The sequence below is a fragment of the Filicampus tigris genome, chromosome 10, assembly GCF_054856515.1.
Source record: "Filicampus tigris isolate MCC_2025a chromosome 10, RoL_Ftig_1.0, whole genome shotgun sequence".
NCBI lineage: Eukaryota > Metazoa > Chordata > Actinopteri > Syngnathiformes > Syngnathidae > Filicampus > Filicampus tigris.
Genome location: NC_141226.1, coordinates 9,000,339 through 9,116,817, shown reverse-complemented (window position 1 = coordinate 9,116,817; position 116,479 = coordinate 9,000,339). Strand labels below are relative to the sequence as shown.

General features: G+C 39.3%; 10 protein-coding genes and 1 pseudogene across 22 annotated transcripts; 6 read left to right on the top strand and 5 right to left on the bottom strand.

Annotated features, from left to right (window-relative positions):
- The first annotated feature begins 6,879 nt into the window (after window positions 1-6,879).
- Window positions 6,880-17,890, top strand: pfn2a (profilin 2a). 2 transcript variants are annotated; one of them, XM_086043563.1, is made up of 3 exons: window positions 6,880-7,244; window positions 12,405-12,597; window positions 15,243-15,565. In XM_086043563.1, the coding sequence occupies exons 1-3, from the start codon at window positions 7,116-7,118 to the stop codon at window positions 15,338-15,340; spliced, it is 420 nt and encodes a 139-aa protein (XP_085899689.1). In that variant the 5' UTR covers window positions 6,880-7,115; the 3' UTR covers window positions 15,341-15,565. The 2 variants fall into 2 exon arrangements, with proteins under 2 accessions (XP_085899689.1, XP_085899688.1); XM_086043562.1 differs by lacking the exon at window positions 15,243-15,565 and adding an exon at window positions 15,572-17,890 and having other exon boundaries at window positions 6,890-7,244.
- A 2,588-nt stretch (window positions 17,891-20,478) lies between these two features.
- LOC147140709 (uncharacterized) lies at window positions 20,479-30,893 on the top strand. Its single transcript, XM_086042710.1, has 7 exons — window positions 20,479-20,835; window positions 22,411-22,584; window positions 22,679-22,797; window positions 25,358-25,523; window positions 26,381-26,496; window positions 26,561-30,757; window positions 30,817-30,893. Exons 1-7 carry the CDS (start codon window positions 20,577-20,579, stop codon window positions 30,853-30,855), a joined length of 5,070 nt encoding a protein of 1,689 aa, XP_085898836.1. The 5' UTR covers window positions 20,479-20,576; the 3' UTR covers window positions 30,856-30,893.
- A 436-nt stretch (window positions 30,894-31,329) lies between these two features.
- ahsg2 (alpha-2-HS-glycoprotein 2) lies at window positions 31,330-35,594 on the bottom strand. The gene is made up of 7 exons (XM_086042711.1): window positions 35,340-35,594; window positions 34,509-34,619; window positions 34,332-34,413; window positions 33,475-33,629; window positions 33,300-33,395; window positions 32,006-32,077; window positions 31,330-31,873 (listed from the first exon to the last, which is right to left on the bottom strand). The coding sequence occupies exons 1-7, from the start codon at window positions 35,535-35,537 to the stop codon at window positions 31,508-31,510; spliced, it is 1,080 nt and encodes a 359-aa protein (XP_085898837.1). The 5' UTR covers window positions 35,538-35,594; the 3' UTR covers window positions 31,330-31,507.
- A 3,439-nt stretch (window positions 35,595-39,033) lies between these two features.
- On the top strand, window positions 39,034-49,978 carry LOC147140706 (sentrin-specific protease 5-like). Of its 7 annotated transcripts, none has more exons than XM_086043329.1 (11): window positions 39,034-39,343; window positions 43,928-43,977; window positions 44,180-44,825; window positions 46,637-46,742; window positions 47,388-47,535; window positions 47,636-47,683; window positions 47,875-47,952; window positions 48,155-48,292; window positions 48,374-48,457; window positions 48,543-48,593; window positions 48,671-49,978. In XM_086043329.1, exons 3-11 carry the CDS (start codon window positions 44,240-44,242, stop codon window positions 48,791-48,793), a joined length of 1,362 nt encoding a protein of 453 aa, XP_085899455.1. In that variant the 5' UTR covers window positions 39,034-39,343; window positions 43,928-43,977; window positions 44,180-44,239; the 3' UTR covers window positions 48,794-49,978. The 7 variants fall into 7 exon arrangements, with proteins under 7 accessions (XP_085899455.1, XP_085899451.1, XP_085899453.1 ...); XM_086043325.1 differs by having other exon boundaries at window positions 43,928-43,982; XM_086043327.1 differs by having other exon boundaries at window positions 39,034-39,347; window positions 43,928-43,982.
- Window positions 39,507-43,803, bottom strand: LOC147140707 (uncharacterized; annotated as a pseudogene).
- Window positions 49,917-61,043, bottom strand: LOC147140705 (protein crumbs homolog 1-like). Its single transcript, XM_086043323.1, has 8 exons — window positions 60,890-61,043; window positions 58,545-59,492; window positions 56,546-57,096; window positions 55,210-55,375; window positions 52,857-53,760; window positions 52,580-52,621; window positions 51,636-51,758; window positions 49,917-51,232 (listed from the first exon to the last, which is right to left on the bottom strand). The coding sequence occupies exons 1-8, from the start codon at window positions 60,936-60,938 to the stop codon at window positions 50,986-50,988; spliced, it is 3,030 nt and encodes a 1,009-aa protein (XP_085899449.1). The 5' UTR covers window positions 60,939-61,043; the 3' UTR covers window positions 49,917-50,985.
- Window positions 61,044-64,284: 3,241 nt separating this feature from the next.
- zbtb41 (zinc finger and BTB domain containing 41) lies at window positions 64,285-80,258 on the top strand. 3 transcript variants are annotated; one of them, XM_086042649.1, is made up of 13 exons: window positions 64,285-64,608; window positions 65,468-65,557; window positions 66,779-67,807; window positions 70,943-71,150; window positions 71,437-71,506; window positions 71,659-71,806; window positions 73,420-73,549; window positions 73,629-73,724; window positions 73,800-73,906; window positions 76,127-76,232; window positions 76,897-76,985; window positions 80,007-80,069; window positions 80,150-80,258. In XM_086042649.1, exons 3-13 carry the CDS (start codon window positions 66,784-66,786, stop codon window positions 80,248-80,250), a joined length of 2,142 nt encoding a protein of 713 aa, XP_085898775.1. In that variant the 5' UTR covers window positions 64,285-64,608; window positions 65,468-65,557; window positions 66,779-66,783; the 3' UTR covers window positions 80,251-80,258. The 3 variants fall into 3 exon arrangements, with proteins under 3 accessions (XP_085898775.1, XP_085898772.1, XP_085898774.1); XM_086042646.1 differs by lacking the exons at window positions 80,007-80,069; window positions 80,150-80,258 and adding an exon at window positions 78,106-79,268; XM_086042648.1 differs by lacking the exons at window positions 64,285-64,608; window positions 80,007-80,069; window positions 80,150-80,258 and adding exons at window positions 64,626-64,781; window positions 78,106-79,268.
- A 230-nt stretch (window positions 80,259-80,488) lies between these two features.
- LOC147140703 (complement factor H-related protein 1-like) lies at window positions 80,489-85,349 on the bottom strand. The gene is made up of 9 exons (XM_086042654.1): window positions 84,788-85,349; window positions 82,957-83,136; window positions 82,692-82,883; window positions 82,291-82,362; window positions 81,411-81,455; window positions 81,162-81,323; window positions 80,904-81,074; window positions 80,766-80,791; window positions 80,489-80,667 (listed from the first exon to the last, which is right to left on the bottom strand). Exons 1-9 carry the CDS (start codon window positions 85,050-85,052, stop codon window positions 80,656-80,658), a joined length of 1,125 nt encoding a protein of 374 aa, XP_085898780.1. The 5' UTR covers window positions 85,053-85,349; the 3' UTR covers window positions 80,489-80,655.
- A 160-nt stretch (window positions 85,350-85,509) lies between these two features.
- fggy (FGGY carbohydrate kinase domain containing) lies at window positions 85,510-100,264 on the top strand. 4 transcript variants are annotated; one of them, XM_086042650.1, is made up of 17 exons: window positions 85,920-86,010; window positions 87,983-88,124; window positions 90,456-90,662; window positions 91,029-91,140; window positions 91,266-91,417; window positions 91,529-91,617; window positions 92,860-92,975; window positions 93,084-93,212; window positions 94,160-94,263; window positions 94,684-94,791; window positions 95,403-95,464; window positions 96,033-96,198; window positions 97,582-97,656; window positions 97,774-97,894; window positions 98,350-98,444; window positions 99,098-99,159; window positions 99,297-100,264. In XM_086042650.1, the coding sequence occupies exons 2-17, from the start codon at window positions 88,080-88,082 to the stop codon at window positions 99,397-99,399; spliced, it is 1,746 nt and encodes a 581-aa protein (XP_085898776.1). In that variant the 5' UTR covers window positions 85,920-86,010; window positions 87,983-88,079; the 3' UTR covers window positions 99,400-100,264. The 4 variants fall into 4 exon arrangements, with proteins under 4 accessions (XP_085898779.1, XP_085898776.1, XP_085898777.1 ...); XM_086042653.1 differs by lacking the exon at window positions 87,983-88,124 and having other exon boundaries at window positions 85,510-86,010; XM_086042651.1 differs by lacking the exons at window positions 85,920-86,010; window positions 87,983-88,124 and adding an exon at window positions 90,062-90,222.
- Window positions 100,265-101,495: 1,231 nt separating this feature from the next.
- On the top strand, window positions 101,496-106,318 carry LOC147140701 (polyisoprenoid diphosphate/phosphate phosphohydrolase PLPP6-like). The gene is made up of 2 exons (XM_086044181.1): window positions 101,496-101,955; window positions 104,687-106,318. The coding sequence occupies exons 1-2, from the start codon at window positions 101,541-101,543 to the stop codon at window positions 105,106-105,108; spliced, it is 837 nt and encodes a 278-aa protein (XP_085900307.1). The 5' UTR covers window positions 101,496-101,540; the 3' UTR covers window positions 105,109-106,318.
- A 931-nt stretch (window positions 106,319-107,249) lies between these two features.
- LOC147140700 (myocilin-like) lies at window positions 107,250-109,888 on the bottom strand. The gene is made up of 3 exons (XM_086043342.1): window positions 109,318-109,888; window positions 108,425-108,523; window positions 107,250-108,347 (listed from the first exon to the last, which is right to left on the bottom strand). The coding sequence occupies exons 1-3, from the start codon at window positions 109,787-109,789 to the stop codon at window positions 107,554-107,556; spliced, it is 1,365 nt and encodes a 454-aa protein (XP_085899468.1). The 5' UTR covers window positions 109,790-109,888; the 3' UTR covers window positions 107,250-107,553.
- Between the last annotated feature and the right edge of the window lie 6,591 nt (window positions 109,889-116,479).

Genomic DNA, 116,479 nt, shown 5'->3' with positions numbered 1-116,479 from the left:
GGGGCGGCCATTTTGTCACTTTCAGTCTGTTGACTGAAAATGACTGAAATCACAGTTGCTCAGGTCTCAGGTAACAACCTGTTTACCTCTTTTCTGAAGCTGAACCATGATTGGTCGTTATCTGAGCCCTGAACAACTGAGATGGCTAAAGATGGATGGATTTTGCTGCATAACTCATGTTCCATAAACGCACTATTAATCAGAATGCCATGTTTATTCATTATTCATTGTTCATTATTGTTATTATTTTATTTTTTTTTAGACTGAGGCATACTCAGAAGTAACAGTAACAGAGGGTCTGTGGCTTATTAAATCCATGGACTTAAGGTCCATCAAATATCTATACAGTGGTGCCTTGACTTACGAGTATTTGTTCTGTGACCACATGCATAACTCAAAACACTTTAACATCAATGCCTGTGAGTATTGTTATATTGCGTGTCTACATGTGTTGCTACACTTTTTGTGCTCAAATAGCAGTTGTTTTCATAGTTATAATGCCACAACATCAATGCTATTTGTTAGCCAGTCTATGGCGTTTTGCATTGTAGGTTTGCAGTAAGATTAAGACTTTAGTAAGGCAAAGTTACATGGTTTGTTTATACATACAGTACATAAAGTGTAATTCTCTTTTTTTTAATGTTTAGGTTAACATCAAACTTCAACTGTCAGTGAAGTTTTTGAAAGAATTGTTAACTATCTGCCAGACTGCTGCTCATCATGAAGCTCCTTGTCGCCCTCTAGTGCTTCTAACTGAAACATTTGCTGGTGACTCAACATTAAACATAACGCCCAAGCGATGGCTCGTATCTCGAAAAAACTCCTGTTTTGGGTCACCCATACCACTGTATGTTTATGTACTCTATGTACTACTGTATTTGTTATGTGTATATACTTATGAGATGTGTGTGATGATTGACCTGCGGAAGGGTATAGTTGTACCTGCTCTGATGTAGCCCACAAGACAGATTTTCCAGAGTGAACAATACAGTTGATACTAATCCTGATCTCTTCAAAAATAGTAAAACTTGGTCTTAGTGGGTGTGTGCGTGTGTGTGTGTGTGTGTGTGTGTGTGGGTGTGTGGTGCGTGGGGGTGTGTGTGCGTGTGCGTGGGGGTGTGCGTGTGTGGGTGTGTGTGTGTGTGTGTGTGTGTGTGTGTGAAGGAGAATGGGAGACCAAGTCATTATCAGCACTACTAATGTTTGGACTTGCATTGCAATGTCCAGGCTTTGCATAAATGGATGACGTGATGTGCCGAGAGCAGACATGTCCAGCTTCCGTGATCAAGGGGCGCTTTCCTGAGAGTTTTCAAGCTCTACTTGCTGCCACACACTTGATATAAATGATCAGCTCATCAGCAAGCTCTGAAGAAGCTTGACAACGATCATGATCTTTTGAATCAGGTGCGTTGCAGCTGGGATGGAAAACAGGCAGGACACCGGTCCTTGAGGACCGAGTTTGGACACCCCTGGCCTAGAGGATCAGTAGAGGTGAAACTACAATGCTTAACTCCAAGGGGTCATACATGAAAATAATCGTAATTGATAATACTGTTAAATACTCAATGGTATATTTCATTTCTCTATGTATGAAATTCGGCGGCACGGTGGTCGACTGGTTAGCACGTCCGCCTCACAGTTCAGAGGTCGTGGGTTCGATCCCGGCTGCGGCCTCCCTGTGTGGGGTTTGCATGTTCTCCCCGTGCCTGCGTGGGTTTCCTCCGGATACTCTGGTTTCCTCCCACATTCCAAAAACATGCATGGTAAGTTGATTGGACTGTCTAAATTGTCCCTAGGTGTGATTGTGAGTGCGGATGTTTGTCTCTGTGCCCTGCGATTGGCTGGCAACCAATTCAGGGTGTCCCCCGCCTACTGCCCAAAGACAGCTGGGATAGGCTCCAGGACGCCCGCGACCCTTGTGAGGATAAGCGGTATGGATAATGAATGAATGAATGAATGAATGTGTGAAATTCACTAAAGAATTTTCAAAGCCATTATTACAAGGTACATACACACTCATCCAATCAAATCCGATACACATGAGGCATAATAAAAAACAAGAAAACTATTATTTTTATTATAGTTATTATAGTTATTATATATATTATAGTATTATACTTATGATGAATTGCATTAGTCAAATAATGTTTATTGTTGTGGTTGTTCAGCTACACTGTATCAGACTGACTCGCATCTGGAATATTTACCCCCAGGACCCACAAACATAACATATGCTTCATAGTATGGTGGCTTCCATTTCTTTACTAAAATAAGGCAAACTGCTACCACAGTAATAAGCATGTTTAATAAATGCCTCCTGGAAAATGTTCAAGACTGAGTTTGATTATCTTAAAAATATTTTTTGGTACAATTCTGTGCGGTGACATGGATGGCCATGTTTTTTTTCTTTTTTTAAAATTCATTTTTCATTGAGATACTGTATTAGAATTGTCTTGGTGAGCAGAAAAGTCTAAGTGTGATGATTATACAAAAAGGTAATTAAATGAAAGCGTAATAAGGAACTAGAGGATGCAATCACCGTAAAATTGTAAGTAAATTGTAAAAGTGTAAGACCTGACACTGAATTCAAATGCTGTGGGATTACTGAAATGTAGAATGCGTGACTTGAGGTTTGAAACAGTCAAGAAATGGGGAAGGAGGAGAATTCATTCATCCATCATCGATACCGCTCATCCTCACAAGGGTCGCGGGCGTGCTGGAGCCTATCCCAGCTGTCTTTGGGCAGTAGGCGGGGGACACCCTGAATTGGTTGCCAGCCAATCGCAGGACACACAGAGACAAACAAAGATCCGCACTCACAATCACACCTAGGGGCAATTTAGAGAGTCCAATCAACTTACCATGCATGTTTTTGGAATGTGGGAGGAAACCGGAGTACCCTGAGAAAACCCACGCAGGCACGGGGAGAACATGCAAACCCCACACAGGGAGACCGGGGCCGGGATCGAACCCACGACCTCTGAACTGTGAGGCGGACGTGCTAACCAGTCAATCACCGTGCCGCCCAGGAGGAAAATTATGTCAAGTATATCTTAATTTAGGAATTTTGAGAATGTGCCAAAAATTATGTATAGGAATTATCTTAATTTTTCAATTTAAAAAGGTTGAAAAAGTAAAGAAATATGGAAGTATAGGTGATCCAGATGTAAGGTATCTGCATTCATTTGGGAATGTTATCATAGAAAATGAGAAATAAGAAGATATAGTTTATGTCTTCATGAGTTTTACACATAGTTTGAATCGGTTGGATAAATAATGAAATTCAATTTGGAAAATGTCCTGTTATTTTAATGGGAATTATTTTCAGGGAAAATCTGGAGTCGTGGGGAAAAGTAGGATTTGGAAGGAAAATTATTATTTGTAATTAAATTTGAAATGTTTTAATTAGTCATGAATTGTGGAAGTATGAGGTCAATCTGTCTGCATCATTTTGGGAATATTTTTGTGAAAGGCTTTGAGCCAGTCAAGAAATGTGTAAGGAAGTAGTATATGAGCCATTCTACCGAATTGGTTGAAATTGCTGTCCCACAATGAAAATCAAATTTTAAAAAACAATGCAGTGTTCAGACGTTGCATATTTAGTAATATCTTGTTATGATCTATTTTATCACAAGGCATTCATTGAGATACTATTAAACTGAATGTATAAAAAAGTCATCTTTTATATGTCACTTCCTATTAGGAGGTGGTTGTCCCAATCTCTAACTCCTAAATTTCAATTAATGAGAAAAAAGTTTAGAAGATTTTTGCCAATTTAAAAAATACTTCACTTTAATAGAATATTTTGGTTGCTTTTAAATGTATGGTGAAAGATTCACATTGATTTTGTAGATTTTTTTCAAATTAGAAGTTTTTATGTAAAAAAACCTGTCCCAACTTTTCATGTCACTACCGAAACGCAAAGAGTATTTGTCTGTAGGCAGGGCTTGATTTTAACCACATCCCCAGAAATTTCACCAGTAAGAAACATTACCTTCATGTTCATCACTGGGCACATGGCAAGTAATTAGTTGGCAGCATTATTAAGTTATGTGCTCTCCAAAGTCTGAAAATCAGCATGTGGTTCTAAGGACCGTCACTACCGAACACCTCATTTCGACAATAAAATGAGCACTTTTGACTTTAATGCTAAGTGTACTGTTTTCTATCTCAGTACACGTGCTCAAAACTGTCCGTGGTAGCCACGTTGTGCCTAGCATTGTTGAGTATTGTCAACAACTATCATAAAACGTCAGTACCGAAACGGTCACTATCGAAACGGTCATTACCGAAACGTTTAGGTAGTGACATAATGGTTTCGGTAGTGACAATATGATGTTTATTTTCGAATAAATTAAGTTTTAAATAATATAATGCATAGATACATATGTCATACATAGATCTTTCTGATTTTAATAATATTACATTCCATATTTTATCAAAATTTGAAGGGAAAAATAAACCCAAACCAGTCACTACCGAAACATACAGATAGGTTTCGGTAGTGACAATATGATGTTTATTTTTGAATAAAGTAAGTTTTAAATAATATAATACATAGATACATATGAAATACATAGATCTTTCTGATTTTAATTATATTCGATTCCATATTTTATCTTAATTTGAAGGGAAAAATAAAACCGAAACATTCACTACCGAAACATACAGAAAGGTTTTAGTTGTGACATAATGGTTTCGGTAGTGACAATATGATGTTTATTTTTTAATAAAGTAAGTTTTAAATAATATAATACATAGATACATATGTCATACATAGATCTCTGTGATTTTAACAATACTGTATTCTATTTCATATTTTATCTTAATTTGGAGGGAAAAACACCAAAATGCCAAAAAGCCTAGCACAGACAGGGTACAGGCGAAGGGTTACAATGACCCAGTGAAATTCAAAGAATATTTGATAAAGGAAAGAGAAAGAAATTAGAGATGGAAGGAAGAAGGAAAGCTGCAGACTACCAATGAATTATCCAGCAGAGAGCAAAGGAAAGTCAGAAGAGCATGGAGGAAAATACAAAACCACCGGATGTCTCTCAAAAAACAGAGAGAGAGACAACATACATACAGGCAAATGTATGTTACAAAAATGTTTGTCATTCCAATTACATTTTCATTTAGAAGGTGAAACCACAGTTTTCAATGATGAAGAGCCCTGTGATGGACAGGTGACCGGTCCAGCGTGTACCCTGCTTTTGCCCTTAGTCAGCTGTGATCAACTCCAACCCCCTGCGACCCTGAGTACAGTACAAAGCAGTAGAAAATGGACAAAAAAGAATGTTTCAGTAGTTATAATACACGTTAAAAGTTAAAATATAGCAAAATTAGTTAAGTGATTACAATGCTACCCTCACACAAAGTATTACTGCAACGGCAGCAACAATATGGTCACTACTGAAATGTTGCAGTCACTACCGAAAAAAAATGATTTTGTAACAAAAATAGAAAGTATTGAATTATCAACCAACAATTTTTGATAATGATTGTTTAAGGGTATGTTTGTTTTGATTAATGATGACTTTTGAAGTCAATATGATCAACTTTCTACATTTTACAATGAAAAATAGCATATACATTTTGATTTATTTTGGAAAAAGTCAAATTGAATTCTGTCAAAAATTCATTTTGATTGGTTTTGATGTCAAAACCATATATACTAATTTATAAAAAATACTCTGTAGAGGGGGGAATGTAAAAAATATGAATCGGCCAGTAGAATTATTTTTATTCTTCTGTAATTGTGTGTTTCGGTAGTGACAGGCAAGATATTAGGGAAAAGCTAGAAAATACTATTTGAAAATTGACTGCACTTTCACTATATTTGTGCCCCTTAGATATGGTGCAACATGAATACAATAAAAGTTTTTCTGAAATAAAATATACATTTCACACATTTTCCAACTCTGAATTTGAACCAATTCAGTAGAATGGCCCATATATGTATAACATCTCTTGTGGATTTTTTTTCGTGGAAAATTTGCGAATTTGGAGAATGTTCACAAGACCTAAATGAGTTGAATCGTTTGAATTTGGAATGGTTTGAATTCATACCTGTCAACCTCAGCCAATTGCTCCCCTTATTAATGATTGCAATTCCCCTTATTAAGCGATAATAACCCTTACAAACACAACGTGGCACCGATTTAGTCACAGCAAGAGAGACTATGTAGAATAAGAACAGAGATAATTTGTGTAAACAAGTTTATTTTATTTACCAAATAACGTTGTCGTCTGCTACCAGTGACCGAGACGATCCTGATTAGAGCTGGAATAGGCAAAACGAGATCGGCCTAACAAAAAACGATTAAAAAAAAAATCCGTACAAAAATTGTTATACGGCATACACAATTTGAAATGATCAAAAAACGTATAAAATACGGGGAAAACGTATAAATTGACAGGTATGTGAATTGGTCAAGAAATATGGAAGGAGGAGGAAATATGGTGAATGAATGCATTGATTGTAAATGTTATCCTGGAAAATATGGATTAATGGATACATTTGTGACTATGTGAAAAAATAGTTCCCAAGAATACCTGATCGAGTACAACACTTCGAAAAAATGTCCTGTGGAATTTGGCTTTATGGGGAAAAGAAGGAATTTGGGCAAAATAGTTCCCAAGATGTCCTGATTGGGCGAAAAGTTGGCATGGTTTGAAGAAACGTATGAATAGAAAGGCAAAACTTGGCTTTATTATTTAATTAGGGAAAAACGGGGTGCAGAATTCTTCAAAATTAGCACAATAAATGACCAGCCGTTTTGTGTACCCCAGGCCAATATTCCCACAGACAGTTGGCTAATTCCCTCTTCCTCTTCTTGTGTTCTTTCTTCCGCCGCCTGCTGCCGTAAAAACGCCGGTAGTGGTGGAGGCTGAATGTGCGGAGTGATCTGAAATCCGGACTACACCCAGCCAGCCGCAGCCGCAGCCGCAGCCGCATTCGCAGCCACACTAGTGCCCCGGCTTTCTTTGCCGCCCCAGCGCGTCCGAGTAGTGGTGGCTTACATCCGAGGCTCCCGAATCTCTCTCATTTCGGCCTTGGTCTCTTACTCGCGCCCCCTCGGCCATTTTGTACCCTTGCTTTGTCTTTCTTCAACATGTCTTGGCAAAACTACGTGGAAAACCTGATGGCCGATGGCAGCTGTCAGGACAGCGCCATTGTTGGCTATTTGGACGCCAAATACGTTTGGGCAGCACATGACGGTGGGACTTTCAACAATATCACGGTAAGAATATGAAATCGAGGGGAAGGTAGGTGGCAAGCGTTGGCAATCCCAGCACGAGGCTGCCAGAAAAAGCACGGGGTGGGGGTGAGGAAAAAAATCCGTTATCTATGCAAATGACTAGCCAACTAGCGGCTATGCTAAGCTAACGCATCGCCGGCCTTTCCTGGCTAAGGAAACGCCGCAGGATTATTTAGCCACCTCGTGTACGATGAGACACATTGGAAACGGGCGTGGACCCCAACACAAAACATGTTAGTCACACCCAAAGCCATTTTAAATATCAATAAATTATATCTTACGGTTTTTTTTTCAAACAATCAAAGAGATTGGGTTTGGCTTTGATGTAAAAGGAGAATTCTTTGTGTGCCGTGGCCGTGATGATTAGCTAACGTTAAGCCGCCGATCTGCCGGTTACCTGTTGTCACACACACACAAAAAAAGATTATACTGGCTGACTTTCGATCAATCTGTCATATAAACACATATAAAATAGGCTTTATTGTTATTGTGCCGATGTAGGATTGTTGCAGACAGTCATCGGTGGAAAGAAGCGATTCGTCATTTCTAATTGCTTTGATTGTGTGGCATCATTGATATTATAGATAGGTAGATGGATCGATGCAAAGGCCACAATTCATGACTCAATTGTTATAGTTCTCCATATGTATATTTTGCTTTCTTTGTGTGGATGGCAAATAGCATCCAAACTTGGAAATATTTACAAAATTAAGTACATTCAAGAAAATAATTCCCCCCTTTGAAAACCCCCCAGTGCTGGCATAATTCCATTTTCCCACATGGGAGTTATCCATTCAAGTAAATGAGACATTCAACAAAAAAGTCTGGTTCTTTCACTTAAGCTCATTCATGGGAACCCCTTTACACGATCCAAGAAATTCCCCATTCCCCCAAATTCCTCACTTTCTGCTTTAACATGTCCAAACTGAAGATCTTTTGTGTAGTTACCCCTTCCATTACATTATCAGACTTTATTCAAACCAATCCAACTGAAAATGTTGAGCTAATTCAGACAGATGCATTCCTATTAGAATGTTCCCCAAATCCACACATTTTCACATTAAAATCTCCAAAGAGGTATTTTACACATTTCGCTGGTATTGGGTGGAATCGTTGTACCTCCAAAATCCTCACTTTTCAGGAGACCCCATAATGACATGTTTGCTCAACCATCAAAGGTGCATCCTTAAAGAGAGCAAGCCATTTTCAACTCTTTTGAGTTGTCCAACATTGTGAAAATAACACCTACATGTGTGGATTGACTAGATTTGTGAGGACAAATATGAAATTTGCCAAAATGTGACAAGAGTTTTCGGCCTGACGCTAGCAATTTACTTCCTCCTTCCAAATTTCTTGATTGATTCAAACTACTCAAGCTTAGGAAAATTCTGCTCATTCAGGACATCTTGGGAACTCTTTATGACATTCCCTAAGTTTTGACAATAAAATCCCCAAACTGAGATATTTTATACATTTACAACGCACTTTCACATTTTTCGACCAGTTCAAACCATTTTGACGTAAAACTGTTAAAATTTGGGATGTATATAGCTTTGATAACATTCCTAAATACCCAAATACTGTATCTACCCAAATTGAGAGAGTACATTTTTACATACACCAATTCAAACCATTCTAACTTAAAAAGCATTTAGTTCATTCAGGAAATAGCAGTGTTTATTTAAGACATTTCTAACATTCCCACGTTTTAACAGTTAAATTAGCAAATTAAGAGATTTTACATATTTACCTCATCATAACACACATTTTGACTGGTACAAACTATTCCAACTTGAAAATATTTAGTTCATTAAGAACAACAGGAATATTAGCTATTACCAAATGTTCACACAAACGTTCACAAATTAAGTGAGAGGTTCACATTTACCTACTCATTACACATTTTGTGACTTATTCAAACAATACAATTTAAACCTACGCAGCTCATTCAGTACATCTTGGGAAGTACTGTATTTTCTGGACTATTCGCCACTACTTTTTCCCCACTCTCGCCACATCCTACCATTGAAATTACTGACCATGTCACAGTGAACCAAAGAAACTGACCAAGTCAGCCCTCATACTGAATATTCATCATCCATTTGCAGTTAGTGCGCATGCATGAGGCCTTGAGCAAGCTGCCAGAAGAGAGTAATACGGAAGTTTGAATGTGTAGCAGTACGCATCTGTTGAAGGAGCAATTGAGAGCGAAAAGAAGCATTTTGAGTTGAGTTTAATGAGCATAGGGAACGAGTGCCATAAATACAACCTCTCTGCAGTACGTGCCCCATCCAACCATCGTTGGCAACGGACAATAGGGCAACAAGTACGGCCATGGAGCAACATCCTCTCAGTTTCCAAAGGCTGCACTGCTGCGTGGTCAAGCTCGTCTGTGAATTTGCATCGTATGACAAGAAGAGAGACTGAGAGGTTCTGATGTCACTATATAACAAGCTGCGTTTTGCATTTTTTGGGGGGGGCGGGTGGGGGGGGGGAATTGACCAATGTATTTACAAATAGTTTTTATGGCTAAATTTAGCTGTGGCGCTTTTAATGAGGTGTATTTTGTAGCCTGGAAGTTATGGTATCACATTCCCAAAATGTTCACAAAATTCCCCACATTTTACACGCTTCCACATTTCTTGACTACTTCAAATCTTTCAAAATTCCAAATATTCACAAAAAATTTAGGACATTCACACAAGTATTGTCCCGTTCCCCAAATCACCACAATGACCCCCACCCAACCCCCAAAAAATCAATTCAAGTGAATGAGACAGTTTCAAAGTGTTAAGCTCATTCAGGACATGTTTTTTTTTTTACATTCCCCAAATTTCCACATTTGTCATTATTCCACATTTTCCGTGACATTTCCAAATTAAAGTAGACATTCTACTCAAACCATTACAAATTAAGTTTGAAATTATATTTCAACAATTAAAATAATTTCACATTTTACATGCAGTTTGTACAGAAATTGTATTGTTTATTTTTTGTATTTTATTTCATTTAAGGTGAACACCTTATTGAATTCAATGCTTTAAAGGGGAAGTCTACCCAAACATTTTTTTTTCCAAGAACATATTCTATGCAGGCCCACTAGTTGAAACAAGGTATTTTGATTAATATTGCGTTTCTGTAATAAGAGTTAATCCACCCATTTTTAGCCATGTCTGGGGGCAGCCATTTCGTCACTTTTGTCTACTGAAAATGGCATCACAATTGCTCGGTTCTCACGTAACGGCCAATCACATCTCACCTGTTTTATGAACCTGAGCCGTGATTGGTCGTTACCAGAGCCCTGAGCATTTGTGATGTTATTTTCAGTCGACAGAAGTGACAAAATGGCCGTCCCCTGAGATGGCTAAAAAACAGGTGGATTTTGCTGCTTAACAAACCACAAACACAATATTAATCAGAATGCAGTGTTTCAACTAGTAGGCCTGCATAGAACATATTCTTGAAAAAAATGTTAGGGTTGACTGCCCCTTTAACTCATTCACTGCCATTGACAAATTTACTTGCATTTTCACAGTATAGCCATTCAATCCCATTCAATTAAATTTTTTGTCAAAAGTTAGGGTAAAAGAGGGTCTGAAATTGTCTGGCAGTGAATGAGTTAACCCCTTATGGACGGGAGCGCCTACCACTAGAGTCGGGAGCGCTGTTGCGTCTTTCTACCTTTAAAGCCGGGAGAGCGGATACGTCGGTGTCTTTTTTTTTTTATTTTTTTTTTTTAAATCCAATTCTCCGTCTCTTAGCCAATTTAATGCATCAGAATGTATACTTGAGGGGGGTGCGAGACCGTGGAGGATGTTGTGGAATTTTTTCGAGCCGTAGGTAGGCTAACGGCAGACGCCGTCGATTGCCCGGAGCTCTGATAAGTAACGGCAGTGATATATAGATGACGCGCTTGTGGACTTTGAAGCAGTGGAACCAGTCGAACATGATGGTTTGTAGACAATGACGATATAGATGTCTTTGTAACAGGAAAGAGGATGGTAATTACCACTTGATTTTTTTTTTAATTAAAATGGTGCTTCTCTTGCACTGGCACATTATTTTTACAACATCGATTGAAACAGTAAATAATAAATTCTGCCTGTGTGAAAGCCACGTCTAAGCTCTTTTATATTACGTAGGGCGCATATCCCTTGCAGGAGGCTGCCATGTTGCGCTGCCATCTATGTGCTACGGATACTCGACAGAGACAAACTGAGCGGAAGTAGTTCCCCTAAGCATCATGACTACTGCATGTGTAACAAATGCAATGCACTTCATGATTTGAAGGAATACTAGAAGTCGTTTTTGATAATTTTCTTTCACCTCTGCTGAAGAAACTTGTAGGCTTGCAACATGTGGTCTCTGGGAGGCACCGTAGTGCGTGTGCTTCAAAATACATGCGCTTCCATCTTAGGTTGTTGCATTCTATTAGTTGACCACTAGATGGCCCTGAATTCTACACATTGTCCTTTTAATAATTTAAAAAAGGACATGCTGAGAAAAAATGATTACTTATTAAAACGAACAATATCAAGTAAGATTGGCAAGTAATGGGTGCACCTTATGGGCCACTGGCACTGACGAGTGTGTAAGCTAGGATCAATGTTATTTGATGAAAAAGCCACTGTTGTGTTCAAACAATTGCAAATGAAGAATGCTTGAAATAAGACAATTCTCCACAAAAGCCATGTCATCCACAGTTACCAATTTCCTATACGTTCCTCAGATTGTGTGCTTACAGTGATGTGTTCATATGTGCCTGTATATGACATTATTTATTTATTATTCCTCTACATGTTTCATTGGATTTTGTGTTAACAAATCAGGGTACAATGAAGTGAGTCATCAATTCTGGTCCACTCTGTAAGGAACTTTCGTCCCCCATAAGGGACATTGACAGTTACAGCATTATCCACAATGAAAACTGCACCACACACAAAGGCATGCATCATTAAACGTAATTAAGTAAAAAGAATGTTCAAAATACGCAGGTCAGAATCGGATTGAGAAAAATAATTTCAAATAAAAAGCACGTTAATAATGTGTGGCATTCATTGTTGATGTAATTAACTGTCTGAAATTGTCCTGTATTTATTTATGATTTTTTTTTTTCTTTTTTCTTTTTCTTTTCCCCCCCAGTCCCAAGAAATTGACGTTCTGATAGGCAAAGACAGAGAGACCTTTTACACCTGCGGTCTCACCCTGGGTTCAAAGAAGTGTTCGGTGCTCAGAGATAGCCTGCAGGACGAGGGCGACTGGACAATGGACATGAGGACAAAGAGCCAAGGAGGAGAACCCACATACAACATCTCTGTGGGACGAGCCGGACAAGGTAAATCGAGAGTTTGAGAGCAGTCTTATTATTAGAAGAGGGCATTATCTGCTACGTAAGTTAATTAAGATAAAACATTCTTCAGATACGTCCAGCTTGAATATTGGTATGACGCCTCTTAGAAATTATGAGTTTTTGCTGTATTGTTGGACAGGGCAAAGTAGTGACTTAACTTTTTGGGAGAATTCTGAGATTTGAGAAACAGGCTCCCGATTTGCACCATAGAAAGGAATGTAAGTGCTGACTTAATTTTTAAAAAATAATTTCAGCTTCCCTCATGTAAGGTTTGTCTCAAACATTTTCTCTTTTTGATCTTTTCATGTCTGGGGTGTTTCAGCCTTTCCCTCATATCACCTTTCTCAATCTACAACCAAATCTTATGAGAAAAGCCAACACTATCTGCCTTCCCCTTTTCTTTTCAGCCTCAACCCGTCTTTAGTTATACGATGCAGTAGGGCTGCTCGATTATGGAAAAAATTAGGGATGTTACGATCAGGTTTTATGACACCGATACCGATAATGCATGAGTGGGATCGGCCGATACCGATTCCGATCACATGGAATATCTGTATATTTTTCCATTTATTTATGGTGACTGCTATTATGCAATATTATCTGAAAAAAACCAGCCATATTATTGGCGTAATTTTGACAAAAATCTATATATATTTTCAAAAGCATGAAGAAATGCAAAACTTATACAGATACAACAATTACTCAGTCACAAGGATAACTAAATTTATATAGTTAAATTTACCAGCTTTTGTAACAGTTTTTAACAGATCAAAATAATCAGCAGTCTCAAAAGACTTAATTATGCAAAACGTCAAATAAATAACATGCCACCTAAACATTGCATAGTTAAGAATATAATCAAAGTAGAAAAAATAGTCAGATGCAGGCTTCACTTGAATAAACTATTCAATGAGTTCCAAAATTGAAACGACTCAGGAACTTTGTCTTGTGCATAGACAAACTATCTTGTGCATTTGTCAACGGGGAAAAAGTCACTGTTAATCTTTTTGTGAATTATAAAATGATATAGTGGGTCTGTTGCCCACAAGTGACCTACAATGCGTCTCCCTGTGGCAATATACTTCGCTGTGTCCGCCATGACTTTATTCAATGCAGTGAGCATCGTAAACTCACCATAGTCTCCCAATTGCTTGTTCTTCAAATGTCGGATTAAGTTGGTTGTGTTGAAACTTTTGGCCATGCTCCGCGCGAGGTACCTTTTCATGGCATATACAGTATTACAAGACGCAAACTCCACCCACAGCAGACAATGCTATGTTCACACCAACTGCGGTGGTCGGAATATTCGATCAACGGAGGGACGAGTATTAAACAAATCAACTTTTTTGCCATTTCGTCTCGCGGCAGCCAAGCATGAGAAGCGGGTGATCGGATGTTTTGATCTGCAATAAAAGGCTGTGATCGAATATGCCGATCACGTAATTTTTCTCGAAAACCGTCCAATCATGATCGGTCCCCGATTGATCGGAGCATCCCTAGTAAAAATATTAATCACAATTATTTTGGTAATAATTGAAATGATGATTATTCAGAGGATCATTTTTTGGGAGTACAAAACAATGAAATGTACATATGTAAAAAATATAAGGACAAACAAATTTATTTGAAACCCTAAGTTCCTTTTGGACCAAACAAAATAGATCAAATTAGTTATTATAAAATAAAAAAAACTGAAGATGTATGATTTCCTTGTGTAAACAAACAGTGCATTGGATATAAATGCATATTAATGATTGTTTTTTACAATTATGCCAATTGTAAGCGTGGAGTGTAATGTAATTGTAAAGAAGCAGATAAAGATCCCACAGTCTGAACACACTTTTTTTTTTTTTTTTTTGATTGATTTATACAACAATTCCGTGTTAAAGGTAAATTGGACCTCCTTTATACATACTGTTTTAACATAAGATACAGAAAGGTTGTAGCTGATTACGCAGATTGCGCATGCAATTTTAGTTATCTGTACATACACAAACAATATTACAGAATTACTGTAGTGGTGCCATCTGATTCCATACTGTGATCAAATGAACTGGTGGTCATAGATGCAGCGTGAGCAATGTTCTGCTGTGCTGTTATGGATTCCACTGGTTTTGATGCCGCATTTAGTCCTAGTTTGTTGAAAGTATGATGAGCCAAAGCCATTACAGCAGACCTTTCCCGCTGACTGTCAATCAGAAAGGTAACACGCCTGCTCTTAGATTTGTAATTGGATGAGTGAGACTACTGCTATTACTACTTTAGTCCCAGTAAATTAAAAATAAATGTCTTGTGTGTTGGGCACACAACAGAGAACGGTATTGTTAACACCCATGATAAATTTGAATGATTTAAAACAAAAACAAAAAAAAATCACAAAGTATATGACATGAAGTTTCAAAATGAAGAGCCCTCTGCACTTAAACTCTGTGGGCGTGTACACTCACCAATCAAGGCTCACCTGTTTTCTGAAGCTGAGCCACTTTAAACTTGACTGTAGCCTCAACGATGCGCCTTCTTCAATATATCTTCTTCACACTTCTCATGAAAGTACTGAACTTTGGGATGCTTTCCTTGGTTTCTTACCTATTTCCTTAACCTCCCCCCCTTTTCTATCTCTTGTCTTTCAGTTTTGGTTCTTGTAATGGGAAAAGAAGGGGTCCATGGAGGCGGATTGAATAAGAAGGCTTACTCAATGGCAAAATACTTGCGGGATTCGGGCTTTTAATGTTTCCCAGGTTCATTTAGGTAAAAATTTGAGGGACATAAAGAAGAGAAAATAAATATTGCTGTTAAGATTTCTCCTGCAAGCTGTCAAATGTCATGGAAACCTTTATAGCATTGAAGAGTGGTAAGATCCTGACACCTGGACCTCCCCCTCCATCACGTGGGGGCGGGGACAGTTCTGTTTTGTTCATTTTCTCTCTGTATGTTTTTTTCCCCCCCTTATGTGCCCCAGTATTGGTTATAGTCATGGGAAAGGAGGCGATCCATGGTGGAAATCTTAACAAGAAAGCACATGACATGGCGGAATACCTGAGGAAGGCTGGATATTAAGCAACCTCACCATCCATCAACCTTAACAGCTCACCACATACTTCCAGGATTAAAGGGCAAACAATGTTTTTTTTCCATCCCCTTCTGTTTTATACACAGCCCCATTTTTTTTTTCCCCCTCCATCCTAATCATGAGATAAACATTTTTTTTTGACACTACAGTAATGGCATGATCACTGAAATTGTTTAAATGTTTATAAACCAAAGGAGTGTACAAAAAATAACCACAAAGTGTAATAAAAATTGAATTTGCCTTGTATGACATCTGCTTCGCTAGTAGCTAATTTAAAAAGAGAAGAAGGCATTTCCCCGTCCTATTCCTCAGCATGTCTGCATTGTTGCATGCTTTTCTGCTTTTATTCTGGTTCTCCTGGCCCTTCACCCCGTCTCCCAGCCAAAACAATATCTCACCTGCCTCCAATAAAAACAGTTTACGCTGACTTCAGGTTGTATCTGTATAAATTTGCAACTCACCTCTTTTTTTTTTCTTTTTTTTTTTTTTTTAACTCCCCTTTGTTTTTTTTTGACCTACCATCACATGCTTATGTCTTGTACCTGGATGTGGTCTTGAAAAAGATGTGGTGTTGGTTTCTTGTTTGAGTGTAGTGTAAGGACAGCGTTGTTGTGATACCTCAACACATTGTTATGGAAAGCTGTCTGAGCATTTATTCCATATCCTTGATTTGTAGCCCAAGGTCCGTGCACCAGTACGCTCTGTGTCCTCACAAGTAAGTAGGATATTGAATAAATGCTCAAACGGCTGTACAGCCATTTAAACATTTAGTCTACATGCTACTAGTGCATTGAATTATGAAAGAGAACTAGTGTACTAAGAATAAATGCGCAAATCGCCTTCATGGCAAAACGTTGCCGGCCGCATTTATTTGCTTCCTTAATGTGTGCTAATATGCTCTCTGTCCTCACTTGTTGGACAACTACACACTACTAGTCAAACATTAGTTGACATCTGCATGCTACAAATACTACTTTTTGGCTATTGGTTTGTTTTGATTCAATATCCTTGATCTCCAGCTCAAGGTCAATGTACTTGTGTGCTTTTTGTCATCACTAGTAGGACAGTTCAGCGCCCTAGTCATTTCTACGAGGATGCTGACATGTCCGACTGGTGAGAACAAAGTACATACTTGTACATGAATGTCAAGGATATCTTGCTAGTAATATTTTTCACGAGTGTCACTTTGACCTACTAGTATATAATTAGACTTGACTAGTAAATTACTTTGCTACATTAGGAACTCGACTAGTCCCAAATAATAAGCATGCGTCACACACTAGTATCCTCTCGGACCGTACTCCTAGCACCAAAATACCCACTAGTACACATGAGTAACGTAGATGCCCTACTAGTGTCCAGAAATGTCATACAGTAGTGTAAAGCTACTAGTAAGTCAGTTCTGTGAGTGCGCTGAATTGTCTTAGTGATTTTACTAGTCAGCAAGTTGACTGGCTTGCAAATTGACTCAACTAGTTTGAGCTTGAAAGTCCATGTACAAGTACACTGTCCTCATTAGTAGGACGGCATGTTACTAGTGAGTTCAAACTGCACTAGTTGACATCTGTGTTGAATAAAAACACTTAAGCATTTATTCGATATTGCTGATAGCGTACAAGTACATGGACCTCAAGTTACATCTCAAGGATATTGAATAAATGCTCAAAACGGCTTTCCATGCATTGTGGAGTCTGTTCATTCCACCTCTGCGACAGTTCACATTTATCAGTCAGCCCCTGCAATTTGTCCAATTGGCTGTTAATTACCACCCCCTACCTCGTCCTCCTTCCCCATTTGTTGCCACCTTGGACCAATCATTGATGTACAAGGATGTTCACCTCCATTCTGATAGATGATTGTTGGCATCACCCATTGACTGTAATAAAAAATAAAAACCTAGGCGGCTTCAGAAAGTTGTAAAATTGTAACGGCTCCTTTTTTTTTTTTTTTTTTTTTAAGACTTCAACACTTCATTAAATTTGTCAACACTAATAGACTTTGTTTTTTGTTTTTGACTAACTTCATTAACTACTGAAACTACATGAATGCATATTGACTGTAAACCAAGGGTGTCGGTTTCTGACGCCTTGTCATTATTTGCATTGTGCTTTAGTCATACAAGATGTATTCACAAATTGTCATCGTATGGTACTTAGAAGTATAGCAAAAAAAAGAAAATGAATAAAAAATAATGCTGTGTACACTAAATTTATTGAAAGTGGTGTTGGTTGGAATAAGAACATTTGTAAGTTGTCTTGTGATAAACTTCCAAGAATTGTGTATTCAGTGCCATAAAAATCAACCTCATGTGTTGCTACTAGTTGGATTTTTACCTGCTGCTCCGGCAAGTTATAACTTTTAACGGCACTTTCCGAAGGGACATTTTGGCATCAGTAATCTCCAGACTTTGTGGAATATGTACAGAATTAAACGAGAGAGAGAAAAATGTGTTTGTGTCTTTTGTGACATTGGAAACTGCGCTTAATTTTCAGTTCACTAACTGTAAATCTTAGTATTTATAATTATTGATCAACAATTGTAATAATGAGCTATAACTATTGAGTGTACCCAAAAACCTAACTTTTTCTCAAATAGCAATTTCTCAATCTCATTGTGTAAACAGACAATCGTTCACATTTGTAAACTGTTCCAAAGTGTGTTAACATTTGTGACAGGATTTTTTTTCTAAATAGCACAAGGATTATTAATTATTGCACAAAATCAGTTATAAAATCAATAAGAAATATGTTGATGGAATATAGAAGAAAAAAAAGATTTTCAATACAAACCCTATTTAATTCTGTTAGTCCGGAATGGTTGTCTGTCTGTGTCCTGCGATTGGCAGGCAACCAGTTCAGGTTGTATGCTGGCTCTCACTCAATGGCAGCTGGGATCGGCTCCATGCCCGCGACGCTACTGAGGATGAGCTCTTCAGAAAATGGATGGTAATGTAGTTAGTAACAATGTACACACAAATAGAATATGTGAGCTTGCTGACGGGGTGGACATTTTTGGCTATGTTAGATAAGTGCATGGCTGACCTTCACTTGGCAATGCAATTCAGTTAGCAACCTGACTACTGGTTATATCAATAATTCACTATGACAGAGTGGAAATGTTAAGCTTGACAACAACCAAATTCCTCCATCTATTAACCGAACTGTAGCCTCACGAGGGTCAGGGGCATGGCAGTGCCTAACCCGGTAGGTGGGGTAAACCCTGAACTGGTAGCCAGCCAACCGCAGGGCACACAGATGAGACGAACAATCATTCACACTCCAAAACAAAACGTCGGACAATTTAGTGTTCAGTTAACCTATCATGCATATTTTGGGAGTGTGGGAGGAAATCAAAGTACCCGGAGAAAACCCACACAGGCGCAAGAGAACATGAAAACGCCACACAGCAGGGCCGGAGCCCGGATTCAAACCCTGGACCTCTGTACTGTGAGGCGGATGTGCTAACCAGTCTTCCACCATGCAAGTATTACAGAAAGACATTTATATAGTTGATATTTGCTTTATTTTACTGACAAAAATACATGAGTATTACAATAATTGCACTTTACATGGCTTACACATAATTAGTAATGCAATTGGCAAAGTAAAAAGTTATCAATTCCTTTTTTTTCTTCTTTATGTAACAAATTGTAAGCCACGCACACTTGGCAATCAGATATCATAAGGCTAGGTTCACACCGCAGGCAAATGCGACTTTTTTGACTACCGGTGTATGCGACCTGTATCTGATTTTTTTTTTTGACAGTCTGAACGGCTCAATTCCAATTTTTCCCCCCCCTAACCCTAAATCGGATACGTATCCCATTTTTTTATAATGCGATTGCGGCCTGAACGGACAGGTCGCATATATCCGACAATAACGTCATCCGGGACCTAAAATGTACTCCGCGCAGGCGGAGGGAAAGTGCTGGCAGCAGGGGGATCGACTCTGCAAAGTTGTTTTGAGTAACACTAACGACTTTATATTTTACTTCAATTTAATCGCACTTGAAACATGAAGCATAAAATAGACATTAATGGTGATAGTAGTAATTAATTCACGGTTCAGATAGATTCCTTTTTTTAGGCACGGTTATGACGTGACGTCATCGTTAGTAATGTCTCCAAGAAATGAGGTAGTAAAGCCTCGCGTCGTAATTTCCCCCAAATACTGTATTTATTTCTACCGCCTATCCTCTCCATATACCAGATACCTCTGATTTTTATGATCCTACAAAAAAACCCACAGGTTTATTACCGCGGGCAGCCCCCCTCGTGTGTGAAAGGATGCACCCTTCTCACCCATGGATGCGCGCTCCCCCCCCCCCCCTCCTCTTACATGGTAAAATGAAACACTTTATCTAATAAAAACAACCCTTGCTCACATAATACACATATCAAATAAAGTTCAAACAAACCCTGACATATACTACTTTGACCTTTTGACTACTTCAAATAAAATATTGACCCCTATGATGTACGGTCGTTACATTTTATCGCTTTCAGCTGTCCGGAAACTATTCATATCAAATATATTATTTATGACCCTGACCTTTGATCAAAAGCCATAAATCTTGGTAGCGTGATAGCTACTGCATCTATATACTCTCTTTCGTGGCACAGTTGTGTGCTGCTATATTGCGTTTTTGTAAAATCTAAGGTGGATTAGGTTGGGTAAATCTCTCCTGAAGGCCCAGGAGTCAATTGCATGGCCTTCCACTGCGTTTCAATTGGACACATTTGGCCACACCCACAATTAACCCATTGATAACACCTGGTGCGGCGTGGCTCTTTTTTTCTTCATTAATCCTACCTGTGCAGCCAACTATCTTTTAGGTGGTCAGCACAGGAGAACTCGACTTTCTCTTTATGCAGTGCCTTCTTTTTTAGTTCCAATGGCGTGTAGAGAGCCAGGGGCCTCTAAGATTTTATTGTATTTTGGACTTTTTCTTCTTGTCGCCAATACATTTTGCCAATGCTCCCAACTGGCAAGGCTGAAGACATCAGTTAAATTAAGACATAGCTCCCCTCTGATTCCAAACAAAAGTGACGTTTCCTACAGCGGAAGGCTTTTAATCTTTCAGCAAATTGCCCCACCGAACAAAGCCACGACTCACATCTTGGATGCGGATTCCGATTACCAAGCAGATATGGGTATGTATTACTCTTTCTCCCCATTGTTACTCAAGTTTATTTCACATGGGTTGTTAGCAGATGCAGTACAGTTTATGCAACAATTTGAACATAATGTGAGATCTAAGAAATAGGACCTTCTATTTATATAGCATTTAACAGGACTCAAAGTGCTTCAAATGAAACACACTATTTGGCATTTTAACAGTTAACCCTTTGGGCTTTATGATGGACACTTGTCAAACTTTTTTATTTTATTTTAATGGGTTAAAGCTCTTTAAATAACAATAGTACGTTTTGGCTCTATCTTGGCCTTTTTTGGTCAATTAAAGTCCATGAAATCTCAATTTTTAAATTCGTCCATACAGCTATGGTAAAAAAATGTAATTCTAGACTAAACACACTTTTTTTGTTTTCTACCAGATTACATTTTTTGGAGAAGAGAGCAGTTTTGTGAGTTAGTTTCCTCAAAAGGGGCCTTTAATGACTTGCTGTACTACGATGACGCAAATGAATGATAGTTTTGACTTAATAAATCCTGACTATGGAGAGAAAAATAATAAATTAAAATAAAAATTTTAAGTGGAAGCTCTCACTGGTGGCTGTACAAAGTCAACTATTCCTAGTGTAAGAGGGGATACGTGGTGTAAAATACTGTGCAGTATATGTTGTACAACCTGTTGTGGCTTAAAGTTGTATTTAAAAGGGTTGAAAATACAGAATGAATGGTATGCAGTAATGGAAGGCAAAAAAACATGGGTCACAATTTGCAGCCTGTGTGGCCAAAAATGAGCCAAGGCAAGGAAGAAAAGATCAATATAAATCACAAATTAAAACAAGTCTGTTTCAACATTTTAAATGTACACACAAGAGGCAGCTTTTAGCTCAAAAGGAAATGCGTTCCACAATTTAGGGCCAACAAACTGCAAGGCTGTACCACCTTTTAGTTTTTAATCTTGTGAGGCACATTAAAATGGAAGTGAAGTCCATTTTTTTTTTTAACACCTGTATGCCACAGGTGTCAAACTCAAGGCCTGATTGCCCGATTTGTGACATTTTATGTGGTCCTCAAAGGCAAATCATATGCACGGACTTCATGTTTCTTCAAAAGTCTTCATGTTTAACAATGCTGAGAGAAGGGATTTGGCTTTTTTTTTTTTTTTTTTTTTTTTAAGAAATCACTCCTTTAAAATTGGAAATGGTTGAGCAATTTACTGGGTTTTTTAATGTGACATTCGTGAGTTGTCCCCTTTAGCATTTGTGATGTAATTTTCTGTCAAGTAGCAAAATGGCCACTACCTGAGATTGATTAAAAATCAGTGTTTGCTGGTTAATTCACATGATTCCATAAATGCAATATTCATTAGAATACCATGTTTAGACTATTGGGGGTGCATAGAACATTGTCCAGCATTTTTTACTTCCCTTTTCAAAGGTGAAGACAAAATGACACTAAATCCACCAATTACGGTGAGCCTAACCATTGATCGCTATGGAAGTGACCGTTGAAATGGTGAATAGTATCATATGTACATTATTGTATATTGCAAATGCATCTATGTATTTTTATATCTATTGAATGTTTTTTCTTCAAAGGATGGGATGTTTACAGGCAACCCAGTATGCAGGATGACAATTTTTCAAAGGCTGGTAAAACAATGACTGATCAGCTCCTCAAAATGGATCCAAAGGTGGAATGTACGAGAGACTCTATGAAACTTCAAGTCCAAGATGTGTCCAATCCCGCATCTCTGTTTTTGGTGGATAGGGGTATGCTTTCTACTTTAGAAATATTTCACCTAATGCAGAAATTCTAGGTTTCTCATGAGTTCTAAATTACCTGTTAAATTGATTTGTGCCATAGGTAGTCTGTCTCCATTGTCTCTATTCAAGCTCCCACAAAGCTGCGGTTACACAATCAGGTCAACACAAGAAGAAATGCTCTTGGTTGCCCCTTATAATGGTTGTTTTGTCACTCAGGAGGTAAGACTGTTGATGCCAACTTTTCTATTCCACCTCTGCGACAGTTCAATTCTGAACTTTTCACAAACATTTTGTAACAAATTTTGTTAAACTGTGCAGATTTTGGAAATTGAGTAAAATGCATGCCTTTCTCCTGTAAATAACAGTCACACACAGTTAAAAAAAACTGCATATCTTTGAAAGATTTATTTTTCTTTTTTTTTGGAGGTGGTCTGGGGGATAGTGTACTTGTGGTTGGCGCATTTTTTTCAGAGTACTTTTGTTTTTGCTAGGCACTTCCAAGGTCAACAACTGAATCTCATAAGGGCTAAACATGCAGTAATACTATGTGGATGTAATTAAACTAATAAAAATGATTAAGTATCAAATGAAAGAAATCTTTAATACAAAACTAAATTAAAATTATTAAAAGTATTAAAGTCAAATGTAATAAAATCAGATTAAAAATAAATACTATGAAAAATAATAAAACTGCATGTCACTACAAATAAAATCAAGCTAGTCTTGCAAGAAATTTTCACATTTAATACATTTATCTGGTAACTTATTTGCTGAATTTCCATAATGCATTTGTAGTTCAAATGAAGAAAACAAGCCTGTTTATTACTCTTAAAAAGCGTAAAGAGTAAATTGAACTTTTTTTTTTCCCTAGTTATTTGAATGAGGCCACTGTGTAATCTATGCAAGAGCAAAATTCAAACAAAATAACTCTTAGCAACACATCCAGAAATGTGTAGGTGTGTGTATACACCCCCCCGCCCCACACACGCGGTACGAAATTATTCAGACCCCTTAATATTTCACTTTGTCATTGCAACAATTTCCCAAAAGTTCGGTCAATATTTGAAAGGGACAGTGCATATTAATGAACATTTACATGTAAATATGCCAGAATTAGCCAACGGCTACTTTCCATCTGCAGTCCCGAGCAGGTCAAAAGAAGTAACATTACAATAAAAGCAATAAAGAAAAGGACAGAAAGAAATCAGCACATAGAACTGACACATCAGTGAGATATATAATACTAACAAGAGGGCACAAAGAAGCTTGATTTAAAAATTAGTGCTCACAAATTTGGGGTAATTTTAAGTTAATTTTATTTCATTAATGTACACTCGGCAACCCATCTTGACAGGGAAAAGAAAACAAATGTAGAAATATTTTATTTATTCAAGGAAAACAACAATATCCTATGGTCTTAAGTGTTCACACCCTGGCACGTTCTGAGTAGAAGCACTCTTTTGAGCCAATACAGCCATGAGTCTTCTTGGGAATGATGCAACAAGTTTTTCACACCTGGATTTGGGGATCGCCTTCCATTCTTCCTTGCAGATCCTCTTGAGTTTTGTCCCTCCAGAGATGCTCAATCAGGTTTAGGTCAAGGCTCTGGCTGGGCCAGTCAAGAACAGAGTTGTTCTGAAGCCACTCCTTTATTTTAGCTGTGTACTTCGGGTCAATGTCCTGTTGAAAAGTGACCCTTCGGCCCAGTCTGAGGTCCCAAGCACTCTGGAAGAGGTTTTCCTCCGGGATATCTCTGTACTTGGCCGCATTCATCTTTCCTTCCATTGCAACAAGGCGTCCTGTCCCTGGAGCTGAAAAACACCCCCGCAACATGATGCTCCCACCACAATGTTTCACTGTAGCGATTGTATTGGCCAGGCGATGAGCAGTGCCTGGGTTTCTCCACACATACCGCTTGGAATTGACACCAAAAAGTTCAATCTTGGTCTCATCAGACCACAGAATCTTATTTCTCATAATTTGGGAGTTCTTCATGTGTTTTTGGGCCAACTCTATGCGGGCTTTCATGTCTTGCACTGAGGAGAGTCTTCCATCGGGCCACTCTGCCATAAAGCCCCGACTGGTGGAGGCTGCAATGATAGTTGACTTTGTGGAACTTTCTCCCGACTGCATCTCTGGAGGTCAGCCACAGTGATATTTGGATTCTTTACCCCTCTCACCAAGTCTCTTCTCCCACGATTGCTCAGTTTGGCTGGACGGCCAGGTCTAGAAAGAGTTGTGGTCTTCCCAAACCTCTTCCATTTGAGGATTATGGAGGCCACTGTACTCTTAGAAACCTTGAGTGCTGCAGAAATTCTTTAACTTTGGCAAGATCTGTGCCTTGCCACAATTGTCTCTGACCTTTGACAGTTCATTCGACTTCATGATTAACATTCTCTGACATGCACTGTGAGCTGTAAGGTCTTATATAGACCTTTCCTAATCAAGTCCAATCAGTTTAAACACAGCTGGACTCCAATAAAGTAGCAGAACCATCACAAGGAAGATCAGAAGAAATGGCCGGCATGTGAGTTAAATATAAAGGTAGCTGCAAAGGGTCTGAATACTTATGACCATATTTCAGTTTTTCTTTTTTCATTAATTTGCAAAAATATCTTTTTCTGTCAAGATGGGATGCAGAGTGTACATTGAGAAATAAAATTAACTTTTTTTGATTTTTGGCAAATGGCTGCAATGACAAATTTCAATCGGTCTGAATATTTTCCATACCCACTGTACACAAGAATTGGGTATGGACTCAAATGGTTTTTTTTTCCAGGGGGATTCATATGTGCTACCGTTACTTTGGTGGGGGTTACCAGTGAAGATGACATGCCCCCTGATGAGACCATCTTCATCCAGCCAACCAATGGTCACATGCCTTACAGAAGGCATGATTGTGAAAACGGAATGGATTGTCCCACCTTCTAGAATTAAAATAAATGGTGAGTTACTGTTTAACTTAATATGACCCCTTCAACTCTGGGAGCTGTTTATCCATTTATACCAGGACTACTCAAACCTTTTGGTCCAGGATGCCCTTAGGGTGCATTTCCACCATATATGAATATTAACCATTCGAGCTGCGTAATCCCATAAAGTCAATGCAAATGGCACGCCGTGGTACGAAACGGCAATAGTTGACAAATGCATGCATGATGTGACTTGTATCAGAAGAACAAGCAAAACATCTGACCATTAACCATTTGCACGACTTGATTATATAGTCGTACAGAAAAATTGTCAGTTAAGGCAATGCATAGTTTAGTCGTACTAAAATATTGTATGAATGTAAAATCATTGCAACTATAAAAGCCCAAAACAGGATTTTGAACAATTTTTCATCCTGCGCCTTTTTAAAGCAGAAGAACAAGGAAGTATTCCTCTGCTTTGGAAGCACTGTGGTTATTTGCAAACATTGCAAAATTTGAACATGCTGGCATGGTGGGCCCAGAATGTGGACAGTTTTCCCCATTCTGTCAAGTTGTGCAAATGTTACCTGACAGTCCCAGTGGCAAACCAATCACGCAGCCCACATGGGCTTAATGTGTACAGTATGTCCTGCATAAATTGTGTGCATGAGCCTATTGTCAGTGAGTATAGATTACAAAGACTCGACTTTAATCAGTGGCAATTAAACAAAAAAGTCGTTCAGCTCCTAGGTATATAGGTAGCCCCCGTGTTACAATTTGAGAATTTATTTTGTAGACCAGGTGTCCAGATCCCAGTTTGAGGACCCCTAATTTAGACAAAACTTTTTTTTTTTTTTTTTTGTAACTGATCATATTGTAACTCTTAACAGTGAATGGCAAATGGGAGCTGATAAATGCTGCATTACATAAATGTGGGATCGGTGTCGTGGATAATGCTGAAGGTGTGGTCCTGTCTGTCCACTATGGTGCCTGTGTGGAGGAGGAGGTAAAGTCATTTGCAAGTCCGGTTTTACTTAAAGTATTTCAATGATTGAAATCTTTTATTTCAGGATGGAAGGTACACTGTTGAATTGGCTGGTGAAGGAGCAACGAAGATTTCATGTCCATCAATGGCACCAGGTCTACCTGAACATACAAAAAGCCCCAAACCTAAACCATCAGAACCCCCAAATTTAGGCTTGTTTCCCTCATACCCATTCTATTATCCACCTTCAAGTGCCTCCAAACCTGTGGTATCACACAACCCTGGACCTGTTCGAAACCCATCACAAATTGAAGCTCCTCCTGATCACACAGAGCAGCCAGTGTACCCTCTCTTTCCTGTATGGCCTGAAAATAAACCAGACAACCCCAAACCTGCTCCGCAGCCTTCCCAAGCACAAACGCCTGACACACCATCTTATCTCTTCCCCAATCCACTTAACCCTACACCTGGACCTGCAGCAGACCCTGTACAAAAACCCTCAGCTGCTCCACATGAAACTAAAGTCCCTCCAGGTCATGCGGGGAAGCCATATCCCTTGCCTAATCCACAGACTGATAATAAACCAAGCAAAGATGCAAAGACAGTTCCTTCTCATAAACCCACCAAGCCGCACCTACCTGAAGTCCTTTCAGGACATTTCGAGAAACCATATTTTCCATTCCTGCCAAACCCACTGTCTGAAAGTAAACCAAGCGAAGATGCTAAGATTGTTCCATCTTCACAACAACTTGAGGTGAAACCAAGTCAAGGTGCAAAGCCAGCTTCTAACAATCAATTTTACCCTCTGCAAATACCTGATCCCAAGCCTACATCTTCTCCACAGCTTCCACAACCACAAAACCCAGAGGCACCAACAGTTCGAGCTGCTCAACCTCTATATCCTTACCTCCATCCATTTTTCACTTACCCTGAAAATGAACCACAGCCTTACCAACCGCAAGAACCTGAGAAACCACCAGGTAAAGTGCACCAGCCTGTCCACCCTCATCCTTCAAGCCCCATGCCAGGATCTGGGCGTAAACCAAACGACAAGCCCATGCCAGTTACACAACAGCCTGAGGACCCTCTGGATCAAATGCAGCCACCAAAATATCCATACACCTATCCACTTTATCCTATTCCCAATCCTAAACCCGAGATCCCTGCAGGTCAAGTTCAGGAGCCAGATTATCAATACGGCCATCCTTACCCCTATCCATTTTATCCTTTACCCAATTCTAAAGAACCAGTCAAAAAGCCTATACTTGATCCACAAAACCCTGACGTTCCTCCAGGTTCAGTGCATCAGCCACCCAAACCACACCCCTACCTAGTTTACCCCATTGCGAGTCCTAAAGAAACAAAAAAGCCACTGCCTAACCCACAAATGACTCTGGTCACTCCAGGTCAAGTGCAGCTGCCACCCAATAAATACCCCCACCCAGTTTACCACATGCCCAGTACTAAAGAACCCACCAAAAGGCCAATGCTTAATCCACACAAGCATGAGGTCACTCCAGGTCAAGTGGATGAGCCAATTGATCCACACCCCTATCCACTTTACCCAATGCCCAGTCCGAAAGAACCTACCAAAAGGCCAATGCCCAATCCACAAAGGCCTCAGGTCACTCCAGGTCAAGTGGATGAGCCAATCAATCCATACCCCTATCCACTTTACCCTTTGCCCAGTCCTAAAAAAACCACCAATAAACAAATGCCCTTCCCCCCAAACCCAGAGGTCACCCCAGGTCATTTGGAGCAGCCAACTGATCCATACCCCTATCCACTTTACCCAATGGCCAGTCCTAAAGAACCCACCAATAAACCAATGCCTGAAGTCCCTCCAGATCAGGTGGTGCAACCAACCGATCTATACCCCTATCCACGTTACACTATGATCAGTCCTGAAGAACCCACCAAAAAAACAATGCCTGGGGCCCCTCCAGATCCAGTGGTGCATCCAGCCAATGCATACCCTTATCCACTTTACCCTATTCCCAGTCCCAAAGAAACCACCAAAAAGCCAATGCCTACTCCACAAAAGCCTGAGGCCCCTCCAGATTCAGTGTTGCATCCAGCCAATGCATACCCCTATCCACTTTACCCTATTCCCAGTCCTAAAGAAACCACCAAAATGCCAATGCATAATCAAAAAAAGCCTGAGGTCCCATCAAGTCAATTGGAGCAGCCAACCGATCTATACCCCTATCCACTTTATCCTATGCCCAATCCTAAAGAACCAGCTAAAAAGCCAATGCCGCAGCTATGGCCATCTAAATCACAAATGTCTGCTCTTGGACCAGTGAAGCAGTCAACCAATCCAAACCAGTATCCTCTTTACCCAAAGCCAGGTCCTAAAGAACCACCCAAAAAGCCAATACCAAATCCATGGCTAATCAAGCCGCAGCAACCCGAGGTCCCTAATGGACATGTGAAGCAGCCGGTTGATTCATACCCATTTCCACTTTATCCTAGGCCCAGTCCTAAAGAACCACCCAAAAAGCAAATGCCAGATCCATGGCCATTCAAACCAGAAGATCTTGGAGTCCTTCATGGACAAGTGAAGCAGCCATCTCATCCATACCCCTTTCCACTATATCCTAATCCTAGTCCTAAAGAACCAGCCCAAAAGCCAATGCTACATCCATGGCTATTGAAACCTGAGGCTCCATTGGGTCATGTGGAGCGGCCATCCTACCCCTTGTGGCATGAAAGCAAACTAGTTGCCAAGCCTCCCCAGCCCCTCCAACCTTCCGCATCCCCTCAAAGTCTGGTCCAGCAGCCACACAATCCCTACCTGGTTTACCCTATGCCTGACCCAGAATTGCCCAAAAAGCCACTACCTTTCCCACAACCACCAGACTCAAAACATCCTGAAATCCCTGGTAATGTGCGGCAACCAGCTAACCTCTTCCATCCATTTAATATTGGAGCAGTTAACAAGAACCCACTGAAACCTGAGGTCCCTGGCAATGTTTATTGGTCTCTGGAACCCCAAACACCTGAAAAACCAGACAGTGCAACACATGCTAATAAAAATCTTTCTCAGAAGCCTGAAGATGCAAGACCTGCAGTCCAACTTCCAGAGGATAAGAGGTCTCATCCACAATGGCAGCAGTCTGTAACGTTACCCCCAGCCAAGGAACCACAACAGGCTACTCCACCCCCACAGCCCACTAATGGCGCCATGGTCCCCCAGGGCTCAAAAAGGGGTTGCATTCAATTTTGTGACATTGGTTTTTCAAATTGCTGCCCACAAATTACTTTCCATCAACATCTTTATCTCGCATCTCCTGGACAGTCTGATAAAGTGGCACATGTGGTTTCACAAGAATTTCCATTTGATGCTTCCATGGCCTATTATGGACCTGGAAATTGGATGGGTTATAGTTTGCCTGCTCAAAAACTAAATGAAGAAAAATATAATCCGGAGAAAGCAACAGACTCTGTTCCTAATAAAAAACAGCCCTATCACCAGCCACCAGGTGGCAGTTCTGCTTCACTATCAGGAACCATCCCAGAGAAGGTAGCACCTGAAAGACCAAGTTACCCTTATTTGGCACTCAAACCTAATTCACAGGTTTCAAGGTGGCCATATAAGAATAGTCCAAATCTACCACCAGGCCTATTATCACCTCAAGTTAGGTCCTTCAGGGTTCAGAATCCATTTTATACCCCTGCAAATCAAGAGGCACAAAATAAGCACCCAAAAAAAACAAATGGCCAGTTTAGGGCCTTCAATTATCAGCCTGGTCTGAATGCAAAGTCTCCTATCGGCCATTATCTTCAGCAGCAGAACCCAAATCGTATGCCAGCACCTAGGGGATTCTCCTTTGGATCTGATGGACCTTCCCATCTTGGGATCCAGGAGGAGTTTGCCCCTCTGCTCCCTTACTCCATGCTTAATGATGCTGAATCAGCAAAAAACGCTTCATTCACGCAAAATTTGTCACATAGGCATAAGCAAAAAAAATCCTCTAAACGTGATCAGACTGGGCCTTCGTCTGAACCAAAAGGATATATACTTCTACAGCGTGGTCCACCAGGTAGAGAGCCCAGAGTGTCTATGGAGTCCAAAAATAATTTCAGGGTTGTTCTTGACCAAAATGTCCCAGGCCAACATCTTGCGAGGCCTTCGAATACTCAACATGTTAACGTGTGGAATTCAAAACCTCTGCTTGAAGGACTGATCAAGTCTTCTATGAATCACTTTAAACCCAAAAAATCTCAAACAAATCCAGCACTTGTTCGTGGATCAAAGGAACTGAGTCCAACAAACATGGTATGTCATTTTTAAATTCCTTGTCTGATCTTCAAACTGATCTTGCTTGTTTGTTACAGGATTGGACCGTCGCAGTGAAAAAGAGGGTCAAGAGCTGAGATGGCATGCATTAATTGAAAATAAACTTTTGGCTTTATTGATCTTGTCATCCATGAAGTTTGAAAAAGTAACGCTTACCTTGAGGCAGTACAACATAGAGGTCTTTTTTTCAAATAGAGTAAAAGTAAAGTAATCAAAATAGATTCTCAAGGAAAGTACAGATGCCTGAAAATTCTGAAATAGTTATGTACTTCCCACCCTTACTCTTTACAGTAGTATTCAAGGGGACTTGCTTTCAGTGGGCAGTTGATTTTGTCATACCTCCAAAGGTTTTAAACTAGAAGAATTAGGGTGTCTATAGTTGCTCTCCTGTGAAAACCTTGGCCATTGTTTTTTTTTTTTTTTTTTGTGAATGGGGTTTCAATGGACACTACGTTAATGTGAAAATTAAAAACATAAAATTGGACATGGGTTTTCACAGGACAGTGATATGCAACATGAATATAACTGAAGTAAACATTTTGAGAGATTCAAACTGTTTCACATAATTCTTTATTGCAATGAAATGGATGTCTTGTTTGACACCAAGCCGAGGAGTAATGGTTGAATGCCACATTTCCAAAAACAAAGAAATATAAATGTGTTACAGTTGGAGCCAGTGTTTTTAGAAGTCTAATCCAGGTTATCTAAGTATATGATGCAAATGAATGCTTAAAAGAATCTGACCCTGCCAGGGCATAATGGCATCAGGAGAACTGGGTCTGTAACTGAGGCAGGTGCAGCAGGTACGTCTCTCTTGACCACCGCGACGGGAACCTCTGTACTGACTGAGGCAGATGATGTGTCAGCAGCTGGAACTGATTCTGTAGAATTCAACACTGCAGGGTTGGCTACAGACACCACTTCAGCAGATTCTGATGCCGACTCGGCAGACAGAAGGCCAGTAAGATGCGGGTCATGAAGAGAAGTCAGCTTGTGGTGTCTCAGACCATGCTTTCTGGTCATGTTTTTTGTGTGCATGTGAATTGTTGGGAATATGTCAGAAACCCCAGTGCTGTTTACATCTTGAGGAGGCACCTGAAGAACATAAATCAACAGAGTAGTGGTTATTTTTTGCATTTTGGGTTCATCCTGAAATCGCACCCAACATTCCTAACTTTGAGTAGCGTACTGTCAACTTGGTTTAGACAAGAGTACTGTATGACTCACCATAACGGAAAACATCTTGCAGTCAACTGTGTGGGTAGCTTCCAGGCCTTTGGCAGTGCAAATACCACGATTCTGATTGAAAGAGTTGTTGGAAAAATTATGTGCACATGTAATGGCAAAGTGAGGAAAATAACCTGTCAATATTTTTAGACATCTTTTATAGCAGCTTTCCCCAACCATTGGGTCGCTACTGGTACTGAGACTGAACAATTATTTTACTGGCCATCAGGGTCTGAAAGTTTTATTTTGCCTCTGCACATCAAACCGCTTGTATCGGTCATGTAATATGTAAAAAAAAAAAAAGATCACAAGCTATTAGTAAAAACAAAAAACTCTTTTGAGAGGTGGAGCGGCCACATGACAAAAGACCCTACAGGTTCCAGAAGAAGGAAGCATTTAAGAGATTGATTGTCATGCACTAAGACTGCTCTGTGTCATATGTGGCACAAGGATCATAAATGAGGCAAAGACTTCAAAACAGCACAAATGCACTTGATTTGTCTTATCTTTGTGAAGCGGAATTCTCTGTAATGATGGCAACCCTAAGAAAATTTAGTAGAAGATTGGACATGACACCTTTTGGTTGTCATGGTCTCCATTAACCCAAGATGGGACTGGCTCGCTGAAGAGAAACAAGCTCAGGACTTCCACTACTTGAATCTGTTCATAACATACAGTATTTTTGCGGCTAACTGCTTCCATCTGCACCGAAATATTACAGCTATTCAATTTGAACAAAATAGGCTTGCTCAAATGATTAACTATTTTTACTCATTGTCAAAAAAAAACAAAAAAAAAACATCCAGACTTTTAATCTTGAGGTCATGACATAATGCCGTCAAGTGGTGGCAGGGGTGGACTTTTACAATTCCCAGACAGTTCAAGCATTCAAGAGTTAATGGAGTTTTTGTCAAGGTGTTTCCAACGTGTGAAATTGGTTAGTGACATTAATGACAAAAACAACATGGGGGACAGATCAATAGCATTGATATGTGGGGAAAAAATATGAAATTGACCATATTTTGATTCACTGGGTTTCTGCCAGACAGCGACAATAGGATGAAGTAATGATAATCTATTAATTTACTAAGTGTGAAATCTTGGCTGTTTAGTTGAACACAAAGCTATCATTGTTTTGTATGGTAACAAATGGATACACAGGTTAATTTTACCTACTGCCATCTACTAGAAGAGCATTTCATTGTTCTGCCTGTCACAATACATTCACTGGCATAGATAAGTTAATATACATTATTATTTCATACTCATAGATAGGCCTACTTAGTGTACTTACAGCCATGACATCATTCAGCGGCACACAGGCGTCATTAGTGCAATTAGCCTCAGCTATCACATATTCTGCCAGATAGCGTGGCCCACCAGAGACAATCTGAAACAATGATTCACGTTTTAAGACCCAAAAGGTTCCAGATACAGAAGCGCATGTAAAACAAAGTGTGGGGGCCCACCTGTGTCGACATTCTTCCGACCTCAAGCAAAGTGTATGTTGTGTTTACTGTGTTGTTGTTGAGGGTTGCCAGAGAAGCGTGCACAAAGTTCAGTGCTGTGGTGTCATTCAGTGGAAGGAGAGTAGGACAGCCCAAACAGAGGTCCTCTGTTGATTCTAAACACCATCATAGAAAAATAACACGACAGTCAACTGGATGATGATTTACATACCAATGTGCCCTAAAAGTGATGACAGTGACAAACATAACTTATTAATACAAACAAATCATGTTGTGAGTTATGTTTTTTATTCTGCATTAAATCTAACGGTGGGAAGTAATAAAGTACATTGGTGCCTTGAAATACGAGTGACGCGACTTAAGGGGTTTTCAAGATAAGAGCCATCACGTCGCCTGTTATTTTTCTTTTCTTTGACTTGCGAGTGAAAATGTGATACAAACGCTGTGTGGTGGGAGTGAACTCATATCAGCTCAATTCTCAACAAGCAGCAGTTTGGCAGATAGTGAACAATTCTTCAAAAAATGCAGCTTCCAGTTGTTGTTGCCATTCCCTAGTTTAGTACTAACACAAACGGGAAACGCCATCGACAGGCTTACGAAGTAGCATTGATGTTGCAGTGACATAATCCTTTTAGCACACGATTTTTGTTTATGTAAGTCAATCTACCACTGTAACACAAATATCTTTATTTCTATTTTAAGTTCTGAGTGTGAGTACTTGTTCCACCTTTGATTAAAATTGTTTCTCATTTCGCCTGTACCACATAAAATGTACATTGTATTTTGGATAGAAGCAATATATTTCTTATCCAAATAATATTTTACTGACATGGCACACACCCAGTATGAGATTTTACCTTCAGTCTTACACTTGAAGGCTGTGACAGTCATCACTCCTCCAACCCTTTTCAGAACCACGTCACAATCTCCTTCTACCGCCTGATATGAGACACAGATAAAACAAGTCCAAAACCTTGATAGTAATGCAGAATATTTGTTACTATTGCTCAAGACCACATTTGGTTTTTACTTACGGTGAGTGCTTTGGGTCGGACTGTGCAGTTAGCAACAGGAGTGGGGTCCAATACGTGACAGTCTGTCTCCAGAAGGTCCACTTCAACAACATAGATGTCATCTTCATTGGGCTATGGCAAAGGAGACATTGTATTTAATGTTTGGAAAAAGAAAACAATTCTTACTTTTGTTTTCAACATTGTCCAAAGTTCAAAGTTTTGTGGCCCGCTGGTCTTTTTCTAGAGGCTCACTGTATATTCTGATAGTAAAATTAACAAAACCTGAATAAGAAAAAGGGTTGTTTTTTTAATAAAAAAGAAGAAATTGTGACATGATTTTTAAAAATTTGAAATATATTTAAGGTTATCTAGGGAAAAAAATACATTTAAATGTTACAACAGATCATACTTGTCTGTCAATGTCTTTTTAAAGTCAAAATAAAACTAACAATTTGTAAGAATGGATGGGTAAATGTAAAAGTAACATATATGTGTTTAATATAAATTATTTTTAACTAATTAATTAATGAATTCTTTATTTAAAATTGAATGTTACAAGATACCAACTGTTGTATTATGAATTAGTATTAAATGTTAAAAAAGTTAATTGAAAAAATTTCACATGATTTTTATTTTATTCCAAATAAATTTAAATGTTACAAATGATCATGCAATTTATTTAATTACATTTTTTTAATACATCACACAAATACTTAAAATAAAATTGTTTTATTTGCTAAATCTTTGATAAAACAAAGATTCAGACTTGGTTTTTTCCCCCCAAAATCAGTTATCCTTAACATGGAAACATTATTTTGCATACATTGGTTTAAATGTGTGTCACCGATTTACCTTAGAGAGGATCTTGATGTCCTCAATCCTGTTTAGTGCATATTTGTAGCCATGAGTATGCTGGCCATTGAGATAGTCCTGAGCCACAAATGCGGCTTCTTCCGCCTCAGGAGAGTCACACTCTGGCTGGCGAACATTGAGCTGAGCGCACCCAAGCGCCAGTAATCCCAGGACCACTGTGATACTTAGTCGATTCATTTCTATGCACAAGGAGGTGGAAAATCAGAAAGAATGATGAGGAAAAGAGGGAGACCTCATGCATGCTTTAGTGTATATATATAATCATTTAAATGGGAAACCAGCCAAGTCAAACAAGTACTGTCCTTCCTTTTAGGTCACGTGTGGGTGGGTGGAACTGCATGCTGAATAGTGGGATCAATAGTACGAAAAAGCTTGGGACTTTGTCACTATTTTTAATTCATTCATTCATTCATTCATTCACATCTAATACCAATTTTGTAGAACAGGGCTCAATTATGGAAATACTCCTAGCTGACACAAGTAAGTAAGTAGGAGGTTCGACGCCAGCAATAGGATTATAAGTAAATAAGTAAGTACAATAAGTAAATATGTATTTAAAGACGAAGTCAACCCAAACATATTTTTTTCAAGAATATGTTCTATGCAAGCCCACTAGTTGAAACAAGGCATTCTGATAAATATTGCGCGTGTGGAATAAGAGCTGTCCACCCGTCTTTAACCATCTCTGGGGGCGGCCATTTTTTCACTTCTGTTGACTGTAAATGGGCTCACAATAGCTCAGGGCTAAGGTAATGGCCAATCACGGCTCAGCTTCAGAAAACAGGTTAGCCGTGATTGGTCGTTACCTGTCGACAGAAGTGACAAAATGGCCGCCCCCAGAGATGGCTAAAAACGGGTGGATTTTACTGCTCAACTCATATTCCACAAATGCAATATTAATCAGAATGCCATGTTTCAACTAGTAGGCCTGCTGGGAACATCCATCCATCCATTATCTATACCGCTTGTCCTCACAAGGGTCGCGGGGAGTGCCGGAGCCTATCCCAGCTGTTTTCGGGCAGCAGGCGGGGGACACCCTGAACTGGTTGCCGGCCAATCGCAGGGCACACAGAGACAAACAATGCTGGGAACATATTATTGAAAAAAATATGTTTGGGTTGATTTCCTCTTCAAGCAGACTTGCTTTGTTTCTTCACAGAAAAGTTATAATGCAATACCACAGAGAAGGGAACAAGGTCTGCTTTCTTATTATTGCACACAATCAAAAACCTCGTTCAAACCTGCAAGTGTTTACATTTTAAAGTAATCACTTGTACAACAATGTCCCATCACTGAAGAGCTATTTTTAGAATAGACCCTTTTATAATAGATGTTTTGTATTGAATAAACATGGCCTTATACAGTATGTCAGCTGAATGTAAAAATTATGAATGGATGACGAGTCCAGTGCACACAGTCAGGACAGACTCTGAGCAGGGTCCCTCAGTTATCAGTGGCTTACTCAATAAAAAGGATGTTTGTCATGGGGGGGCGCTTATTTGAGGACAGGAGTGCGCATCGATTTCCAGACCAACATGATTCACTGTGTACCATGTAACAGGGGTCTACACTGAGACAAGATCATCTTTATTCCAGTATTTATACTTGTTTTGAAATGTTTGCACTGTGGTGTGTCATGAGAGTTTTATCATTTCAAATATGTTCTTTTGTTCAATGCAGGTTAAGAAACACTGGACTGCAACACTGTTGAATTAGATTTTTATGCTGAATAAAACTGATGCAAGTTTTTTCTCCACAGCTCACCAGATAAGTAAAATTCCACTGATTAGCTGTAGTAACACTTGCCATCTTATTACGATTGGACTCATCTTCAGCTACGTGGCAACTTGTTTGTGCAGTCGCAATTGAGATGCGGTGAGAGGTGTGTGCAGCTCCCAAGAGATCAGTACTATGAATATCTGCAAACAGAAAGCTATCATAGTAGGAATTAAGAGGATGAGTGCTGGCTTTTCTCTTAAACTGGTAACCATGGACATACTGTTATAAGTTCTACTTCGTTTTAAGCTGTTTTCTTTTTTTTTTTTTTTTTTAGTTTTCTAAACTTAGAACAATTCCATCTTAGTTTTTTATTGACATACATACACATTTATTTAATAGAAATTGGGGATCCTATCGCTCAAAAACTTGACGAGAAAACTGAGATCGGTTTTGGTTTCAGCTCCCAAAAATTTGTTAAAAAGAGCGGTCAGACCTAACTCCACAAAAAATGTGTTGTGTAGTGTGTAATGAATTTTTTTTATGGTTTGAAAATCATCCAATTTTCCCAGTTTCCAAGCAACAACTGAATAGTAATTTGTTGTCTGGCTGAACTAAATCACAGACTTTGGTTCTATACATTTACAGTAATGGGATGTTTGTTAACAGAGCAAACAAGAATGATGATTTGTTGGTGTATTCTAGGTCATTCAGATGTTACTGACCTTGGTGGAGTACTAAGAGTGTGCTGTGGTGCTTCGTTGCTGTTTCTTACATCAAAATCAGAGGCAATCTGGGTATTTATTTTGAGTATTTTTTGTCATTGTAAATGAAAATGACATTCACAACTACCAGGGGCGTTACCAGATTGGGGGGGGGGGGGGGGTTAAGTGCCCACCCATGGACACGCTCTGCCCACCCAAAGAAAACTGGATGTAGTTTTGATGAATGGGATATAAAAAAATCAAAGTCAAACCAAACTTTTTTTTGTTAAGCCCAAATCATAACAACAGTTCTCAATTAAGGAGGAAACAAAACACGTTTTAAGGTGCAGTAGCCCTACTTGAGCATTGTAGCACTTTTTTGCACCCCACCACCATAGCCCACAAGAACACAAACATGCCCATGCAAACATGCACAAGTTAAAAGGCAAGAGAGCAATGACCTAAGGACCCAAGGCTAATGAACAGTAGAAGATGAATTGGTTTGAAAATGCCATTCATTTGAATGAGGACTTATTTTCACGGAAAATGTGGCATTAAAGGAAAATTCTTCCTTCTTTTTGTCCCAAAGGTGTTGTGAATGGGCTGAATATTTTAAAGTTGAAATTATTTAAATGGGTAGAGAAATGTATAATGAAGATAATCGTGAAAATCAGTGGAATATCATCCATCGATCCATTCATTATCCGTCGCGGACGTACTGGAGCCAATCTCAGCTGTCGTCAAGCGAGAGGCGGGGTACACCCTGAACTGGTTTCCAGCCAATCGTAGGGTACCCGAAGACAAACAACAACCATTCATACTCACACCTAGGGACAATATAGAGCAGGGGTGTCCAAACCTTTTGCAGATTTGTTGAGGCGAAAATGTGCGGGGGCCACCATTCAGCTTTAAGTTAAAATTTTCACAGCATTTGCGTCCTTGTCACGTTGTCGTAGTTTGTGTCATGTGAGGATCGGGATTTGAACCCATATGCAGATATGACATGGAAGTTGAAGAATAAAAAGTCTTTATCAACAAAAATACAAAGTAACGACAGAGATCAGGACTAGAAGAGCGTTTGCATCCTCACTCAAAGAAGGTTTGACGTACTGACAAAGTGTCAGTGTGTAACTCAAACCTTTAAACTGTAAGACTTCAGGCCTATACGACATCATAAAGGACAAAGAATAAAAGGACCATAACATCTGCAGAGCAACTGGTACGACACGTAAACAACCAGTCATAATAGTACCCCCCCCTCAAGGGGCACCACCCGGTGCCCAGAATGTAAAACAAGAGAAACAAGGTCCCAAAAAAAAAAGAGCAATTAAATTTGAGTCTAAAACGACAAGAATTTAACCAAACAGACACAAAAGAATCATGATGAAAACATGAGACTAAACTCTAAAGCAAAACCAAAATCAAGAACAGATCGGAGAAGGTCAGACATGAGGTTCCTGGCGGAACCAGTCCGGTGGGCGTCCAGGAGACCAGACGAGAGGGTCTTGGCAAGACCAATCTGGTGGGCAACACGGAGGCCAGAGGAGAGGGTCGTGTATGCATGTATGTATGTATGTTTATTTTGTATGCATAGTGTATATATAATGCTTTATTGAACAAATTGCACATACAACAGCAGTAATTCCCACATAAGTCATATCAAAATAGCGCAAAAAGGGGGCAGAAAAAGCATAAAAGCGTCAGTAAAGAGGCCAAAACAAACAGTTCAACTAAACGCAGAATCATACAAATAAGTCTTAAGTTGTGTTTTAAACATTTCTATTGAGGTAGTGCCTCTAATGTCCACAGGTAGGGCATTCCAAAGAATCGTGCCCGAATAGAAAACGCTCTAGAGCCTGCGAACTTCTTTTTGGCTCTCGGAATCACTAAAAGGCCGGCATTTTGTGACAGAAGATTTCGGATCGGAACATATGGTATCACGAAGTCCACGAGATAGGAAGGTGCTAAGCCGTGCAGTATTTTGTAGTTAAGTAGCAAAACCTTGAAATCGCATCGAAAGTGGACTGGGAGCCTATGCGAATTGGCTAATATCGGAGTAATATTATCGAACTTTCTCGTCCTTGTCAAGAGTCTTGCTGCGGCATTTTGGACTAACTGCAGACTTTTAATACTAGACATGGGAAGACCAGAGAGCAAAACGTTACAATAATCGAGGCGAGACTTAACAAAAGCGTGGATTAAAATTTCTGCATCACTATTCGACAGAATTGGACAAATTTTAGCAATATTACGGAAATGGAAAATGCGGTTCTAGTAATACTCTTAATGTGCATTTCAAAAGACAGAGTTGGGTCGAATATAACACCAAGATTTTTTGTTGAATCACTTTGGGTAATAGTACATTTATCGAGCCTCAGAGTGGTGTTCATAAATAGGTGCCAATGCCGAGCAGGGCCAATAATCAACATCTCGGTTTTATCTGAGTTAAAAAGCAAAAAATTGAGAGACATCCATTGTTTAATCTCGGCAAGGCACGTCTCTAAATTACAGCAATTAGCCGGGTTTGTTATCTCGAGCGGCATATATAATTTGGTATCGTCATCATAACAATGGAAACTAATGTTATATTTCCGTATAATATCACTAAGCCTATCCTAGTACCAATCCCTGCGGGACTCCACATGTAACTTTACAAAACTCAGAAGTCGCATTGCCATGAATTACACGGTGCGAGGGGCGGCACGGTGGTCGACTGGTTAGCACGTCCGCCTCACAGTTCAGAGGTCGTGGGTTCGATCCCGGCTCCGGCCTCCCTGTGTGGAGTTTGCATGTTCTCCCCGTGCCTGCGTGGGTTTTCTCCGGGCACTCCGGTTTCCTCCCACATTCCAAAAACATGCATGGTAAGTTGATTGGATACTCTAAATTGCCCCTAGGTGTGATTGTGAGTGCGGATGTTTGTCTCTGTGTGCCCTGCGATTGGCTGGCAACCAGTTCAGGGTGTCCCCCGCCTACTGCCCAAAGACAGCTGGGATAGGCTCCAGCACGCCCCGCGACCCTTGTGAGGAGAAGCGGTACAGATAATGGATGGATGGATGGATACACGGTGCGTCCTTTCTGAGAGGTAAGAATTAAACCAAGAAAGTGCTGAGCCTGAGATACCCACACATCCTTCAAGGCGTTCTAATAGTATGTTATGATCGACGGTGTCAAAAGCAGCACTAAGGTCAAGTAAGAGTAGTATCGATGAGGTGTCGGAGTCCATAGCTAAGAGAAGATCATTAGTCACTTTAGCAAGAGCCGTCTCAGTAGAGTGATGGGTTTTAAATCCTGACTGAAGAATTTCAAATCGATTATTAGCGGCCATATAGTCACTAAGCTGTTGCGCTATAACTTTTTCTAGAATTTTCGCAATAAACTGGAAATTTGAAACCGGCCTATAATTACTGAGGTTCTCTGGATCAAGGTTTGGCCGCTTAAGCAGAGGTCGAATAACAGCGGTTTTAAAAGCTGCTGGTACAGTGCCTGAGGTGAGTGATAAGTTAATGATATTCAAGACGGAGGGTCTTGCCTTGCAGGAAGTGGGTCGAGCACGCAAGTTGTCTGTTTTGCTGCACCAACTAATTTTGTTAGGTTTTCAAGAGATACTATTTTAAAAAGAGATAGGGTTGTTAGACAGTTATCAGCCATAATACCCCTACTAGCATCAGTATTCGCGGAATTCAACAGGGTTTTAGGAGCGGTGTCCTTAATCTCGTCCCAAATGTGCTCAATCTTCTGCGTAAAGAATTGCATGAAGTCATGGGCTGAATGAGAGGAGCTATTGGATTGGGCAACTGTTGCGTTAGCATTGCCACTGTATCAAATAAATATTTAGGATTGTTTTTATTTAGAACAATTAATCTGGAAAAGTAATTAGTTTTGGATAAGGCGAGTCAATCTTTATATATTAGTAAGCTATCACACCATGCCTGTTAGAAGACTTCAACTTTAGTCGCACGCCATTTGCGCTCTACCTCCCTACATGATTGTTTAAGTGAGCGGGTTTCCTCAGTAAACCACGGAGTAGGCCGTTTAGGACGAGTTTTATGTCTTAAAGGTGCAACGGAGTCAAGCGCATTTAACAGAGCAGAATTAAAATCATTTGTGATTGAAGAACTAATATTTCGGCTGCTAAAGCTTTGATTGCGGTCAGAACGATGGTAATGAGCCCGCACTTCAAATTTTATAAAGTAATGGTCAGGCATAACAGTACCATTACATTTGAGCATGCTAAACCTCGGGTTAGTACCAAATCTAAAGTATTACAATTTTTATGCATCGCATCGTCAATTATCTGCGTGAAATCAAAGCTAGCAATCATTGTCTGAAACGCCGCTGTAAGTGGTTCAGACGGGAGATTCATATGAATGTTAAAGTCACCCATAATCACTATATGATCTGCATGAGTTACCAAATCAGCCAAAAACTCAGAGAACTCATCTAAAAATCCAGCGTACGATAAATAACTGAAAGAAAAAACGGCAATGAGGCTGTAGATCGCATTATGAGCACTTCAAATGTTTTAAAGGCGTCGCTAGAATGCGAGCTGAGTTTGAAATCAGATTCATAAATAAGGGCTACACCCCCACCTTTCTTATGAGGGCGCGCAACATTTTGGTCACAGACGTCCATCCATTATCTACACCGCTTATCCTCACAAGGGTCGCGGGGAGTGCTGGAGCCTATCCCAGCAGTCTTTGGGCAATAGGCGGGGGACACCCTGAATTGGTTGCCAGCCAATCGTGCAGGGCACGCAGAGACAAACAAACATCCACAGTCGCAATCACACCTAGGGGCAATTTAGAGTGTCCAATTAACCTACCAAGCATATTTTTGGAATGTAGGAGGAAACCGGAGTACCCGGAAAAAACCCACGCAGGCACGGGGAGAACATGCAAACTCCACACAGGGAGGCCGGGGCCGGGATCAAACCCACGAACTCTGAACTATGAGGCGAACGTGCTAACCAGTCGACCACCGTGCCGCCTTGGTCACAGACGTTTTGGACTGATATACAGTACATGATTGGCTTCATCCGAACGTTTTTCAGTTGAGAGAATTTTATATAGAAGACGTTTCCTTCAGTGTTGTTTGAAAATATTCAAATACTATGGGAATTTTTAAATGTAAACTTTTGAAGGTGAAACCAAATTGCTTCTATTTTCACAACGACTTTGTTTCTTTTTTGAAGACCCTGAGACTTATGAAAAGTAGATATGCTATTAATCTTGTTTGTATAACTGACAAATACATGTTATATGAAAAGCCCTAGCAATTTTAATTTGTTTTTTCTTTTTATTACTGTATTATACTGTTGTACTGTTATTATTTGTTATTTATTTTGTTTCATTGAACTTTACTTTGTATTGTATACTAGTTCCTATTTTGTATTTTTCTGTGATACAAACCAAGATTGTTGTTTAAAATATTTTTTTAACTTTTTTTTTTTAAGTGCTACTACCGGGTAGTCTTTTTGCCTAAATTGTATTGGACAACTCGCGCTACGTCATCAACACGCGACAGCTGGTCGGTCGTTTCACGCTTTTATTTTTTTTGTCGATGTGGTATGAAAACATCTTTATGAACTACACTCGTAACGGTAAGTTAGAGTGGCTATTGTTAGTTTTGCATGAAATAATATTAGCAAATGTCCTTACTGGGGAAACGCCGCTTTCTTGAATATTCCTCAAATCAATCTTTTAAAAGTAACACTGCATCTGCACTACTTATTACGACTATGGTGGCTTACTTTCCAGCACGATGTTGCTCACTTTACTATGCATAACCAGCGTTCGCAGACGTTTTATGAATGAGTCAAGACGTCACTCCGCGACAATGAAACAATGTTGTTGGTAAATGGGCTTTCACTTGTTGTATAGCGCTTTTCTACGCTGTCTTCCATTCGCCAACTGATGATAGGGGGTTCGGTACCTTGACACTTCGACATAGTCTCAACCGCTGAGCCCTCACCCTTCTGCCTGCAAAACGAAACCCTCTATTAGACTGGTGTGTAGTCCAACCATTCTGCTTAAGTAATGGCATATCTTTTTCAGTGGAGAAGGAACGTTATTAATAAATAAATAAATTTAACATGAGCATATTTGGAGGGCAATTTGTGATGACATTGAGATTTATTCTATTTTACAGGAGATGTTCACAATGAGCACGAGTGTCTACTGGAGAGGCTGTCAGAATCGGTGAGGTGAGCACAAACAACTCTGATATTCTTCTTTTTTTCCACCCGAACGTCAGAGCTCAAATGTTAATAAGCTGGAGCTTTGTGTATGATTGGCAGCACTCAAGCACAGACGTTTACGACAATCCGTTTTTGTTTGTTGCTTCTGGAGATTTTAAGAGATCAAAAGTCTGCCGTCTTGTAACGCTCTCCAACTCTTCTAGGTATACTGGAACAGGAAGCACCAACACAAAGTAAAGTACCACAAGTAAACAAAGGAACCCATGTCTTCAATTAAGGGAGTTTCACATCTCTCCAGGCGGGTCAAGAGACGTTTGTATTGTAAATTGCAGCTGTGGATGTGGCGGAAACGGAGAGAGAAGTGCTTTTGGGGTTTTATTAGGGGCAGAAGATTGGTGCAAATCAGGCGCCTTAGATCGTGCCTCAACATCAAGGCACAATCACAGAGAAGTAAAGGAAACCTTCACATGTATCCTTCACCTGTTCTAGAACATTCACACATCAAGACATCCACTCTTGAGTCAGATCTGGGATGTGCTAGTAAATCAAGTTTTTCACAAACATCCAACGCTCCAGGCACCATCACTCAAAACACAAGCATGGTACCAGAAAGCATTGTAGAGTATGAATTTGCAGACCCCTCAGAAGTAACACTGACTGGGCTGGATTCTCATGTTAAGAAACGAAGAAACTGTGTTCGTGAGCAGAAGCTTGTTGTTGACCAGTCAGGACAATGCACTACTGCTGTTCAGGAACCACTTCCAAATGACAATACCAAAATCTCCATCAAGAACAAAATACCCCCTCAAATTGAAGTTGGACTCTCAGAACTGACAGACAGTATCCATGGTATGTATTGTTTTATTTATTTTTTTAAATGTTTTATTTTCCAACAGTCCTATGGCTTTTTTGCTTTCATTTATTTACACAGTGATACCATGCGATCGTATTGAACCGACTTTCAAGTTTATTCTATATAGTCTATTCTATGTCGTTACAAGGGGTATGCACTATTCGGTGGTTATGCGAATTTGGGGTTAAAAACGAACATTGAATCTGAATTTTCGGTTTTGAGTCTTTTTTTTTTTTTTTTTTTTTTTAAATTTCACTGCTGGCCTTGCACGTCATCACTGCAGCAGGTGTTTAGCCACTTGGACGCTGGATGGGAGACAACAAGTTAGTTTAGTGTTTGCTCGCTAGTACATCACAATACAGATAGAATTACTGGCTAAAAGCAAGAAAAAAACATGGATTCTACCAATGGCCAGAGTACAACGAGGGATCCTGGAAGTTTAAGTAAGATATTCTAGACCAAAAAGGAAAACTTTTCCAGAGGTCAATGATGCTCCCTCAACACACCAGTGAACACTCTAGTTCAATACATAGATACGTCTTCAATTAAGTGAATGATTGAGGATTAAATTAAATTAATGATTGATTAAAGCGCTTTGGAGGCCGTATGGCGTAAGCACTATATAAGTGCACTCCACTTAACATTTTGAGCAACTTGGATTTTTCATTTGTTGGACCATGAAGCGTTTTTCGGGAAAGTAAAATACAAATTTGATTCGGGTACTTTCGATACTTGCTTGTTAACGTGAACATAAATAGTTAATGCAGGATTTTGGGGTGTGAGTCCGAGCTGTACACCATTATACAGAGATGTTTTATTTTATTCAAACACACATTTGTAAAAATATTTTTGTTTTGGGGGGCGATTCTGGAAGGGATTAATGTCATTTCCATTCATTTCAGTGAGGAAAGATAATTTGCGATGTGAGTGTTTTGACTTGCAAGCCTAGTCATGGCATGAATTTAACTCGCATCTCAAGGCACCTCTGTATTTACAAAATGCCGCTAGGCATGCTGGGGAGACCAGGTGCCAGTTTTGTGCTACTTAAGATTAGGGATAGACCGATATGCTTTTTTCAGGGCATATACGGATTATCGGTAGTCAAGGAGGCCGATAACCGGTATTTGGAGCCGATATTCATTTTCAGTAAATGGGACATTTTGGCATTAAAAAAAAAAATCACTCTTAACATTGTTGAAATGTCTTTAAGCATACCAATCTGTTTATTGAACTTTTTTTCAGATTTGCATAATGTAGATTTTTTTTCTATTATTATTATTATAATAAATTATTGACAATATACATCCTTGTTATCAAATTCTAACAAAAAGGGATGGGGAGAAAAGTTCAATGAAAACTTAAAACAATAGTTCCATATAGTTTTCTACAGTAAATTAAGTCCTCCAAAATTTCAAAATGACAGCAAAGTTAAACTTTCACATACCTTTGTTTTGATTTTAACACAGTTTGAAATTGATTTATTATCGGCATTCAGATTGCTAAAGAAGGCCGATGCCGATATTTGTCAAAACGCTGAATATCAGCACCAATAATCAGCCCGGCCGATAATCGGTCTATCCCTACTGAAGATAAACAGCGCCACATGGAGACAGAGCTACGGAATGATTTCGGGCAGCTGTTGCGCCGTATTATGGGATTTAAATTCTAAAACAATGAATAGTTGGACTTGTGTGTTCAAAGGCTTACAGGTCACCTATAAAGTTTATCTTTGCATTTTAGGTTCACCTTGAAATCTCACCCTAAAGCCCTACATTTTGTGAATTGCCTGCGTTTGTAATCTCTCTAGAATTTCTTGATGACTTCCTCACAATGTACGGAAGTTTCATCCCACTGCAGAAAAGTGATGTGTTGAGACACCTGGAGAGAATGTTCAACGCTGATTTCACTGACAGGTGAATGTCCGGAAAAAAAAGGACTTTGGAAGGCTGGGTACATTCTGATAAACACATGAGTGCTATACAAACAAAAGAAAAGGTGTTTATTTTTCTGCCCGCGCAAAATCACGATTGCAATTGCATTTGCTCTCTTGTGAATATTTTAGCTGAATTTCATATTTCTTTATCATTGGTCAACGTTTTTTTTTTTTTTTACCACGTTTACGATTTCAGTAAAGTGGGGATAGTCCATTTTAATCCAGATTATCTACTCTCTTTGAATACCATATTTCATGTCATGTTTTCCACTTTCTTATTAAATAATAAGAACAATGTAGTCCCTCCCGGTGCTGTCTTAGGGCCAATGCCTCTTTCATTGTGCATGCGTTGGGTCAGTTGTTTTAAGTTTTAAGGAAGATGGTCATATCTGTATTATTCTAATGACACTAATACGTTAATTGAAGCCTATATTCACAGTGTTTTGTGTAATTAATTCTATGTTAAACATCTTTAATTTACTTGTGCAGAAGAAATTTCATCTCAGAGGTTGTTAAACGTCATATCTGTATTATTCTAATGACACTAATACGTTAATTGAAGCCTATATTCACAGTGTTTCGTGTAATTAATTCTATGTTAAATATCTTTAATTTACTTGTGCAGAAGAAATTTCATCTCAGAGGTTGTTAAACGTAGAATCTCTTCAGTGCTGTGGAGATCGACTCTCTCCTTCCGAGTGGTCTTCAAGAAACACACCCTAGCACTGGATGATTTGTCCACGCTGGCCCATCAGAATTGGCTCAATGACCAGGTTTCATGTCCTCAGCATCTCAGGTTTTCTATTCCAGAGCAGAGCAATGCCTGCAACATGCACAGCCTTTTTTTTTTTTTTTTTCTTTCTCCTGCTGTAGGTTATAAACATGTATGGGGAATTGATTATGGAAGCTGCCCAACACAAGGTAATCAGGGTCATTTTCTGTTTCCTTCTTAACACCTCATTCATTGCCATTGTCATTGTCAGCTACGGATGAAAAATATGCATTGTAACTTGGATTTTAAGAGGTGATCAAAGATGACTATTGTTATTTTCTTCGATTTACTGCATGCGTGTTTCATAATTCCGATTTTATTATTTATTTATCATTCCCAGGTCCATTTTCTCAACAGTTTCTTCCACCGACAGCTCATGACAAAGGGTTATAACGGTGTCAAGAGATGGACAAAGCAGGTACTTGTTCTTAATAAATCCCATGTTTTGTGGTCTTAAGAATATTCATATTTTCCTATATTCAGTGTATTTGAATTCTATATAGACCTCTATGATCCAATAGCACTTGAATATGATTTCAAACTCATACCAATTACTACTTTCTGAACGGGCTTCCGTTAGCATTTCCGACTACCAACTTTGACAAACTACCATTCTTCAGGTTGATTTGTTCTCCAAGAGTCTCCTGTTGGTGCCCATCCATTTGGAGGTTCACTGGTGTCTGGTAACCACAGATGTTGTGAGAAAGAAGATCTTTCTGTTTGACTCTCAAGGGAATGCGTCGCACAAAGTTGCACAGGTAAATTCCACTTTGTTTGTTTCCAGTTCCTGCACAGGTATCACGGGTGGACATGACTACACGCATATTTGTTTACCACAGAACATCCTGAAGTACTTGACGGCGGAAGCGAGAGAGAAGCAACGTGCGTCTTTCGTAAATGGTTGGACCGTGTCATTCGATGAGGTATGCCTTTGTCAATTTGCCCAAACAAAACAAAATAGGACAAAAAATTGTCAGCCTGCGTCTGAGTTTCTGTTTTCTTTTCCAGAATGTCCCTCAGCAAACCAATGAGAATGACTGCGGTGTTTTCGTCTTGGAGGTACTTTCCCCAGCTCGGTACTCTTGACCATGTCGGCACAGATCATTAAATGAAAAATCCTTTATTGTCCTTCCCAGTATTGCAGATGCCTTGCCTTGGCTCAGCCGCTCCGCTTTTCACAGAAAAACATACCAAAGATACGCAAACGGATCTACAAAGAGCTCTGTGAATGTAAGCTCCACGAATCGCCTCAACAATGAGAAACTGCTCACAAAAAGTTTGGGGTTTTCAGGCGAAATTTCGCAATTTCAGGATGAACGGAAAATGCGCTATAGACGAACTTGATTTGACCATCTCGAAACATTTTTTAACGTCCAACCGTTCACGTTTTCCAGAGTGGCTTCAGCAGATTGTAACAGAGAGGCTGGAAGAGTCACAGAAATGCACAAAAGTGGTCTCCCTTGAGAAATGTTCATGGCTTTGCAAGAATGCTTTGTTCCAGGAGTTCAGTGGTAGTAGCAACCCTTCGGCTGCATGTGTTTTTTGACAAGAACAGATTCTGTTTCAAAAAGCTTCTCAAAGAAGAATAAGAAGAAAAAAAACCTGCAAGAGCCAGTTTTGCAAAAAGTAGTGAAACATGGAACAGTTGGATATGCGTGCTTTCGAAAAGGTCAAATTAAGTTCACCTGTGAAGCTTATCGGGCATTTTAAGTTCACCTTAAAATTGCGCTCGACATCCCAATATCGCTTCATTTTTGTGAGTTTGAACATTTCTCATTCAAAGTGATAATCGCAGTTGCAGCTGTACTGCTTATTGTAGTGTACTCTGAAGTGCATCTCGTAATAGGTTGCAATTTCCATACGAAACCCTCATTCTTATGTGTTTACTGTATAAACCTTTATTTAGCCAAGGCACGTGTTTTCAAAAAAAAAAAAAATAGTCTCACATTTCATCTACAAATGAAAACATTACCAAAGTATATTAACTGAAATAATGATGATCTCGTCATCTGAATTTACTGTCAAATGTACTTACTAAATGTGAAATTTGCGCGCCATCACTGATTAATTGCTGTAATATTGAAATGTTATTTAACAAAGGTCCTTTTCCTGTTTGACTTGACCAAGTGAGCCTTATTATACTCTTACAACTGCCTGGTTTGTTCCAATATTTTGAGTTATTTCCTGTCTTGTTTTTGTATGCTGGGCGCATCTTTTAAAAAGAATGTAATCTAAGATGAATTTAATGTTATCTGCATAAGCAGGCAGCAGAATAGAAGCAGAGTATTTTGTTTTATGTAGAAGTGGAATCTGAAGTATTGTATTTATTTTTGGGATTTGTAAAATGTTACAGCAATGCTACAGAAATAAAAGTCATTTACATGAAGTTTTACAAAGTTTATTAAAAAAAATAAATTCCTCGGTGAGGTACACTGTGCAAGGAATGCAGTCCAGCATGTTGTTTATTTGCTTTACACAATGGGACAATTTTTGGAATATTCTCGCTATAAACTCTCTTATAGTTCATAACTCAAGTGTCTCACAGAGCAGTCAAAAATAGGTCTTGATCAGAAAATTCCAAATGAGGAGGTAAGGCACAAGCTACACTCTGTACTTTTCAGTATGAAAACCACATTTCTTACACTGAATAGAATTCTCATTTGTAGAGAAATCTGTTTACAACAGACCTTTCCATTTTCAACCAAATGTATGTTCTACAATTTAATAATGATGAACCCGAGCCTTATAAGAATTGAAGTAATATTAAGTGTGGATATTGCACAGAATGTTGAACAAGACATACAGGAAAATTGAACAAGATTAATCAGATTATGGCAGAAAGCTTGACTGCGTTTTCTTTGTAGAGCCTGGCGATTAATCTGTTGTAATGATTAATTAAGAATTTATTCATCAGGATTTTTTTTGCCGCTTCCATAGTTCAAAGCACGTCCCTGATTCGTGAACTTCTTAAACTAACAACATATCCTCAAAAACAGAAGAGATAGTTTCAAAGTCAGTTGGATTTGGTCACTATATTTAGCCTCTCTTGTGATCTCTCAAGTGCCTAGTTTTCAAAAAAGAGACTTCCTGCTAAAAAATTTATAAATTACTAAAATACGAGAGGAATATTATTTTCGATATATTATCGCTGTGGAAATTAATCCACGTTATTTTAGGAGAAAAAACGTTTAAAACTTGTTTGGTATTAAAAGTAAAGGAATTGAAGAAAGGGGGAAGAAAAACATAAATAACGTCACTGTCATTTGCTTTTTCAATAAGCAAAGATGAAAAAACATCCGTTTGAATCAAAAATCATATTTTTGTGTGGAAAAACAAACTGAGATTTTATTTTAAGGCCTTATCACCCAGCCCAAGGTTCTTGTTTTTTCCCTCTTTTATGTTTGCATTTCATTATTTTTAACTGCGTTTGTGTACAAATGTGAGCTAATCGTTAACCCTGGAAAACCCACTCGATTTCGGGCTCGTCATCCAAGCGTATGATGAGGTAGGACACCAGCTGGAACAGGTTCTGCCACAGGCCCAGGAAGACGTATATATAAAAATCACTGACGTCTATTTGGCAGTGGATGCCCGAGTAATTCAAATCGCACACGCACTCAAATCTGTTGATGTAGTTGAGGCAGAAGCCTCCGTTCATACACGGGTTGGAGGCACACTCATCCACGTCTTTCTCGCACCTGCAGCGGAAGGAAAGGAGAGAAAGACAAAAACATCACATAAAACACTATTTCCCAACCTTTATTGATCAAACGTGGAGCAAGCTAATCAACTAGAAGTTTACAACATTGGGCATGAATACTTTTTAACATAGAAAAACTTTTTTTTTTTGGGGGGGGGGGTCCAAATAATAATTAATAAAATAATTTGAAAAGTGATTAATTTGTACTGTAAAATATCTCAATGCCATCCCTTATTTCCCCACTTTGTGTCATTTCTGGCTAGGTCTCCATTCACCCAAATGTTCTTCACTCCCCCCCAAAGTGTCTCTTTTGGTATTTTTGGCGACCTCATGTGGATTCAATTACAGTAGTCCAACGAAGACGAGGAATCAAAAGGAAATGTTAATGTTGCATGTCTTACCATTGTCCTGAGAAGCCAGGTAAACAGAGACAATTGTTGTCCACTACTGAGCAATTCCCTCCATTAAAGCAGCTAAAGTTCCTTCTCGTACCGCTACATTTCGACACAGGTAGCAGGGGAAGACTTGACAGACCCAAATAAACAAGAAAAAAAAAATACAAGCAACATTAGAACATTTGATATTACTGTACTTTGTATCTCTGGTGGAGTACTCTAGTTACTTCTAGTGTCCCCCAACCTTTATTTAGCCATGGCGATTATTTTCTCCCAGTACACACACTAGCAAAAAAATGTCTGAAAAAGAATATACTGCATATACTGTATACTGAGCAGTGGTAGTGGAAGAGGATTTAATTGTTCTGCCTGTCATACGTCACCAGCATAGGTAGATGAACAATTATAGATTATTTGTTACTATGTGAAAATGGTAATTTCCCGTGGTTTTTCCCGTGGTTTTTATAGAATTTATGAGACTTATTTTTTAAGGTCTTTAACAACTCGTTTTTAAATAATACAAACACAATCAAACATGTAACATTGTGACAGAATAAGAGCAATACAAATTATTTTTAGTATGTCAGTGTAACAATTCCTTTAATTGTTTTCACTCCCTTTTTTTTTTTTCAAAATAACAAACTTAACGTCTCACAATGTACTGTAGATCAATAATTACATCAAATGAACCTACAGCTGTTGCTTTCTGTAGGTGTGAAAAGCAGGAGTGAAGAGGAGTTTCATATTCATAATATTCTTCAGTAAAAACCAGGCTGAGCCTAGTACCTCATTGTCATTCTTTTTCAAATTTACACTATTAAACCACATAGTGTGCCACCTTCTAGTGGTCGACAGTCAAATTACACCTGAAATAAATGGACCACCAAACAAAATATAGTTACAAACTGTTTACTGTACACAAGAAAAAGTATTAATGTTGAGGCACTTACGGGTTTGTCTCGATGTACCATGGGATCTCTGGAATTTTCACGCTGTAAAAGACATGTTTTAATCAGGACAAGAGTGGTCAAGATTTTTCAGAGGGATGGATGCCATTTGAGCATTTAGTGTGAAATAATTAATTATTATTATTTTTTTTTTATCAAAATGAGTCAAATTTGACCTGACCGGTATGTAAGGGTTAAGATGGATATATTAAAAACATGCTTGAATGGCTTTCCATACATGTTCAAATTTTGGTGTTATTGATGATGAATAAGAACTAACTTGCAATATTGGCCTGTCAGGTTCTGCGGGCAGAGACATGAGTAGTTCTGGAATCCTTTGAGGCACGTCGCACCATTGCTGCAATTACTATTCTCACAAAAATCCACCTCCATCTCACACTGTTCCCCCGTGTACCCTTGCTCACACACACACTGGTACCCGCCAGGAATGTTGCTACAGTTTCCAAAAACGCACGGCCTGGCCACGCAGGGGTCGCTCGGTTCTTGGCACAATGGACCGCTCCACGTCGAGGGACAATTGCAATGATGCAGGTCGAACAGATCCTCACACAAACCCTGGTTCTGACAAGGGTTGGACGCACATACGCTTGCCCCCCAACAGCCGTAGTGTGGATGCGCGTTGACGTTCAACTGCGAAAACTGCTCTTCCTGAGGCCTGAGAAGTTTTAAGTCTGTGTCCAAGTGGAAAGGAAGAAGGCGGCCTCCGATTTCTACAGGACCCAAACATCCAGAGAAACTCACTGGGGAGTCCAAGCTCAGCCCGCCTAGGAAAATGTCTGTTCCCTCCGACAGAAAATCCAAATCCCAAACACCTAACTTGGATATTTCTGCTCTACTTCCATCCACTTGTATGATCCACTTAGAGGCTGCATTGTCCTCGCTGAGTCTTACAGAGTGCCACTCTCCATCACTGACTGAACTTTCACTCTGTATGAGGGAATTGTCGTGGTCCAGTCCAGCTCCGTGCTCCACAGCAACTCGGGAGTCCTGAAGGGAGACGGTGAGGTATTTGGAGCCCCTGTGTGCATGCAAAATGGTGGCAGCGGTCTGTCTTGTGCGGAAGCTGAAAGAGACATTGTTGAGGCTGATGGTGTTGTTGTTCTTCTCATTGTTTCGGTAGTACAAAATTGCACTGTCTGGACGCATTGTTACATTGGAAAAACCTATAGAAGGGAGAAAAAAAGTAGAATATTAAAATGGAAGTCAACCCAAACATTTTTTTTCAGGAATATGTTCTATGCGAGCCCACTGGTTGGAACAAGGCATTCTGATAAATATTGTGTTTGTGGAATAAGGGTTAATCCACCCGTTTCAAGACATCTCTGGCCCTTTAATTAAAGGGCGAATCAACTCAAACATATATTTTTTTCAATAATATGTTCCCATCAGGCCCACTAGTTGAAACACAGCATTCTGATTAACCAATCACGGCCGACCTGATTTCTGAAGCTGAGCCATGATTGGTCGTTACCTGAGCCCTGAGTAGTTGTGATGTCATTTTCAGTCGACAGAAGGGACAAAATGGCCGCCCCCGGAGATGTCTAAAAAGGAGTGGATTAACTCTTATTCCACAAACGCAATATTTATCGGAATGCCCTGTTTCAACTAGTGGGTTTGCATAGAACATATTCTGGAAAAAAAATATGTTTGGTTTGACTTTGAGTTTAAAGCATTTTTTAAACATCAACATTTGAAATACTCACACAGACCATTTAGAGTAGCTCAATAAGTAAATATATAGCACTGTCTTCGGCCACCCATTACATTTGTTGTTTTTATAATGCTGTATTGTTATCATACATTCACTACCATTTGGACAGATGAAGGTCATCAGCTTTTAATAGCCTAAGCTTTCTGATTTTGAAATCATACAATTTTGTTGCCCAATGCTCATCAACTGACATTGGGGCAGTGATGCAAAACTGCCAACTGGCAAGACGTTTTCCATCCTGACTGCAGTTTATGCCAGTTTGAGAAGCTTTATGGCTGTCACACTCCTCCGATGCATAGTTCAGTTGACTCTATCTGTGGCAAGTTTCTTGAAACAGTTCTTGATAAAACATGCAGCGAAAGGCTACTACACGGATGAAAACGACGAACTCCTAGATCAGGTGTTGGCGCGAGTCTAGGGAAAGTCTAAATGACGGGGTACACCGCAACTCAATATATACCAACATTAAAGTGAGTAGTGTATACAGTATCTCCTTTCAATGCTTATGTGTGCCTATCACCTCCCCTCCTTTTTTCCCAGACGAACATGTGACATCTCGTGCAGGACTCATCATCGCAAACCTGCTCCGGCATGTGGCGGCAGATTTAATCGGACCAGGGATTAGCACGTCTTAGAGGAATTCGACGTAGGATCCTTGCTTCAACTCGGTTCCCTCCTGTAATCAGCCACCCTGTAATTAATGGGGGCCTTTGCACCAGTCAGTGGACCGAGGAGACCACATACACTTCCCTCCAGAGATTACAAGCCAGGATTAGATATGTTCGTACAACATTTGGCCCTCTCTGAAGTCCTATTTTTTTTCTAAGACAGTGTCTTGTTGTTCTCCTACTCACATATTTTAGGGCAAGAAAAGTGTCAAACAGTTACTTATGTCACTCACACTCAAAGCCCTGCGAGCTCTGCTGACATATTGTGGAGGTGGGACAGGGAGACAGCTCACACCATTTCACCTCCTCACAGCGCTGCCCTGCCGTGTTTGGGGGGCAGTTGCAGGTGAAGTCATCCCACATGGAGTAACACACACCACCATTGAGACAGGGGTTAACCTACAGTAGAGAAAAAGCTCAAATCAATCTACTGAAGCAAATGATGAATGTTTGTCATGACAGTGAGTGTGTTTGAACAAGAATTTAGATGAATTTGCTAGAAAAAAATGCTTGGTGCAATAATTTGTCTGAGGCATCTCCATGCATTCATGTTTTGTTGTGATTATCCTCATTATGTTCACGAGTGAGCTGGAGCTCGTACGAGTATGTTGATTTTGTATTTGTATTTGATCTAATCTGCCCCTGGCAGTATCAGTATAATTCGACGTGATAGTGGTGGTATTATAACAACTAAGTCCTCACTGAAGACCTGTGTACCAGTCTTCTAACTGAGCGGAAATACTCATTACTGCACTGTAGTATAATTTTCACATAGCTCTGCTTAACTTCATTCTATACATTTCTGGCAACTCTCACTTTCACAGCATGAAAATAAAATAAAAATGACATAATATGAATTCCAACCAACCATTTAAAAATACTCTTATTCTTACTTCCATAAGTACATTTATCTGAAAATTATTTTTTATATATTAATAAGTACAGCAAATATCACATACTTTAAAGCGGACATCAATCCCCCAAAATTCTTTGAAATATGTTCGATGTACCTTCACTGGTCTAAACATGGCATTCTGATTAATTATTGAGTTTGTGCAATATGAGTCAAGCAGCAAAATCCACACGTTTTAGCCGGCGGCCATTTTGCCATTTGCTGTCGACTGAAATTGACATCACGGTTGCTCAGGGCTCAGGTAGCAACCAATCGCAGCTCACCTGTTTTCTGATTCATGATTGGTTGTTATCTTTGCCCTCAGCAACTGTGATGTCATTTTCAGTCGACAGCAAGTGGCAAAATGGCCGCCCCCGGAGATGGAGATTAACGGGTGGATTTTACTGCTTAACTCATAATCAACAAACACATTATTAATCAGAATGCCATATTTCGAATAGTGCTGTATATTCTTGTAAATAATTTTTGGGGTTGACTTCCCTTTAAAATTTTCTCAACTATATTCTACAAGTTGACTTTAATTGTACCAAATTTATTTTCTGTTAAGGTACATGTACTTTTAAGTATCACTTTCAGGTACTTAAAACAAGACTGCTATGTACCAAATGCAGAGTTCACCACTGCCTATTGCACATAATATACTGTCAGTAACTTACCGAACAGGCGTTGTCACTGCTGCATCCTGGCGCAACACTTATCAGCTGTTCCAGTTTGTAAGATTCCACATCAGTTGTTATGGGATAGAACTGAAGTCGCTTATTGTTCACCCTCAGATCCTGGACACAGCCTTTGAAGTAGCCTCCAAATGTGGCTGAAGCCCTCTGGTCTGCTAGTCCACCCACATAGACCCGATCCCCGTGATGGGCCCAGATGTGTCTTATGGTTCCAGAAATTTGAACCTGGGCTGACTGGATCAAGGTTACCTCCAGACCGTCTAGCTTCACAGTCACCAGATGAAAATGGCCGTCACTGATCACACTTTGGCCCAGCAAGGTCTCAAAGTTGTTGACTTGTATTTTGACTCTGCCCTGATCCAGCCAGAGGCGAAGGTACTGACTGGTGCTGTTGGCCAGGATCAGGATGAGACCTCTGGGCTGCCTGGTTCGAATGAACAAGGACACAGTCAAAGTCTCTCCAGGCTCATCGTCTATTGAGAAGACAGCATAACTTTCCGAGTCTTTGCTTCCAAACCTTGCAGTGATGTACTCTGTGAAGGAAAACAGAGGCACAGTATTCTGTGTACAGATTGCATAACAATGTATCTTTACTCACCCCTGAAAGTAACTCAATAGACACAGCCATTAATGTCTAAACAGCTGGCAACAAAAGTGAGTACACCCCTTTGTGAAAATGTCCAACCCAGGTCCAATTAGCGATTTCCCCTTCTGGGCATCAGTGTTACTAAATCTCAGGTGTGAACCGGGAGCAGGTGTGTTAAATGTTGTGTTTTCGCTCTTGCACTCTCTCATTCTGGTCACGAGAAGTTAAATATGGCACCTCTTGGAAAATAATTCTCCTCCCAGCTCTGTATAATTATTTCCTGGATTCAGTGTTGTCCTATGAAACGATGTGATAAAATATTTACAAGTATGTGAGAGTTGTGCACTTTCTTTTGTGAGATTCTGGAGATCTCAGATGTAGTCTGGCCTTGGCATGATTCGGTAAGACCCTTTAATTTACTCCAGATAAGCTACTCAAACCCACGTTTTTGCAAATCCTTAGGCCAGGTGTTCCCCGAATACCTCCTCATTGCATGTGTCCGAACTCTATTCTATTTCTACCTGTAAGCTACTTTAAAGTCTGCTGAGTAACCTTACTATCCCGTGGTGTGGCTTTCTGCCCATCCTGCAGTAACACTGGCTGACTTGACAAAGCATGACCTGTTTGTCTACGGTCGTTTGTTAATCATAAAGTCAATCAATAATTCCTTTATAGGGCCTTTCAAACTTAAAAAGCCTAACTTTTTTCAACATCTTTTGCTAACCTTTGTGGAAAATGTCATTTGGTGATTCCATTCGAACACAGGGAAAGACAAAACTGTTTCAAATGAATTCAACTCTCCTTTCCCAACCAACGATATCACGCAATGGTGAGTATTGCAGACTTAAGTCTCAAGCATGAAACTACTGTTATCTGAGGATGAACTTTAAAAACTGCAGCTATGATCCATGAGGAGTTGTACTTAGTATTTCAATGAGGTTGTCAGCAACATTGAGAAACAATGAAGAGACTAAATTCATAATCATCTGCCCCCAGTAGTCTTTCTTAAATGTACACTGGGCATTTTATTTTCTTATGGCATAAATTATGGGCTACAAAAATAACTATGTCTAATATAAACTACCAGTCACAATTATTAGCTTCTTTTCCAGAATTGTTTTTTCTTTTCTTTTGCTCTTAGATACAGTAAACTTTGTTGGTGGCCTGCTGCTTTGAATATTGTAGCTGTAAAGGATTATGGGTAAAATGTTTTCGTAAATGTTGGTCAGATATTAGCTAGGCCAAAGGTGGCTAAAAGCTTGCATCAAGGCACCTCTCTGAAGCATTTTTAGGATTCAAACAACCTTTCCTTCTCAATTAAAGAAGGTAGGAAAGGAAAATTCCAAAGCAAAAACTTGAATCCGAAGAGGCCCATATACTTGAGTAACATCTTACCGTCTGCACAATTGCTGCCCTCATAAGGTCGATGGCACTCGCACATATAACTCCTCCAGCCCTGGCTCACGCAGCGGCCTCGGTTCCGGCATGGTCCGTCGTCGCATTTGTCGTTATTATTGCATCCCGTTGTCACGTTAACCTGAGCGTCGGAACCCTTCGTCAACGTAACTGGGACCACCAGATGGGAGTCCACCAGCACATCTCTTAAGCAACCCAGAAAAGCACCCGGGGGTTCTGTTTTGTAGCCTGGAGCTGCTCCTATGAAGAGGCTTTGACGTACTGTCCCAGGTTGAGGGAGAGCGGAAGCTGCCTCCAGAATTTGGACCTCGGTTTTGCTTTCCCTGGCACAGTTTCCCTCAGTACAGACGAGTCGGATCAGGCTGACCACTCCGCCGAGTGAGGCCTCCAGTGTGTGCCATTTGTTGTCGGAAATAAATTCTGGTAGCTCCTGAACCAATATGCTGGATCCTTGGTTTTTGAGACTGCGGAGGCACAGATGTCCATCCGTTAGCTCAATGCTAAGAAGGAGGCCAGCCACTCTGCGTTGCAACAGAATGCCAAAAGGTTTTTCTGTCCGGAAGCTGAGTGTAACATTCAGAGGGGCTTCTGGGTCAACAAGATGAGTTTCTATGTACATGTAACCTTGGCTCTCAAATGAAAAAACTGTGGAGGTCTGGCATTTGGAGCCTGAGAAGCCGGCAAGGCAGATACATGAGTAAGTGTGTTTCCCATGTACAAGTAAGGGCGAGCATATTCCACCATTTTCACATTGGTTGTCATCACAGCCCGAAAGTGCAACAGTGCAGGTCTGACCACCGTATAGACGGCCGAGTAGGGTCTGCTGGGAGCAAAGGCATCTGAAACCGTCAAGGTGACTCTCACACACGCCGCCGTTTCGGCATGGCTGCTGTTCACATTCGCTGATGTTACCATCAGAGAAAATGCCTAGAAAGACAAGATTATATCATTAACATACTGCTTATTGTGAAGTGAGTTGAGTGGAGTTGCTGCCACCATACAGCGCTCGACTCTCAAGTTTTCGTTCGCAAGTCAAAGCAAAAAATCGGCCAAGTGACGGCTCATGTCTTGAAAAACTATTAAGTCAGATGTCACTTGTATCTCAAGGCACCACTCTTTGTTTAAAGCGGAAGTCAACCCAAACATATTTTTTCCAAGAATATGTTCTACGCACGTCCACTAATTGAAACAAGGCATTCTGATAAATATTGCATTTGTAGAATAAGAGTTAAACCACCCATCTCCGGGGGCGGCCATTTTGTCAATTCTGTCGACTGAAAATGACATCACAACTGCTCAGGGCTCAGGTGTAGACCAATCACGGCTGACCTGTTTTCTGAAGGTGAGCCGTGATTAGTCGTTACCTAAGCCCTGAACAGTTGTGATGTCATTTCAGTCGACAGAAGTGACAAAATGGTCGCCCATTTTGTCGCTTCTGTCCCAAGTTACTCAAAAAAAAGGAAAAAAATTAAACAAATGACAAATATTGAACCAATTTAATTTGAAAAAATGGACTCAAATTGAGTCTAGCCATCACTTGGTTAAGCAAATTATAATTCAAGTTATACAATCTTGTTTGGTAGGGGTGTAAGAAAAACTGATTTGAATCAGAAAATGGTTTTCTTTTAAAAGATTCCTGTGCATCGAATCCAATTGAATCAAATCGTTCCACTTTAAACTATAGCGAGATACGTATCGAATCATCTTTTATTGGAGCGATATATCTTTGAAGGAAATGCCACATTTACAGGACTAATAAGTTCATTCATATGTATGTCAAATGACAACAAGAAACTCATTGCACATCCTCTTGAACTGAACCGTACCATATACAATCGAATTGTGAGCCCACTGAATCAAACCAAATAAAATTGTTCCATTTTAAAATCGAACTGCCCTTGAATTGTAACACACCCAATGCATCGAGATACATCTAATCGTCTTTTATTAGAGAGATGCACATCTTTGTTATTTAGTCACAACATCCTGTATATTGGAGTGATAATAAAATGTTTTTTCACTGATCTCAATACAAAAAAGTCTTGTTACACCTTATACAATTTGAATAACAACAACTGAGTGTATGAAATGATTTGACATTGTACACTAAATTAGTATCATTTAAACGTTTAGGTCACTTCAAAAATAAATAGAAATACTTATTCTTAAAAAAATGCCTTTTTCATTTGATATAACATTACTTCAAACTGAAATATAGACTAGATGTAAATAAACAAACAACAGTTCTTTTCTTGACGAAATAAAGACCTATCTAAGTGACATCCAAACTATCTAACAGTCGTGTATATAAAGACATACTCTACCTTCAAAAAGCCACCATAAAATCCAAATATGCACGATGAATTTTAACATTGTCCTCCTGAAATCCTCCAAATTAATAGCTCGTCAGGAATGTCTTCATTTTACACCAAGTCCATCTGGGGAATTGTGTGCAGCGCCATCATCATGGCTGCTCCTCCATGCATGCATGTGTGCTCAGTGGCACGCTTGTACCGTCGCAATCCAAGATTGGAGAGATTAAGCTAATGCACTTACAATGTCTTACACTTTAATTGTGTTGGCAAAGGGAGTGCTCCAACCAGCAGGCTAATTTGAGTGATCTCTCCAAGGAAGATTTGACTCCGAACTGTTTTTTTTTTTTTTTTTTTAATTAAAAAACAGTCTGGTTCTGTGGAAACAATGTACAATTAAAAACTGAATAAAAAATACTTTAGCTGATATTATTGTCAAACACAATTGCATTATAGATAAACACCATTTTTAATTTGTCTTAAGCGAGAAATGCAAATGTTTGATTGTTATGCAGTATTTTCTTCTCATTTTCATTTCTTTTTTAAAGAAAAAAATTAAAGTTTTGTAGCATATAATCAGAAGTACATTGACTCAACTCAACTCAACAACTCACAAATAGAATATTTTCTTATTGCAGGCTTATTACTTGGTTGATGTAAAAGAAAAAAACCCAGAATGTTTTGTGGTATAATGTCCCAAACATTTGTTCTTTATTTCTTTGTGAATTGGCATTTTAATTTGAATTCATCAGCTGTTTATGGCCTGCGATTAGCTGGTGACAAAATCAAGATGTACCTCACCTCTCGCCCAAAGACAGCTGGGATAGGCTCCAGCACACCCAAGACCCTTGTGAGGATAAGCAGTTGAGAGAATGGATAGATGATGGATTGACAAACTGTTTCTGGTATTTATATGCACTTCTGTATGCAACATTTGGTAGAGAATTATATTCAAAAACCCTTTGGGTCCGTTGAAAAAAAAAAAAAAATCATTGATAATGCTTAGACTCACTCAAGGGTAAAAACACACACACGCACACACATTTCAACTGCTTTTTTTCTTAGTGGAGTTGTTAAATGTTGGACAAACAAAATGCAATCGTGAGGAACAAGTTGATATAAAAGTAGTAAGAAAAATCCCTGTTTCCTTTTTTAATGTGTAATTAATTTTGGCCACAATGAGTTTTAACAAAGGAAAACGTAAAAATGCACGTGTGGAAGAGGATTCATCCACATACTCTGCACTGGCTCCTAACTAAGTCTTTTATCTTATTGTCATTGTAAGAGTTACAATGAAATTCTCCAAAGGCATTGTAGAAAAAAAATACTGTATACTGTATACAAAAAACTAAACAAAAGAAAACATCAGTATTCCCACCATTTAGATGCATATTAGCTTTCATTCATGCTGTGAAGCGTGGACATGAGAACAGGTGCATGTCCTCTTAAATCTGTCCTAAGTATACTTGGCACAGCCTCTTGCTGGCGTGAAGCATAAACTGTCAAAGGCAACTGAGGTCATTTGTACTAATCAGAGAAAGTTCTGCCCTCGAAACATCAATAAACAGAATATAAAGCTGGGAAGTTTTTAGGACAGTCTTTTTTTTATAATTCTAATCGAGTCGTTATCAAACTCTTTCAGTCCAGGGAACCCTTAAAAAGAACAGTTTTACCCAAAGACCCCTTCATAATCCTAATGTCAAATAAACATAACTACCACATGTAACCCCTGAATACAACTGGAATTAACTCATTCTATCCAATGACATATTTATATGTCATTTCACAATGGGTCTGAAAAAGTCTGGTACAGAATGAGTTGAAGAAGTTGTTCAATTTTAAGAAAACAATTATCAAATTCATTGTTTCAACAGGAAAAAAAAGTCATATGACATCAAAGTTGTATTTTTTTTTCAAGAAAAAGAAAAGCAGAAATATTTTTTTGTCAGGATTAAAAAAAAAATCTAATCTTATGAAAATGAAGCTGTACTGTAATTTGCCAAAATGAAGTTGCGGTGATGTTACATAAAGCGTGGGAAGAAAGTTAACAAATGTACTTCAAAAATACAACTTTACTCTCACAATTTCTAGAAAACATGCCTTTATTCTCTGTAAAAATAAAAAAAATTAAAAAAAGTAAAATATTCTCAGGGGAAAAAAGGACTTTATTCCTGTAAATATATGCCTCTGGTTCACCCAAAAAAAGAAAAAGAAAAAAAAGAAGACTCTTTATTCTTGCAGGGATTTCAGATTAGTGTGATGATAGGTCACAATCATTTAACTTGCCCAAAGATAAGGTATACTGAGGAGTGATTGGGTTTGTGTTTTTGCATTCCAGTCCCCATATGTAGGTAGGGTAAACCGGGATGGTAAAACAAAGAGAATGTTCAGAAACGATCTGTGGTGATGTCATCAATACAGTCCATGCCCATTTACTAATTGAGCTCACTGGTGGTGATGCATCTCAGTTAAAAACTGTCTGTTCTGGGGCCCAATAACCATATTTATGGTCAGGAAGTAAAGAAATGTCATCACAAATCATTTTACAGAGTGTTCTGCGTGCTGTAGATAAAATTGTTTCATAACATACGCTCAAGTGGTAGTTTCTCTCATTTAATTTGATTTGTTGCATTTAGCTTTGAAGCAAAATGGTAAAACCGGTTAGCATTTTAATGGGTGCCTGACATGGGGAGGGTTGTAACTGTTCTTAAAAAGTGGTACCTTGATAACTCACGGCCAAGGGATGTGTGGATCGGATGTCAGCATTGTAAATGTTGGGCCCATGAAGCCTGCACCCCAGGCAAGGACAACTACATCTGCTACAACTGCCTATAATTAAACATATGTATTATGCCTTAGACAGTTTGCTTACTAAGTGATTTTGCGCCTTAAAGACACACTGTGCAAATGTACTTTAATTATTGTTCAATAGACACATCAACTGTTCAATGCCTCAATCACATCAATGCCTTTTAGTACGTACTGAGTACTAAGCTCTGTACGATAGTAAGCAGTGTTCAAAAAATGGTTTCTACAGATCTCCAAGTGTTCAAATGTTTTTGTTTATTAGTCTGGATCTTTTGAAACATAATAATTTAATTGTTACATCCTTCTTCAAGAGACGTACCTCGAGGTACATATATATATATATATATATATATATATATATATATATATATATATATATATATATATATATATATATATATATATATATATATATATATATATAGGAGAGAGAGAGAGAGAGAGAGAGATAGAGATAGAGATCGAGATAGAGATAGAGAGAGAGAGAGAGAGAGAGAGAGAGAGAGAGAGAGAGAGAGAGAGAGAGAGAGAGAGAGAGAGAGAGAGAGAATTTTTTTTTCTAACCTATTCGACTACGTTACCCAAGAGTCCATAGTACCGGAAACGCTAACAACCCAACAGCAACATTTCCGCATTTGTGTTTGTTTTTTTCCCCCACGGATTTATATTTTGTGTCTTATAGATATAACTATTAATTTAAAATGTCCGGTTGTTTATTACATTTGCCAACTTAATACACCTTTTAAAACAATGATAGTTTTAAACCACCAATGGGCGACCTGTTTGTTGCGACGTCCGGAAGGAAGGAAGGAAGGAGCGATGTTTGTACAGTTAAATGATTATTCCTACGCTTCTTTTTCCCCACAACGGGAGTATTTGGCTGCACTTTACACGTATTTGTGAACACGGCTCACATATTTGAGGTATGATTTTGTTGAGAAAAAGAATACGATTTCTAACGCTCATTCCCGTAAGCGTGTTGATGTCGTTTGTCAACATCTCCTCGGAGGGGGGCCCTGTGTGTCCTGTGGCTGCTAGCATGTTAGGGGTCCCTGAGGTGGAGAGCGAATGCACAACCGCAGCGCTTTCATTTAAGGTAGAATGGTCGTATAAATGCTCTGCAACTATCTTCATTTCACAAATAACACGCCTTTTAGTGTTGGGTTAACGCCAGTGACAGATTACTGCGTCGTAATAATGCACCGTAGACACACTACTAGCAAAACGTCGTTCCTTGTTATTGAAAATAGCCCACTAACTTCCTAAGCATTGCATTGATTTGATTCATGCACAGTTTGATACGTTTTTGTACATGGTTGAAGATTTAATCCAAACCCAGTATTTAAGAGTTATTGTGCACCCTGCGTCTACGTCAGGTACACTGGCGTTAGCCATATACAGTACAGAAAAAGTCTACACCCTGTTCAAATGGCAGGGGTTTATGATGTAATTAAGGGTTAGGGTTAAATAATTAAAAAAGAGAGAGAGACCAATATAAGTCCTTTCAAAACTTTTTCCACCGTTAATGTGAAGTATACATTTCTTTTTGTTTTAAACTTCATTAAAAATAAACGTGAGATAACGTGGTTGCACAACTGTACACACCCTTATAAATGGGGATGTGACTGTGTTCAGGATTAGCCAATCACACTCAAATTCGTGTTTAATACAGTCGTAGTCACCATTTAAAGATCCTCCGACTAACCCTAACTCAAAATGGTTAATAGACTAATAGTAGTATTAAGTAAGCTTTTGCTGACTTTTTTTTTTTTTTTTCAACAGAATCCCGACTACTATTTCAAAGTGTTCATAATTCCTACCAGCTTTTCTGAGAACCAAGTTCCAGTAGAAGAAAACAAGTCCCGAAACATGGTAGGTGTGGTCTGGTGTTCATTTGATGAAACGCAGTGTATGTTTGCGACCAACATATCTTTAGGAATTATGGCCAAACGGTCCAATGGTGTTTTCATCAGACCAAAACACAATCTCCCAAACACATGTGGGAAAATGTGTTTGAAATCAATCAGCACTAGCTAGCAGCACAGAACCTTCAGGCTTCTCCACTTGAAACAAAAAAAGCAAAGCAAAAGCCTTCTGACCATCTGAACTTCATTTGGGGTTAATTATTATTAATTATTATTATTGGGGTCGCTAATTAATTAGCAGCACTTTATAGGGTGACAGGTGTGTGCTGACTTCCATTTAACATGATTTGTGCGCTCATATTAATTTGCTGGAAAAAGTTTGTATATTATTTATCTGGATCTCATTTTTATATCACAATAACCTGTAATTTGAACAGGAGTGTGCAAACCTTTTATGTGATTTTTAACAGCTAAAGCTAGCCTTTACATATACAACAGAGGCTTGGTTTATTTTGAAATAGTTGAATAAGTATTCAAGTCAAATTTATTTATTCAGCCCTTAATCACAGAAAAGTATCAAAGAGCTTCACATGTTAACAGTTAGCAAATATTAACGACATTCCCTCATATTAACCCCCTGGAGGGCAAGGAAAGACTAAAAAAAAAAAAAAAACATCTGGGGAAAAATGAGAAACCTTGAGAAGGGGCCGCAGATGGGAGAATCCCCTTTCCAGAATGAACAGGCTTCATTGGATGTCGAGTGGGCAGCATTTAATACAATACAGGTGCCTTACAATGTTAGTTAAAATAACATCGCTGTCATGTGAAAAACACTTATCTACATTTTTTTTTCATTTTCTTATTTTTACATGAATGGTGTTTCTGCGTTGCAGACATCGCATTCATGTGAAAATTAAAAAAATTCCAAAATTGGAGTGTTTTTCACAGGACGGCGACGATAAGGTAAGAGTCAATTTAATAGGATGAAGCACTGCAGGACGACATCTTCAAAGAAGTGGGTCTTCCTCAAAGCCCAGCCCAGTTGGTCAATGAGGAAATCTCCATAGCAGGGCCTTGCAGGAGGTGGTCCCTCTCAGATCTTGTCCTGATCAGTCGGAGAAGATGCTTATTGTTGTGGTATTAGTTTCCAGTCATGTACAACTATGCTGCATCATATATTGTGAGGTGTTTTTAATATTTCAATGTCCTTGTTTGTTTGCTTGTTTAGTGTTCATGGTATCCCCAAGCACTCCAATGAAGAGAAGAACGAGTAATTCTTCACCTGCCAAACACAGCAGGCAAAGCAGGGCCGTGAAACAAAACATAACAGCACTTGGCACCTCCACCAGCTCTGCAATTGCTCGACAAGCAGCCCCACAAATCCGGCACTTGACCATGGCAAATCACAGTCACAACCTACTGAACTTCTTGAACGAGGATCGGACTCGGCAGAGGTTCTGCGACGTGTCCGTATCCGTGGGTGGAAAGCTCTACGGCGTCCATAAAGTGGTATTGGCCCACGGGAGCAGTTACTTCCACGCCGAACTGTCCAAGAATCCCGCCACGACCCACGTGACTCTAGATCACGTGGAGGACTCTGTTTTCGAGCACCTGCTTGCCTTGTTGTACACGTCGGAATGCGCTGTTGCCGAGACGGAGCTCCAGGCTGTAACTGAAGCGGCCCGCTTCCTGGACATGATGGACGTGTTAAAGCTGCTGTATGAGGAAGGGCCAAACAACAAGCCTGTAAGTGGGTGTGAGACCAAATCACCAACAATGGCCACTCAAGGCTCATTTGATCAGCAGATTTGCATAGAAAACTCACCACAGAGCCAAAGTCTGAATGATGGTCAGGCACAAACTACAAGTAAAAGCCAAAAGACGTGTGGCGATCAGGCGTCCACCATGCGGCGATCTGCTCGAAGGAGGAAACCTCCGACCAAGTATAAGAAAGACAATGTGGAGTGCATAAACAGCACTGAGGAAAGACAAATAACTCAGTCACCAAGGGAGCAGTTTGAAGAAAGCTGGAATGAAGAAGAAGCCGCAGAATACAAACTGGTAGTGGATGAAACAAGATCGTCACCTGTGGAAGATTGTTGGGGGGAGAAGGAGGAAGAAGGCCTGAACCAGGAGGACGGTAAAGCGCCAGCCCTAGGTCCCGTTTATCCCGAAGGTCTGGCTCCAGTTATCATCCACATCGCGAGCAAGAAGATTCTCAAGTGTCCCAAATGTGACAAGACCTTTGATCGAGCAGGTGGGAATGATGACGTTTTTGCAGCTTCAAGATCTGAGGTGATATAAGTACTCACACTGTGTACTCATGTGGGATCACACATACATAAAAAGACTGAGGTAGAAGTACTGATTTGTCTCCTTTACTTAAAGTCTCTGTAAAGTGAATTCAGAGATTTGTTGCTAAATTTACAAACACTTTTGAAGATAATTGATGAAAACGTGCCAAGACTGACAACTACATCATACTCAATAGTAGAGATATAGCATTAAACTTTTTTCCGCCTTTTCAGAAATAGCATACAAGTCAGTATTTGATAACATAATAAAACATTTAAATAAAATCTATCACAGTCACTAGAGATGCTGATTATAAATATATTCATGTTGGGATTTGCTGGTTGAACAGTTTTGCTCTGACCAACCAATAAGAGGATCGAAAAATGCGGACGTTGTTGGCCAGCTAGCTAGAAATGAAATCTGATTGATTCAAGAAACGCTATTTACTACCCTTGGCAAAAAAATATTGAATCATCAGTCCCAGAGGATGTTCATTTAGTTGTTTAAATTTGTAGAAATGAAAAAAAAAAAAAAAAGGATCACAGACATCATGAGCTAAATGGGCTGTCACTTGCATAACGCTTTCCTACCTTCGCTGAAGCAATGCCGCAGCATCAGGAGCAACTGTGGGTTCATTATCTTATACAGTACAATACAATATTGTTTATATAGCGCATTTCATAACAGGTGGAGCTGTAACAAAGCACTTTGCATACAATACAATAAAAAGGCCATAATACAACAAGTGGAATCAATAAATTAACATAAAACTCTTATGTGCAATAGACACCGTAAAAGAGCCGAAAATTTCAGGTCTGATCGAAAGCCAGAAAAATGGAAATGTGTCTTCAACCAGGTTTTAAAACTGACAGAGAGGGGGCTTGCCTAACATCCAATGGGAGGTCATTCCAAAGGGAAGGACCAGCAGCCGATAAACCTCGATCCCCTCTGAGGCTCCGCTTGGTCCTCGGCACCTCGAGCAGCGACTGGTCCGCAGACCTGAGGCTGCGGGAAGGTGCGTAGGAGTGTAGGAGCTCAGAGAGGTACGCCGGGGCGAGGCCATTTAATGATTTATAGGTAAATAGAAAAAATATAGACAAATCTTGCTCAAGGACACTTCGACATGGTCACAATTGAACGGGGATCAGACCCCTCAACCTCTGGGTTGGGAAACGACAACTCTACCGCTAATCCACGCCGCCCAACGTCTCACAAAATTAAATTCATTTCAAATAGCAACTTTCTGGCTTTTAAGAAAATAAACGAAATCAAAGGGGAAAATGTGGTACTTAACAGTTGTTTAGACCAAGCAGAGGAAAAAAAATATGGAATCAACCAAATCTGAGGGAAAAAAATACAACAAAAGAACATGTCAACAAGTACTTTGTTGCACCACCTATGGCTTTTACAACATCTTGGCAGTCTCAGAGGGATGGAGTTAATGAGTGATAAATGGTACTCTTCATCAATCTGGCTCCAACTTTCTCTGATTGATTTTGCCTGACCGGCTTTGCAGGTTGGATCATTGACTGTCATGGACCATTTTCTTCAACTCCCACCAAAGATTTTCAGTTGAATTGAGATCCGGATTACTCGCAAGACGTTGACCTAATGTGTCTTTCTTAAAGTAATGTTTTCACAGTTTAGGATCTAGCTAGATGCATTATCGTCTTGAAAAATGATTTCATCATCTCCAAACGTCCTTTCATTTGATGGGATAAGAAAAGTCTCCAAAATGTCAACGTGAACATGTGCATTTATTGAAGATGGATAATGACTGTCTTTAGGTGATATGCAGCCCCATATCATCAATGACTTTGGAGGTTTGCATGTTTTCTTCAGGCAGTCGTCGTCATAAATTTAATTGGAACGGCACCAAACAAAAGTTCCAGCGTCACCACCTTGCCCAATGCAGATTCGCAATTCATCACTCAGTCATATTCAGTGGAATATGACTTTCATCCAGTCACCCACAGTCACTGCTTTTCCTTTGCGTTTTGTAACTTTTTTTTTCTGTTGAGGCGTTAATGATGCATTTCTTTTAGCGTTTAAGTATCCAATTTACTTTAAGGCGGTTTCTTCCAGTTCGGTCACAGAAGATGATTTACTCCAGTTTCCTCTCATTTGTTCATTAGTTTTGCTGTGCATTTTCTGTTTTTAAGACATATTGCTTGGAGTTTTCTGCCTTGACACTTTGATGTCTTCCATGGTCTACCAGTATGCTTGACTTTAACAACCTCCTATGTTGTTTGTACTTAGTCCAGATTCTAGACAGAGCTTATTGTGAATAACCAACATCTTTTTGCAACATGGCGTGATGATTTACCCTCTTTAAGAGGTTTGATGTCCCTCTCTGTTTCAATTGACATCTATCGTGTTGGAGCCGTGATTCATGTTAGTCAACTTGGTGCAACAGCTCAGCAAGGTGTGATCACTGCTGTTTAACTGCAGACTAATGAGCAGATCTTATCCGATGAAGGTGTTAGTTTTGGGAATGGAAATTTACTGGGTGATTCAATTCCCCCACCCCCCTCAGATGTCAGTGATATTTTTTGCCTGTGTTTGGTAAGAAATGTAAATGTTACTGACCACTGCAATTTTCCCTTAATTTCTTGTTTCTTAAAACCAGAAAGTTGCCATTTGAAATGACTTCAGTTTTGTGTCAATTCTCTGATCTGCTTTTCCCCCCCTACATATACAACTGAATGAACTCCCTCTGAGACTGGTGATTCCATTATTTTTGCCAGGGGTTGTAGTTGACGTTGCATGGGCTAGCACTTACGAAGTGCAAGCCCCTGGGCACTGTGGGCAGATTACATTAACTTGGCAACACATAGAGCCTGAAACCTGATTGAACAAAAAAAAAAATAACGTACAGGAAGGTGTGAGCAGAGAGATTACACTGTCATGAATAAATTGGTATAATTAAAGGAACAAATACTAGACTTCGAGTTGTACATGTGGGTTAGAGTTATCGCCAGCAGGCACTACTCTATACCAATTTCTCCAAATAAAGAAGACAATGTTGATTTTTAACTAGTCTATTTATAATTCATGTTTTGCAACACACCTAATCGGTGATTCCTGTGTCTACCAGGGAAGTACGAGAGTCACACTAGAGTGCACACAAAAGAGAAACCCTTCCAGTGTGACGTCTGCCTGCAGCGCTACTCCACCAAGTCCAACTTGACAGTTCATAAGAAGAAGCACTCCAGCAATGCTCCCTTCCAGATTAAAGAGCACAAATGTCCCTTCTGTAATAAACTCCACGCTACCACAAAAACCCTGGCCAAGCACGTCCGGAGGTGAGTCCGGACAAGTTCAAGAGCAATTTCAAAACTTTTAGTCCAGTCTTAAAAACTGTCTACAGCAATCCCTCGCTATTGGTAGGGCATAGATAGAGCCCGAGCTCTACAGCAGATAGCGAACATCTGCAAATATTTATTTATACATGCCACAAAATGAACTGAAAACGGAGAGGATTATAAAGCACCAACGCAATGCATCTAGCATGTGCACAATCATGTTGCATACACGACTGTATTCGGCCGTCAACAGCAACAAAGGTGTTGCTCTCCTCTGTCCTGCCAGGTTCCACCCAGAACACCTCCAAGAGTTTCTCAGTAAGAGGAAGCGGAAGAGTGAAGGCTGGAAATGTCCTGTGAGGGCTGCTCTTCTTGTTATTTTTTTTTTATTTATTTATTTTATAAATCTGAGTTTACGACCCTAATTTGGTCACATACCACAATCTAGCAATAATAACATGCATTTAATGAAATGAAATGACTTTTTTCTCATCTTTTGCTGAACCAGATTTGTCTGAAGTCTTTTACCCGAAGGACTCACTTGGAGGAGCACATGATCCTGCACACGCAAGAACGGCCATTCAAATGCGCTTTTTGTGACGAATACTTCAGATCTAGGTTTGCCAGGCTTAAGCACCAAGAAAAGTATCACCTGGGTGAGTAGTATGAGGGAAAATTGCTTGTTAAAGTCTTTATTAGAGTTTGACTTGTGTGTTAAATATTTTAAATAAAATGGAACCTATGATGTTAGATTAGTTCGTTAGTTGGAGAAATAATCCACAGGTCAAACTTTCTCCATCCTAAATCCTCTTTTAACTGCACATTCAATTTTTTGTGTAAAAGTAAGCACTGTAATAAACCTCGTTAAACTAAATGCTAAAAAAAAAAAAAAAAAAGGGACATCCACTCTCCTAAAGGGACAATGTGCAGAATGTTTAGATTTTTCAGTGATCATTCGTTTTAAAAACCCACTATTCATTTCAACAGCATGCAAAAAAAAAAATGCTCTATCACATCAACGTAATTATTTTTATGTAATCGTAGGTGATATAATTTCTGCCATCTTTGTGCTTAATGCATACTTGAAGGAGACAAATTTAACGAACGAAGGAGACAACCTTAACGAACGTAGGTCTTAAGCATCATGTCCTAAGCATCATGACTACTGCATGTGTAACAAATACAATGTACTTACTTCATGACTTGAGGGAATACTAAAAGTGTTTTGTGATGACATTTTTCTTGCACCTCTGCTGAAGAAACTGTTGGTAGGTTTGCGACTGTGGTCCTGTAGTGCGTGTGCTTCAAAATGCACGCGTTTCCATTTTAGGTTGTTGCATTCTATTAGTTGACCACTAGATGGCACTGAATTCTACACATTGTCCTTTTAGCATAACAGTTTTACTTGTACATAAAAAAGTGAATTAATAATAACAAATGAGCATGAATAATTTTACTTTTAAAATAAACCATTTTACTTATTTATATGAAAATATTTTCTTTAATTTGTACATGAATTATAAATAAGGAATAAAAAAATGCATGCATTTACTAAAGCAAACAATTTTTCACAAATAAAAAATACTTACAGTATGTATTTTAAAATGTTTTATACATATCTAATTATAAATTAATGATAATACAGTAAAAAAATTGCATGAATAGTATTTTCTTTGTAAATGTTTAATTATAAGATTTTAAAATGAGCATGAATTATTTTATTTATTAAAATGAGTTTTAAAAAATTGGTTAAATGATCTCTCCATCTGTTTTTTTTTTAAATCAAATGTAATTAATAGAATACAAACAGTATATATTATCAAAAATAACATGTTACATTTTTGGTTTATTAATTAAAAAGGAATTACCGGTAGTAATAAATAATACAATAGCAAACCAGCCTGGATTATTTGATTATAAAATTATATAAATTAATCAATTAGTCATCTATAATGAAAAATACATTTTGCATGAATTTAACTGTTTACATTCTTTAATTAATTTAAAAAATTTATTGATTATGAAAAAAAATACAATAACAAATGAGCATCATTTTATTTCTAAAATAAACAATTTTACATATACATTTAAAACAAATGTTTAATTAAGTAATTGTTTAATCAGTTATAAATACAATTTCAAAAGTAGCAGAACTTCATACCTTGTATTTTATTATTAAATTTAATTATATTACCAGCACACCTCCCTCCTAATCACCTACATGGGCTCTGCTCACTTGAAAAAAAAACCCCACATAATTCATTTTCAGGACCATTTCCTTGTGAGATCTGCGGACGAAATTTTAACGATACCGGGAACAGGAGGCGTCACATTGAATGCACACATGGAGGGAAAAGGAAGTGGATGTGCTTTGTGTGTGGAAAATCCGTAAGGGAAAGGTGGGAAAGGATCTTCCTCACACTGTCTGCATGACTGTTCTTTTGAATGCTGCTTTTGAAGACATTTTTCTGCTGGTAGAACAACGTTGCTGGAGCACATGCGGATCCACAGTGGCGAGAAGCCTCACGTCTGTGGTCTCTGTGGGCAAAGTTTCCGCCACAAGAGCTCATACAGGTTGGTCAAAGCAGATTTGAGTTTGATTTATTGTTTTGAATGTGAGTTTTCTTACAATTGTGTATTTTTAAACAGGCTCCACTTGAGAATGCACCGCAATGACAGGCGCTACGAGTGTGACGAATGTGGGAAGACCTTCGTACGCCACGATCACCTGACCAAACATCAAAAAACGCACTCTGGTACAATCCTCGTGAACCCCAAAATATATTTAATAATGATCCTCATAACATTGCAGGGGAAATATTTGTCACTGCAAAAAACTGACTTTAAAAAAAAGGTGGTGGGGAAGTAATGAAATGAGTTGGCATACGAGTGACACAATTTATGAGATTCTTGAGATATGAGCTGTTATTCGGACAATTGGTTTTTTTTTTGCTTTGACTTGGGAGCAAAAATTTGAGATTGAAGTGCTGTGTGGTAGCAGTGACCTACACTCAATGCAATTCACAACAAGCATCAGTTGTCCAGACAGTGAACAGTTCTTCAAAAAAGACGCTTGAGACTGTTCAATGGCATTTCAAGTTGACCTTTACTGTCAGACTAAACACAAAACACCTCATGAGGCTGATGAACATACATGCGTGTCTTTACATAAGAGTTTAATTTGTTTTTGGCCAATAGCTTTCTATAACTATTGTACTTTATAAAACATACATTGACATAATTAAATGGAATGTAACAGATTAAACAGTGGTTTCCACATTTTTTGCTTTGACTAAATGAACATTGTGCTCCTCCTTCTGATGGGTGCATCTTGGGGAACAGTATATAATACAGACAGAAACTTGTACGGCCAAGAGTTTTACCACTGACTCGATAAACTGCAGTAATATTACTGTAATTTCCTGAGTATAATACACTCTCAAATACTGTATACCCACCCACAAAATCGACCTTCATAGCATTTTTTTCTCTCTACTCATGTACTGTATAATGCGCTCCCCTAATTTGCTGGTATCTATGTGAAAGAAAAACCTGCATAGTAATTTGATTGGGATTTCTTTTTTGTCATTGGACGTTTTCTTACATTGCTAATAGTTTCGGCTGTCATCACTCCCAAGATACAACATGCCCCTTTGGAGCTCCATCGCTAAGCTAGGAGGTCTAAGTCGTCAGCGTATTTCATGAATGTGGATAGCACACACTTTGGCAACGACAAAAAATGGAAACCTCATGAAAAACAGTTGAGAAATGAGCAAGTTCTAACTTAATTTCTAGGGCTGGGACTATACACTTTTGTCCCAATCCGATACGGATCCCGATACTTGGGCTGCGATCCGATACGTATTGCGATACTTATGTACTGTATCAATTATTCTAACATATCCATGATCAACACAAAGAGGGAAAAAAGGACTCGGATATGTGCCGAAGGCAACCGAGCGTTGTAAACATGCCTGTGGGGAATGCTATTTGTAGTTTGAGGAACAAATGTTTATACAAAACATGACATCAGGTATGACATGTTTGTTTCTATTAACAGTCGTTTATTTACCGGTACTTCTTTTTTTGACAGGGGCAGTGCAGTCAAATGTAGTTTCAAGCTTGCATCTTATCTGATGCAATCATCTAAAGTCCTCAGTAAGCAGCGAAAATGATGTTATTGTGGAGCCAAAGGAGGTCTTATATAAGATGTGGATGCTTTGATTGCTTCGAGATACGGTACTTAGGTAACTCGAGCAATTAGAAGTGTGATGAGTTTATAATAACTTCACCTTAATTCTATCAGACAGCGAATACTTTTAAGAGATGGATGCTGTTGTTAGCTCAGCGACCAGAAGTTAGCATTCCCCAAACGGTGAAATAGTGCATGCGTAGAGTCCATTATGTTGTTGTGGAACCGAAAAGGGGAGTCTCAGCGGGTACTGTATATCAACTCAACTCAACTTTACTTGTAGAGCACTTTAAAAACAACCATGGCTGCATTCAAAGTGCTGTACATGGAGTAAAGGTTAGACATCCAAAAACAAAGAGAGTTAAAACAAAACATTAATCACATAAAAACAGCAAGTCGGGAAATTCATGCTAACTTCATTAGCTGTTTTACATTGTGTGTTGGCATTAAGCTTGCTTACTTAAAGGCAAGGTGATGTGGTTGTTTTAAATACATAATGTGTAATTTGTTTAGTTTTATGCTTAGCTTGACAGTAAACTTGTACTGTGAGTGGCAATAAACAGCTGTAAGCGAGAATTGTTCACTAATTCTATCCATCTAACTAATTCTATTTTATCTAACCTGTGCTTGTTGTAAAGTGAGCTGAGTTCATTGCAAACATGCGGCACTCTGTATTACAAATTCTTGCTTTGGCATCAGAGAAAAGAATTGGCGGAACAATGGCTCGTCGCATCTCAAGGCACCACTGTATGTCCCTGTTTCTAGTATACCTGTTTTATTTCAGAGGAAAAAGCACATCAGTGTGAAGAATGCGGGAAGTGTTTCCGGCGCCAGGATCACCTAGCAGTCCACTACAGAAGTGTTCATTTGGGAGAGAAAGTGTGGCAGAAGTATGTTGTCTACATATATGCATCGTTTACATTTGTTTTTTATTTCTATATATTATCAGAGCTGGGCATTCCGCCTATGTGACCGACTGGTTCGTCTCTCCGCCTATAACGGACGCTCATTTTGTAGGTGATAAACAAAAGACGGGAACCTTAAAAAAATAGTCGGACTAAGCATAGTCGGAAGCCTATTTTTCCCATCTATGTAATTGTCTGTCCTCTATTTTCGCTGAGGCTTCAAGGGCCGCGGCGAGGCTTCTGTTTCCTGTTGGCTGTGGCCGAGGTCCTAAAAGATACATAAAAGTCCTAAAAGGAGACGCATTTAGTCTCGCCGCGGTGAAGCTTACATGCCTCGGTGAATCTATCGTTTCAAATATTGCTCAGCGGGGGCATTCTAGTGGAAGTTTGGCGAAGTTGGTAGATGCAAACGCTAACGGAATTCCGCTGAAAATGATAGGCGGACCTGCCTATAGGAAATTACTATTTGTTCCGGCCGGACAATAAGGCGGATAGATGGATGAAGGAAGGGTACCCCGGGTCCAGGCGGAAGGTGATAAACGGACCCTGAAATGTTAGTAAAATGCCCAGCTCTGTATATTATTCTCACTTCAATCTGTAAAAAAATTAAAAATAAATAAGTAAACAAACTCCATTCATATTGTTATAGGTATAAAACAGCCACACATCAATGTGAGGTTTGCAAGAAAGAATTCAAGGGAAAGTCCAGTCTGGAAATGCACTTCAGGACCCACTCAGGTAATTTAGCAATAGCGAAACGATACCAAAAAAAACAACCTTAAAAATAAGCAAAACAGTGGAATAATTCTTACAGCTAAATAACTTCAAATTCTTTTTATGTTCCCTAAATTATATAGAAATAATTACAATACTTTTGCTAAATAAAAAAAAAGATTTTAAACATTTTGAAACACTAATAAAATCAAACACAAAACAAATCTCACATTTTGAAACACTACTGAATATTTTACATACTGTATATCCAGTACTGTAAAAAAAAGTCTTGGGCCACCAAAAGATTTATTGTTTTAGAAATATTATTAGGATCATATATAACTAGAAGGCTACTAGATTTAGCATAGGTGGAGGTCTATGATGAACTTTGTAGCCTTCTAGTTATATATGATGGCTAAATTGGTAAAAAAAAAAAAAAAAAAAGCGAGAACTATCCAGCTTTTTGTTTGAGTTTGTTTGACGGTGGGTGGACAGTGCTATTGACAAAAATTGAAAAAAATGAATTACTATCTTTACCCTAATTCTGATCCACAGACAAGGCATGTCTTCATTTAATTGCTAATCACGCAATACAACTGCATGGTTGCGTGCCGTATTTCGCTATACAAACAGACCTCGTCGAAAGGAACCAATCGAGAACAAGAATGCTCATAGCAAAATCATTTGCACATGCTTGACATGAAGGGAAGTGTTTAAAATATGTTACAAATAACCTGTACCTCTTTGAATTCATGAAAGAATTCAGCACCCGGTCCGGACGTCAGTGAGCTCTTTAGCTCGTAGCACGTAGCTATAGAAATGGACTTGGAAACAAACATTCTCCGTATGTCCAGATAACACCGCATGCATCTTATTTCTTCCCGAAGAGTTTAACGTCTGCAAATGTGCGAGTTTGCAGCCGCGTCTGTCGCCGCCCCCCTTTTGACACAGAGTTGAGCAGCATCACTGCATTTATTCATTTATTTTTTTCAAATACCAATTTTGAAAAATGATGGTACTGGATCATTTTTAGTACTGAATCATTTTTTTTCAAGAATTTCTGTTTGGTTTTGGTACCGGGCCATTACAACACTACACTGCACAGTATTTTGATTTTGTCATTTGTTTGATTTTCCTATGAAAGGTGAGAAACCCTTCACTTGTCCGGAATGCCATCAGACGTTTCGGATCAAAAAGACCTTGACTAAGCACATGGTGATCCACTCGGACGTCCGTCCTTTCAACTGCCAACAATGCAACGCCGCCTTTAAGAGAAAAGACAAGCTCAAGTATCACGTGGACCACGTCCACAATAGCCGCTTTCTTGAGCAGCCACTCGGCGGAACCCTGGGCCAGGACAAAATGGGCCCGGATCCTTTTAGTACGGAACCCAAGTCGACACCTGCAGACGTCTGTGTGCCTGACACTTTAGACCCCGTCCAGTTGTCAGGTAGACCCGGGCAGGGTCAATTGGACGCTCATGCGAGCATGCAAGCTGAAGAACCGCAGCCGAATTCGGGTTACCAGAACTCAGAGCTGGCATTTTTGGAGAAATACGCCCTGGCGCCCCAATCGGCTGACATTGTTACCCCAGTGAGGCCCGATCAGATGCTAGACACCCGAGAGCAGGCGTACCTGGGAACACTGCTCGGTTTGGATTCCACCTCCTCCGTGGAGAACATCTCAAACGTTGAGCAAAGTCACCGGTGAAACTTTCGGGACAGTACTGCGAAATTGAAGAGAAACGGAAGTAACTCGATGTACAACCGCTAATAATGACAGTGGTACCTTGACTTAAAAGTGTTTACCGTATTCTACTTATTGCAATTATGAGTGAGCTTCGCCGCTACGCTTGTGTGAAATGGAAAAAAAAGGAGAGTGACAGTCGCCGGTGTACTAAAAATACTGATACAGAGACAGTGTGTTTTTTGTCTTTTGGCTTTATTATGCTTTACAAAGCCATTTTATGTCTTTACATCCTCTTTCATTTTGTTTTTATATTTATATTCCACAATATAGTGCAATTTTTCTTAAAGTGCCAAAGTAGCAAAATTGCAGCAAGCAACATTTACAATATGCCTTCTTCTCTTAACCATTTTCAAGCAACAACCTTTTGAAATAGTCATATCAAAACGGAATATTTTATTGAAAAAACTCTGGTACTTAAAATGTAATGGCAAAATTGTGTTTTGGGGGACCTGGAATGGATTAATAGCATTTACAAATATTTCAAAGAGGAAATTGATTTTATATTAGATTCAATTAAGTTATGAGCTTGATTATGGAATAAATGAAACTTCAAAACTGTGTTTGCATGTAAAGTAATAATTAGAGGTGGGCATTCCATCCCAGGGAATGGTTCTGCCCATTTTGTTGATACTTGAGAACTCTTTTGAAAAGGACAGACTAAGCAAGGATGGAGGTAAGTTTTCGTCCCTCACCTGGTCAAGTACTGGCTGACGTGTTGTGTTGTTTCTTTTAAAAAGCAAGACTGCTTGCAAGCCTTATAATGTGTGTTACCTCCCTGAAGTATTGTTCTCATAGGCATAGTCTGCCCTCTATTAGACGCCCATTTCACTGACGGGGAAAAAAAACACTGCGAAAGCTATGACCCGGAAGTAGAAGACGTTCGTTTGCCTCCTCAAATAACATTGCTTTATTTTGTAATAATTATTTTTATTGCGAAAAAAAACGCAATTAAAAGTGACAACGTGCAACAAAACCCAATATATTCTGTTATTACAAAATCGTAAATATTCTTGTGATTTCCCCTGGCTTGCTCCGGTCTGCATCATCTTCATCATCACATCACAACGGTGGTTGCTGGCAATTAAAAGCTATCTTAAACAGTTGTAAACAAGTTAACCCACTCATGATACTTCCATCTGGTAAGTGGCTGTGTGTAGGAAATTAGCCAGCTAATGAGCTTGAAACAATGTCATGCACAAACACTTTTTTTGGATGACGGAATGTAAGGATGGAAGCAATTTAAAAGGATGAGGACGGACATGGTCGGAGGATGATCTGTTTTTTTTTATGAATAAGGACGGAGGAACGAAGACGTAAGGGGACCCAGGTCACGGACGGAGGAGGAACCGGCAAAAAAGGGTAAAGTGCCCATCTATGTTAATAATAATAATGTAACATTTTAATGACATTCTTCCATTGTACACCTTATTTGATTCCAGCTCAAACTTTTCACAAAGTCATGCACTTCAGAACAATGAATGAGTTTATCTTCAAAATCCAAAACAGTGGTGACACTCTTAATACTTTCTGTTGTGAATGAATAAATACGTTGTAAAATCTCTGATGTATGTCGAGCATTCTCTTTAAAAAATATTATCCCCACTTTTGACACATTTTGCTCCTTCCAAATTTCAAGTCCCACAGTTCAATAATTCAGTTCCATTTCCACCCATGGCAGTTCAGTTCATTGTGTTTCTTCAGCATTCACGTGCCTTGGGCCGTGAGCTTTGTGGATAACGGATGACTGCTCAAATCACAAAAACACCACAAAATGATCATTGCTTTCGGCATGCATGATTTTATTCACCACGGTCCATCAAACATTACATGTTTTTTAATGTGAGTAACAAGCAAGTAGACCAATATATTCATAAAGCTCTCAATGAAATGCCAGCAATAGATTTGGGATGCGAGCCCACACGTCAGAATCTTCAATCTTGACCTTTTAGCATGTACTCTGATGGCAAAGACAGAGGATTGAATCAGTTAGAATAATAGACCAAAAACAACATTGTACAGCATAGTATTGAAAAAAAAAAAAAAAGTGTCACTTACAAATTTCAGTTCCCACCAATTACAACCTGAAACAATCATAAAAGCTTGTGAATACCTGAAGTTTTTGTCAGGGTCATGAAACAGTTGATCACCATAGTCTGTGGCATGTTACTTTACACGAAAAATAACGACACTTACATTGGCCTAATGTTATTTTTCCCTTGTTGCACCGGCCCACTGAATAATGATCCGTCAGCCAGTGGTCCAGTTTGACACATTCCAGTCTCACCGTCTCCCCATCGTTTATATATTTAACTCCATCGTATTTTAACTGGGGATATTGATCGGTGTCCACGGAACAGTAGGAAGCTGTAAAAAAGAAGCAACAAAGAAGTGAACCAAAATCCCCTGTGTAAAAGTCAGTTGTTTCCCTGGGATTTTTTTTTTTTTTTTAACCTTGGCAGGTGGGCAGTGGGGACCACTGGCCGTTAGTGTAGCAGAACACTTTTTCCAGACCCACTTGTTTGTAGAAACTGCCACATTGGTATTTCAAAAACATAGGATCCCTTTCCACAACCTCACCATTGGTGACAACGGGAAACGTTCCACACTGGTCAACTAAAATGGTAAAATAGAAAAATGCACTCAAGATGTCAAACATTTACCACCTAAAGCTGATGAAAACATTAGATGATGAATATCTACTTGTAGTAGCTTGAGGATCAGTAGAACCGGTGTTGGTTGAAGATCCTGCAAGATCGAATGAACACACCATGATGAGTAACGCATTCTGTTTTTGGTCATTGAAAACACTGTTGGGTAATGCTTTAAAAATACAGATATTTTGTTTTCCATATCACCACTGCTGGTTGGAATCCTTGCATCTCCAAAATCACAAATTTTTAGGAAATCTTCCGCTAACCACCCAGGCTGACCTGATAGCTCCTCCTCAGCGTACAAAGCTTGTCTTTCATTGAGATGTTACTTCAACATGCTTCCTTGACATCAATGTACTACTTTCCTATTAGTCTGAGATTTGGCACCATCTTTTGGCATCTTAGAGCGTTACAGAAAGAGCCGTGAATGAGGTGTTTTTTTTTAGCAAATAGGAATTACTGTAATATCACACAATTCCTCAGCCACTTTGGTTGAAAGTTCATCTGACACAGTCATAACTGTCCCATACGCCAATGAAAAAATATAAAAACCATAATGACAGCAAATATTAGACCATGAATATAAAACAATGAAATGAACAGCAAGTAAGTGGTAGGTTAGCCCAATGACATCAGAATGCTTAGTCTCAATTAGATTCTGGGGCCGCTTGCTTCATTCAACTCAGATTGCTCAAGAAACCCGTAACCTTGAAAAGATATCGAGAGCTTTATGAGTCACCTGTGCACCACTTCGCTTAGCATCGTAAAATACATAAGGGTACCATCATTTTTGTCCAGGTGAGTTTCATGACTGAAACTTAAATATTTTGGATCATAAAAAAAGCTGTACGATATTACTTGTGTCTGTTTCAAGTTTTTAATTTTTTATTTATTTATTTGATTTCCTTTAATTTTGTCAATGTCCATACCTCCACCTGCAGGGCTTGTCTCACTGCCTGTCGATGTTGTGGAGCCACCAGGAGTTGGCTTTGTTTGCTTGACTGTGGAAAATGAACAGACAAAAACTCAATTTGAGCAAACATGGAAGTTTATGGTCGTTATATGCTGTCTAGTCCAGTATTTCCCAAACTAGTGAGTCAGGGCAAAAATCTCACGCACCAAACAAACAGAAATGTCACAAAAAATAGGCCTACAGTTTACTATTAAAATAATGATGATCTCATCTCAAATTACTCACAAATTACAAGTGAGGAATCTATGCCTGTTTAGTTGAACACTAAACTACAATATTATTTTGTTGGCAATTACAGGTGGATGTGCACAATTACTGCCCCAAAAACAAATGGCAAATCTACTTTATTTTACTCACTGCAGGGCGGGGCGACTGACCAGGTTCCACCGATGCAAAAAATGGACTTTTTGTGTTTTCCTTCTACATCATATCCTTCTTCACATTCATACAGTATTTCAGTATCAGAAGCATACACATCCTGTTGAGGGCCCTGATTTATGATTACAGCGTGGGGAATTTTAGGGGGCTCATCACATGCTTCGATACTTCCTGTGAAAACAAGCCCAATACAGGTTACTTATATATGATGACAAGATATATGATCAAAATCTGACAGACTTACGCTCACAAATCGGTACAGAGAGCCATGTCCCATTGACACACTGAGCTGTGGCATCCCAGTTGCTGTATGAATAGCCGGTGTCACATGTTATTCTTATGACGTAGCCGTTCTCATACCAACCCGTCGAGCTTGACGTGAATTTTGCATGATGGATAGTTGGTGCAATGCAGTTGTTAACATCTGGGGAACAAAGAATCAGCTTATAATACATAATGTATGTTTTGTTTTGTTTTATTAGCTGTATTTGAGAGACCTACTCAGACATTCATGTATTGCAACAAAACTTTTTTGCTGTTGAATATTCCGCTTTTCTGCATCTGCAAGGGAGGCTCCAGTGTGAAATGTGTATGTATATATATATATTACAACTTTTTCTTTTTATATATATATATATATATATATAGATTGATAGATAGATAGATAGATAGATAGATAAAGAAAAAGTTGTAATATATATATATATATATACAGTATATTTAAAAAGTTGTAATATATATATATCCATCCATTATCTGTACCGCTTCTCCTCACAAGGGTCGCGGGGCATGCTGGAGCCTATCCCAGCTGTCTTTGGGCAGTAGGCGGGGGACACCCTGAACTGGTTGCCAGCCAATCGCAGGGCACACAGAGACAAACATCCGCACTCACAATCACACCTAGGGGCAATTTAGAGTATCCAATCAACTTACCATGCATGTTTTTGGACTGTGGGAGGAAACCGGAGTGCCCGGAGAAAACCCACGCAGGCACGGGGAGAACATGCAAACTCCACACAGGGAGGCCGGAGCTGGGATCGAAACCGCGACCTCTGAACTGTGAGGCGGACGTGCTAACCAGTCGACCACCGTGCCGCCATATATATATATATATACAGTATATTTAAAAATACAAGAAAAAGAGAATTTGTTGGGCTAGAAAAAACATTTACTATTATTTAAGATTTTTTTTTATCTTAAGTAGTGACTTAAAATGTTTTTCTTTTTAATTTGTTAATGTATCCCATTAAATACTTTAAATACTTGGTTAATGGTTTCATTGTAAACAATCAAATAAAAAAAGGAGTGCAATGTAAAATGTGCATACAATATATATTGTATTTTGAAAATGCTTTTTTAAATGTGATTGAATATTTAGGTCATTACTTAGAATTAAATAAACTATAAATAATATGAATAAATAAATACTCAATTATTAATGGTACATTTTTTATTCATTTATCTAATTAATTTGTTAATTGATTTATTATAAATAAAAATATTACCAAAACAACAAGTACATATGCTTTTAAAATATATTTCATTAAATAGATGGTAAATTAGAATTAAATTACTTATATCATGCAATCTTTAAAATTCCTGAATGATTTTATCAGACTATTTTACGTTTCACATGTATTTACTGTCTTACTTTTTAAAATGTATTTATCTCATTAATCAGTTAATTGATTTATTGTATATAAAAATGTTACAAAAGTAAAAAGAAATAGATAGAAATATAAAAATATGTCATTGGTTGATTAGAATTAAACAAATTATAACTAATACAATTTAAAAATGAAATGAAACTTGAGAAATGCCTTTGTTCTTGCCAAGACTGGTAAAAAACAACAACAACTCAGATATGACATTCATTTTTTTTGTTTGTATTTCTGCATAATCTATTATTATTATAAGTAATTATTTTGGCATTTTAAATAAAATATTTTATGTTTTACATCCACATTTTATTATTATTTTGTTAAAGTTATGACCTGGCCCATTTGTCTCATTAGAATAATCAGTACATACAGTACATTTTCATACCTCTGCCATACCATAAATCCAACACTTACCAATGCACTGCGGTTGAGTGGACCATTTACCATTCTGGCATGTTGTTGTTGCCCACCAACCCGCCACTGCTGGCTTGAGTCCATTTTCACACGCATAGGACAACATAGTTCCATGCGAATATGAATCTTGTTGAGGAATAGCATAACCACCATTCAGAGTGGGCACGCGACAAAAGCGACTCGCTGAAACACAGCGATGGGCTCCAGAAAACCAAATCAGGAAAATCCATCCAATATACTTCTTGAACATTCCCAGCAACACCATGATTAAAAAATATAGTGTGAGTAGGTAAATCTAATGCTGTGATCGAGTCTGGTTGCGGTCAGCAGTCAGTAAATAATTGGAGCTGTGACCTTCCCCATATCAGCTTGGAGATGAAGAAATAGCAAACATTACTGAGTAAAGTGTCATCCAAGTATAACTCAAAAGTCAAAACACAAATGTACAAACGGGCTCGGTACTTGAGTCACGGCAACCGTAAATGTGAAATTTCGCTAATTACTCATTTGTCCCAAAAATGACGCATGTAAATAGAGAGCTGAATTGAGAAAGAGACCCATGGTGTTTCTGCCCACCCCTACAAAAAAAAAAAAAAATCAATGAGTGTTTCCTGACCTCATATTTCGAAACAGTTTCCCGGACAGCAGTGATTGGCGTTTGGCACTGGGGCACAGTAAGACAACAAAGATGAGTACACCCCCTTGCATTTTTGTCAATATGTTTTTCTATTGTTTAATGGGACAACTCTGAAGAAAGTACATTTGTTACAATGTAAAGTGTACAGCTAGTATTCTCGCAAAACAACTCATGACGCAGTCGTTAATATCTAAATCAAAAAAGTGATTACACCACTCAGTATGTTATTATATATTTATAACGCTGAAGAAATTATACTTTACATTGTATACATTGATACATTGTAAAGTTGTCATACTTGTAAAACAGTGTGAATTTACTTTGCCCTTAAAACAACTCAACACATTGGCATTAATGTCTACGTTCCTGGCAACAAAAGTGAGTAGACTCCCATGTGAAAATGTTCAAATTGTGCCCGAAATATCACTATTTAGTATGACCACCATTATTTTCCGGCACTGCCTTAACCTAACCCTCGCAGGAATTGTGTGCTGGCTTGATTTTCTAGTGCAGCTTTTGCAGTGTGGTGTAGAACTGCAACTTCTGTGTAGCACCCTTGCAGAAGTGGAATGGTTGAGTGACAAAGGTAGGACTATTTTTCATGTCTGTCTGGTAGCCTAAAAAAACACTTAAATCATTGTCTTTGTGGAAAGGGTGGTTGCCATTTTTCTCAACGGGAGCTCTTAATGTGAATTGAAAAATATTTTTAAACAAAGTAAATGTTTACAACAGTGATTCCCAAAGTGTGTTACCAGTACCACTACCACTAGAGATGGCGCTACACCGGGGCTAGGGGGTGCTATAACCCCATCAGAAATCTGTGAAGCCCAGTTAAGACCCCAGCATTTCATTGGCTATTCTAAAATGTATTTATAAAGTATTTTCTCAGCCCCCCTATGGTCAAGCCCCCCTTTTAGCCCGAATAGAGAAAAATAATCCTGGATCCGTCCCTGACTCAAAAGTACCTTAGAACGTATTTGCCAGTCAAAAAGGTTGACGATATTGGCAGTTCCACGTTTACATATAATACAAAAAACGTCGTTGCCAAGTTTACTTTGTAGGTTAGCTAGCAAGCCCATGTAGCACCTTCACCACCAGCGAAAATCCAGAAACTTTTGTTTTGTTTCACATAATTTTTATTCCTGAACTCATAAACAAAAACAAAATGATTCAAGAACTGTATAATTACATCTAATTCATACTTACCTTGTAAAACCGAATAGTCCAGACCAAGAGTTGACCCCCCTGTTAGTACAAGTCCAAGAAAAAAGCGCGAGTGCATCGTAGGAGAAAAGAGCCTGGATGCAGAATGTAACTCACCCCTGAGCTAATGCGCGTGACTTGCTGAAATAGCACTTCCCCGAGTTTTTCTAAACTGCAAGTGTTAATTCAACACCCAAATCAACACCCAGTAACTCAAAAATAGCTAACACTAGATTTTTAACTCAATTTAACACTACAGAATTTGCTGTGCAGTAGTAATGAGAAGTTGGTCTACCTAGGGGTGCAGCACTGCCAATAATCGGCTTGGCTTCTGGAAAGTTCAAACCCAGTTGTTACCGGCTGCTCAAAGATGTCATTCAGTTTAAGAGCACTGGGCGTTCCAAGACCCAGTTTAAGACAACTGGGTGTACGTTGTCAATTTCTAACAAAAAACAACAACAAAAAAACGGCAAAAATAGATGATTACATAGATGGAAAAAAATGGTCTTCTGACTATGCTTAGTCCGACTGTTTTTTAAAGTTTCCCATCTATTGTTGATCGCCAACTAAATGGGTGTCCGTCATAGTCGGATAGGCGTCACATTGGCAGTATGCCCAGCTCTGGAAAACACTGGACACAGCTTTGCTGCAAACTCAATTCATTTTTCTTTTTATAACGTATTTTCATTCAGGAGAATGGAAAACGCAACAAGCCATTTTGACAAAGTAAGGAGTGGAAAATTCAGATAGTGTCGGTTTTTAGATGTAGTAAAAGGTTGTCAGGAAATTAAATACATAAAGAACAGATGCTTAAAAAAATCTTAAAGTGGAAGTCAACCCAAACATATTTTTTCAAGAATACGTTCTATGCAAGCCATTACATAGAAACAAGGCATTATGATAAATATTGCGTTTGTGGGGAAAGAGTTAATCCACCCGTTTTTAGCCATCTCTGGGGGCGGCCATTTTGTTACTTCTGTTGACTGAAAATGACATCACCGCTGCTCAGTTAACGACCAATCACGGCTGACCTATTTTCTGAAGCTGAGCCGTGATTGGTCGTTACCTGAGCCCTGACTAGTTGTGATATCATTTTCAGTCGACAGAAATGACAAAATGGCCGCCCTCTGAGATGGCTAAAAGGGGTGGATTTTGCTGCTTAACTCATATTCCACAAATGCAATATTAATCAGAATGCCTTGTTTCAACTAGTGGGCCTACTGAGAACATATTCTTGAAAAAAATATATGTTTGGGTTGATTTTAAGTACAGTAAGAAAGTATTTGTACTGTTTTGTTACTTCCCACCTCTGTCTATTATACTATACAGTGAATGAACTTGTGTGTGTTCAGCAGACACTCAGACAGTCACAGTTGGTGAGTGGCATCTTTGTCCTACTCATCAGAATCCCATCATGCTCAGGGCCACTGTCAGCTCCAGTTACTCTCTGTTATGAAGGAAACGGACAGGAAGCAGCGAGCGTACGCCTCACAAATTGTAAGCATGAATGTGCTTGTTAGCATGCAGACAGTGCTGTGTTCTCTCACTATATGTTTTAATAATTTATTAAACTGCAGCATATTTAGAATCTGAATTAGAATAGCTCCAGTGTCTTGCGGCATCAACATCCAGGAAAGAATCCACAATAACGTTTGTTTTGGGAACAGGCTGACAACAATTCAGTCAGCTATCACTTTCACTGGCGCTCTGAATTCGGCATCAGTGATCAATTATTGGAGACAGCTTGTCAACTTCTCCACGTTGAAATCCGATATGCAAGGAATCTCAGAAATCGCATTCAACCTGCGATTGAGTTCATTCGTCACCTGAGTCTGAGTGTTGAGCAGCCGCCACAACCCATCAATCATGGCCTGCAAGTTCCCCATTTCCAATAGAGCTGCCCGTGCCCGCTGAATTTTGCGATAAATCAGGAAACTGCCAGCTTCAAACAGCAGGATACCTGTTATCAGAATTCCAATAATATATGCGTCTTCTACATCCTCAACGCAAAGTATCGACAGGCATTCTATCTTCCTCTTGTTCCAGGAATCCAAAGTATACCCAGCCGCGAACATTCTGCCAGGGCAAGTAGGTTCCCATTATGCCATTTAGCTAGATTCTAGCAATCTTCTAGGTGCTAGAAGACGGCGCTTGCCTATCTTTTTGTTCTCTTTCCTAGTAATGGTTGGGTACCCTGAAAAACGAACAAAAAATAAATAAATAAATAAATAAATAAGAACAGCATAGACCAGTATGGTTTTGTTGTGTTTTTGTGCTGGTCTTTTGCAAAAGCGAAACAAAATAGCTAAAATGAAAACAACCGAAACTTCGGTCACTGGGTTGGCACAGATGGCATCATGGCATTTTTGCAATGGAAATACAGTATGCGGATTAACAGCGTCTTAAATAACACGACATTGATTTTTGGATCAAGCCAATTATCATCCGAGATACATTTTCATCACAGCTGCATATCCCGCCCGCAAATACACTGTTGCTTTGTGATTGGTGGTGCAGCTTGGAGGAAATCAGCAGGCTTGGAACAAGATGGATCCTCTGGGTTTTGTGAACTCACAAATACCGTGAGAATTCAGCTTGTGGGCAAGAATAGCCAGGAGCTGGTGATAGCTGGTGACCAGATGGTGTCTTGTTGATGTCACCAGCTATTAGCAGAGCAATGACAGCATGTTCGTCTTGCTGGGTGGTTTTGGCTAAGTTGGTAGAGTGGGTTGTCCAGGGACTGAGGTTTGGCTCTTCGAATCGTGGCTGTTTTTGTTGTAGTATTTAGTACAGTATTGTTGCTGGTCTTAACACAGGGCAGTGGTGGCCATCAGGAATTTTGGGTAAATATGTGAATTTTCAAGAACAGCCGGTATATTTCCGGGCCGGTCCTGGCTATCACGACCGCCAGCATGTTGAGGGTGTTCCTTACCTATTGCCAAAAGTCAGCCAGCATAGGCTCCAGCTGCTACCCTATGATGATGAGCGGTACAGAGAATGTATCAAAAATATATAAATATGATTGAAATCATTCATAATTACAGTCAGAAATCTACTATACATTATTCTGAGAAGTGATTGTTATGGGAAAATAAAACAATTTTGAGTATAGAGTAAGACTGAAATAAAAGTAAATAAATTGCCTTCTGACTGTGTACTATTCAAATGTGAAACATAAAATTCAAGGGGAAGTCAGTATCATTCGTTGGTTTCATCTCTTGTACAACACAAACATGGACTTGCACACTAAGCTTCGCAGTGCTGCACTATACAACTATAAAAGCGCTCTGTTCTACTATTGAAACTTTATTTAAACTAATTTGCACGAACAGAAAAAAAACTACTAACCTCGCATTTTCATGCGCATCATTTATTTAATGTGTTGCTATCTGCAGTGGAGGTACACACACATGACATAAACTCGATTGCACTCTTCACTTTGTTGTATCAATCGATAAACGCAATTTGGTGCTTTTTTGGCCTCTTTCTCTTTCCGTTCGCCACGAGAGTGCCTGTAGCTCAAAGTGCAGTATTTTCTTCTGGGCGGTAAGGCGAAAACTGCGTTTCACACTTTGCAGTCATTGGGTGAGATCCAGTAAGTTGTGTCTGCTGATAAACTGTAATTTAAACTTGCGAACTATTGCGTGTATCTTATCTGTTACTGTCGCTGCTTTACTGAATGCTTTCTTCAGTCTGGACGCACTGGTTTCAAGCATATGCCTCGTAGAAATGCGTAACATGCGTCTTCTCTAAATGATCTACTCAAATGTTGACACTGGCACTGTATGACTGGGAAGGAATTTTAGAACACCGGGAATGTATGTGCAGGGCTACCAGGCGGTGTATTTCCTCATGGCTGAAGTATACTATGTCGGAGTGGACGTGGGCACTGCTAGTGTGAGGGCTGCTCTGGTGACTCGAGAAGGTGTGTTGAAGACCGCTGCTCAAGAGCCCGTTAGCATCTGGGAACCTCACAGTGACCATTATGTGCAGTCTTCCTCCGAGATCTGGGAGAAATGCTGCGCTGTTGTCAAGGTAGGAGCGAGCTACACGAGGAAGACAAGGCAGGCGATGCGAAATAGCGCCCCCTAGATGAATAACCATTCAAATGTATGGAGGAAGAGTGGGATAGAATGACAGATACTAATGTTTTCATGATGCACAGGGGAACAAGAGCAAGAGTGCCAAAATGAAATGAATGAATTGTGAAATCATTAAATATCGAAATAATTACATATAATTTGAAATAATATAGAAATAAATAAATCAAAATTGAAAATGAATAAATACTGAAATTTAAAAAAAAATCTTCATGACTCATTTATTTTTTATTTAAATTTTGTACTCTTGGTCATCCATAAAAATGGTGTTTTCTTTGTGGAATTTTTATTTTTTGTTCAGGAAGTGGCACGGGGAGTGGACAAGAAGCAGGTGAGAGGGATTGGGTTTGATGCTACCTGTTCCCTTGTGGTGTTGGACCAAAGCTTCCAGCCCGTAGCAGTCAACGAGGATGGTAAAGTTGTCATTTTGCCCAATGACATTTTACATGTTGGGCGTCAAATGATTGTCATCACCCATTCTGAAAATAAGGCATCACAACAATAACAGCCACCATGACAGCTTTTGCTTCTTACCCAGGAAACAATCAGAGAAATGTGGTAATGTGGATGGACCATCGTGCTGCTGAGCAGGCTGCTCGTATCACAAGCACAGGCCACAGCGTCCTGAGTCGGGTTGGAGGGGTCATGTCACCAGAGATGCAACCACCTAAGCTACTCTGGCTCAAAGAGGTGAGCATAGGTGCAATGATTTAATTGATGTTTTATGTTGTTGGCTCTTTCCCCCCTCCCATATGTGAGCATTTGTTCTTGGTGCTGAGATTTTTGTGTGTGGTTTTGCAGAACCTAAGGAAAAGCTGCTGGAACAAAGCTGCTCACTTTTTTGATCTTCCAGACTTTCTTTCATGGAAGGCCACAGGCTCATTGACCAGGTTTGTTATACCACAACAACATTTTTTATCCTCTGCATAGATATATTTATGATACAATTGATTAATATAATAAGCCTGTATTATTTCTGCACTGGGGAAATTCCGGTTTTCAGGAGACATAAAGTAGACAATAATAGCACAAAAGAAAAATATCTATGTAAATAATTACAACCTAAGGTAAGACGTACATTAAAATAAATACTTTACATGCAGATGTGAATGGCACATACTGTACATACTGTAATATGCTGTAAAAATGAATGTGTAGCAAGCTATATTTTGCAGCGTTGCATATAGCAAACAAATATACATGTGTCCAAAAAAACTATAAAGCAGTTGAGGACAAAATTGCTGAAACGTCTGCAATGCCGACTTAGACAGTGGGGTTGTTGGGATTAATATAGATAGTTTATATTCAAAGCTTGAAATAAGCGGTTTGTTATTGCAGTTTGTAAGTCAAAATTCACATTTTGCACCTCAAACAAAGACATTGAAATGCATAACTGCTATAGTGGCAAAACGCAGCGCTGCCAAATGTTACGGAAAACACTGAACGTTAATTCGTTACGCCCGTAACTTTGTGATTATTCCGAATATTTGGGAAAAATAAACTCATCAATTCACTTTACTTCAATTTTGGCAAACGGTGAGTTATGTTATTTAGGCCACTTTGTGCTGCTTTTGAAATCAGTTACAATTATCTGCTTAAATTAGCCTACTGACATTTCCCACCAAAGATTTTTAATGTTAATGTGTCTCACCAAGTAAAAATTGTGAATTGGACAAAATTCTTTTATTTCTTGAGCTAGATGAAGTCCTTAAAATTCTGTTTGCGGATTGTTATCTAACAAGTGAATCATCTAAACACTTGAAATTGACGAGAACATTAATCAACATTTAATATAGATTACCATTTCAACTATTTTCTCTCAAGTTGTCTTCATTTTAGTTTGCAAACTTCCAAAACTTCTACTGGTCTAAAGAATATTTGTCTAATTCCTAATTAGCTGGTCTATCCTCATCAACACACAGCCATGAGCCTATTGTATTAATATGTTGCATGCTAAATGCAAGCTGCTCAAGTGAAGTTGCACCAAGGCGAGGTTGTATTTAATGTCTTAAGTTTTTGATACAAGAAATGCTAAGTACAAGTTTATTTCTATTTGTTTGAAATTGCCCCACTAGCTGCATGCTGTTGGAAAACATGCATAAGCTAATGCTACTTTCTTCACTGTTTTACAGATCCCTTTGCACTCTGGTTTGTAAATGGACGTATTGCCCACCGGAGGGATGGGATGCCAGTTTTTGGACTTCAATAGGACTGGAGGATCTCTTTGAAAACAACTTTTCCAAAATAGGTCATTTAAAAATAAAGTACAATATCAAGTTGTAAAACCATTAAACAGAATTCGTTAATTCGAGTATAGTTTCATTTATTGTTGGATGATTCATTGTTTGTCTTCCAGGCAACATGACATGTTCACCTGGGAATCCTCTTGGTGATGGCCTGACTCAGGAGGCAGCAGCAGATCTGGGTCTAGATCCAGGAACTGCGGTGGGGGCTTCGCTCATTGATGGTCACGCTGGAGGCCTTGGTATATCATGCAGAACATATTTTTTTCTTGTTGTTGTTTTTCTGCTGCTTTAGTAGACTAGAGCACAGCACAACACAGCCACACCTAACGATGGTATATGACATCCCTTGCTGTGTTGCTTCTCTGCTTCAAGCGGAAGTCGACCCAAATATGTTTTTCAAGAATATGTTCCCAGCAGGCCCACTAGTTGAAACACGGCATTCTGATTAATTTTGCGTTTGAGGAATATAAATTAAGTAGCAAAATGCACTTGTTTTTAGCCATATCTGGGGGCTACCATTTTGTCTTCTGTCAACTGAAAATGACATCACAACTGCTCACAACGACCAATCATGGCTGACCTGTTTGCTGAATCTGAGCCGTGATTGGTCATTGTGAGCAGTTGTGATGTCATTTTCAGTCGACAGAAGACGAAATGGCCGCCCCCAGAAATGGCTAAAAACGAGTGGATTATTGCACAAACGCAATATTTATCAGAATGCCTTGTTTCAACTAGTGGGCTTGCATAGAAAATATTCTTGAAAAAAAAATGTTTGCGTTGACTTCCCCTTTCAGGAGTCTGGCCCACCTGAGCATCTGGATTTAGTCTGCTCTTTAAACTTTTGAAGTCTCCTTGTGACCTGTGGTTATGACCTCTGCTAATCTCAAATTGTTGTATCAGTCAGAGGTTACAATACTTAGAACACATGTCGGACATGTCACAGTGATGCATGCCGCCTTGTCCTCACGCACGGACTTTATTTTAAACAATCTTAACAAACATTATTCCAGAGGTTATTAGCACTGGTGAATTCCAAGTGAGAATGTCTGAAAGCGTGGACCTATTTGTCCCCAAGTGGTCATGTAGAAGAGATAAAAAAGGATCAGGTATTATATTAGCATTCATTGATGCAAAGTTGAACACAGAAGGGTCATTGTGTCGTGAGTCATTTGCTCTTTTTCTCCAGGTGTGATAGGAGCAGATGTGAAAGGCTTTCAGCTGCCATGTGAGGGCCAGCCAATCACAAGACGTATGGCCATGATCTGTGGGACATCAACTTGTCACATGGCAGTGTGTATCTTAGTGTTCCCCTGCTATATTTTATCTTTTTTTGTTTTTTGTTTTTTTAAACTCAGTATACTTATTCACTGTAATGCCCTAGCATGTGGGAAAGGAAAGCTACATAGTCACTGATGCACTTTACAGCCATTTATTAAACGCAAGCAGAGCAGTAAAACACTTAAACACACTCTTGCAGGAGCTGGTGTTGGCTCGGGCTGTCCCTATCGAATATTTTTGCGCACCTTTTCTGACATAAGCGCACGGGAGAATATGCCCCTTAGTTTTTTCAAGTATAATTCAGAGAATGAGAAAATGCACTTGAAACAAATGTTCTTCCACCACATGGCCTGTGTTTCTGTTGATGTGAATGCATGGTTTTTAGTCACGTGTTGTATTTCGAAAGCAGTGATTGACTTGAACTTTCCCCAGATCAGTGAGAAGCCGCTGTTTGTGCCGGGAGTGTGGGGTCCCTACCTGTCTGCCATGGTACCAGACATGTGGCTTAACGAGGGAGGACAGAGTGTCACGGGACGTCTGGTCAGTGTATTCTGCTGTGGTGGTCCTTGCATGTGTGAGTGCGTCTACAACCCCAGATGTTAGTCACTAGTCCGAGTTCAACTGATAATTTCTGGTGCAATCAAAACAAAACAAGATATTAGATATGAGGGTAACCACTATTTTACACTCATATTTGGACGTTCGCTAGATAACATGAGTTTTTTTCCTACAAAAATGAAAATGACTAAATGTGATGAATGATGATGAAAATAATTAAAATACATAATAGTAGTAACTACAATTTATAGGGAACCCTCACTGTTCCCACAATGATGCATTACATGATATAAATGTAATATTATTCAATGCTGTATGTTCAGTTTGGTGAAATTAATAATTAATAACCCTCTGCGCATTCTTAATTTTTAATTTAAAAAAAAAAAGTATAATTTTATTTATTTATTTTTTTTACTGCTCTCATATTGCATTTTGCAAGTGTACCTAATGTTCTTACCTGATAATGTTGAGATCGGACACACACAATGTATCACTTATCCAAATTGTTTGACTGTTTGCAAGTGTTATTTTGGTCATGTGATGTTCTCCATACATGACCTTTCTGTGTAACAACAGTGTGTCTCCTCCTCCAGATTGACCACATGGTGAAGGGTCATGCCGCTTACACGCAGCTCCAGGAAAAGGCGCGGCAACGGTTAGTTGATGCATTTGAGACATTTGTGACACAGCTGTCATCTTCCAATAGCTGACACATAATAATATAATAATTGAGTAAGATTAGGTTTGGTAAGATTGTTGCGTATGACTCACAAGATTGTTATTGCAGGCTATTCTGTGGTGATGAGTCAATGTTACTGATGAAACATATGCTAATAAGGTTGCATTTATCCATCCATTTTCTGTTACTGCTTGTCCTCACTAGAGTCGAGAGTTGGAACCTAACCTAGCTGACATTAGGTGAGAGGTGGGATAAACACTGGAATGGTCCAGCTAATTGCAGAGCACAAACAGACTACCACCACCATTCACAAACATATTTACACCTATTGACAATCAATTTATTGTCTTCAATTAACCAAGAAGTGTGTTTTTGGGAGTTCACCAGTTAAGACACAATATTCCCACGTTAACTGAAATGTTTAAGTCAACTCTTTGTTTCTTCTTTAAACCCTCATGGGTAATGTCTGAAAAAGAATAAAAGCATCTTTTAGACAAATTGCTATCAAACATCATCCCAAAAGATTTGTTTTTTGTTTTTGTAGTTGTCATACCGCAGGCGACGACGGCATCTACAGCTACCTGAACAGCCACCTACGTGTCATGGCTTCATCGTGTTCAGCTGTTGACTTGCTGGGCTCAGATCTTCATGTGTGGCCAGACTTTCACGGTAACAGGTCACCGCTGGCTGACCCCACCCTGAAGGGCATGGTGAGTTAAAGCACTGGTTTCCAACTTTTTTTGGCTTCTGGCCCCCTAAGCCTTTTTTGGCATACCATGAGTACCCCCTCACTCATGTGCTGATGATTCTCCAAAAGTACAACATAACACAACTGATTATGAAATTATTATTATTTTTTTTAAATTTCCTTAATTTGAACATTTAATTCTTAGGCTTTGTCTTTTTTTTTTTCTCTTAAATCAAACAAAAATAAATCGTCACCTTGAAAATAAGTAATATGTATGAAAATATGTTTGTGTTTGTAGACAATATTGATGTCTTTGTAACAGAATAGAGGATGGTAATTACCACTCGATTTAAAAAAATAAAATAAAATTAGTGTGTCTCTTCCAGTCACACTTTATTTTTACATTTTTGATTGAAACAGTAAATAATAATAAACTCAGGCTTGTGTGAAAGCCGCGTCTAAGATCTCAAATTCTTTTGGAATGATGTTTCAAATGGGTTAAGCAGCAAAATCCACTGTTTTTTATCCATCCGAGGGACCAATCACAGGCTCACCTGTTTTCTGAAGCTGAGCCATGAGTGGTCGTTAACTGAGCCCTGAGCAACTGTCATTTTCAGTCGACGGAAAGTGACAAAATGGCCGCCCCCTGAGATGGACAAAAACAGATGGATTTTACTGCTTAACTCATATTCTACAAACACATTATTCATCAGAATGCCGTGTTTAGACTTGTGGGGTTACATGGAATATAATATTGTAAAGAATATTTTTGGGTTGACTTCTACTTTATCAACACAAGTAATATACACAGCAATATACTGTATAGCAGTTTTACTTTTTCTGAGCTTTATGAGACAACACGTGGCTGTTGTGATTATGCGGCTGTGCCACAGGTTATTGGAATTTTTAAAAAATGTTTCCACGTACCACCTGCAATGGTCTCACGTACCCCTAGGGCTATGTACAATGTGTACCCCTGGTTGGTAAACATTGAGCCAAGCTGCCATGTCATGGACAGAGTTACTCAATGCGGGACGGTATTATAATAAATGTATGCTGACTTGTGACATCACAATTGAGGAAGTAGTCGGGCACTTCAGGGATGAAACTATTTGTATACAAGCAATTGAACAGTCAATTTGAGATAAAATGTCCCTTTTTAAGTGTGATTAGAAAAGAAGAGTGTGTAAAGGGAATAGAAAAATATGCCACAAACTTCAATCACCTAAATGATGATGTTATGTTTCATGATTCCAATCCTTTGACCCTGGAATTGATCTTTTCTCTTTCCCAAGGAAAAAAAGTCAGAACAAATCAACTATCAGCGGGGGACAGATTGTGTTTAACTTTCAAAATTCCACTGCTGTATTTCAACTTGTTAAATTGAATGATGACTATTTTGCAGGTGGTGGGACTGTCCCTTTCTCAAACTCTGGATGACTTGGCTTTGCTCTACTTGGCCACGATACAAGCCTTGGCGGTCAGTTCATTGCTTTTTTGTTTCAAATTACCTCCTCTGAGTCTGTATTGAAATTTTATTTAGGAAGGATTGTATTTGATTCCCTGTTTGCCTCACTGAATCCTTCTCTAATTTCAGCTTGGTACATTACATATACTGGAGGCCATGAAAGAAGCTGGGCATGACATTAATACCATCTTCTTATGTGGAGGATTGAGCAAGAACAGCCTGTTTGTGCAGACTCATGCCAATGCAACAGGTACAAAGTACAAACAAGGGACCGTGGCATGATTTTTTCGTTTGGAAACAAGAACTATTTGTACCATTAAATAAGCATGCACACCACTCCAAAAGTATTGAGACACTTCCTTTATTTTTGCTCTAGTTTTCATAAGCTTGAAATCTGAAACTGAACAGCGCTAATCAGTATAATATATATATATATAATAGTATAATGAAAAATGGAAAGGATTCATACAAAAGGTGCTGTCTTCTAAATTGTGTATCAGATCCAGGTGTAAATACCTAGAAATAAAAGCTGACATGATCTCATCTCATATTTGTCTTTTGATGTCAAATCCAAATGTTTTCAGTCTACAGCAAATACTAAGGACTTGGCCTCACTGTTCCAATTCTTTTGAAGAGAAGTGTACATGATACATAAGTTATGTTCATTTTCATTTATGGTCAATACAGTTATTTGGTCACTTTAAGGGTTGCCCGTGGTGTTGCCTGAGCAGACAGAAGCTGTGTTGGTGGGAGCAGCAGTTCTTGGAGCGTGTGCATCCCATGACCATGGCACTATACAGGTGGAAAAAAATACACACACGCACACACACATAGTACACACGCACTGGTCAAATCTCACACAACTCAAGTTGTTGGTATTTGGTTTGAAGTTTTCTTTAAAACTATTCTTAAATTAAAAGCTCTCTGACCAAAATTTTGCATCTTTAATTCTTTCAGCTATTGTTGACCTTTTCTGTTTTTACTTTTTAAATGAATGCTGGTCTAGCCTGTGTGAACAGTAGCACATCGCATTACTTCACTTATTTTTCACAGAAGAGAGTCAGATTTCTGCACAATGTGCTTAAATTTCAAGATGCTGAATAATCCTATGCCCGGTCAAATTATCATCTCTGTGATTTCCCAGCATCAGATCTCATAACACTAGAGAATGATGAGCCTTTAAGCCAAGTACACTAAAAATAAGACATTATTTTTTGTACAAGGCTGCACCTGTCAAGCCCCCCCCCAAGACGAGTGCAGCAGGCAGTTGTCATGTCTGATCCAGTGGATTGTGCAGCTTAGAGCGCAGAGAGGCCGTGCACTGTATAAGTCATGAGCTGAGCTGCATCAAAACCACTGTAGCCCAATTCTTTCTACAACTGGGTCATGGTGTGCCTGAAAGTGCACAGCATGATTTATTAAGGTTTATTTTATATTTTCAATACTACTTTAGGAGGCAATGGCGAAAATGGCAAAAGTGGGAAAAGTTGTTGCGCCTGATCACAGCCTTCAGAGGTAAGGTGAAACGTTGACACCATTTTCTTCCTTATTAGCTCGTATTCATTGTCGCTTTGACATATTGCATAAGTGATCCAACAGCAATGCATTAAGTTAAACCACCAAACGTGGAATAAGTATAACCTCTTTTGCAGATTTTACCAAAGAAAGTATCAAGTGTTCCGGTGCCTTGTTGCCCACCAGAGGGAGTACCAGGCCCTCATGAACAATTTAGGTACAGAGTGTCACTCATTGTAACTGTGAGCAGATGCTTCCAGGAAATGTGGGCCCTCTTGAAAAAATGGTCACTTCGGACCACTCAACAGCAAGTCCGCAAATTGAAAAGACTCTTTTGTGGGGTTTCTGTGAATCATGGGCCATCATCATCACCCCCTCCTGCCCTGTTTCAGCATACATGACTACTAGTGATGTACTGTATATTGTACATTGGGAACAATGACATGTCTCCTCTGCTTTTCGTCCCATTATGATTTCTTAATAAAGGTGAGTTAATCTACTTTTTTTTTAAATTTTATTTTATTTTCCTGCCCCTCATCTGGAATTAAGATCAGGGAATATCGTTAATATTTGTCAACTGTGGGTTTGTGAAGCCTTTTGAGACTGTGATTAAGGGCTATATAAATGAATTTGACTTAACTATTTTCAGAGGAAGGATTCTCTTTCATATGCGGGAATTACATCACATGGCATGAAAAATATTTAGTTGGTAAAACATGTCCGATGTCCTGTGCAAAATTCAACAGTTTTTGTATCATCTCAAAACCAAACATTGCTTAGCAATCAAGCACTTAATCACTAAACGAGTCAGCACTTGTTTTAAAATTTTCCTATCCATGCTGACTAAAATTACATACACTTGAAGTTGCAGAATAAATAACATCCCATGTAACTCCTAATTGTGAAGGTAAATGAAACCTTTCCTTTCTGTCGTGTACAAAGAGCTTTAAACTATTTCAGAGTGCTACTTTTGTTTGGGAAAAAAATAGTAACACCAATGTTTGTTTTATAAGTACAGCTGTTGTTTCATATGTGATTATTAGATTGTTCTGCTCTGACTAATGAAGTGTGAAAACACATACAATAAACACAATTTTATACTTTATTATTCTTTTATTTATTTTATGTTATATATATTTATTTTCATTGTATTTATTTTATACTTTTTATTCCTGATATTATTATTCATCCATCCATTATCCAATCCGCTTATCTTCACAAGGGTCGTGGGCGGGCTGGAGCCTATCCCAGCTGTCTGCAGGCAGTAGGCGTGGTACACCCTGAACTGGTTGCCAGCCAATCGCAGGGCACACGGAGACAAACAAACGTTCACCCTCACAATCACACCTAGGGGCAATTTAGAGTGTCCAATTAACCTACCAAGCATAGTTTTGGAATGTGGGAGGAAACCGGAGTACCCGGAGAAAACCCACACAGGCACGGGGAGAACATGCAAACTCCACACAGGAAGGCCAAGGCCGGATTCAAACCCACAACCTCTGCGCTGTGAGGCGGATGTGCTAACCAGTCAAGCACGTACCGCCATTTTATGTCATTTAGTACTTTAATAAGGGATTTTCCTGAGCTGTAATGAGGTCGGAAACCTGATTGGAATTGACCAAAAAGTCAGTTTGAGTTCAAGAATTTGCTGAGTTGATCAAAAAACACTTTCTCGACAATCTTGGTTAAGAAGGGAAGGAAAGTAAAGTAAGATTTGATATAAATTATGTATGTACAATTTAAAAGTCCGAGATACAGCGTGACCGCCAAAAGTCAACGGTTGGAGGAGGACGGTTGGATATACCAAAGTCAGAATATTGTTCTTGTACTGGATCTCATTAGATTGTGCAAGCCTTAAATAGAGAGGAAAGTGGACAAAGTAAGTAAAAAAGAATAGTAGTAGGCTGCAGGCCGGTAAAAATTTTAACACGGGCCACATTTGGTCCCCACGGGCCCGACTTTAGACATGCCTGATATAGAGTGTTCAATTATAACCTACCATACATACTTTTGGAATGTGGGAGGAAACCGGCGTACCCGGGGAAAACCCACGCAGGCACGGGAAAACATGCAAACTCCACACAGGAAGGCCGGGGCCGGATTCGAACCCACGGCCACTGCACTGTGAGGCGGACATGCTAACCAATTGAGCACCGTCCCGTCCTGCCCCAATATTATTATTATTATTATTATTATTATTGTAGTCTTAGAAGTTAATGGTTTGGATTTTAAAAAAAATGGCGTCCAGCAACCCTCCACCCCCGAGTCAAGATATGGATGCATGGATGGAAGTACAGCGTGTGATGGGGACCATGTGACCACTCCGGTGTACATCATGCTCTGATGTGCGCCTCAGCACATGTGACACAGGTGGTCGACACATGAGGGACGGGTTGCTATCCGGGGACACCAAACGAAATATGTCCTCAGCGGTGTCCAGACGGAATAGCTGCCGTGGAAGTCAATGTGGAACTCGATCGTCAACATCGGAATGTCGACGTCGGGGCTCCAATTCTTCTCACTTGGTTTCTCGAGCACCGAGTGAGGAGCTTTCCGTCAGCTTGAGCCAACCGATAGTCACCGTCACGCTGCGCTTCCTGTTGGCCATCGACCTGTGGTTGTCCAAACGGCTCGGCGTGTGCGCCTGTGAGGGTTCATCGTGGGGTGGCATACGACCCCTGGTGAGGCTGGTGGAGTTCTCCGGCCATGTAGTCCCTTGGCTCATCGGCACTCTATACGCTCTCCTCTGTGGGCACAGTGCAGCCGAGCAGGAAATCATGCTCAATTTGGCCCTGGGTGAGTGGCAATGTGCAAGTTTGAAATGATTATGTGAGAATTTACGAGTATTTTGATCATCCAGAAACGTTTACTTAATATCATGATAAATATTGGTGTATAATTACGTATAACTATATGTAGAGATGGAACCATTTACATGCTGTACTTGCTGCACTAATAGAAGTGCAGTTACGTGTAGGCCTATTTATATATCGCTGGATTCGGGCCAAACCATCATAAGTCACATTTTGGTGAATTTAATATTTTTTCATAAATCTAGACTATTGGTTAGTCCACACGAGTGTTACTTTTGCACATTATTGACCAATCTAATGTGTTGAAAATGGCTTGCTGTCTTTCACGATGCAATGCAAATGGTTGAGCAAACTTGCTATTTTGTGGGTCTCCTTAAATGTGACTATTTCGGAGGTACAAGGTTTTGGCCCGATGCCAGCGATATATAAGAAGTGCTGGTTCAACTCTAAAAGAAAAAAGTACATACTCTGAAATGTTAAAATAAATAAATAAGAAACTCCTGCACGCAAAATGTCCATCTTTTATTACATTACATAGTGCTAATACCGAGAAGAAGAATTTGGAACAAAAAAATATGAACAGCTTTGCTGCAAGCTAAATTCTTTAGCTCAGTCCACATTACATTTATGTCAGGATCAGTAATTGCTTTAACAACAGGTCCACCAATTTCGACAAAGTGAGGAGTAAAAGCTACCAATATCTGTTTTCAGATGTAGAGAGTACTATTAAAAAGTAATGACAAAATACTAAGTCAAGTACAGATAACTGAAAAATGTACTTAATACAGTAACAAAGTAGATGCACTTTTCCTCCCAGCACGCACTACAGCTATGTGAGTTCCTAACTGGACTCTTTGCAGCTCTAAATGGATTTGATCAAATCTAACTAATGCTGATGGCTATTTAGATAACAAAACAAAAAATAGAATGCTGCTGACTGGCCAACATTTTAGTAAGTGTCAATTCCTTGTGGTCCATAACTATGCTAACATATATAAATATAATTACTGGATTCCAGGGTAACAGTTTGTGCATTTTCATGATGCAAACGGATACAGATAGTACATTTAGACTTACTGGTGTTTTACATCTTGGAAATGTATGTCAAGTACTGCACATTTTAGCTGACTTTGCTGTGCCTGCAGACTGTACCTGTACATCCCTGTGTGTGACAGGAAAAAGCCAGTCCAGTCATGGAAAATTGTTCTTCGGTGCTGGCACCACTGGAGCCACTGAGTGACATGCACACAACACAAGTGATGCTTTATTTGCATGTGTAGATTATTTTGGATGACAGACAAAATCCCCATGCTGGTACACTTGTCGGCCTATTGTCCTGTGATGAAATGCCAGAGCTATTCTGGGAATGCGATAGTGGATTACTGTGTTTTGGAAATATCAGGGCCTGTTTTACTCTTGGGAGGAAATAATTGTCAATTCTGTGGAACTGATTTTCATTATGGCACAGGCATGCACATATTCGAGTTCGGAAAAGTTATTGAAAGTTGGAAAATTCTTTAGTAGAGGTACAATAATTTTAATTCCTGGAAGATGGTATTCAAATCTTTATGTGATATTTAATGGTCTTTGACTTCAACAAACAACATATTTTAAATAATCACAATCTAATTGTCTTTAGTGACAAAAATGCATGAGACACAAAGAATTAGTTTGACTGCATGTAGAATACATGGATCTCAAATGCTATACTATAAAAATGCCCAAAAATATGTCTTTGTGTGTTTATTGGAATGTTTAGCCGTCTTATGAGCATCAGATTAAACTATTATGCAATCAGTCAATAAAGCCCATCAAAGGCAGTGTATCAATACAATTGTTACTTAGCTTTTGGGCTCTCATGCCAACCTAGCATTAGCAATAAAACAAAATGTGGACGCTGGTATAGATACCTACACCCAAACTGAGAGATGAACTCCCCCGGGTTAGCTTAGCACATGCTAGCTGCCTGGTACGTCATAACAAGATTGAATTAAAATTAGACCAAATGCAAAAAATAAAAATAAAAAAAATACAGGGTTCTACCCTTGGCCTGTATATGGCAAGGGATCCTGGTGATGAGAGTAAGTTATATCCAACTAAAATGGAAAACATTTCCGTAGGTTAGCGGCTGCATCAACGCGCTGATGTATTTAAATACATTTAGTAGTTAGTAATACATTTTCAAATAAGCCACTTTGGGCGACATGTGGTGTGCCCTCCATTTACTATTTTGATCAAATTCGACTTTTCCATTTGAGGGACTATAAATAATATATATATATATATATATATATATATATATATATATATATATATATACATATATACATATATATATATATAGAGAGAGAGAGATCTATGCATATATATATCTATATATATATATATATATAGATATATATACATATATATATATATATATATAGATATATATATATATATAGATATATTAGGACTGAAAAACAATTTAATTTTACTCTTGAGTGCGATTTTGGCTGTCACAATTTAATTACCTGATCGATGGCAATATTTACATTTAAAATACATTGATTTGATATTTGTAGTCCAAGGAGTTGGTGCTGCTGTGCTCATTTGACATACTAAACAGTATTTAACCTTTTAATCATTTTTCCCCCATTTTGTTTTTCACCCTATGATTTTCATGTTAAGGACATTTTAAGCGCATTTCAACAAATCTGTTTCTGCCCTCCTAGCACTGCTCTTAGATCTGCTGTTGGTCAGACTTGTCAAGACTGTGGTGAGACGTCGACGTCCATCCCAGAACCGCACAGACATCTTCTCCACTTTCTTCATTGAGCGCTACTCCTTCCCTTCTGGCCACGCTACACGAGCAGCAATGTGCGCCCGCTTCCTCTTAGCCCAGCTGGTGGACACTAACTCCATGCGAGTGCTGGTGTTGGGATGGGCCGGCCTGGTGAGCATATCCCGGCTGCTTCTGGCCCGCCACTATGTAACAGATGTGGGCTTTGGTTTGGTAATGGGATACTGCCAATATGACCTTGTGGAAAGATTGTGGGTGACCTGGGACTGCCTACAGGACCTGCTGCTCATGAGGCTGCAGGAAAGACTTAACAAGGTTTATGGTCGACTGTGGATGGCCAGTTGGACACATTAGGGCAGTGTGTAAGGATTTTGTGCCTGCATATGTAAATTATCTGAAGATTTTGTGTTTGGGCAAGATGAACTTTACCCTTACTCACAGATCTTGTCACCTCTCTATTACTGCAACTTTCAGTATTCGCACTAGAATTATGAAAGATTCGTTTATTGTGGTTGTTGATTGCTGTGGGGGTAGAAATGCAGTGCATCACAATTAGAATTGAGTATTCTAGCCCATTCAATTAAAATAAAACTTCTTTGTGTAATGTGTTTTTTTTTTTTAAGTGGTCTTGTACAGAATTTGATCTCATTAGATTGCAGAAGTGTATGTGGGTTCATCAATCACAGCAACTGAAGATATTTCTGTCATCAAAATTGAAACAAGCAGTGATGATATTGAGAGATTTTATGGATGAATATTGAAGAGAGTTTGTTTTTGGTGATTGCTATTTATTGTTTGTAGAATACTTTGACTCATGTTATGTAGCTGAACGAGATAACTCTAAATATGATGCAATGCAGTTCTACACCACTGCAACCTACACCTACGATAATTATGTTGAATAAACACCTCTTTGAAAGTGTCAATTAGCATTAATATGGTGTATGTTAGTCAGAATGCCTCAACTCTCACACATCCAAGTTTCCTTCAGATGCTCAGTGTACTGTCTCCTATTAAAACAAAGACCCTCCCATTTACAATGCTTGTACTTTCCCAAAGACAACGATCTTATTGGATCTCTCTCTCTCTCTCTCTCTCTCTCTCTCTCTCTCTCTATATATATATATATATATTTTTTTTTACACAAACCCTAATTCCAATGAATGTGGGACATTGTGTAAAATGTAAATAAAAACTCACTCTTCCTATGAGGCCACGCTGTGGATTACATGATCTAATCTGATTTCAGAATCCTTTCCCTTTTGAACAACCCATTTCAAGATTTGATCTAATTCAACGACGGCGGTTCCCAAAGTGGTTAACCTTGCCCCATCCTTGCTTGTGAACCACTGAGCTTTTCGGGGGTGCTCCTTTTATAGCTAATCATGACACTCACCTGTTTACAATTAACCTCTGCGGAATGTTCCAAACGTTTTTTTTCTTTAGCTCTCTTCAACTTTCCCAGTCTTTTGTTGCACTTGTACAAGCTTTTTTGGAACACGTTGCAGGCACCAAATTCAAAATGAGAGAAAGTTGCAAACAAAACAGTTTTCATCATTTTGATTAAATATATTGTCTTTGTAGTTTATTCAATTGAATAATGGTTGAAAAGATTTGCAAATCATTCTTTTTTTAATTTACGTTTTACATGTGTTCAATTTTAATTTAACAACGGTGTGGTTTTTGGATGAAATATCTTCCATTGACCACAGTGTAGCTATTGCATATACAGACTCTTTTCCACAGGGGGCGCCATGTAACCAGAACAGGGTACGTGTTGAAACTGAAATTGTAATCCATCATAATTTAAAGGGTCTGCATCATGCAGAATCGACTTTATTGAGCTTTGGGCCATTTTAAAATGCTATTTCGTCACTAAAAGAACCTCCAAAACGGTGTTGTCGTTCATTCATCCATCTCTGAGCATCACTGGTTTTAAAGCACCTGCTCTGCCCAATTCTACAAAGCGATCGGGTCCTCAACCTTGAGGAGCCACCCCCGTACCAACCCTGCAGACTAAAAACACACCCACTTTCTCAATCAGCCAGTGGGACGCCCGACAAGCGTGTCCGGGAAAGAGGCGCTATGAGCCGTCACCCCTGCCGAGGCGCCGGCCTCCACGGGCTGGAGCTCCGCTGCTCTGAAATCTTTGTAAGGTTGTTGCCATTGTGTATAAGCACTTTTGTTTGCGACCTCACATCAGTATGTGCATAAATCTGTTATACGAACGTTGAATGTGCGCATTCTGGTTTATGGGTGTTTACAAACGACATCGTGATCTTCCTCATGCTGATCAATGCAGCATCACAACGCTTATCTACACAGCACATTCTTGCAATGTACAGTATTTGTGTTTCTGACTGCATGTGTGCGTGAGCGTGTGTGTGTGTGTGTGTGTGTACTTGCCTCCAATATACACTACAGTAGGCCACTTTGTCATTCACAGTGAGACTGACAGATTGTTTGACTGTATTTGTTTAAAAGTTAAATCGTGATTAAAAGTGGGACATCATCTGTATTTTATTAGGATCTGCCCAACATATACACATTTATCACTGAAGTGACACGTCTGCTTGTGCTAAATGCATCCTAGTATTTACATTGGTAATAGAAAAAATAGATTCTAGTTATACATGGCGGTGAGACGTTGTCATAGCAACTTAGTGGGAAAGAGCAGCAAAGTGATGTGTGACCTATTATCCTAAGTGGTGATTATGTTTTTTTCTAAAATCACATTCATTTTGCTCAAAACAGTTCAAAAGACAGCATCCCCCTCCCTGAGGCTCTCTTGTGTCTTCTTCACTCTATAGCCCCGCCCACTCGAACGTCATAGGTGACCATGTGGAAGTTGTCCCAAGCAAACAGCTTCCTCTGGGCGTGATTATAGTCCACCATGCTGTTGTAACGATACTTGTTCTTGAAAGGCACAGAGAGGTCGCGGCCCACCTTGGTGGCTGTGTCAAACACATGGTTGATGGTGGTGTTGCCCGCTGAATAACTGGCCACTGTGTACAGACGACCACACACCATGAACGCATTGGCCACTGTGTTCTTCCTGATTTTCGTCTCCCAGCTTCTCTTCACTTGGAGGCTCTCAGGGTCCAGCTGGGAGAGCACAACGGCGCCTTTTGCCTTACTCGTGCTGTAGATGGCCCAGAGACCTTGCTCATCTACTGCCAGGTCAATGTCAGTGTAGCCCCCCCATGAGTAAGGGTACTGACCGTGGAAGCCGGCATGAGGGAGATCCCGGCGTGATGCCAGGCTCTCCGAGGCCAGGTCGTAGCGGATAAGTGTGCGGCTGCGTTTACGCTGGTAGTAGAGGGAGCCGCGGTACACTGTTGCCCCCGTGCTCTCTACCGCTTCAGGCAGGAGCAGGACTTTCGTCGGGAAGCCACGGGAGAACTGGTTCATGTCTTCATATGCAAACAACTGACGGACGTCTTTGCCCACTGTGTCGATACGCCACACGGTCGTGTTGGTATAACGAGTATCTTGAGGCTCAGGATCCTGCAGCCAAACTCCATACTTTCCTGTAAAACCATCAGCTTTCCTGTGTAACACTGGATCTTCCACAGACAGCAACTCACCGCAACCTAGAAAAAAAAAAAAAAAAACACACAATTTTCTTTACTTTTGCTTTCAAACATCCCAGCGCATTGAAGAAACTTACTGGAAGCATTTCGATCAGGAAGCAGATGAGATGCTGGGACTTCTGATACCTCTGCCTTCATCTCCTGGTAGGCATCATTACTAAAATCATATCCATGATCTGTGGAAATAAATGAAAGTCATCATTATTTTAGTGGTGTACCGGCTTGTCACTGGTTTGGTACCCTTAGAGACATATATATGATCGTATATATGAATTTTGCAGTTTGGCAGTATACCCGTACGGCTTTGGAAAAAGTACAAACGGTTTTGCTGGAGTCCTGAGGGGTACATTAGCGTGGATGGGATCTTGAGGGATATAAATTGACTCCCCATTTGTTACTGCGGTACTGCTTTTGTATGATCATGGTGGACTTTTACAGCTTGTGCATACACCTGTGTGGCCTTTCAACAGTATAAGGTTCCTCTGAGTCCAATAAATTGCCCTGTGGTTTGCATTAGTGTGCGGTGCTGGTCAAAGGTTCGGACACAGCTTCTCATTTATAGTTTAGCAAGTGTGTCTAAACTTTGGTACTGATTGGTCCTTGAGGGACAGACTAAGACGCCCGCTACCCTTCAGCTGATTCAACTGCGACAGGGCTGCAACTAAAGCAGCATGATGCATTTATTTATGTAACCAAGAGGTTCCCCCGTTACTTCACTGTGGCATTCCTCAAAACATAAACGTAAACAAGACATACATGAGTGACAAAGTTGTAAAATAAGACTATGTTGTAAATTCCAATCCCCTTACTCAACCTGAGACTATTACTGCAACCTGACCTGCTGCCCTTTTCAAGACGTCATTATGTCAGTCTACCAGCAAGACATTTAAATAAGGGCAAAAAAAAACAGAGTAATGGTGCCAGTTGTGTCTTCAATTCAGGTTTTTGCTTTCCTCAATAATGCACATACCACTGGCAAGTCTGTGGTTGAGTTCTCTGCGAGCATCTGCTGAGGTGTTTGTCTGCAGACAAGGCTTCTTCCTGAGGCTCTCAGCCTCACCACTGAGTTCCGTCACCCTCGCGTGGAGCTCCTGGACCTGCCTGCTAAGTCGATCCTTGTCCTGTCGCAGCTGGTTTCTTTCTCCTGTTATCTGGGAGAAACTTTCTGGGAGGCCCACCTCAGCATCACTCCTGGTGCCCACTCCGGCCATGAGCCGGCTAACCAGAGCCTCCAGCAGGGTGAGCCGGGACAGGATACCTTCCATCTCGGGTCTCCCGCTGCCCCCAGCGCAGCTGGTCTCCTGAGGGCTGGACACAGTAAAGGTGTACTGGCAACGTCCGGCAGCATCATTGGAGCGATGCAGGGACGCTTGATCTTCAGCCTGGAGTTGGCTGGCCAAAATGAGGCATGACAGAGACAGAAGAGCCACCTGATGCCACATTCTGCAACGGTGATGGTTTTTTTTGTCCGATAAAAATATACTTAACTTGCGCCTCAATTTTATTCTCCTTGAAGCTGTTTGTCCGCCTCAGTGTTGTCAGGGCAGATCAGTCTGAATAACAGCAATGCTGAGAGAGGGATATTTATACGAGTAAGTGTCACCGTGTGGGAGGAGAGAGGGAATGCGCCAGGGAGGGAAACAGCCCGAGGGTGTGATGTTTGGCCACGTGCTTGGTCTCGATGGAAACAAACAAAGTGAAAATCACACTGCATGAGTGTTTAATGTATTTATCTTCCCTGTAGCGTCCCAGCAGTAGGTATGCTTTTGCAGGATATTTTGACTGGACAGCATCCTTTCTGTGTCTACTGGCTGTCAGCTGCAATGTTGTTTACTTCCCCCGTAAGTGATAGTTTTACCATCAAACCACAGTGCCATTTACGGTAAATGCTGTTAATGACCGGTATGGTTTGAAATGGGGGCCGGAGGGTAAACGTTAAGGAATCTGGGAACATGCAGTCTCCATGTGTTGACCAACATTGTGCTTCAATCACCCAAAGCTGACTCGCCTGCCTGCTTCAAAGTAGGCAGGCAGCCTGACACAGGTGCTGAGAATGGTTTTGATAAAAGCTTGAATTGTTCTTCCCTTCTTCCAACCAAAACATGTACTTTTCATGACCATCACGTGCTTTAAAAACACCTGATTAATGTCTTGTTTTTGCATTCACTGGAGCTTCACAGTTTAGCTCACATTTTGTGAGGTTGTACAGTGATGCGTTGAGTCTCCATGATTACAGTAAGCCGCCATAAGTAAGCCATAATAATGCTGATTCCTGATTCCTACATTTTGTTATATATAACAGGAATGAAGACAAATATGCCTGACATACTCACGCCAACATTTGAAACGTCATAGCTCAACTAACTGAAGAATTACCCTTAGTGCAAAATAAATCTGTTTGCAAACATACTATAAATGCAAACCTAAAATGAGTAAACTACATTCTGGGGGCAGACGGGACTGAAGTGCAAAAAGATGTTCAAGAAGTTCAATTTGTTCACATTTTGGTGTACACTATATTGTCCTTTAATCATTACTGTTTGCTTATTGGTGACTTTGCCATAATGTAGGGAGAGCCACGGTAGAGGCCGCTTTCAAGAAAAAAGACAGAAAAAGCCAAACATGTGAAGAATGTATGCTTTATTTGCTTATTGAACTGAAGCGATGCATGACATGTCAACATTTTTTTTTTTTTTTGCCAAACATAGCTTGACCAAGTTGAAACAAAACGTGAAAGCGAAAATAATCCGTCACCGAAGTATTTACTTTGAAAGTGCAATTCTTTTCAATATTTAGGTGGCAGTAGCTCATGCATATTCCTTTTACACATACAGTAGGCTATGTATGATTTACAAACTACTCCAAAATAATTTCTTCCATTATACTACAAGTATGAATCTCATACTAATTTGTCTTTGGACATGACAGATGATGTGCTGAGCTATTACTGCTAGTCATATTCTATATCTGTGGAATCTATATTAATGTAGTATGTAATTTTCAAAAAACTATAGTTCGGTCTATCCAGTAATTAGTGGGATAGTTAAAATTCTTTTTGTACCTGCATTGTGTACCTGTGCCTCATTACTGTAGTTTTTGTGAGACATCTGGGATTCAGCCCGATTCTTTCGAGCAGTGAGAGGAAATGATGAATGCATCCCTGTTGGAGTCTAAGTGTAGCCATTGTAAATGTCTTCAAAAACATGCCTGTCTGCATGCATGTTCCCACCTTCTTTTGACTTTCTTGTCAACATGCTCTCCTCCGTAACTATTACATCATATTTCCTATAACTCCAGATTTTTTTTCGACTACTATTTTGCAGTGCACATCTGTGTTTTGTTTCACAAGAGTAGTCGGCTGCCTAGTTAACCTACCTGTTTATGGCCCATGGCAAGGAGAGTCTCAGTGTTCAGCAGTGTTTTCGCCACAAGATGTGTGTTTTTCTTTTATAACGTCACTGTGGCTGGAAAAAATATGACACTAGCTCCTCTGTCAGCCTCCAAAAGTCCAGCAGATCACAACCTTATGTGTTCCAGAAACAAGAGTTAAGATACTCAACAAATGCAGGTCTTCTATAGCTGCATTTCTTCAGTATGAATAGGAAATTCATGAAAGCTTTTTTTCTGATTAGCAATTAGCAATTGTATGAATGTTTCATTATGTTCAACCAAAATATCCAATCAATATTGGAACCAGGGTTTTATTCATCGAAATATTGTGGAATGCCCTTGACCTGGTACTATTAAAAATGTGTCCAAAATATGTATATTTTGTAATGCCACTAAAGTTGCAAAACATAAGAATACATAAATACAATATGTTGGAGGATCTGCTTGGAAGTTGTGACCTGCCTGAGTGGAACTCATTCAGCAGGTGAGCTAAGTGGTGTCCTTAAAGGGGAAGTCAACGCAAACATTGCGTTTGTGGAATAAGTGCTAATCCAATCATTTTGAGCCATCTCTGGGGGTGGACATTTTGTCTTCTGTCGACTGAAAATCACAAACATGGCTCAGATTCAGAAAATAGGTCAGCCATGATTGGCCGTTGTGAGCAGTTGTGATGTCATTTTCAGTCGACAGAAGACAAAAGGGCAGAGATGGCTAAAAATTTCTGTCTTGGATCACACTAATATTAAAAATATCAAAATGTTTAACTTATCCAATCCAGCACGCATGATCGTCCCTGGTAAAATGCTTACTGACAACAGCTGAGTGATGTAATTGTTTTGATCATTCAGGTTGGTATGATGCTACCAGATGGAGAAATTGAAGCCATTATTATTAAAGTGGCAATGACGACAAAACCTGCAAAAATTGTATTTTGCACAATAGCATCCTGACTATTTCAAGAGGAAGGGTCATTTCAATGCCTGTATTTGTACGAATAATGAATTGCGTTACATCACGCGAAAGGATGAAGAAAGGAGGGCAGCCGGGGACATTACTGTTAAAGAAAAACAGACCAAATGAGGAAAAACTCAATTAGCCCAATACAATACCAACCATTACAGTTGTTGACTCAACCGTGTGTCAATTTCGATGAGGTCTTTATTAACGAGGCAGGGTTTTTAGCTCCTTTTCCAGTGACTGATGAAGTATTAATAACCGCCAGATGAGCAGATGTACTTTTGCATGTGTGAAGAGTTGCGTAACGTGCCTTTACTTGGGTGCCAGTCTGGATTATTGGTTTTCAGGATGTGTGTTGTCAGGCACTCAGTGTTCCAGCAGTCCGTAACTGCACCTCCCTGCCAGACCTAACAAAACGGCCTCAGAGGTGAGAAAGTTTAAAAATTGAGATTAAAGTTTAAATGAGTCTTTATGCTTTATAGATGAATGATTCTGATGAAAGAAGTTCAGAACCACCAGGACTCATCCTACAGCCAGTTTAGACAGAGGGCAAATGGACCCCACCGAGAAGTCAGACCTGCAGGCTTGGAATCCCAAACAGTCCTCTTGAGAGGGTTTGGACAAGCAAAACTTCAAGATACTAGCCCTGTATGATGGTTAGGAACTCAACCCAAATCACTTCTCAACAAGCAGCAATTTGGAAGATAGTGAACAATTCTTCAAAAAAGCAGCTTCAAGTTGTATATCCAATTCTCACTTGATGTGTGGCATCAAACTAAACATAAATCAAATAAAATTACATTTGGATTTTGAACAACCACACAGCTTCACCTTAGGAAAGTCTGCTTATCTTAATGATGGCTTATAATGCAAAATGCCACAGACAGGCGAACGAACAGCATCAGTGTCACAGTGTAATGACTCTTTAGGAATCAAATATTTGAACAGAAACAGTGAAGCAACACATGTACATAGACAATATAACAATACTAACATGCACATATTCTTTATCCTCTCCGAAAAATGGCTCATGTTACTGCAGCTTAATGGGGGGTTGTGAGCATCTCCATGTATATCATCATATGATTTGATGATCTGTTTAATTATGTTAATCCTCAATTTTTTTTACGAAGTACAATAATATCGAATGCTATTTTCCTTGATAAAAAAAACCCACACAACTTTTATTTTTTTGGCGGGGGGCTGGAATGCATTAATAGCATTTACATTCTATTCAAAGGGGAATGATGATGATGTGTTTTGCGTTATGTGTAGTCACAAAACAAATTAAACTTGTCTCAACTCAAGGCACCACTGTAACTCAATCAAAGAAAATTTATTGTCCGGCGCCTTGAAATTCCTTGAAATATATCCTCAGAATACTTCACACTCCAGGTATGGCTTTTGTTTGTTTGTTTTTGTTTTGTTTTGTTTTGTTTTGTTTTGTTTTGTTTTGTTTTGTTTTGTTTTGTTTTTTGCCTAAGTATTTGTTTACAGGGTTCCTCATGCTACAGCGCCTGTGGACTCACAGGCTGTAATTCAATCTACTGTAAATGTTAGTGCACTGTGTGGCATGAGACCTTTTTTTGAAGAGGTTGTGTTACATAATGGGGTCACAGTATTTCCCTTATTGATGACAGTTTAACAAGGGGCTATTTTTTAAACAACTCTGCTGTCAAAATTGCTTCCAGAGAGAAGAATGGAGAAAATTTCCAGCAATCTTAAGCTTCCCTTTAAAAAAACAAGCCAAGCACCAAGCCAGTTGCATAACTCCTGTTTTAATTTTAACATGACTGGGAGTTCTCACACACAGTATGCAGACAGTATTGGTGAACCGACACGGGCAACGGTCGAAGAAAATGTGGATTTGGCAGCTATGTTGATGTTTTTTTTTTCTGTTTTAATTCATCCCCAAAGTGTTTGTTGTGGTTAGGCAATGAGTCTCTAAGTTTTCTGCACCAAACCCATCCTATTAGAATGCCTTTATGAACCTTGCTTTGTGCTGGAACAGCAAAAAACTGAGGTCATTTTGTGGTCCGTGACATGCTTGCAAGACAAAAGTACCCTGAGCAAAAACACTTCAGTGCAATGAAGTGCACAGCATGTTCATAACGACCACCACGAAGCACTTCTTGATCTCCGGACAATAATCTGTTCTCCAACAGCACTTGATCATCCGTCAACTATTCAACATGTAACCTTAATTACTCTTTAAGTTGAATTTTAATGACCTCAGACAGGACACAAGTGCCCTTGACTTTTACTTGACAATACAACCAAAGAACAATACCACAGTCATGTCACACTGAACCTGAGCTCTTTTTTTTTTTTTTTTTTTGAAACGTCAGTTGGTACCATGCACACAAACATGTCTGGATTGTTACAAACAAAAGAAAAGTTTTGCTATTTATGTATGTGTTACTATGTATTTAACAAAATGCAGGTTCACATAAACATATGAAGAGTTTCATTTGGAAATTTTAACTAGATATCACAGCCGTTTAGTAATTCACTTTCATTTATACCACTACATTAATTTGAATAGCAGCCATGCTTCAAAATCATTAAAAAAAGACAAACAGTATTTCTATTCAGTCAGATAGTCCAGGGAGAAATAATAGGAAACACTAATTACATAATATTCAAACCATGACTTTTTAGGAAGAGAAGTATATCATGATTGTCTTGTTATTTGGTTAACCAGTTTGCCAGCAAATGCAAGACAAGCCTGTATATCTTCATGAAATGTGACTATTCTTGTCTTTGCATTGTCAGTAATTCTTAATAGTGCAATGGCATGATCTATCAAATGTTGTTTAATTTCACTTTGGCATTCTCCATCTTTATATACAGATCAATACAGTAGGAGATTCCTAGTTCAAGTGAAGTTAGACAGTATCAGACGGGGCCCCCCTGAAAACATGTCAAAGACCATTAAATGCGACCCGAGGAGGCCCTGTGTATGTGACCCCTGAGTCAGTCATTTGAAGCAGGTGAGGTGGTCAAGTTAGATCATTCTTTATTTTTAAACCTCAAACGTTGACCTGGGGACCCCCTCTGCTATCACACCACATACCCCAGGAAACAGGAGATGTGGAGAGGCGGTGCTGTGATTGTTATTGGATATCCCTGCTAAGATTGGGGAAGCCTTGCTCTTTGAGTGTGTCACGTGGTTGAATCTGGGTGAAACCATACAGAAAGTTCAAATCTACTCACAATTAGGTCCAGAAGTGTTTGGACAATGACAGTTTTTATGACTGCGTATTTATAAAGACACTTTCCAGGCCTTCGAAGTTTCCCCCCCGTGTTTCATGTTATACGTTTTACCTGAAGATCTGATTTTCTGTGCAGTCAATATCCATTTAAATTGCACTGTGGATGACACTTCCTTCCTTTCTTCCTCATTGACTGCCTCTCTTCTACTAATGTACAGGAGAATTATGGTTCTCAGAATTTTTTTCATTGGTGACAAGACAGAAATCGTTTCTCATGCAAAGCTTACATGCTTTCATGATCAACAACTCTTCTTTTTCTCCCTTTGTGCAGAGCACTTACCATTCAGGCCCATGCCAACAACATGACTCAGTCTGGATCCTTCCACGCAACCATCTGAACTCAAAGGTAGCCCTCCTCTTTGCCATCTTTTCTGTTTTCAAAACCAGATTTAAAACTCATCTGGTAAAATAAGCATACCAATCCATACCATCCATACCAATTTTAATCAGAGACGGCTTTGTGTCCCTGAACATATCTTTGACGCTGATTTCAAAATTGTCCTTACTTTT

Excerpts from the sequence above, each read along its gene's own strand:
- pfn2a (XM_086043562.1), top strand. The coding sequence starts at position 7,116 with ATGTCTTGGCAAAACTACGTGGAAAACCTGATGGCCGATGGCAGCTGT. Across the intron at positions 7,245-12,404 it reads GGACTTTCAACAATATCACG|TCCCAAGAAATTGACGTTCT; the intron begins GTAAGAATATGA and ends TTTCCCCCCCAG. Across the intron at positions 12,598-15,571 it reads TGTGGGACGAGCCGGACAAG|TATTGGTTATAGTCATGGGA; the intron begins GTAAATCGAGAG and ends TATGTGCCCCAG.
- LOC147140709 (XM_086042710.1), top strand. The coding sequence starts at position 20,577 with ATGGCGTGTAGAGAGCCAGGGGCCTCTAAGATTTTATTGTATTTTGGA. Across the intron at positions 20,836-22,410 it reads CGATTACCAAGCAGATATGG|GATGGGATGTTTACAGGCAA; the intron begins GTATGTATTACT and ends TTTTCTTCAAAG. Across the intron at positions 30,758-30,816 it reads AACTGAGTCCAACAAACATG|GATTGGACCGTCGCAGTGAA; the intron begins GTATGTCATTTT and ends TGTTTGTTACAG.
- ahsg2 (XM_086042711.1), bottom strand. The coding sequence starts at position 35,537 with ATGAATCGACTAAGTATCACAGTGGTCCTGGGATTACTGGCGCTTGGG. Across the intron at positions 34,620-35,339 it reads ACATCAAGATCCTCTCTAAG|CCCAATGAAGATGACATCTA; the intron begins GTAAATCGGTGA and ends CCTTTGCCATAG. Across the intron at positions 33,630-34,331 it reads CTTCAAGTGTAAGACTGAAG|AATCAACAGAGGACCTCTGT; the intron begins GTAAAATCTCAT and ends GATGGTGTTTAG.
- LOC147140706 (XM_086043329.1), top strand. The coding sequence starts at position 44,240 with ATGTCTTCAATTAAGGGAGTTTCACATCTCTCCAGGCGGGTCAAGAGA. Across the intron at positions 48,458-48,542 it reads GGACCGTGTCATTCGATGAG|AATGTCCCTCAGCAAACCAA; the intron begins GTATGCCTTTGT and ends TTTCTTTTCCAG. Across the intron at positions 48,594-48,670 it reads GCGGTGTTTTCGTCTTGGAG|TATTGCAGATGCCTTGCCTT; the intron begins GTACTTTCCCCA and ends TGTCCTTCCCAG.
- LOC147140705 (XM_086043323.1), bottom strand. The coding sequence starts at position 60,938 with ATGTTAAAATTCATCGTGCATATTTGGATTTTATGGTGGCTTTTTGAA. Across the intron at positions 59,493-60,889 it reads TTTATGGTGGCTTTTTGAAG|GCATTTTCTCTGATGGTAAC; the intron begins GTAGAGTATGTC and ends TTGTCTTTCTAG. Across the intron at positions 57,097-58,544 it reads GGGCAGCAATTGTGCAGACG|AGTACATCACTGCAAGGTTT; the intron begins GTAAGATGTTAC and ends TTTCCTTCACAG.
- zbtb41 (XM_086042646.1), top strand. The coding sequence starts at position 66,784 with ATGGTATCCCCAAGCACTCCAATGAAGAGAAGAACGAGTAATTCTTCA. Across the intron at positions 71,507-71,658 it reads GTGAAGGCTGGAAATGTCCT|ATTTGTCTGAAGTCTTTTAC; the intron begins GTGAGGGCTGCT and ends TTGCTGAACCAG. Across the intron at positions 71,807-73,419 it reads CCAAGAAAAGTATCACCTGG|GACCATTTCCTTGTGAGATC; the intron begins GTGAGTAGTATG and ends ATTCATTTTCAG.
- LOC147140703 (XM_086042654.1), bottom strand. The coding sequence starts at position 85,052 with ATGGTGTTGCTGGGAATGTTCAAGAAGTATATTGGATGGATTTTCCTG. Across the intron at positions 83,137-84,787 it reads CACTCAACCGCAGTGCATTG|ATGTTAACAACTGCATTGCA; the intron begins GTAAGTGTTGGA and ends TTTGTTCCCCAG. Across the intron at positions 80,792-80,903 it reads AAAAATAACATTAGGCCAAT|GTTGTAATTGGTGGGAACTG; the intron begins GTAAGTGTCGTT and ends TGATTGTTTCAG.
- fggy (XM_086042650.1), top strand. The coding sequence starts at position 88,080 with ATGAAGGAAACGGACAGGAAGCAGCGAGCGTACGCCTCACAAATT. Across the intron at positions 88,125-90,455 it reads GAGCGTACGCCTCACAAATT|GGCTACCAGGCGGTGTATTT; the intron begins GTAAGCATGAAT and ends ATGTATGTGCAG. Across the intron at positions 97,895-98,349 it reads GACTCATGCCAATGCAACAG|GGTTGCCCGTGGTGTTGCCT; the intron begins GTACAAAGTACA and ends GGTCACTTTAAG.
- LOC147140701 (XM_086044181.1), top strand. The coding sequence starts at position 101,541 with ATGAGGGACGGGTTGCTATCCGGGGACACCAAACGAAATATGTCCTCA. Across the intron at positions 101,956-104,686 it reads CATGCTCAATTTGGCCCTGG|CACTGCTCTTAGATCTGCTG; the intron begins GTGAGTGGCAAT and ends CTGCCCTCCTAG.
- LOC147140700 (XM_086043342.1), bottom strand. The coding sequence starts at position 109,789 with ATGTGGCATCAGGTGGCTCTTCTGTCTCTGTCATGCCTCATTTTGGCC. Across the intron at positions 108,524-109,317 it reads CAACCACAGACTTGCCAGTG|ATCATGGATATGATTTTAGT; the intron begins GTATGTGCATTA and ends TTATTTCCACAG. Across the intron at positions 108,348-108,424 it reads TCCTGATCGAAATGCTTCCA|GTTGCGGTGAGTTGCTGTCT; the intron begins GTAAGTTTCTTC and ends TTTTTTTTCTAG.